At 43.6% G+C, this 129,884-nt stretch overlaps 2 protein-coding genes, 2 long non-coding RNA genes and 2 pseudogenes across 13 annotated transcripts; 2 read left to right on the top strand and 4 right to left on the bottom strand.

Annotated features, from left to right (window-relative positions):
* Window positions 1-9,494: 9,494 nt before the first annotated feature.
* LOC114230914 (uncharacterized) lies at window positions 9,495-33,909 on the bottom strand. 5 transcript variants are annotated; one of them, XR_008554893.1, is made up of 5 exons: window positions 32,458-32,648; window positions 29,619-29,804; window positions 18,834-18,926; window positions 15,067-15,295; window positions 9,495-9,830 (listed from the first exon to the last, which is right to left on the bottom strand). It is a non-coding gene; the product is annotated as an uncharacterized LOC114230914 (long non-coding RNA). The 5 variants fall into 5 exon arrangements; XR_008554890.1 differs by lacking the exons at window positions 15,067-15,295; window positions 32,458-32,648 and adding an exon at window positions 33,850-33,909; XR_008554892.1 differs by lacking the exons at window positions 15,067-15,295; window positions 32,458-32,648 and adding an exon at window positions 32,855-32,955.
* On the top strand, window positions 33,597-102,631 carry ZCCHC14 (zinc finger CCHC-type containing 14). Of its 5 annotated transcripts, none has more exons than XR_003616876.2 (14): window positions 33,597-34,368; window positions 66,344-66,467; window positions 76,148-76,221; window positions 85,993-86,064; window positions 89,046-89,155; window positions 90,416-90,510; window positions 90,593-90,647; window positions 92,077-92,356; window positions 93,783-93,874; window positions 94,219-94,346; window positions 95,735-95,875; window positions 95,958-97,427; window positions 98,787-99,260; window positions 101,303-101,543. XR_003616876.2 is itself a non-coding variant. In XM_054710138.1 (14 exons), the coding sequence occupies exons 1-13, from the start codon at window positions 33,808-33,810 to the stop codon at window positions 101,353-101,355; spliced, it is 3,255 nt and encodes a 1,084-aa protein (XP_054566113.1). In that variant the 5' UTR covers window positions 33,597-33,807; the 3' UTR covers window positions 101,356-101,401; window positions 102,567-102,631. The 5 variants fall into 5 exon arrangements, 3 of the variants coding, with proteins under 3 accessions (XP_054566113.1, XP_027998732.2, XP_008137960.2); XR_008554889.1 differs by lacking the exon at window positions 101,303-101,543 and adding an exon at window positions 99,892-99,978; XM_054710138.1 differs by lacking the exon at window positions 98,787-99,260 and adding an exon at window positions 102,567-102,631 and having other exon boundaries at window positions 101,303-101,401.
* On the bottom strand, window positions 64,004-65,189 carry LOC103284439 (transcription initiation factor TFIID subunit 9-like; annotated as a pseudogene).
* LOC114230913 (uncharacterized) lies at window positions 75,114-79,516 on the bottom strand. The gene is made up of 2 exons (XR_008554894.1): window positions 79,479-79,516; window positions 75,114-75,668 (listed from the first exon to the last, which is right to left on the bottom strand). It is a non-coding gene; the product is annotated as an uncharacterized LOC114230913 (long non-coding RNA).
* On the top strand, window positions 90,981-91,129 carry LOC114230981 (U1 spliceosomal RNA; annotated as a pseudogene).
* A 1,292-nt stretch (window positions 102,632-103,923) lies between the features above and the next one.
* On the bottom strand, window positions 103,924-116,590 carry MAP1LC3B (microtubule associated protein 1 light chain 3 beta). Of its 2 annotated transcripts, XM_054710139.1 has the most exons (5): window positions 116,401-116,590; window positions 114,531-114,665; window positions 109,372-109,427; window positions 106,947-107,053; window positions 103,924-105,633 (listed from the first exon to the last, which is right to left on the bottom strand). In XM_054710139.1, the coding sequence occupies exons 1-5, from the start codon at window positions 116,438-116,440 to the stop codon at window positions 105,459-105,461; spliced, it is 513 nt and encodes a 170-aa protein (XP_054566114.1). In that variant the 5' UTR covers window positions 116,441-116,590; the 3' UTR covers window positions 103,924-105,458. The 2 variants fall into 2 exon arrangements, with proteins under 2 accessions (XP_054566114.1, XP_008137958.2); XM_008139736.3 differs by lacking the exon at window positions 114,531-114,665 and having other exon boundaries at window positions 116,401-116,577.
* Between the last annotated feature and the right edge of the window lie 13,294 nt (window positions 116,591-129,884).

Below are 129,884 nucleotides of genomic sequence, written 5' to 3' on the forward strand. Positions count from 1 at the left end.
AGAAAACAATAAAACTCTCTCTTGTGTAAGCCACTGTTGTTTTGGTCTTTGTTATTGCAGCCAAGATATAATCTTAATTAATACACAGCATTCTGTGCCCTGAGGGCTCAGTCTCTCCCTCCAAGAGCTGCAAGCTCATTAAATGAAAATGCATATGAAATACCCAATGCAATGCTAAGCACAGTGCCGGCCCTAGGTAAATGTTAGCTCCTCATACAAATTCGAGTAACTCAGGCATTAGTTGCTTGCATATCTTTTTTTTTATAAAATATGTTTTTATTGATTTGAGAGAGGGGTGGGGGAGAGAGAAAGAGAGAGAGAGAGAGAGAGAGAGAGAAGAGAGAGAAACATCAATGAAAGAGAGAAACATGGATCCCTGTCTCCCACACAATCCCCACGGGGATCAAGCCCACAACCCAAGCATGTGCTCCAACCAGGAATCAAACCAGTGACCTGTCTGTGCACAGGATGACACAAACCACCGAGCCACACTGGCCAGGGCAAACAGCCCATTTTTAAGGGCAAAAGATTTGAACAGATACTTCACAAAAGAAGATAAACAAATGGCCAATAAAGCACATGAAAAGATGCTCAACACTATTCATCATTGGGAAATGCAAATTAAAACCACAATGAGTCACCCCTTAACACCCATGGAAATGGCTGAACTTTAAAAGGATGACAGCACCGACCTAAAGAGAAGATGAAACAAATGGGAACATAAAATGAACGTGAAGCCATTTTGGAAATAGTTCGGCACTTTCTTATAAAGTTAACCACACACGGAAATCCATCATTTCTATCATTTTAGACCAAGAGAAATAAAGCCTATGTCCACACAAAGACTTGTGTGCATGAGTGCTCAGAGCAGCTTTGTTCACAACAGCAGGTGTGTGTACGGAAATGGCTGTACACCTTCACAATGGAATACCACCACTCAGCAAGACATCGAATGAACTACCCATACAGACAACCACCTGGCTTTCCCAACATTATGGCAGGGGAAAGGAGTCAGACACCAGGGCTCGTGGTATGATTTCATTTATGTGAAACTCTACAAAGGAGACACGGAATCTAACAGGAGAAAGCAGGGGAGTGGTTGCCGAGGCCAGGTGGAGGGCTGGCCACAGGGAACCTCAGGGGTGACAGAAGGCTCTACACCTGGATTGTGGTGGTGTTTACCAGGATGGACACACCTGTCAAAACCCACCAAGCACACACTCCTCCTCCATGGGACCCACCCCCGGGATCTGTGGAAACAGACTTTCTGCACCTCTCTGCCCCCTTTCTCAGCCTGCTGTGCTGGTGAGGTCCTGCCCCAGGCCACCCAGCTGGAAGGGGTGGGGGAGGTTTGCTCTCTCCCTTCCACCTCCATGCAGGGGTTCAGTGCGGTGGAAAGGTGATGGGGTGGGGCCAGGGGCAGAGGAGGGAGGATTTCAGGGCGAGTACAAGAATCAGGTCACTCCGCTAAGGTGCAAAGGATGAAGGCAAGGGGCCGAGACACAGCCAAGGTCACCAGGGCCGCTGCTGCAGCCCGGCTACTTGGAGGAAGGAATGGACAGGAAGTGCCACGATCAGGGTTATGTAGGAGGAAGCTTTGAGAGAGCCGGGAGGCGAGGGAAGAGCCTGGAACTCCACTCCGATGTCCTGCTTTGCTAACGGGTAGAAAGGCTCATGGGTGGGGCACTCGAGCAGATATGATATGCTGGGTCACTGAAGGGTCACCTGAGACTCAGGTTCCAAAACTTAGACACCAGAGATTCAGAAATCCCTAGAATACAGACCCCAACGTTGAGCCCGCAGATACAAGAACCCCTTACCTAGGTACCCACCAGCCCAGGCAACCTTCTGGGGACAGAGGAGTCCCAGATACATCCCAACAGGTGAGGCATGAGGCCAGGATGGGCCAATGGAGAGCTAGGGGAGGAGTGTCCAGCCAACATGGAGGAACCCCAGCCCAGGTATCAGGAGGGCTCCCCGTCCTGGCTCTGAGGCCCACACATCCACCACAAGGAGAAGCACAGAGCTGGCCTCAGCCCGGGCTCCTTCAGGCAGCTTGCATCCCTACAGAAGCTCAGCCCCAAGCTGGGGCTCCCCTCGGTGTCCCTGAAGTGGGCAAGGTGGCAGAGCCGGGGGGGCCTCCGCACACTGCTCTCAGGGAAACCCTGAGCCTGCCAGGGGAGCACCTGGGCACAGAGAGAGAGAGAGACTAAGAGAGTGTGGTCCCCACTGCCACTGCCACCCCCAAGCTAAAGGTCCAGCGGGAGGAGGCCGGCCGAGTTTCCCTAAACCTGGACCGACTCCATGCACACCTCCCTCTGCAGCATGGACATTAATCCTCGGTCACCTCCACCTCTGCTCCAGCACAGCAAGGGATGTACCACCCATGGGTACCCCGCCCAGGCCTGGGGCACCTCCTGCACAGCATGGGGCCAGCCACTTTCAACACACTCGTTAGTACTTCCCACCGTGACCCCAATCTATGCGGTGGAGCCCAGGATCCCCACACCAGAAGTGAGGTCACTCGGACCCCAGAGAGTTTAAGGAACTGCCCCAGAGGGGCTCCACTTTCTCCTCTGGCCTAACTCCAAAGCCCACACAAAGCCTGGGCCAGTCACTTCCCTGTGGGCCTGATTTCCTGGGCGGGAAATGGAGATGATTCTAGTTGCTGACCAGCAGGCTGCAAGAATGAAAACAACTCCACGTGTAGGTAAAACAGGAAAAGCCCTTCCGGTGGTCTTCGGGGGCTGTCACTTCTAGAAGCCATCCCTTACCCTTAGCAGCCTTACGCGGGCCTCATCGACCAGCACCCAAGTGGGACCTGGAGAGATCTCTGCCCTGGCCTCTGTGTGCTGCCCAGATATGGGATTCCCTGAGGACATCCCCACCTGGGCCATGACTCTCCCTCTCAACTTGGTCTTTTCTTCCTCTTTTCCTCTTTCTCAGCTCAGCTCAGCCTCCTCCCCTCAGGCGTCCTCTCTCCCGGGGTCTGGCCACCTCTCTCCCTAAGGCTGACCTCCTCTCTCCCAAGGGCCCAGCCTCTTCGCTCCCTGGGACCTGGCCTCCTCTCTCTGCTTGCATATCTTGACATTCTTCTTTCTCCAAATCCTACCCAGGTATGATAGGAAAAACATCACGAATCTCATTTTTTCTGGGTTCCTTTTCCCAACTCCCCATAACCTATACCTTAACAAAGAAAACATTTTCTTGATAAGCAGAGCAATTCACAAATAAACTGTGGACTTGCCTTTTTATCCTAGAATGGTTCCTCCTTCGTGTAATAGACACATCCCCCTTTTCCTTACTGAGCCAACTCTGGACCTGCTCTGGCAAACGCCCTAGGTCCTGGCCAGGTTGACTGTCTTTGCTCCCACCCTTCACCAGGCCAGAGCATGACTCGGGATCCAGCCTAACCAGCCAGAATTCTCCATCCCTCTAGCCAAAAAGATTGGTTTAGAAATGAGACCTTGCCTAAGCTGAATCGATCTGCATCTTTCCTAAGAATCAATATACTATTTCCAAGGACTTGTGTCCCAAAAGAGAACAAGCCCGGCAGAAGCTCTATGCCTTTAAGACACTTGAAGGTTAAACAATGTCATCACTTCCACCATTTCTATTGGTTGAGACAGTTACAAAGAACATTCAAGGTCAAAAGAAACCTAGAGCCACCATCATTCTTATTCAGATGATTGAGGATATACAAAATAAGCCCAGATGGGTGGCTCAGTGGTTGAGCATTGGCCTGTGAACCAGGAGGTCACGGTTCGATTCCCAGCAGGGCACATACCAAGTTGCAGGCTCGACCCCCATTGTGGGGTGTGCAGGAGGCTGCTGATCAACGATGCTCTCTCATCATTGATATTTCTAACTCTCTCTCCCTCTCCCTTCCCCTCTGAAATCAATAAAAATATATTTTTTTAAAATAAGCCAACACAATGAGGAGAACAGAGCAAAGAGGACATTATTTGAGCCCCTAGGTCCAGTTGTACCTGAAGCTAGACTCACCTACAGATTTTCCTTTTTAGTTAGTGAACCAATAAATATTATTTTAAATTGAGAGATTTGAGTTAAATTTCTGTCATTTGCAGCAAAAAGAGTCCTGAACAACAGACCACAAGCTCTCCAAGATGCTTGGCTGAGCCAGGACTCCAGCGGTTAGCAGCACAAAGCACTAGGTGTTGCTTTGAAATGACATGTTTTCCTCTGCTCCCGGCTAACCAGAATCCCTTGGCCAAAATCCTCAATTCGAATGTCACCCTCTCTAGAAGGCAAGAATTGATGACAGTCAGTGCTTTGTTTAGCTTGCTTTTAAGCAGCCAAAATGTTCACTTGTGCCATGAGTGCAATACAGGGTAGCATCTGGAAGCGCTATAAAAACTATGCCGATCAAGGTGATAGGCAGCTCAAGAGAGAGCAACCCTGAGGCCTGGAACATTCCTCCGGCTGGGTACTGGAGGGAGATGCCAGGCCTGGAGGGAGAATACCAGCCATCATAGCTGGTGCCTGTTGTGTGCCAAACCTCCCCTTCAAGGGAGGTCTTCTCTCCATGTCACAAAGGAGGAAACAGAGACAGAGAAAAGCTATGCAACGTGCTCAAGTCCACAACCAGGAAGTTGTGAAGCCAGACACGTGGCTTTCCGACTGCAGAGCCCAAATTCCTTCATGCCAAGCTGGTGGGGCTGGGAGGGACACAGGGAAGGGCGTTCCCAGCGCAGTGCGTGAGGAGGGAGGGACAGGAGAGTTGTCTGGTGTGGTCAGAGCAAGGAGGGGAGGGACTTGTCACGGGAGCAGGCTCTGGAGAGGTGGGCTTGCTGGTGGTCAGGGAGGCAGAGCCTGGCATCCCACCAGGGCCATTCTTCAGTGGCGTTGGTGTAAGTGGAGGCCCGGCTGCTCTGAGCACGGTTTCGGTTGCCGGTTAGTGGCTGCGGAACGGCTCTGCTTGCCAGCCTCTCTGGCTCTTGGCTGGGTAGACAGAAATGAGTCACACCCCGGTCCTGCCTGAGCCCCATTCTTCTGCCTGGGGCATAGGCTGAGCCAATCCTATGTAAGCAATGTGTGGCCAGAGGGTTCAGGATCTGGGAGGGGAAAGGGCAGCACTTGAGATGATCCTCCTGGAAGGGCCTCCTCTCCTTGCGGAGGACCCTGGAGGCTTTGGGTTTCTTTGAGGACCTGGGCCCGGCCCACTGCACCACGTCAGAGGTCTGAGATCCGGGGCTGGCTGTGGCTCCAGTGAGCACATGACCCTGGGCAAGTGCCCTCCCCCTCTGGCTTTCAGTTGCTCAATGTGTAAAATGGAGCAGATGAATCCCAGCCACATCCACCCTTCCCTGCACCCACTCCACAACCCCTCACCCCTGCCCCCACCCTCCACTGCTTGTTAATCCTCCCTCCCAGATCCTAGAAGGCTGTGATGCTCCCGTCTGTCCTGTAATCTGTTACCCATCTTTTTTTTTTTTTTCTATTCTGCAAACTAACACATCTCTTTCCAGTAGCCCCTCTCCTCCGGCTCCAAGACGGTCAGCAAAAGTCAATTTCCATTGTTTTCAACCCCAAAACCCTAGCGACTTGGGCCGGGCACCACACCCTGCCCATTCTAGCCCCCCCTACATAGCGGCCAACCTTCCAAAGGGCACCTGTGTCCTGCCTCAAAGAGCCGCCCAGTCTCCAGAGCCAGGCAGGAGAGGTCCAAGGATGGGGAGGAACTCAACATGGAACGTACGGCAGAGAAGCAACTTTATAGTCTGGGTGGGAGCTTTCCAGAAGCGGGGTGCGGCCTCAAATGTCAGAGCTGCTGGAGAAGGCGAGGCAGGATGTGATTAATGTCAGCTGTGGGTGTGACAGCCCACCAGCCTGAGGTCTCATTGTTACAGCAGCACAAACGCAGCTCCGCCACCCCCTGCCCACCCAGCCCGGCTCTGTGTTGAGTCTCCTCTCTTCCCTTCAAGTATACAAATCCACAGTGCCAGGCACTTAAAAATAGCATCCTACCCAAAATGTAGGCATGAGACGCAACTCCGGAAAAGGAGAAAGCTCTCTTGCCTCGAAGCACGTGTGCTCAGGAGTGGTCTGGGCCTGGCGCCGACAAGGGCCGTTCTCCATCACCTTCTGTCTTGCCTGGGGAGGGGGAAGCCCTCATAGTAAGCACCCAGCCTAAACCTGGATTCCCCATTCCAAATGGCAGGTGCGCTGGGCATTTTCCTCTGCCCATCCAAGGCTGCTCTGCACGACATCCGCTTCCTCGCCAATGGGAGCCCTGGCATGGGATTGCAGGGAGGAAGGAGAGAGTGGCCAAAGTACTTATCTCCTACCTTCCTCCCTACAAGGTCAGCACAGGCTAGCTGTGACCTTGACCTCTCCACCCAGCTTCCATCCTGCTTTGCCAGTGACTCACCTGATTATTCTTCCTGCCACATGTTTTCTTTTAAAACATTGTTGTTAATAATAGTGAAAAACCGGTAGGAGCTAAAATGTGCAATAATTGTGGTCAGTGAAGGGACTTCTAGAGAAGGCACCTAAGAATACTACACGTTCTTTTTAAGAAGCATCTTTCAGAATGAGATGCCACGTTTCTTTCAATCTGAGACATCATCATTCACTACGTGTATCACACATTTCATAACTCCCCTTTCCAGGGGAAAGAGAGAGAAGAAACGGCTGGCACGTTTCTTTTGACACTGATCCCGAAACACATGCTAATTTCAGAAACATCCAAGTGTGGGAAAATATGCAATATGGTAAAATGTAAGGATTTGGAGAAAATGTTCTCGATATGTTTTTTAAGTTTTAAAAAACTGGGTTAAGAAACATCCTGCCTGGTATTCAGAAGAACTATCGTATATACATATGTGAGCTGTACTCATTCAGCCACGAGCCGAGTATGAAATCCACACACGTAGAAACACAGCGGGAAGGAAACCTAACCAGGGTCTGGCAGGATGGACCTCCAGGGCATGGGGTTATAAGTGCTTTTGGTTTCCTGTGTATTTTTCTGTAGTTTCTAATTTTCTGATTTCATAATCAGATGACTGAAATGACAATAGCTTCCACTCGGGCTCTTTCCACGGGTCAGCACGGACCGGTGCCGGATGCTGTATAATGATGACCCCATTTGGGTCGCAACTACCCTTGCTGTTTGTGGTACAAATGCTTATTATTGCCATTTTGCAGATTAAAAAACTGAGGCTCAGAAAGACTGAGTCATTTTCCCAAGGTCACACAACTATGAAGTGGCGGGGCCGAGATTCAAACCCTGGTCAATCTGATTCCAGAACAGAGGCCCTTCACGTCATGTTATAGAGCCACCTTCACCCAGGGCTGCTTTATGCGCAAGGGCCTCTGAGGACAATGCCACCTCTTCGCTGGCCAGGAGGGAGGCCGAGATGCTGATCACAGAGGGCCCCTCGCGTTGCTACCTAAAGGCTGGGATCTGGCGTTGAGGATCCCAATCCCTTGGGTCCTGTGCCACCACTGTGTTTTGTGACATAAAATAACCACGATAGGGCTGAGAAAGCTGATACCGCCAGGCCGGTTGACTCAGCCTTTCTCCAAGGCGTTGTGGGCTGAGGCAGGACAAAAAAAAAAAAAAAAAATATATTCCCGCAGCGCCATGCTTTGGCAAGACCTTGCACCCACTTTTGTGGTTTCTTCTTGTTCTGCTGAAAGGAGCTGTGCCACTTGCTCAAGAGAGAAACATTCCTAACATCATTTCTTCTCAGCAGGGCAACCGAGGGAGCAGTTGGGAGCCCTCCAAACAGGAGGGGGAGCGTGTGGTCATTTTCTGGAACTCAGCTGGGAATCTTTCCTCTAGGAGACCCCAAGAAACCGTTCCAACAAACAAAAAGGCTGCTGGGGAAACTGGTAACCAGGAACCCAGAGAGGCCTGTGCAGTCCCCGGGAGGAGGATGGAGTCAGCAAATGCTGACATGGACTCTGTGTGCTCATGACAACAACCCGAGGTGGGGCAGGACTGTCCCACGGACTAGGAACCCTGAGGCTCAGAGAGATGAAGTGACAATCTCACAGCCTAACAAAGACTGAGCTCAGAATGATGCTTTCCCAATACTTTTCAATATAGAAAGACTCCTTTAAGAATATGGGGAAAGGGCGCTGGGTGGTGTTGCTCAGTAGTTAGAGTTCGGGCCATGCACGGAAGGCTCCCAGGGAGGTTTGATTCCAGTCAAGGGCATGTACCTGGGTTGCTGGTTTCATCCCCAGCCAGGTTGGGGTGAGTGCAGGAGGCAACCAATCAATATCTCTTTTTCACATCAATGTTTCTCTCTCTCTCTCTCTCTCTCTCTCTCTCTCTCTCTCTCTCTCGCTCTCGCTCTCGCTCTCGCTCTCTTGTTCTCTCTCTGGCTCCCTACCCCTTTCTTCCTGCCTTTCACTCTCTCTAAAAAGCAATGGAGGGGGGGGGATATCCCCCGGTGAGCATTGAAGGAAGAAAAAAAAATATGGTGAAATGTACAAACCCTGTTGTGGGTTTTTTTTTAATTATTTTTTTTAAATGGGCATAGGCATTTACATGCAAATGTTGTGCATAAACTCAGTCAAGCTCTCCTTGAAGCCTTTGATAAGAATCCCCATCAACTGTCCAAACACATTCACCTCCACCCTCCATCTCTGCAGCCAGGTACAGTTTCCAGGTGAAGGGGAAGGAGGGAAGTTGGTCTCCACTTCCTACCCTAGCCTTGAGGAGAGAATGACTCAGAACTGTTTCTTCTCAGTAGATGAATTGTACACTTGTGACCAGAAATCTATTCATGGCTGGGGAGCCAGAGCTGTCCCCACAACATTCTGGCTGTTAGAACCTCTTTCCCTTCCACCCAATCCTCACTCTGTTGAGAAGTAGGGATGATATGGGGAGGGGAAGGGACTCCTCTGTCCAATCGTAAAAAATTAAAACTCTCCCAAACACCTTTGCTATAGAATAGCTTCTCTGCACCAACAAAAAATGTCTAGAACTTTATGATTTGCTTATAGTCATCTCCCTAGGTAGTTCTTGATTACATAAAATGTTTTATAAATCGTTTAATTTGGTGTTTTTGTTTTGACAGCTAGTAGACATTAATTATTTAGGGCAGCAGTCTCCCAAGGTTGTTTTGTGTGTGTGTGTGTGTGTGTGTGTGTGTTTTATCATGAATCCTACCAGACAAAAACTTTCCAGCATCTACCCACAATGTATATTTTATTTTACTTTTTAATTTTTTATCCTTACCCAAGGATATATTTATTGATTTTAGAGAGAGAGAGAGAGAGAGAAACATCGATATGAGAGAGAAACATGGATCAGTTGCTTCCTGTATGCACCCCGACCAGGGATTGAACCCGCAACATTTTTGGTGTATGGGAAGACACTCCCACCAACTGAGCCCCCCAGCCAGGGCTATATGTGCATTTTAAAATTTATGAATTGTACACATGCATTACTCTTCTCATATATTATGCACAATAAAAGCCCATATCAAAATAAAAATTTTAGAGTGCTGAGTAAAAGATTAAACAATGTTTTTTTTTAATCTCTTACTAATTGTGACAGCTTCCATCATTACTGATACCTCAAGGCAGAAAGAAGCCTATGGGGTGAGGATTTTTGTGAATGTTCATAGGTTGTTGAATACATTTTCCAATAGACTTCTTGATCATTTGGAATTTGGGGCTGTGTTCCTTTGATGTCTGATTGGATGACTGCTTTTGTTTTCACCTTGGAATAAATCTGATATAGAGTCTGTTCCACAAATAAGGCAGTTGTCTCTGCAATTTTCTTGCTCTTTGCTTGTGCTTGATTTATTAGGATAGTATCTCCTTCGGTCCACAGTTTCTTTGCAGGAATCCTGTTAAGGCACATGTCTAATTTAGTTAGGACTCCATGAGATAGGTATATAACCTGCAAATCCATTTTCCTAAGCCAGTACTTCACAACCCTATGTACAATATCCTAAGAGCTAACAAACTGGCCAATGGGACTTTGTTATGAAAGTCTCCCTCTTCCCACAGGAGGTATGTTGGGAGATAGGTGAGGAGTGACCACATGCAGCATGACCAAGCCCCAAGGGGCCATAGTTACTCCCCCTCAGTGTTACCTCAGTTTCCTTTTTGCCTTTCAGTCCTACAACATATGGTCAACCAACGCCCTGTAGGGAAGTCCTCCCTTATCCATAGGGGATATGTTCCAAGACACCCAATGGATGCCTGAAATTGCAGATACTCTGAACCCTATATGTACTATGTTTTTTTTCCTGCACATTGTATACCTTTTCACTAAAAGGAAGCACTTTATGGCTTCTCTCTGGCATATCTGAATTACTACCATCACATCTCCTGCACTTTGGCGCCATTATTAAGGAAAATGAGGGTTACCTGAACACAAGCACTGCAATACCACAGCAGTCATTCTGATCATCGAGATGGCTACAAAGTGACTATAAGGCAGGGAGTGTCTACAGCATGGCAGCGCTGGACAAAGTAATGAGTTATGACCTGGGTTGGACGGCACAAGATTTCATCACGCTACTCAAAATGGCGCACAATTTAATTATTTATTTCTGGGATTTCCCATTTAGTATTTTTGGCCTGCAGCTGACTGTGGGCCACTGAAACGGCAAAAAGCAAAACCTCAGAAAAGGGTGATTACTGCATTAACTACTGTCTGCCTAACTGGCCAGTGGTCTATCCACCTGTCTGGGCTCTCAAGGACACAGAGAGCCAGTGTCAATCCAGAGCCAGTATTAGTAAAGCCAAATCTCTCTCTTAGTCTTCAGAAATAATTTAGAATCCATCCTCGTCCTCCGCAGATTGTCCCACTCCCCAGGAGTATGATCGCTGACGGGAGCATCAAGCACATGGGACATTTGATGCACACTTCATCCCCTCCACCACAGGTTTGCTTTATACGTACTGTAGCAGGCCGAATACTAGCCCCGAAGCTACACATGTCCTAATCTCAGGACCCATGAATATGTCACCTTATATGGCAAAGGGGCTTCGCAGCTATGATTAAGTTAAGGGTTTTGAGATGAGAGATTGTTTGGAGAGCCCAATGTCATCACAGGGTTCTTCTTTTTTTTTTAAAAAAATATATATTTTATTGATTTTTTACAGAGAAGAAGGGAGAGGGATAGAGAGTGAGAAACATTGATGAGAGAGAAACATCGATCAGCTGCCTTCTGCACACCCCCTACTGGGGATGTGCCTGCAACCAAAGTACATGCCCTTGACTGGAATCGAACCTGGGACCCTTGAGTCTGCAGGCCAATGCTCTATCCACTGAGCCAAACCATCAGGGCCATCACAGGGTTCTTAATAAGAGGGAGGTAAAAAGGTCAGCAGAGAAGGAGGGGACAGCATGATGGAGCAGAGGTTGGAGAGATGCGCTCTGAAGACGAAGGAAGGGGCCACCAGCCAAGGAATGCCAGTGGCTTCTAAAAGCATTCAGAGGCAAGGAAATGGGTTCTCCTCTGGGGCCTCTCAAATGAATGCAGCCCTGTTGACACCTTAATTTCTTAACTTGAAAGATTCCTTTTGGACTTCCAACTTCCAGAACTATAAGATATTAAGTTTGTATTGTCTTAAGCTACTAAATTTGGGGTAATTGTTAGAGCAGCCATAGGAAGCTAATATACCCACCCATACAGAAATATAAATCCATTCAATGTTTCTTTTCTAGTTTCCCTGGACAAAGCAAGGAAGCTCACAAGCCTTTGAAGCCTGCACTCACAGGAAAATTGAAGCTCTTGTTTCAGAGTATGCCAAGATATCCTGTGGCTATTAGGAGATCAATTCACTCCATTTGAATCTGCCTTGGCCCTATTCCAAGTGCTGTAAGAAGTTGGCACCAGAGTTTATAAACTCAGCAGTTTCACTCGGGAGCCTTGACTGCTCATCCCAATGTTATTGGCCCAAGCCTAACCATATGACGTTCATGGCCACTGCTCTTGGGGGCCCAGCCACACATCAGACATTGGTGTTCATGGTCAGCAGCCTGTAAGGCACCACCTGTTACACAGATAAGAAAATCAAAGCTCAGAAAGAATAAGTGGCATACCCAAGGCCACACAGCCAGGAACTATACACTGAGTGGCCAGATTATTATGATCTCTGAATGCATAATAATCTGGCCACTCAGTGTGTGTGTGTGTGTGTGTGTGTGTGTGTGTGTGTGTGTGTGTATTAGAGGCCCAGTGCATTAATTCATGCATGGGTGGGGTCTGGCCAGCCTGGCCAGGGGGAGAGGACATGGGTGGTTGGCCAGCCTGCCTGCTGGTCGAACTCCTGGTTGAGGGGACAATTTGCATATTAGCCTTTTATTATATAAGATATACACTGAGTAGCCAGATTATTATGCATTCAGAGATCATAATAATCTGGCCACTCAGTGTAGAATCCAGGTTTCCAAAGCTCTGGGTTTTCCCAGCTCTCGCTTGCTTCCAATGTCACTGACCATGAATGACCCAGACAGAACGAAGAGGGTGCCACACAATCAACTGGAGATGGGGTTATGACACGGCCTGTGTTGGTGCTAGTGATGTGCAGTGCTGTGTGAGTTCCAAATGAATGATGAGGATGAGGTTGCTGCTGGTTGGCCTAATCCACAGTTATCCATGACAATGGGTTAGTACTGGGTCCAGGGACGTTCCTTCCCTCATCCTAGTGTGGCGGCTCACTCTCAGAGAACTAGCCACGGGGCAAACGAGAAGGAAAAAAGTGTACCAGGAGGCTGCGAGTCTGCTCCCACATGTGGAGGTGATTAACCTGGCCAACTTGGCCTTCATACAATGTTGGAATGAGCCTGTGTGGTTATCTGAGGCTACATTTTACCTGCCTTGCTGTAAAATTAATGATTACAGAGCACCTACATGATGATCAAAAGTTGATTCTAATGGAGTATGCTGGCCACAATGATCATGATACTTAAAGCGTAACAACAACCTATAATGATGTAATTTAAGCCGCTCCTCATCCCATCTTACCACCTCATGTAAAGCAGCAGGGTGGTCTAGTGGAGAGACATTTGGGGTCAGACAAATCTGGGCTGGAAGCATACCAGATGTGACTTCCTGCAAGTTACATAACCTCTCAGAGCCTCAGTGTCCTCATTTGGAAACAGAACCCTAAATTTATTATGGTTTCCACACTCTGCACAGCCATGGGCTTCAGAAGAGCTGGCTCCAGCCCCAGAAGGCATATCCAAGGGCCATCACGATGACTCTATTCCTCGTCTGTGGTTAGTTTAAGTATGAGCATGTGACCCAAGCTGGTCAATGACCTGAGGGGTTTCGGGGAAAGATTTTGTTTTGTTTTGGTTTGGTTTTTCCCTTAAAATCGATACAGAAAGAGAGATAATATTTCTTCTTTTGTTGGGTGCTATATGTGATGCCTGGAACAGTGCAGCCACTTGTGAACATGAGAAGAGCCTGACTAAGGCCAAGGTTGACACACAAAGGAGGAAAGAAGGTACAGACAGAAAGCTTGGGTCCTCAACAGTGTCCTTAAGCCAGTGCATTAAGTATCTCTGGGGCCTTAATACCTGGGGACTTCTTGACAATGAACTTCCTTTTTGTTTAATCCCCTTTGGGTTAGATTTTCTGGTACACAGAGCCCAAAGCCTCCTGCCTGATGCAAGGCTGTGTAAAGGATTAACTATACAAAGCACCTGTTGTCATGCTTGGCACACAATGGCTTTCTTTGCTGTTCAAGGTGATAACATGAGAAACAGAAATAGCAAATCATCATGAGTCTAAGGGCTTTCTTCTCCTCAGCTAGAGATATAAACTCCCTGAGGGAGACAACGTCTTGGACCTCTTTGCCATACCCCAGGGCCTGCTTAATAAATGCTCTGCTACTCACCCAGGGGTAAACAATGAGTTTTGCCAATTATATCAGGTAGTCATGGCCATAGTAACAGGTGAGAAAACATCGCAAAGCAGCAATCATTAATGTTGGTCAAAGGGTACAAACCTTCAACTATAAGATGAACAAATTCTGGGGATCTAATTCCAGTATGGTGACTAGAGTTAGCAATACTGTATTGTAGACCTGACATGTGCTAAAGGAATATGAAAAAGGGTAACTGTGTGAGGTAATGAGAGTGTTAATTAGCTTGACTGTGATAATCACTTCACAATGTACCCACATATCAAATCCTCAGGTTATATGCCTTAAGTATATATACTTTTGTCAATTATACGTCAATAAACTGGCGGGGGGGGGGGGGACAAAAATAAATAAATGAAATACTGACATATGCTACAACATGGATGAACCTTGAAAACATTATACTAAGTTAAAAAAGTCAGTGACAAAAGACCACGCACTGTATGATTCAATTTATATGAAATGTCCAGAATGGCAAATCCATAGAGATGAAAATAGGTAAGTGGTTGCCTAGGGCTGGGGTTGTTGGGGAGAAATGGGGAGTGATGGTGATGGGTATAGGGCTTCTTTTTTGGATGATGAAAATGTTCTAAAATTTACTAAACACTATTGAATTGTATACTTTAAATGGGTAAACTATATGATATGTGAGTTATATCTCAATAAAGCTGTTGTAAAAATGTGTATTTTAAAAAATGACAATAGTTTTCTTTTTTGTATTAGTGCAGTTTTGTTTTTGTTTTATTGTTAATTTTTCTGAGTCAAGTTGTGATCTTTCAATATGCAGATTCAAGAGGTTTTTTTCTCTTTTTTATTTTTCAATTAGTCAACATACAATATTATATTAGTTTCAGGAATACAATATAGTGATTAGACATTTATGTAACTTAAACTGTGACCACCCTGATAAGTCCAGTACCCACCTGGCACCATCCATAATTATTACAATACTAGAGGCCCAATGCACGAAATTCGTACAAGAGTAGGCCTTCCTTCCCCTGGCTGCCGGCACCGGCTTCCCTCTGGCACCCGGGACCCATGCTTCCCTCTGGCCGCCAGCAGGCACCCAGGACCCGGGCTTCCCTCACAGCCCCAGCTTCGGCTGGAAGGACATCCAGTCTAATTAGCATATTATGATTTTATTATTATACACTAGAAGCCCATTTGCACAAAGATTCGTGCAAGACATTCATTCACCTGGCTGCCTGAACCAGTTTTCCGCCAGCACCAGGGGGACCCAGGCCTTGGCTCTGGCCACCATCTTCCGCCTTCTTTCAGGGTTGGGGCCTGGCCCCGGGCGGCCAGCAGCGATCTGGGCGCCTCCTGTCGGCCCGGGTCCATCAGGTCCATCAGCCGCTCAGCAATGGGGGACTGGGCAGCGTGTGGGGGCCGCCATCTTGGTTAATTTGCATAGCGCCTTGATTGGCTGTGGGCATAGTGAAGGTACGGTCAATTAGCATGTTACCCTTTCATTAGGTAGGGTTGTTGACTGTGTTTCCCATGCTGTATTTACATCCTTGTGACTATTTTGACCACCAATTTATCCTTCTTAATCCCCTCACCTCTTTCACCTACACCCAACCCTCCTCCCATCTAGCAACCCTCAGTTAATTTCCTGTATCAATGAGTCTGTCTGTTTCGTTTGTTCATTTATTTTGTTCATTTATTTCACTTAGCATAATAGCCTCTGGGTCCATCCATGTTGTCCCAAATGGTTAGATTTCACTCTTTTTTTTTTTTTTTTATGGCTGAGTACTATTCTATTTTATACCTATGTCTTTTTCCAAGCATCTACTGATGGGCACTTAGGTTGCTTCCATATCTTGGCTATTGTAAATAATACTGCACTGAACAGAGGGATGCATCCATCTTTTTGAATTAGAGTTTTGGGTTCCTTTGGATAAATACCCAGAAGTGGATTTGCTAGGTCATAAGTTAGTTCCATTTCTAATTTTCTGAGAAAACTCCATACTCTTTTGCACAGTGGCTGCACCAATCTGCATTCCCAGCAACAGTGCACCAGGGTTCCCTTTTCTCCACATCCTCGCCAGCACTTGTTGTTTGTTAATTTATTGATGATAGCCATTCTCACAGGTGTGAGGTGATATCTTGTTGTGGTTGTTTTGTTTTGTTTTTAATCCTCACCAGAGGATATGTTTTTATTGATTTTTTCAGAGAGAGAGGAAGGGAGAGATAGATAGAAACATCTGTGTGAGAGAGAAACATCGATCAGTTGCCTCCTGTATACACTCTGACTGGGGATCAAACCCACAACTTAGATATGTGTCCTGACTGGGAATTGAACCTGCAACCTTTTGGTGTACAGGACAACACTCCAACCAACTTAACCCCCCGTCCAGGGCTCGTTGTGGTTTTAGTGTGCATTTATCTGATGCTCAGTAACAATGAGCATCTTTTCATCTGTCTATTGGCCATGTATACATCCTCTTGGAAGAAATGTCTGTTCAGGTCCTCTGACCATTTTTAATTGGTTTGTCTTGGTGTTAAATTATATGAGTTTTTGTACAAACATTAGTTCTCAAACATTTGCAGGTAGGTTGAGGGTCAGCTGGACTCACCCATCTGGGGGTCTGATGGAGGCTGGCTGATCCAGGCTGGGCTCAACTGGGATGGCTCTTCTTCACTTGTCTCTCATTCTCATCCCAGGACCAGCGGGCTAGTCTGGGCACGCTTCTCAAAGGGCGATGGCAGAGGTGCAAGTGAGGAAGCCCAATCACCAAGCTTTTGGTCAGGTCCTGGCCACTTTCTTTCCTCATCTCCTTTGACGCATGGGTGGCCACAGACACAATGTTGGCCAATGAGATTTAAGTAGAAATCTATGGAAGGGTGTTTGCTTTTTGTCTTATAAGAAATATCTACAGGTCATATAAGAAACATCTACAGGTTTCATCCCTTCCTCCCTTTTTCTTGTATTGAATACAGTATGTGATGCCTAGAGCTGTAGCAATATGGCAGCCATATTGCTACCATAAGGAAAGTCCAAAAGAACCAAGGATGCTGTCCCTGATACCACTGAGCTTCACTAAGGGAGCAGCATGGGCACTGCTCATCTTTGGATTTCTTGTCATGTGAGAAAAATAAAACCCTATATGTTTAATGCCATTGTTTAGTGCAGCCAAAGATATTTCTCTCTAAAATCCCATCGCAACTAAACAGAATAACCTAGTGTCAAATGACAAAGCTAAAACAATTAAGTAATAAGTGTGATGTCCTTTTTTAAAAAAATATATATTTTATTGATTTTTTTACAGAGAGGGAGAGAGAGAAACACCGATGAGAGAGAAACATCGATGAGAGAGAAACATCGACCAGCTGCCTCCAGCACACCCCCTACTGGGGACGCGCCCACAACCAAGGTACATGCCCTTGACCGGAATCGAACCCGGGACCCTTGAGTCCGCAGGCCGACGCTCTACCACTGAGCCAAACCGGCTAGGGCAAGTTTGATGTCCTTGATTCAAGGAAAAATAATCCATGAGTTGGGGGCAAACAGTGCCTCACCAGCCGTGGAACCCTCTTCCCACAGGCTTTTGAGAAAGGGCATGTTTTATAGAATGTTAGACGAGGCAACGTGGAAACTGGGCACGATTGGCCAGGAAGTCGAGGATTTGTTAAGAAGGCCAGCAGGTCCTACTTCCTAAGCTAAGCTAGCTAAAGCTGAGTTGGGGGACTGTGATTGGTATATACAGTATTAGGTTTCCTTGACATCTGTGTCCATAAGTGCAGGCTGACTTAGGTTTAGATTTGTGACATGCCCATGCCACGGAGGTGGACAGCCTCCAGTTTGTAGGTCCCAATACATGAATTCATTTTATTATTAGTATATATGCAAGTGGAACACAGGAGTGATGAGAAAGTCATACACTGTGTTTCAGTCCAACTTTCATTCATTCAACAAATCTATATTGATCACCTTACACATCCTAGTCGCCATGAGCAAACCTGGTCCGTGCCCTCTGAGAGCTGCTAGTTAACAGGCCACATGGATAAAGTCATGTCTAATGATACAAGCATGCATGGATTGACAGTGAATAGAATGTGCTATTGCAAAAATGTTATCATATTTATAATACAGAAAAAATAAGGTCAAACATAGAGATGATAAAAGAACCTGAAGAATTGTGAATCATCAATTTTCTGGCCCAGAAATCAGCTCCCAATGGCAGACTGACAAGTGGATTGACTGGGTGGTCCCTGACAGCCCTTTACCTCTGTGAACTTCAGTTCCTTCATCTGCTGAGTAAGAAATTAACTCATCTGACTGCTAAATTCTCTTCCAGCTCAAGTCTTTCTGATTCTGGGGTTAATGCTGTTACAAGGAAATATTAACAAGATTTTGAAAAAAATTCTACTTTCCAAGCATTTGGGTAGAACCATAATTATACATAACACATAATAACTGATAGGAAAGATTTCCCACTAACTGGAGAAATTGACACAGTACCATAATCTTTACAGAAGGAAATATTTGTTTGGGAGATGCATTGCAAAAAACTTTGCTGAAGGAACAACCATCAGCAAACATTTGATAAGTGCCTACTGTGTATAAGGCACCCATATAGAGCTAAAAACTCAAAGTGACAAAAAAAAAAGTATCAAACCTGGTCCCTTCTTTCAAGGAGCTTAGAATTTAGTTAAGTCAGCCCTGGCTGGTATGGCTCAGTTGATTGGAGCGCTGTCCTGTGCACCAAAGAGTGGTGGGTCCAATTCTGGGTCAGGACACATACCCGGGTTGCGGGTTCAATCCCTGCTGGGGTGCGTACAGGAGGCAACAAATAGATGCTTCTCTCTCTCTCTCTCTCTCTCTCTCTCTCTCTCTCTCTCTCTCTCTCTCCCCATCTCCCTTCCGCTCTCTCTAAAATCAATAAACATGTCCTTGGGTGAGGATTAAAATAAAAATAATTTAGTTAAGTCATTGGTATATGTGTATCAACAGGACTGACCTTCCACTGAGACATGCATCAAGGCCTTAAAGTGTTGTACAGCCAGGGATGGTTCTGATCGTTCTGTACAGATGTCCTCGTGGAATGCTATTCCTGCGTAAAAGAAAGTAAGTCTCAGTGCCAAGCATCAGATATATGAAAGAATCACGTGTGACACATGAATCAGTGATTAAAAAATTGTCAGCCACAGAAACCACACTTCAAACAAAATCATAAGCCAAATACATATAAAAGCATACAAGCACACATACTGGTATGTATATGTTAAAGCTTCTGTGGTTAACATGTGAGGGCAAAGGCCTCTACGTGGTCAGGAAACCCCCCAATGTGACAGGGTCGCATAGTGGAGAGGACACGGGTCTGTCCTTGCTGGCTTTCTACACAGGACAAGTGGCCTCTCTGAGCCTCATTCTCATCATCTGTAAAAGGAGAACTGAGTGAGACGCCACTGCTAAGTACCCAGACTTCAGTAGGTCTCGACAGATGTTGTTAGCGCTTAACATCAGGGTCACCTGCACTGTGTTGAAGAAACTCGCTCTACAGTGACCCTTCTCACCCCTGAGTTGCAATCCCGACCCAGCCTCAATCTTCAGCCATTCTAGAAGGTGCAGGATTTTGAATCAGGAAATCGTTGTTCTAGTCCAAGCTCTGCAGTGTCTGCTCTCCTCCCCCAAAGCCTGACCACCTTTTTTGCCAGGTGAAGATAATGATCCATTGATTTCAAGGCATGCCACAAGGGTTAAATGAGACATGAAAGTGCTTTGTCCCTTGGCATTTCTGCCCTTCCTGCTGTCAGTGCCAAAACCCTTAGCTCAGACTTGGCAGGAGGCATGGTGAGCTGCCAGCCTCAAGGCCTAGCTCTGTCACTTACTAGCTGTCTGTTCTTTGGCAAGGGATTTACTGCTCTGTGCCCCATGCACAGAACCCACTTGATAAATGGCAGCAACCGTGATGACCTATTGCCATGATTGTTCTCTGATTCAGGAATGGCTCGAGCCGAGCTGGGGGTCAGGTGCGGAGGAGGATGGTGTCTGTGATATAGACACAAGCGCACACACTAAGGAAAGGGGTACCCATTTGGTGTCAAGAGCTTGTCCAAAGTCCAGGCAAGATGAGACAGTTCAGACCCTGACCCTGACTGTTTTTAGTGCTGAGCTTTTTGTAGGACCCCTACCTACTCTCCTGCCATCTTGTAAAGTAGATAGCTTGGGGGCACTGAGGGAAGGGGTGAGAGTCGGAATTAGAATCTGTTTATTCCTCCGTCCGGAGCTCCCACCTTCACCCTCTCTGGTCCACCAGAGGGAAGAGGGGTCTGAAAAGGCTCCTATGAGCAGAGCATGATATCAGCTAGGAAAGCGTTCAGCAGCAGGTAGAGAAAACCCACTAATTTGAACAAACACGAGTTTATTTTTCTCACGCCATAATTTGGCTGAGCAGCTGAATGCTGCCAGGCACAGAGTCTGTGCGAGTCTCCATGCTCGCCACTGCCAGGTCATAGGACAGCAGCCCCGGACCCCTAATGCTGGGGCCATGCCGTGTTCAAAGAGGCTCTGATGTGGAGGGAGCAGGTGTGCCTGACACATTTCCCTTTGTTGGAGAAGCAGACATTTTCAGACACCCCTGGGCAGACTTACTTGGGTCTTATTGACCAGAACTGGATTGCACGGTCACTCCTACATGCAAGGGAAGTGGGCTTGTAAAAATTTTGTTTTCCAACCTTTGTAGTCTGAGACAGTGAGAGAAAGTTGGGAATGGCTTTCGGGTAGTTCATCAACAGTGTTGCACGTTACAGGCCCTAGCCTCGAAGACTGGATCGGTGTCCTAGGTCTGCCCTATCAAAGCACTACTAACGGGGGATTAGAACAATAAAGATTTCTCACAGCTCTAGTGGCCAGAAGGCTGAAGTCAGGTGCTGGCAGGCTGCCTCTCTGAAGGCTCTAGGGGAGGATCCTTCCTGCCTTTCCAGCTTCTGGTGGCCCCAGGTGTCACTTGGCTTGTGGCTGCATCCCTCCCGTCTCTTTCTCCATCCTCATAAGGCCTCCTTCCTGTGTCTCTTTTTAGGACACCAAGTCCTATTGGATTAGGCCCACCATAATGACATTACCTCAACCTGATTTTATCTGCAGAGACCCTGTTTCCAAATAAGGCCACATTCACAGGGAGCAGGAGTTAGGACTTCAACACATTTTTGGGGGGACACAACTCAACCCACAACAGAGACGTGGAAGGTAAAGGGCCATGTCTGTCCATGATCTTCCTCCATGATCAAACACCACCACCCCCCAGACTCCCACCCATTCTTGTCACCCTGGGTCACCCTTGCCTGAGTGGGGGCTTTCCCATTCCCCTCCTTCCTCACACCCCCTCCTCAACACAAGAGTCCCAAATCATGCAAGTGACAAAATGGTTTTCAAACCCTACACTGACCTGCTCAGCACCAAACCCTCCTCCCACCTGAAACCTGGCCTGCGCCGTCCACGTGCTCCCTCGATGCTCAGGGTTCCATGGGTTATCTTGCTAGGCAGTGGCTCAGCTCCTCACTGGGCCAGGCAGTGCTTAGCCATCCCCTGATGATGCTTATACACAGCCAAAGCTGCAAGTCCCTTCCCTAGTCCTCAGCTTTTTGATGATATGAGGACACTGCTCAGGATCCCTGCTCTGGGTCACGCTGCTTAACATGATATCAGGGAGGGGTGTGCAATAAGTGTTACACCTGAGGATCATAAGCCCAACTTCTAACATTTATTGAGTACCTGCCACAAGCCGGTTTTCCACACCCATCATCTTCGACATTATGAGGTAGAGCTACTGGGAGGTGGACAGTAACTTACTAGGTGTACCCAGGTCTGTGATGTATAAAAGCCGCTGTTTGCTTCTTTTTTGGGGGTAAGGGAATGCAATTTTCTGGGACATTACCCCAAAGGGGGAATTGTGTTAAAAGACTTTACCAAATTACTTCTAGCCCTAGGAACTTATAAGACGCCAGGATCAAATGTGGTTAGATACACCTGGCTCCCTGGTCTCTATTACTAGTTAACCAGAAGAAGAAGGCACGTGTGTCTGATTCCCATCAACCTCTGAAGCCACTGAGAACACCCCACACTGGTTAATTTTAATATCTTATGTCTTGCACAGGGAAGAGAAGTTCTTATAAACTGAATGGATGAATATATGGAAGGAGGTGCAACAGAAGAAAGACATTGCATAATGCCAAATCTCCGTTTCTCCCCCATCTAGTGTCTCCACCCCTAGAAATTCACCAAGAGCAGAGGTGTGTTAATTTCTCTGCCGCATAACAAGTTAGCACAAACCTAGTGGCTTAAAACAACCCCCATGTATCATCTGACAATCTACAGGCCAGAAATCTGAACAGGCTTAACTGGGTTCTCTGCTCAGGTCTCACAGGTGAAAACAACGGTGTCGCCCAGCTGGACTCTAGTCTCTCAGAGAATCTGCCTCCAGGCTCATTCAGGTTGTGGCAGAATTTACTTTTTTGAGGCTGTAGGTTTAAGGTTCATGCTGGCTGTAGGCCAGGGCCACTCTCTGCTCCCACATTCCTTCTCACATGGCCCCGTCTGTCTTCAAAGCAGCAACGGCATGTCACGTCCTTCTGATCCTTCCAGCATCTCTGAGTTCCCTTCTGCCACTAGCCAGGGAAGGCACCATCTTCCGCCTTCCCGGTAGGAAATGAGCCCTCTTTTGGCACAGAGGAATTTGAAGGAACTCACGCCTTACAGTCACAGAAAATACATAACAGAGTCTGGCTTCCAACGGGAAACCCAAATATTCATACTGAACAAGCCTGTTTCCTGCAAGGCTGTGGGACAGGCCATCTATTAGTTCAGACTTAGAAGAGTCGACCATTGGATTTCCTCTTCCTTTTTTGTGGACATCTTAAGGTGACAAGCTGTCAATGCTTTTCAGAACCAATTCGCAGAATGAAGTTTCAGTTTCCCAACACAGCAGATTCTTCATCATTAAGCAGCATTATGATTCTCACAGCAACGTAAGATATCTACAAAGGGTCCCCAAACTCTCAGAGTGCAGGCCACAGGGGCTCCAGACAATTCTGCTTTCCCCTCACTCTACTGGATCCATAGTGTCCCCCTGGAACCTATGAACGTGACCTGACTTGGAAACAGGATCTTTGCAGATGTAATCTGCAAAGTTAAATGAAAGCAAACCGAATTAGTGTGGGCTCTAAATCTAATGACTGATGTCCTTATGTGAAGAGGAAGTTTTGGGTACAGACATGCACAAAGAAGGCCACGTGATGATGAAGGCACAGGTGGGAGTGACGGGGCTACGAAGCCATCACCACGAACTGGGAGAGAGGCTTGGGGCAGATTCTCCATCAGGGCTCTGAGACACCTTGATTTCAAATGTCTAGCCTCCAGAACTGAAAAAAATAAATTTCTGTTGTTTTAAGCCACCAAATTTGCAGTACTTTGTTACAGCAGCCCTAGGAAACTAATATACCTACTAAATTTAACCTATGGTTGGCCACAGACCTCAATACTCCCTATTTTATTCTACCATCTAGTTTCACTCATTTACTCTTTGCCTGGCTCTTTAAAGCATTTTATTTTACAACCCCTGGTTTAATTAATACATTTGATAAAACGGTTTCAAAAGCAAATACCTCATACTCTACCTAAGAGTAAACTTCAAATGGATCAGGGGTCTAAATATGAAGAAATGAACCCATATACATAATAGACAAAAACATGGGTTAATGTACTTATAATCTGGGTATAAGGAAAGGTTTCTAACCACAACCCAAAATCCAGATGCAATAAAAAAAAAAAGACATCAATACATTTAACTTTACATAAAAATAAAAACAACTTTTTCAAGGTTAAAAAAAACAAAGCACCAAAAATGAAGTCAAAGGCAATGACAAACTGGGAGAGAACATTTTAAAATAAATCACAGATAATGGGCTAATATCCCTAATATCTAAAGAACTCTAAAAAATTGACAGAAACTAAAAAAAAAAAAAAAAAAAAGAGCTCTTACCCTTGCGACAGCATGGATGGACCTGGAGACTATTATGCTAAGTGAAATAAGCCAGTCAGAGAAAGACAAATATCACATGATCTCATATATGTGTGGAATCTAATGAACAAAATAAAATGACAAACAAAATAGGTCCAGGGGCATGGATGCATGGAACAGAATAAGAGATTTCAGTGGGGAGAGGGGGACAAAAAGGGGGAGTATGGGGGCATCTGTTGCTGTCAACAATTAAAAAATTGACAGAAACAAAGATCTAAAACCTGATAGAAAAACGGGCAAGGAACATGGACATTTTTTAAAAGATATAAGAATGATATCCACACCTGGCTCTCAGACCCTGCTAGAGACTCTGGATTCCCTGTTATAATTTAATACATGTTTCTGCTCAAACTAGGCAAAGTGGATTATCCTGTTTGTAATTTATCAGCACAGGCTATCTCCAGATATCCCACCTTGAAGCATGGAGGCTCTCCAGCATACAGTACATTAGAAAATGATTTACACCAGTCTCTGGAGACAGTTTTAAAGGAGTTCACTAATGTATTTTCCAGCAATCACAGTTTAATTGCAATGAGAGTGTTGCCTTGTGGGGTGACTACTTTGAAGGAGAGTTACTATGTTAGGTGAGCTCCGGTATGTTTGTTTAAAAAGAAACATTCCATATTTTTATATAGTCCCATTTGTTTATTTTTCTTTTGATTTCTCTTGCCCTAGAAGATGTATAAGTGAAAATTCTCCTACATGAGATGTGTGAAATTTTACTGCCTATGTTTTCTAGAATATTTATGGTTTCATGACTTACATTTAAGTCTTTTATCCCTTTTGAGTTTATTCTTGTGTAAGGTGTAAGTTCATGGTCTAGTTTCATTTTTTGCATGTATCTGTCCAATTTTCCCAACACCATTTATTGGAGAGACTGTCTTTACTCCATTGTATGCTCTTGTCTCCTTTGTCAAATATTGAGTGTAATGGCTTGAGTTGATTCCCGGGTTCTCTATTCTGTTCCATTGATCTATATGTCTGTTCTTATGCCAGTACTAGGCTGTTTTGATTATAATGGCTTTGTAGTATAGTTTGATATCTGGTATTGTGATCCCTCTAATTTTGTTCTTCTTTCTCAAGATTGCTGAGGCTATATTGGCTCTTTTATGGTTCCATATAAACTTTTGGAATATTTATTTGTTCTAGATCTATGAAATATGCCATTAGTATTTTAATAAGCTAAAATACTTCTGCACAGCAAAAGAAACCATCATCAAAATGGAAAGGGAACACACTGTATGGGAGAATATATTTGCCAATGATACATCTAATAAGGGGTTAATTTCTAAAAAATACATATATATACACAGTTTGATTCCTGGTCAGGGCACATGCCTGGGTTACGGGCTTGATCCCCAGTGTGGGGCATGCAGGAGGTAGCCAATCAATGATTGTCTCTCATCAATGATGTTTTTATCTCTCTCTCCCTCTCTGAAATCAATAAAAATATATTTAAAAAAAAGAAAGAACTTATACAACTCAACAAAAGGAAGACAATCCAATTTAAAAATGGGCAAAGGACCTGAATAGACACTTCTCGAAGGAGAACATACAGATGGCAAATAGACATATGAAAAAATGCTCCATGTCACTAATCAACAAAGAGATGCAAATTAAAACAACAATGAGGTGTCACTTCACACCTGCCAGCATGACTACCATCAATAAATCTACAAACAAGTGCTTGTGAGGGAACCCTGCTGGTGGGATGCAGACTGGTGCAGCCACTATGGAAAACAGTATGAAGCTTCCTCAAAAAATTAAAAATGGAACTGCCATTTGACCCAGTAATCCCACTTCTGGGAATATAGCCTAAGAATCCTGAAACACCAATCAGAAAGAATATGTGCACCCCTATGTTCATAGCAGCATTCTTTACAATAGCTAAGGTCTGGAAACATCCCAAGTACCCATCAGCAGATGAGTAGATAAAAAAGCTGTGTTACATTTACACAATGGAACGATATATATAGATAGATATAGATATAGATATAGATATAGATATAGATATAGATACACACACACACACACACACACACACACACACACACATATATATATAGCTAATATGCTAAGTGTCTGTCCGACCAGTCGCTATGACACACACTGACCACCAGAGGACAAACGCCCAATGCAGGAGCTGCTGTAACGTGCACTGGCCATATACAGAGAAACAGCACCATGGACCTGGAGCCCACAAAGCAATACTCGGCTTCCCCCAAGTGGGACACAGGCCCCACCACCGCTCCAGAGAAACACTCCAGCAAATCACAGCCAACGCTGCCGAGACTCCATGGAGCAAAATGCAGCCTACTGCCCAGCCCAGCCTGGAAACGGTCACTGTGGGTGCCAGGTAATGACGTCACGTAGCAATGCCTGGCTTTCTCTCCCTAGCAACTAGCCTCCTTGCAGTTTCTTCAGCCCAGGAACACAACTTGCTTTATAGGCAGGTTGACACATTTTACACTGTAACCAAATGTCTGTGAAGCGTTTTCCTGTGCCTCATCTCATTAGATCCTCACAGAAGTCCTGGAGTAAGTAGATAGGAGACTCGGTGGAATCCTATTTTCTCTTCATTAGCCGGAAAACAGAGATTTAGAAAGTTTAGAAATTTGACCCAACTGAAAAGAAGTAAGAAATGGTGGACCTTGAAAATGACTTCAGGTTTTCTCACTGCACAGAATATAGTCAAACACTGCTGCAGTTAAAAATTTTACCCTTTGGCCCTGGCCGGTTTGGCTCAGTGGATAGAGCCTCGGCCTGCGGACTGAAAGGTCCCAGGTTCGATTCCGGTCAAGGGCATGTACCTTGGTTGCAGGCACATCCCCAGTAGGGGTTGTGCAAGAGGCAGCTGATCGATGTTTCTCTATCATCGATGTTTCTAACTCTCTATCCCTCTCTCTTCCTCTCTGTGAAAAATAATAAAATATATTAAAAAAAAAAAAAAAAATATTTTACCCTTTGTTCTCCCTGTGTGATCTACAATAGTAATCTGCTTCGTGTTGATATTTACTGCTGAGTTGCTGACAATTACCTGAAAGAGAAGTTGGGGTGCTTCACTGGGCTAGAAAAAGTTTAGCTAAATCAGAAAGCAGGTCTAATTAAGCAAGTTTATTCTATATATATAAAAGGCTAAGTTGACTCACACATGCACGATACATAAAAAGCTCTTGCACATGTGTGTTTCCATCTGTTATTGTCAATCGTGAATTTGGTTGACACTTCTATTATAGAGAAAAATAGTTATATTAAAATATTTCTTCTAATTAAATTCCTTTCATTGTGCACGAATTTGTGCACCAGGCGACTAGTGCAACTATAAAAAAGAAGGATCTCTTACCCTTTGTAACAATATGATGGACCTGAAGATTAGTATGCTAAGCAAAATAAGCCAGTCAGAGAAAGAAAATTTCACACAATCTCACTTATATGTAGAATCTAATGAATAAAATAAACTGACAAACAAAATAGGTCCAGAGGTATGGATGCATGGAACATAATTACAGATCTCAGAGAGGAGATGGGTAGGAGGGATGACAAGAGAACATATAAGCATATAAGCCTAGCCCATGGACACAGACAATAGTGTGGTGAAGACCTGGGGTGGAGTAGGGGCTGGCTGGAGGGGGCCAAGGGTGAAGAGAAATGGGGGACATCTGTAATATTGTCAACAACTTTTTAAAATTTTTAAAAAGAAACCTTCCATATTTTGAGTTAAACCTTGTCACCCAAACAATATGTTGCCTGCCTTTGGAGTATGTTTTTCACACACACTTGAATCTGGGTGTGTCTTTTGTCTTGAGACTTCAAACCAAGCAGTGACAACTTGATTAGGCACTGGGAAGAGTCTAGTCCCTCCATCTCTGCTTGATGGTTCTCAGAAAGTCAGGCAGGATTCTACAGACGTTGCATCTGGTTCAGCCTGGTACCAAGACTAGGTAAGCGGGACTGCCTTGTTGTTGAAACTCAATCAACAGAGCAGAGAAACAACCTGAGTGCCCAACAACAGGGGATTAGTTGAATAAATCATCATACATCCAAACAACAAGATTCTGGGCTGTCCTTGAAAACCGTGATCTATAAGAGTCCACAACATGAACAGACATCTGGGATAGGTAAAGTGGAAAAAAGCAGATCACAAAAATGTAGAGTACAATACTATTTTTATGAAGTATACTATTTTTGTAAAACTAGGCGTGCATAAATATATATTACTAAAAGAGTGTCTAGAGAGATGTATTTCAAAATGTTAACATTGGTTATAACTGAGAAGTGAGATTATTTGTAACTGTTACATCGTTTTTTAGTGAGATATAATCTCTTTACAAGGAGCATGTGTTATCTCATAATCAGAAAAACAACACATTAATACATATATGCTCCAATTCACTTGCTTTAAAATACTTCAGAAAGGAAATGTTATGCTAGCGTGGAGTGGGGAAGTAGATAAAATAGGAATGGCAAAAATGTCATTTCTACTGAAGCTGGGCAATAGGGATATGGGGAATCACTACATTATTCCTTGATGTTGGGTCTTTTTTAAAACTTCCAGAGTAAAAAAAGTAAACAAATAAACCCCACAAAACTGAGAGCAGCACTGAGTTAATTGTTGGCTTTCAGAGTGTTTCATTACTGTGATATAGGAAACACAGAAATGTGGAAAACAAATATCCCACAGAAATAGGCTGCAGAGCCATGATGAGAATCCACAGTGTGACTTCTTTTTTCCCCTTTTTTATTTTTCCCCATCACCATTTATCCCCCCCCCCATACCCTCTTCCACCTCCCCTCACCCCACCTCCCCTCACTATCACACACTGTTGTCTGTGTCTATGATTTTGTTGTTGTTGTTTTTTCTTGGAGCTCTTTAAGCTTCAGCTTCCCAACGTATCAATAAAATAGGGAGTATCCTGGCTGGCTGGTAGGCATGTAACACAAACTTGACTCTGATTATTACTGTGGTTGCTACTGGTTGACTAGAAGCCTGAAAGCATGACCTCTACTCCAATGGCAGTTTTCAAACCAGGGTCTGGGAATCACCAGGGTGCTGACCAATGCAAAGCCCAAGGTCCCTCTCCCCAGTGTCTGACTCAGTCAGTATCTAGCGTCAGGCTTAGAAATCAACATGTTAAATAAGAGCCCAGCTAATTCCCACGGGGAAAGCACCTTATCTAGCCCAAGGCCAAAGGCACCCTGGGAAGCAGGTCTGCTTGGAGGAAAGTGTGTGGCTGTGCAGAAACAGGGCTGGGTGCAGTTTGAGACAACTGCCCATTTATGATTCCGGGTGGACTTTGTTAGCAGTCACAGCCAGGAAAACTGGCATATGACAGACACCTTTGGAGTCTTTGGTTTGCAGAACTAGTGAATAAATGACAGGTCAACTTGGTGCTTTCCTCTTGGAGGGCCAGAGTCTGGGCAATTGACTTGATACTATGAACTGTATGGCCCTGGGTCCATGACTGACTATTGAGCATCTGTGAAACGGGAACAATGATAGCGGTTTCAGGACCAGTCACATGGGGTTATGACAGTCACAGGAGGCTCTCATAGTTGAGGCACTGGGCAAGGATCATGTCAGTATGCCGCTTTTAAAAAAATCCTCACTCGAAGACATGTTTATTGATTTTTAGAAAAAGAGGAAGAGAGGGAGGGAGAAAGGGAGATAGATAGATAGATAGATAGATGATAGATAGATAGATAGATAGATAGATAGATATCAATTACCTTCTGTTCGCACCCCTATCAGGGATCAAACCTGCCATGACTGGGAATTGAACCCACAACCTTTTGGTGTACAGGATGATGTTCCAATCAACCGAGCCACCCGGCCAGGGCAGGACCCACTTCTTAAGGCTTTCACATTAGAGGTTTGGAGTCCCTTTGCTCTCTTAAGTCACAGGAAAGCAGGGTCTAGGACAAAGGAAAAAGGAAACTCAGTAAATCCATCCCACTTGAGACCACACACATCCTGATGACCTACTCCCATGACAAAATAAGCAGCAGATCCAGGCAGGGAGTCTGGGTGGGCACCTCCAGCCCCAACTCTTTAATCTGTGTCTCAGTCATGCTTTCATGTTCCTGACCCAGCCTGGCCCCCAGGCTCCCCTCCCCACGATAAATGAGAAAGGAAAAGTAAAAAGTAAAACTATATGGTGTGTGTGTGTGTCTGTGTGTGTCGGGGTGAGGGGGGAGGAGGGGTTATACTTGGAATCCAGATGGCCAATCTGGTCTCAGCCCTATCATCGCCTACTGTGGTAATTTAGTCAGTATCACTAACTCGGACTTAGGCACGTCATATCTCCACTGCAAAATCATTTGTTTGGGGAATTTGTGGTGAGCTCCAAGTCTCTCTCTTTCTCATAAATAATATTAATTTATACTCCATTCCAGTCCTATGGAAAATGCAAAACGACGTACCGTCCCAGCCTCAACTATGAGCTCCCCAACAGCAGGGCCCACTGCTCTATCAACCCCTGGCCCCGAGTTAAGACAAGTATGGCCTGAAGGGGGTGAACCTGCTGTCCACTCTGTATTGTGTGAGGACTCTTTCCTCTTTTGAACACACAGCCCAACTTTTAACTGTAGCTTCAGTTTCGCTCACAGGGAGGAATGCCCCACCCTCTGACCTGTCCTTTGCCCTCCCCGCAACCTCCTCCCACAGCCCCACTGCCCCTCCACTGTGTCAATGCAGAGGTGGAGAAATATGGAAGCCAGGGGTCACCTTTTGCAGAAAATGGGAAAATGAGCAGCTCTAAATAGGCCAGAGATGGAATGTGTTTTAGAGTAGAATGCTTGCTCGGAGGGAGAGTGGGTACAGCATCAGGGCCGGGCCTGAGAGATTATGTTCCGACGGACTGCCAGGTGGGTGTCCACCCCTTTCCCCTGGGAGACCCCTGGCTGCTTCCCGGGGGGAGGGAATAGTGTGCAGAAGGGACAGCTCCTGCAGTCAGGGAGCACAGTATGTCTACTTTGGGGTAGAGAGTTCAGGCTGCCAGTTCCTTCAAGTTGCAGGGGCTGGATCCCATTCCCCTAAGAGGCTCCCAAACCCGTATTGGGGTCTGATCCTGTAGGGTAACAATTTATTATCCGTTGAGTTGCACTGAATTGAGCTGAACTGAAGTTGAGGGGGACATGATACCATGTGTCCCAAAACTGCCCTAACAAATAAGCACAAACTTGGTGGCTTAATGCAACAGAAATTTATCCCCTCTCCGTTCTGGAGTCCAGAAGTCCAAAGTCCAGGTGTGGACAGGGCCAGGTTCCTTCTGAAGGCTCTATAGAAGGATCCTTCCTGCCTCTTTTAGCTTCTGGTGGCTCCAGGCATCCCTGGTTCTAATCTCTGCTCCCATCGTCACGTGGCCTTTTCTCGGAGTCTCTGCTTGTTCTTTCCTGTCTCTTAGAAGGACACTCTCATTGGGTTTAGGGCCTACTCTAACCATGATCTCATCTTGATTCTTACCTGAATTAAAGACCATATTTCCAAATAAGGTCACGTTCTGAGGTTCTGGGTGGATATGATCTTTTGGAAGGCACTATCCAACCCAGTACAGACATTAAGTAGCAAATAGCACAGCAAGAAGTGGTAAAAAAGCTGTCAGGGGCTGGGGGACCTTGATCTAGTGACTTCTGTGGCTTAGTTGTCCTAGCTAGAGATGGCTTCCATTAGCATCTCTGAGCTCCACTGTCAGCTGGGAGGGTGGGGCTGGGCGGTACCTGACTCCCTTTTACATATGAGGAAACTGAGGCTCAGAGGGGTGGAGGGAACAGCCAAGGTCCCAGAGTGGGCTAGGGCTGGGACTGAAATCCAGGTTGGCTTGGCACCAGAGCTTGAGGACTTCACAGCCAAATTGGACTGCATTTGAGGAACCCCCAATGCTGATAAGATCCCATTCTGAGGAACTTCATTTACCAACAGAAGGCAAAGGTGTTAATGGTCTTGATTTTCATGTTCCCTCACTCCCTCATATCGTGGATTTTGGAATGTGACTACTTCCATGGAATCACTCGAAAAGGTGAGGTAAAAGAGAACAAGGATTAATTCAATTATTTGTAGAAATTAGTTTGGACTGGGGAAATAAGGCCGGGAGACCCAGCTTGCCCCTGCTACCTACATGGATCTAATACCCTTGGGAAGCTATCCTGAATTCCTGCTCCTTCCTACACTGGCCAAGAACACCAGGGTGCCTCTGGGGAAATTTGTCCGAGGTGTGGAAAACAAATTTTCTTTTCCCCTCAACTATGGTTCTGTAATGTCTGTTTTAAGCTCTCTAGGGCAGGGAGGGCACCACTTTGCTCATGGCTGCCCTGCTCAGGGCTTAGAACCTGGCATACACCAGGCCTCCATGAAGTTGCTTAGGGAAAAGACGCATCCTTGATCACAAGACGTCAAAATAAGGGCTCTAGAGGTAGAGCACGGGAGGAATGAATTTCTTGTTCCTGGGTCTCAGTTATCTTGTTTGCAGCTGCTTGCAGTGGCAGAATTTAAAGGTGGTTGGGTGCCCCCCCCCTTCCCCCAGCCTGTAATCCGGTGCCAATGCAAATGCCAGGTGAGGGGGCGGTTCACCTGTTCCTCGACCCCCTGGTGGGTGTATCTGCATCCTCCACGTTCCTGAGCTGAGGTAGTAACCCCCTGAAAGGAGGCTTCCTTAATGGAGAAAGCGTGTTCCCATCACATCCCCAAGGTAGGCCAACAGCCTCAGAAATGAGGGCGCCTGCCCTCTATGAGCTCACAACCTGCTCACCAGCCGCCGGGGCGGTTATTATTACCCTCGTTTTCTGTGAAGGCGCCCAAGGCTCAGAGACCAAGCCGCTGGCCCAAGGTCACACAGCTTAGCGGGCAGAGCAGGGACGGGGGACTCGGGTCTCCGCAGCCCCGCTCCAGCAGCTTTTCGAAGACTCCCGCTATCTCCCTATTGTGACGCTCAGGAATAAAACAGGCCGGACGCCTGCCTAGCTTTTACCTAAAACAATGCTCCACGCAAATCTGTGGGAACAAAAGCAACCACAAATCCGCCCCGGATTTTCCACCGCTCCGGCCCGACGGGCCAATCGATTCCGCCGGCCAAGGAGGGGAGGAACGGGGCGGCTCTAACGAGATCGACAGCACCGGGGGGCGTGGTCGCGGGGGTGTGTGAATCTGGATTGGGGATCCGAAACAATCACGGGCTTAGAAGGGGCAGTTCGAGCCAATCAGCGGGGGGGGAGGCGGGCCCTGCCGGCTTGGCTGTCGCGAGAGGCAACTACCCCGCCCACTTGAGCTCCGTCCCGGCGCCCGTCAGCTGCGAACACGGCCGCGCTCGCCTGGATCCGTCCGCGGCGCTCGGAGCCCGGGCGCGAGGCCGCTCGAGTGCCGGCGCAGATCCCTCCGCCGTCCGCCCGCGCGCCGCGCCCCGCGTGTCCGTCCATCACCGCTCCCGAGGCGCCCGCCCGCCCTCCCGCGGCCTCCGTCCTAGTAACGGCCAGCCAGCACCAGCCCGGCGGCGGCGGCGGCGGCGGAATGGCCTGGGCGGCTCCGTCGGGGGGCGGCCCGCAGTGACAGACCCTGCGGCGCGGGGGGAGATGGGGGCGGCCGCCTCCCGGGCGACGACGACGACGACGAGGAGCAGCCGCCGCCGCCGCCGCGCACCGGCCGCCGCTGGGGACGGGCGCGGGCCAAGAGCCCGCCCGTGAGCGGGGGGCCCGAGGCCGCTCGCCGCCCCCGGCCGCCCCGGGCCCCCCAAGCGCCCCGCGCGTGCCCGCCCGCCGGCCCCTGGCGGGGGTCTCACCCGCGCCGCGCGCCCCCGGTCCGGCCTGCGGCGTCCACCCTCCTTCTCCCGGCCCCGCCGCGCCTCCCGCTCGCTCCCGCCGCGCCCCGCGCCCCCGGCCCCGGGCTTCGGCCTCCGGCCCCGGGCGGCGGCGCGGCACGGGCGGCAGCATGGTGGAGAAGCGCTGCCCGCTGCAGAGGGACGGCGTGTACCGTTGGTTCTCGGAGCTGCCGTCGCCGCAGCGCGTGGAGTTCCTGTGCGGCCTGCTGGACCTGTGCATCCCGCTCGAGTTGCGCTTCCTCGGCTCCTGCCTCGAGGACCTGGCGCGCAAGGACTACCACTCGCTGCGCGACTCCGAGATCAAGGCCAACAACCCTGCCGACCTGGGCAGCCTCACCAACCTGACAGACGAGGTGGTGCGCAGCAAGCTGCTGGTGTCGCTGGCGCTACTGGGCTCGGAGCAGCGCGAGGCGGCTGGCGTGCTCTACCGCACGCTCACGCACATCGACTCCATCATCCACAACTACGGGCTGCAGCTCAACGAGGGCCGTACGGGCGATGAGTTCCTGCTGCTCTTCACCATGGCCTCCAACCACCCGGCCTTCAGCTTTCACCAGAAGCAGGTGCTGCGCCAGGAGCTCACGCAGATTCAGAGCAGCCTGAGCGGCGGCGGCGGCGGCGGGGGCCACGGGGGCAAGAGCGCGCTGCCCACCTGCCCGTCCTGCCACAAGGTGCGTGCCCACGCGGGAGGCGGGCTCGGCGCCCTCACCCGCACCGCAAGCCTCCAACCCGCTCCCCAAAACGCCCACCACCAAGCCTCCACCCTGAACGGAAAACACTCGCTCCCGAAGCTTTCACTTGAGATCCCAAACCCCCACCTGAACCCTAAACCTGCACCCCCAAGCTTCCATCCTGGTTCCGCAGCCGCAAACCAAGCTTTCACTCCGCATTTGTATCCCAAGCCTCCACCCTGTACCCTATGCCCTCACTCCAAGCCACTTCCGCCCGCAAATCCTGCACCCCAAGACCGGTCCAGCACCTCGCGCCCTTGAGGCTGTTGCATCCGTCTATCTCGCCCGGATTAGTCGGGGAAGTATGGGAGGATGCACTCAGGGCTCCCCTAGAGGAACAGATAGTCCCCGTCAGAGGTTGCGGCCCCAGTTACTCGAGTCGCCTTGGTTCTCCAAATCTGATGTTTATTCCTAGAAAAGGAAGCCGTATAAGATGGAGAAGGCTCTAGACCAGTGGTCGGCAAACTGCTGCTCGCCAGCCACATGCGGCTCTTTGGCCCCTTGAGTTTTTAGCAAAGGCCAGCTTAGGAGTACCCTAATTAAGTTAATAACAATGTACCTACCTATATAGTTTAAGTTTAAAAAATGTGGCTCTCAAAAGAAATTTCAATCGTTGTACTGTTGATATTTGGCTCTGTTGACTAATGAATTTGCCGACCACTGCTCTAGACCCTTGCAGACATTCGGGGGTGTCATGTGGCGCCCCAGGCCTGGTTGTGGGTTTCCCCTAAGTGGGCAGGTGTCGCCGCTGGAGCGGTCAGATGGGCGGGTGGGACCGCGGAGTGGGCACGCGTTTGTGAGCACATGTAAACATGTATTAGTGTGCTTGTGGGTGTATGTATAGCACTGATGAATGTGTATGCTTATGAATATGTGTCGATATGTGTGTATGTATTTATGAATGCACGTGCATATCTGTGTTTATGCTTGTGTTTAACAGACAGTGCATGTGAAAGTTATTTCTCAATGTGAAACAAATCCCAGGCTGACTTGGAGCCCAAGCATGTTGAGGGTATCAGGCTCCTAAGGAATGTTAGGTTAAGTTAAAGATCTCTAGTCTCCAAATTAAACAGGAAGGGTATCATGGTCAACCACTTGGAAATGTGAACTTTTGTCTAAATGTTTCAAAGTGTTTGGGGCTCAAACTTGTTTTTAACGGCCCCTTGGGACTCAATGCCAAAATTGTGCTCCGAGGAGGCAAAAAAGGATTTTCTTTTGACTAAGTGTGTTGTATTTAGATTACACACTGACTTTGGGAAGCAGGAGATTGCAGTCAAAGACCAACAGTGCTGAGTATCTTTCTTCGACAGTGCCTAAGCGCTTTTAAGTTAAATGTTTGATACTCTCTGGTTTGCTGCTGGTGGTTTTAAGTTTTTCAAACCTGGATTGTGGCTTTTCTTCTTTAATGTCTTCCTGTAAGAAGTGGTTGTGGTCCCTGCATTGGTTTTAATCTATGTCCTATCTTTTCTTGGTGACATTGATCTCCGAGACTGTGGTTTTCTTTTTAAATGTGTGTTCAGATCCCACCCATATTGTGCACTGAACAGAAAAATGTGATTCCCCTACGACAAAGGGAAAGCTATGTCCCAGGGAATGTGGTGGTCTGTAGGGAGTTCAGTAAGCTTTGGGGTGCCAGTGGACTATCACCTATTCATGGGGTTTCAGTCCCCTAAGGCCAGCTTCATGTGCTGTTAGTCTTCAGGTTAAATGCCACACACTGGTAATGTCTATGGCTGTGATTTCCAGTCTTGTTCAACTCTTGAAGGGTTTCTTTTGTGTGTGCAGATGCATCATCACTTTATTAAAAGCAGAAGATGGTGATCATTATTTTGGTGGGGAGTAAGCTAAAAGCTAGAACAAAAATATCATTTATAATACAGCCTTTCTGCCAAGCCAGAAATCTGTCAAGCCAGATGTGATGAAGGGGCTAATCTATCCTCCCACCCTTCCTACCCAAATGAGCATTGAATTGACCAACTGTGTGACCTTGGCCAGAGTCCTCCCTCTTCCCATGTTTCCCTATTGCAAGGCAACTTACCTGCCTCATGGACTTGTTTGGAGGGTCATATGATGTCACATGTGAAGTGCCCAGCAGATGTGCAGTGAGGGCTTCCTTCTGCCTTCTCTGGCTTTTTATAGAGGAATGCTAACTTGAGCAAAGCACATTGTTATAGAGTAAAATGTTTGTCTCCCAGTGTTTTCAAATTTGATTTTTGAATAGTTACTTGGAGCTGAGTTTTTTGTTCACCCTTGGGAAATTGGAGAATTCTGCCTGACCCTTATGAATGAGGTTATAAGCCCTGGCCTGGTAGCTCAGTTGGCTAGAGTGTTGTCTCAATAAGCCAAGGTTTCGGGTTCAATCTCAGTCAGGGCATATAAGAATTAACCAATGAGTGCATAAATGAGTGGAACAACAAATGGATGTTTCTCTCTCTCAAAAAAAATCGATAAATAGAAATTTAAAAATAATAATAATGAGGTTATAATGAGTAACCTTGGTGCCATTGCTTCCATATTTCCAAACAAATGGTATTTAGTTTTCTCTATATCCCCTAGCCACTCCTAAATTAATTTCAGTCACGTTCATTGAACTTTCTGTTCCTTTGCTGCTTTAAATTTAATGCCTGACATTGATAAACCCTTCTGTTGCTTGGAGTAGGCAACTGGTGAAATCTAGCCTTTAAGCATTTTGCTGCATTTGTTTTTCTAAATCTAACATTTAGTGTAATCCTGGAAAAACAGCCCCATTAAAGCTGTTTGTATTTCCTTTGTAAGCTGTTGTATTTTGTTTTAAACTCTGAGCCTAGAGACTTTGTGTTTCTCTTTTAGAGATAAAGATTTTGACTGCTTCATTCTTTATTCTAAAGTAATACTTCTTTTAACTATATTTTCTGATATGTATAGGCATTATTTACATTTGCTTCTTCAAACCCTTACTATGTTATTTCAAAATTCTTACTGCTCAGAGGACTTATAGAAGTGTAAGGAATGTAAAATAGACATTTTTACTTTCAGAAAGAGAAGAATTCATAGCGGTATTGCTAGTGGTTGATTGTAGTAACTTTACTGTACTCAGTAGCTGACAGGTGCTGTAGGGGTGCTGTTCCTTAAGGCATGATGGAAAATGGTGATGATGATTGGTTTGGACTTAACACTACCTCTGTCTTTCCATTTTATGTAAATATAAAGCCATAGTTTTAGAAAAAGTTTAGCTATCCTTTGCAGTCTTTTCTCTATGTAAATGATAATGTGCTGTGGTATATACTTATTTTTTTAAAAATAACAGCTTTATTGAGATTTAATCCATATAACATAAAATTTACCCCTTTTAGAGTGTACAGTTCATTGGTTTTCAGTACATTTAGAAAATTGTGCCCTCCCACCTTTGTGTTTCAGAATTCTTGTGGTAGAGATCATACTGAAACTTAACTGAGATTGATTTTTTTTTTTTAAGGAAAAATTGAAACAAAGATTTAAAAGTGCTTAGTGCAGGAGTGTGGTGGGTAGTAGTTTTCCTTTGGATTTCTTACCCTTTTCCCAGCCATCTAGTTTCATTCCCCTCTTTGTTGCTTGTAGAACCTTCTAGAGAGACTCTGTGTATTAACAAATAGATAACTGGTGTCTTACTCGCCACATGGTCTGTGTCCCTTTTTCTTGGTAGTCTTTCCTGATGAGCATTCCCTATCAGTTCATAGCGCTTCTTCGTTATAGTTTATGGCTGCCCTGTACAAACGTGCTATTTAATCAGTCCCTATTGGTGCACATTTTGTTCCTTCTTTACCATTACAGACAACTCCGTGTCTTTGACATATTATATAATGTGTCATCTACATACAACAAACAGCATGCATGGCTTTTACATTTCAGTAAGTGTATCTATAGAACAGAAACCTGGAAGTAGGATTGTTGCTGGGTGAAGTGGTCTGTACTGTAATTACTTTAGATATTGCTGAGATCATCCACCTTTTGGAATTCCTACAGCAATGTGAGTGCCTGTTCCTATACCTTCAACTAGTATGGAGAGTCAGCACCCCCTGATCCCTTCCCCAGATTTTTGCCATTTGGTTGGGTGAGAAGCATATCTCAGTGTAGTGTAATTTTATTTTATTTTTGGCAAGCTCTTCATATTCTCTGGCCATCTCTGTTGGATTGTTGATCTTTTCTTTATTGTTTTTTAGGAGTTCTTTAAGTTTCAAGGAAATTGTGCTTTTGTCTTTAGAAGTTGCAAATATTTGTTTTCCAGGTTTTTTTCCTTTTCATTTGGACTTTACCATGCAGTTTTAAAAATAAATACATATATATTTATCAGCCTGTAATGGCTTCTGGGTTTTGTGTCATGAGAAATGCATTATACATTATGTATTGCACATACTATTATACATATGCACTATACATTATACAGACATTCCCTGTGATTTCTTCTGGTACAGAACTTGTGTGGTTTCTCATTTTACATTTAACAGATCCGTCTTAGAATTTATTATGGTGTAAGGTACAAAGCTAGATTTGTATTTCCAGATGACAACCCATTTGCCCTAGTGTCATTTGTTGAATAATCCATCTTTTCCCTCCAGATTTGAAATACCTTATATCATTTGCTGCATTTCTCATACATGTTTGGGATTGCTTCATATTTAGTTTCATTGATGTTTTTATCTGGATGACTAATTTGTCAGTTTCATTGAATACTTTTCAGTTATCTTTTTTATCTCTTGTTTGTTCTGTGGATTCCCCACACCTAGGTGAAATTCCTAGGAGACAGTGTATTTTTAAAAACATATATGACTACAGAGGTGCCTCCCCCAGATTCTGGCTTAACGGAGTCTGGGCATGGCCTGGGCAGCCCACTGAGAGCCTTCATTAGTCCTCTGGCACCACTGATCTTTCTCCTACTTCTGAGTATTTGCTTTCAGTTTTTCTTCTGCTTTCATACCCTTTTGATGATGGTATTCCTCAGACTCCTCTCCTTCTTTTCCCTTCTCTTTTTACTTTATAATTCATGACATTTTTAGCTGTGATTTTGCCACTGTCACTGATAATCCAAAACCTGTATTCCAGTTTAGCATTTACAGGTAACTTAGTCTGTCCAAAGGTAAGTTTCTCTATCCCCAATCTGGATCACTCTACCCTTGTCCCTAACCCCCCCAGCAAGAAACCTATGCCTTTCATAGATAGTTTGCCTGCCTTCTTATCCCTCCAATCAGCTTGTTTCCAAGTCCTAAACATCCTTCTAGATTTGTTTTCCATCAACACAGCCGCAGCCCAGGTCACTGTTCTCCTGGTCCCTCTATCTGCCTGTCCTTCTCTCTCCTTCTCCTTCAACCTGTCCCCACCACACTTAGCATGATGGTCGCACATATGGCACACTTCTTTGTAGGTGGACTTAGATTTTGGGCTATTTGCCAGGAAGCCAGGGAATAGATAAAATTAGTCTTCAGGGAACAAGCACAACCCTAGCCTCATGTAACTCCACTCTCCCCTGAGTCAAGAACGCATGCTGGAATGCAAGTGAGTGATGATCTCCTTTTAGAATTAAGCTGATGTCATTTTTTAAAGTCGACAAGAGAAAACTTTGTAGCTGCTCTCTTTCATTTTTTAATTAAACTATTCAGAAATGTTGGTACCTTAGCAATTTTTAAAAAATAACTGCACAGTCCTGGCTGGTTTTATTCAGTGGTTAGAGCGCTGGCCCACGGACTGAAGGTTGGTGAGTTCCGTTCCCAGTCAAGGGCATGTACCTTGTCTCTGGCACTTCGCTGTTTCTCTTTTCGCTCTTGCTCCCCTCCTCCCTCCCTCCTGCTGTCTCTAGAAATCAGTGGAAAAAATATCCTCAGGTGAGGATTAAAAAGAAAGAAAGAACTGTGACATATCTAACTTCTGACCTTGACCTGGGTCTAGTCTACTATAGCACCTCATAATCTCCCTGATCTAGATAGATCTAGTCTACTATAACAACTAGTTTCCCGTGCCCCACTCTTAGCCTCTAACAACAGTTCCCACATTCTTACTGGAATGGCCTTGGTAAGGTGCCTGTAGGATTCTTATTCTCTGGTGTGCAATGCTTAGCAAGGTATTTAGTAGCCTTTGTGATCTATTCATTGCCTGTCTATACTCACCTTTCTATACTTGTAGTTCCTCATATTCTACATGTTTTACTTTTCTTCTGAGCCTTTACAGATGCTGTTCTCTTAGATGGAACACCAGATAGATAGCTACCTGAGGCACCCCAGCCCCGACTTCTTGGCTCATATATACCAAGCCTTCTGTTGCCGCCTTCTGTCCTAGAACTTAGCATACTGTATTGTAATAGCTTTCTTTAAATTTTCATCACCAAACTTTGACTTACCGGAGGGCAGAGCTTGTCTTCTCTTTCAATTCCAGGGCTAGTGGTCCCTGCCACCCAAGAGGTCTGTGTTCCGAGCATCTGTGAACACCTAATGGGAAGGAAGTGTTAGTTGTTTATGAGAGGCCATCCTAGTGAAAACAAATTTTCCCCTAGTGCTTTTTCTTTTTTTGTTTTGTTAATCCTCACCAGAGGGTATTTTTTCCATTGATTTTTAGACAGAGTGGAAGGGAGGGGGAGAGGCAGAGAGAGAAACTTCGGTGTGAAAGAGACACAGAGATTGGTTGCCTCCTGCATGGGGATCGAGCCTGCAACAGAAGTACATGCCCCTGACCGTAATCGAACCTGGGACCCTTCAGTCCATGAACCTATGCTCCAACCACTGACCATAACTGGCTGGGCCTTAGTGCCTTTTTCTATGGCCCTAGTAGTAATACTTATTATCAACTCAGGATGCTCCTTAATTGCCTTTTTCCAGTGGCCATTTCTCTGATGCATTTCATAGCTGTAGATACTAGTGAATTTTTTGTTGTTAAACCTGAGGATATTTTTCCATTGACTTTTAGAGAGAGGAAGGGAGGGGGAGAGACACAGAGAGAGAATCATCGATATGAGAGAGACACTTTGACTGGTTGCCTCCCGCGCACACCTCAAGCATGGCTGGCCTGCAACTGAGGAACGTGCCCTTGACCGGAATCAAACCAGGAACCCTTCAGTCCAAGGGCTGAGGCTCTATCCACTGAGCCAAATCAGCTGCTAGGGCATTGTGAATTTTAACATGGTATTCTACTTTCTTATTTTTTGAAAGCTGGCATGCAAAAGCTTTCATTGGGAGAAATTCTCTGAACATGATCGTTTGGCTTTACGTTATCCCATGACAAAACCAAGTTTTATGGACAAGTACACAGAGAGCTGGAGAAGGGCGTATGGTCTTCTGATGCTATAGTAGACTGTCTCCCTTACTATCAATGTGGGTTAGGAGTAGTGGTTGTAGTTCTAAAAGTAAGACTGTTTTTAATCTATTCCTTTAACGTGTAAAATATAAATTTTGGTAAACCTAGATATTTTGGTTTGCTATAGAATGGCAATACACTGAACAACTGTTAATCATCCCAATTAAAGTTTAGTTTGTATTTTACACTTTTATAAACTGTGACATCAGATTAACTCTAAGAAGGGAGCATTATAGAGTTATCTCCTAATTATTTGGGACTTATACATAAAAGCTTCAATAGATTTATTAGGAAGAAATTATTATATTCTTGGGTTTCTTACTGATTCACAGTCAATCTAGTTAAAACAGTATACGTAGGAGCTGCTGGAAATACTAAATTCTTGACTAGAAAAAATAACTTTGAAAAAGGAAGAAAATTAATCTATGGGGAAGAGAAACAATCCCCTTCTCTCTATTGGGCATTTTAATAATATGTAAAAGTTTGGGAATAATGCTAACTACCTAGCTATAATAAAGTTAATAAAATTGACGAGTTACTTTGAATGTACCCAGTATTGAAGTTGTATGAAAAGCACTGTGTGATGTATGTACTCTACCTGGACACAATCAAATATCAGAATACTACTCCAAACTTACGCATTACCTGTGGAAGAATGGAGTCTTGTGACTTCAGCTTTCTGATTATTTTCTTTTATGGGGACTGTTTGTTGCAAGATGTGTTTCTGAGAACATTTACTTGTGGGGGATTTTTTTTTTTTTTAAAGACTGGGTTTGAAGCTCATGAACCAGTGTACTATTAATATTTGTATTGGGGATGCTAGTTGAGCAATCAAAATGATTTTTTCTTTTAGAATAAATAATAGAGATAAAGTACAAAACAGGTAGTCAAAAAGAGGGAATGATGCCAATGATAGATAACATTTCAAATATTTACTATGTGCAAGGCACTGCTCTAAGTGCTTCGAATTTATTTATTCAATCCTCATAACAACTCAGTGAGTGAGGTTCTATTTTTGTCCCTGTCTTAGCAGTGACAGAACAGACACAGAGAGGTTAAGTAAGTAATTTGCCAAAGGTGACATTTGTAAGTGGCTATTTTTATTATGTGAAGCCAAAATTACATTTAAAAATATTTTTTCTACGTCATCAAAAGTGAGAGGAGAAACCTTAAGAATATGTAACGAGAAGAAAAAGGGAGGCCGAAATTGTGTGTAACTTGTAGAAGTAGGAAGTGTGACGTCATTCACAGCTTTTGTTTGCACTGCCAGTGCCCAACTACCAATGGGCCTGCTGCTTATATCTTGTTTGAAATCTACTCTTTACAACATAAATTAATCTCCCTACCCCCCACCACCAATTGTTCATTTTTATTCGTTCAGTAACCTTTACTTGATAATCGTCAGTACGAAGCTCTATTTTTTAAAAATATATTTTATTGATTTTTTACAGAGAGGAAGGGAGAGGGATAGAGAGTTAGAAACATCAATGAGAGAGAAACATCGAACAGCTGCCTCCTGCATACCACCACTGGGGATGTGCCCGCAACTAAGGTACATGACCCGAATCGAACCTGGGACCCTTCAGTCTGCAGGCCGACGCTCTAACCACTGAGCCAAACCGGTTAGGGCTCTCTCTATTTTTTTTTAAATTGAAGTTAAAACAAATTTTGTGAAATACATATATTTTAAATATATCATCTGAGTTTCGGTAAATGCATAAACCTGCGTAACCAAACCACTGTCAAGATATAGAACATTGTTACCCCAGAAAATTGCCTCATGCCATTTTCTGGTCAGTTCCCACTTTCACCACCACTAACTCCCCTCTTCCCAACCCTCTACCTTTTTTCTATTTTTTTCTTCTGTTCTAGTTTCCCCCCACCATTGATTAGTTTTGCATATTCTAGCACTTCATTTAAGTGGAATCATAAAATTTCATTCTAGCTACTGGCTTGCCTTCTCTCTTGATGTACCACTTCACCTAAAATGTAAGAATCTTAACAAATTGTATTGTAACCATTTACCTTCTCTGTCCTTCATGCTATGTTTATCATATGTATTCTACATATGCTATAAACCCCACAGTATATTATTTCTTGCTTTAATATGAATGCAATTTTTTAAAATTAAGGAAAAAGATAGTTTTTTATTTTTACCCTCATATTTACCATTTCCAGTGCTTTTCATTCCTCCCTGAAGACCCAGTTTGTTAACATATTCCTTCAGTCTGGAAAACTTTTTTTCAGCACTTTTTAGAGTGCAGGTCTGTTGGCAAGAAGTTATGTTAATTTTTTTTTTTATCAAAAAACTATAGTGACCTGGTGCACGGATTTGTGCATGTTGAAAGGAAATTAATTAGAAGGTGGCTGGTGGGGTGGGACTGGGTGAGATGGGCCAGACACGCCCTGGAGCCAACCTCCTGCGGTCCCTCCTGGTGTCTGCAGAGTGAACGGGGTCCCTCCAGCTCTCCAACATCCCCTGAGGGATCCCGGAGTGCGAGAGGGCACTCTGCAAAGTTGCTGTCCATACAGGGTGTGGAACGCAAACGCAAGTGTGCAGTAACCAGATTCAGACTGACAGTGACCCAGCAACAACATAACCCATGGCCGAAGGTGGAATCCCACGGCCCTCTGAGGAATCGGGCTCCCTCCTCTCTGCTTTTGGGGTGCATCACTCGAGAACCACCGCTGCCAAGTCATTGCAGCTCGGCAGCTCCTGTGTTGAGTGTCTGCCCCCTGGTGGTCAGTGCACGTCAGTAACCAGTCAGATCGTCAGACACTTAGCATATTAGCCTTTTCTTTTAATATATATATATATATCTCCTAGAGGCCCGGTGCACAAAATTCATGCACGGGGGGGCGGGTGTCCCTCAACCCAGCCTGCACCCTCTCCAATCTGGGACCCCTCAGGGGATGTCCAACTCACAGTCCGGGACTGCTGGCTCCCAACCGCTCACCTGCCTGCCTGCCTGATTGCCCCTAACCACTTTGGCCTGCCAACCTGATCACCCCCCAACCACTCCCGTGCCAGCCCGATCAATGCCTAACTGCTCCCTTGCCGGCCCGATCGCCCCCAACTGCCCTCCCCTGCAGGCCTGGTCCCCACCCAGCTGCCCTCCCCTGCCGGCCTGGTCACCCCTAACTGCCCTCCCCTGCAAGCCTGGTCCCCCCCCAATTTCCCTCCCTCCCCTGCATGCCCAGTCGCCCCCAACTGCCCTCCCCTGCTGGCCTAATCGCCCACAACTTCCCTCCCCTGCTGGCCATCTTGTGCGAGGGTGTGATGGTCAATTTGCATATTACCTCTTTATTATATAGGACTAGAGGCCTGGTGCACAAAATTTGTGCATGGGGGGATCCCCTCAGCCCAGTCCTATACCCTCTCCAATCTGGGACCCCTCAGGGGATGTCTGACTGCCAGTTCGGACATCACTCTTGCAATCCAGGACCACTGGCTCCTAACCGCTCGCCTGCCTGCTGGCCTGATTACCCCTGACCACCTCTGCCTGCCGGCCTGATCGCCCCCTAACTGCTCCCCCATGCCGATTTGATTGCCCCCTAACTTTTCCCCCCACTGGCCTGATCGCCCCCTAACTGCCCTCCCTGCCAACCTGATTGTCCCTAACTGCCCTCCCCTGCTGGCCTGATTGCCCCTAATTGCCCTCTGCTGCTGGACTGATCACCCCTAACTGCTCTCCCCTTCCAGCCTGATCGGCCCTAACCACCTCTGCCTCGGCCCCCGCCACCGTGGCTTTGTCTAGAAGGACGTCTGGCCTAATTAGCATATTACCCTTTTATTAGTATAGACTAGAGGCCCAGTGCATGACATTCGTGCACTGGGCGGGGGGTCCCTCAGCCTGGCCTGTACTTTCTCGCAGTCTGGGACGCCTCGGGGGATGTCTGCCTGCCGGCTTAGGGACCTCCCAGTGCACGAATGTCGGGGAGCAGGCCTAAGCTGGCAGGCAGACATCCCCCGAGGGGTCTTTAGCGCTGCCGTGGAGGTGGGAGAGGCTCCCCCATAGCCACTGCGCTCGCCAGGTGTGAGCTGGCTTCTGGTTGCTACTTAGCACTGCCTCGGAGGTGGGAGAGGCTCCTGCCACCACTGCTGCACTCACCAGCCGTGAGCCCAGCTTCTGGCTGAGCGGCGCTCCCCCTGTGGGAGCGCACTGACCATCAGAGGGCAGCTCCTGCGTTGAGCGTCTGCCCTGTGGTGGTCAGTGCGCATCATAGAGACCAGTCATTCCATTGTTCGGTCGATTTGCATATTAGGGTTTTATTATATAGGATAGAGTAGAGGCCTGATGCATGAAATTCATGCAAGAGTAGGCCTTCATTCCCCCTGCTGCCGGCACCAGCTTCCCTCTGGTACCCGGGACCTGGACTTCCCTCCAGTCGCTGGCACCGGCTTCCCTCTGGCACCTGGGAACTGGGCTTCCCTTTGGCTGCCGGCAGGCACCTGGGACCCAGGCTTCCCTCACAGCCCTGGCTTCATCTAGAAGGTCATCTGGAGGGACGTCAGTCTAATTAGCATATTATGCTTTTATTATTATAGACTAGAGGCCTGGTGCACAAAATTCATGCATGGAGGGGTCCCCTCAGCCCAGCCTGCACCCCTCCAATCTGGGACCCCTCGGGGGATGTCTGACTGCTGTTTAGGCCCAGGACCACTGGCTCCTAACTGCTCACCTGCCTGCCTGCCAGATTGCACCTAACTGTCCCCCCCTGCTGGCCTGGTCACCCCCAACTGCCCCCCTTTGCAGGCGTAGTCACCCCAAACTGCCCCCTCCCCCCCGCTGGCCTGGTTGCCCCTCACTGCCCCCCTCTGCCGGCCTTGTCACCCCTCATAGCTTCCCCCCCACACCGGTCTGGTCGTCCCCAACTGCCCCCCCCCTGCGGGCCTGGTTGTCCCACGCAGCCTGCTGTTTAGTCATTTGGTCACCCCTCATTAACCCCCCTGCTGGCCTGGTCGCCCCACACAGCTTGTTCGGTTGTCCGTTTGGTTGTTTTGGATGCGATGGTTGCTTAGCCTTTTATATATATATATAGATAGATGTTTTGCTTTTACCTTGTTAAAGGGTCTTTAGGATTCTGTGTTTTCAGTATTTTTCTTTCAGCTGGAGTCCCAGAAGGAAAGAGATATTGTGACAGGAAAAACCATGGAGAAATTACTTCTTAAATTAAAGAAATTGTGACACTGTCTTCTGGCCATCATATGTTTTGCTGTTACACTGTATCCAAAATGCTGTTTTTCTCTGGCTGGTTTCAAGATTGTCTCTGTGTCTTGGTATTGGAGCAGCTTCACTATGATGTGTTCAAGTGGTGTGTGTGTGTTTCCTTTGAATTTATTGTTCAACAAAATCATATAGGTCTCAGGTACACAGTTCCACAACAGACTACCCTTGTATTGCACTGTATGCTCCCCACACCAAGTTGAGTCTCTTTTCATCATCATTTATTCCCCCTTTACCAAGTGGTTTTTTTTTATGTGTTTTTTTTTTTTTTAATTTATCTTGTTCAATGTTCTCTAAACTTATTGGATTTGTTAAATTTGTCACTTTCCAAATTTGGGGAAATTTCATTCATAATTTCTCTAGACTCCAGCTGCAGGTATATTAAACCTTTTGATATTCCACAGGTCCTGGAAGCTTTGTTCATTTTTCCCCCTCAAATCTTTCTTTGTTTTTCAGATTGGATACTTTCTGTTGATCTGTATTGAAATTCATTGTCTTTTGTTAATTGCAAACTGTTCATCGAGTGGATTTTTTTAGTTCAGAAATATAATTTTTCATTTTAGAATTTCCATTTTAAAAAATTGTATTATTTTAAGACTTTTTTAAAAGCAATTTTAGGTTTACACAAAGGTTAAACATTAAAATCACCCGAAGTCCACAATTTACATTAGAGTTTACTTTTAGTGTTGTACATTCTATGGGTTTAGACAAATGTGTAAGGACATGTAGCCACCATTACACGTGGTGTATCCTTCAGTGTATTTTCACTGTCCTTAAAACCCTCTGCGCTCTGCTTATTTACGCCCCCCTCCCCTCACCCCCTGATTTTTTAGTGTCTCCATAGTCACTGTTCTTTTTAGTGTCTCCATAGTGTTGTCTTTTCCAGAATGTCACATAGCTAGAGTCATAGTGTGTGTAGACTTTCACATCAGTTTCTTTAACCTGGTAGTATGCATTTAAGGTTCCTCCATATCTTTTCAAGGCTTGACACCTCATTTCTTTTTATCACTGATAATATTACATATCACTGGATGATGTGTGCACTCTGGGTGTGCACAGTTCATTATCCATTCACCTACCGAAGGACATCTTGGTCCTTTGCTGAATTTCCTTTTTAAAATCATTTCTGTTTCCCTTCTGCTGAGTGTCTTTCTGGTTTGTACATCGTGAGCATATTTTCCCTTTTTGAGCTTCCTTATGACAGCCACTTAATATTTGCGCTTCCTCGTACTAGCCACTTAATACTTCCTGTGATTCCTGCATGTGACTCATTTTGTGCTTGGTCTCCCTTTTTTTTTTTTTTTTTGTATGGGTCATGTTTTAATTTGTTTACATGTCTAGTAATTAGAATTACTTCTTGGATTTTGTGAATGAGACATTGTAGAAACTCTGGATTTTGTTATGTCCTCCCGAAGAGTATTGACGATGTTTTGTTTGTTTAGCTGGCAGTAAATATGGCTGGACTGCAACTCGGGGACACTCTTCCCTGTGTTGATCAGCAGCTGCAATCTCTGTTCAGTTGTTTGGTCTTAACTTGGCTTCTTGGAGCCTGCCCCAGGCAAGTCTGTTTCAGGGCTCTCAAAGATGTGGGCAGAATTTGGTGTTCCCCTTCCCAGGTGCTCTCCTTTCTTGGATTTCTCCCTCATTTTCCAGCCACAGTAATCTACCAGAATTCTGTCTGATCTCTGGTTTTTCAAGTCAGTAAGATTGAGGTTCTGTCTGAGCTTCAGCTGTTCCTTTTTCTCAAGGGACTGGGCCTGCAGAATATGAAACTCACCCAGTGCAAATCTCTTTTTCCAAGTGTAGACCTCCCTCTCATTTCTGCCTGCTTTTGGTTGTGTTCACTTTATTATGTTTTATACTTTGTCCAGAGATAACTACATGAAGGTTGGTCTGACTATTCAACCATTATTAAAAGTAGAATCACCTGCATTTTATATCATCCACGTGTTATATAAATATTGAACATGTATTCTAGGAAGGATTAATTCTCTCAGGAGGTGTAGCTGTGAAGGAGGGTTTTACATAGACTGTTACATTTGTCATTTTAAAGATTAAGGTTCTGTGTAGAGGAGAAGAAATGAGCTGGCCTGGTGTCTTGAAATTAGAAGGTCGTTTGGAGAATGTGAGACATGATTTTAATGATCTGGAACTTGGTATGTGCTAAATAACTGAACAGAGAATCGGGTGTGTGGATGAACTTGCAGAAGTGTGAAAGGACAGGTTTGGGCTCTCTTACTTGTAATTGTGGAATTCATTTGAGCAAATACCACTTACCTGTTGAATGAAGTCTGGTTATATATGCTAAAGGAGGTAAATCTTACATTTCTTGACCTCAAAGTCTTTTCTTTCTTTTCATCCCAGTTGAGCCTTTTCTGGCCTGATCTTTCCCTGCATAGCTGGCCATAAAAGAGATTTGGTTTCTGACTCTGAGCAGCTTTGCCTTGCTTATAATAGGCATCCAGTCAAGACTCATTGAATGGAATTTGTGGCTCCTATAGAAATAAAACCCAAGGGCCTATTTTACTGATACTTTCTGAACCTTTGATGCTTCCCACACATTTCTAGTTTATTTCAGTGCCTGATCTTCCCCTGGTGGATCCCTGAATGTTCTGCAACTGAATTTATATCATGGCTAGTACCCCACAGGGATTAGGAAGCAACCATTTTAAAGTGCTAACTGCTTTGAATGGTTCATCTCAGGCAATTGAATATTATATTGGGAACTGAAATAGTCATTATAGCGTAGTTTACTTATTATGATTAGACATTGAGCCAGTTTCTCAAAGAAAATTCCAATATTTAAACATATTTCTGGCAGGAAAAGTAACCTACACAAATGCCTCATCTGCCTTCCTTTTGGATGTGACCTTCACAGGATAAAATTCTACCTGAGATTGTGTGGTGGAGGAGCAGCTGTAGCCTCTGCATCTGAACTTGTTTTCACTGTTAACAATTTAAAATTTTTTTAAAATACATTTTTATTGATTTCAGAGAGAAAGCGGGCGGGGGGGGGGGGGGTGAGAATGAGAATCATTAATCGGCTGTCTCCTGCATGCTTCACTCTGGGAATCGAGCCTGCAACCTGGGTATGTGCCCTGACTAGGAATTGAACCGTGACCTCCTGGTTTATAGATCGATATTCAGCCAGAGAGCACGTGACCAGGCACTGTTAGTCATTTTTGATATTACATGGTCACGTAATTTAAGGTTTTCTTGAATGGGGATGGATTATCTTCCTGAATGTATTTTATATTCAAACACAATGTTGCCTTCAGAGTTTATTTAGGTTGGGCTGTTTGTCCCCACATGGCTGTGCCTTTTAAACTTCTTTTAAAAATCCTTTTGTATGTTCGCTTGTTGTCACTTGTGGCTTCTTATTGCTAACACTAGAGGCCTGATGCACGAAATTCGTGCAAGGGTAGGCCTTCCTTGCCCTGGCTGCTGGCACTGGCTTCCCTCTGGTACCTGGGACCTGGGCTTCCCTCGCAGCCCTGGCTTTGTCCAGAAGGTCGTCCAGAAGGACATCCAGTCTAATTAGCATATTATGCTTTTATTATTATAGATTACTAGGGGCCCGGTGCACGAAGATTTGTGCATAGGGGGTGGGTCCCTCAGCCTGACCTGCACCCTCTCCAATCTGGGAGCCCTCAGGGGAGCCCTCTCCAATCCAGGAGTTTCTGTCTGTCTTTGCAATCATAAGAGCAAATTGTCTGAGACCCCCAACCCAGTTTGGTTTGTTGCTCACAGAATAATAGAGTCTTTTTTTTTCCTTTGCTTCATTGGTGGAGATTTCCTGGAAATTTTAGGATATCTTCCATTTAATTTTTCCTAGACACTCTGATTTTACTTATGTCTCTCACCTTTGCTTTCCCTCCATCCCCTACTGCAATAGTAACTTGCTCTAGGATTACTTTGCTCTAGTGTCTAGGAGATCCATCTGCCACCAGAACTATGATTTCCAGAATTCCTGGTGCTCCCTGCGCTGTTGGTTTTCCCTTCCTGCTCTGTCTCCGTCCCATGGCCTCCTGCTCTGCCAAGTCCTCCAAGCCGCCAGCTCTCCCTCTCTGTTCTTTGTCGGGCAGCTTGGGGAGCCAAGTTCCCCAAGCCGCTCCACTCTCCGGTGGCTCTTCCGCTCTGCTCTCTGCCTGGCGCCTGTGTATGCAAATTAATCCGCCATCTTTGTTGGGTTAATTTGCATACTCCTGATTGGCTGGTGAGTGTAGAAGAGGTACAGTCAATTTACATGTTTCTCTTTTATTATATAGGATTGTACCTTTTTTCAGCAACCTTTAATTTTTTTTAATTTAATAAATCTTTATTGTTCAGGTTATTACAGTTGTTCCTCTTTTTTCCCCCCATAGCTCCCCTCCACCCGGTTCCCACCCCACCCTCTGCCCTTACCCCCCCACCACTGTCCTCATCCATAGGTGTATGATTTTTGTCCAGTCTCTTCCTGCACCCCCCATATTCCTTTCCCCCCCCGAGAGTTGTCAGTCCACTCCCTTTCTATGCCCCTGATTCTATTATATTCACCAGTTTATTCTGTACATTAGATTTTTAATTCACTTGATTTTTAGATTCACTTGTTGATAGATATTTGTTGTTCATAATTTTTATCTTTACCTTTTTCTTCTTCTTCCTCTTCTTAAAGAGTACCTTTCAGCATTTCATATAATACTGGTTTGGTGGTGATGAACTCCTTTAGCTTTTTCTTATCTGTGAAGCTCTTTATTTGCCCTTCAATTCTGAATGATAGATTTGCTGGGTAGAGTAATCTTGGTTGTAGGTTCTTGGTATTCATCACTTTGAATGTTTCTTGCCACTCCCGTCTGGCCTGCATAGTTTCTGTTGAGAAATCAGCTGACAGTCGTATGGGTGCTCCCTTGTAGGTAATTAACTGTTTTTCTCTTGCTGCTTTTAATATTCTCTCTTTGTCTTTTGCTCTTGGCATTTTAATTATTATGTGTCTTGGTGTGGTCCTCTTTGGATTCCTTTTGTTTGGGGTTCTGTGCGCTTCTTGGACTTGTAAGTCTATTTCTTTCACCAGGTGGGGGAAGTTTTCAGTCATTATTTCTTCAAATAGGTTTTCAATATCTTGCTCTCTCTCTTCTTCTGGCACCCCCATAATTCTTATATTGGTACGCTTGAAGTTGTCCCAGAGGCTCCTTACACTATCTTCATATTTTTGGATTCTTTTTGCTTTTTGCTTTTCCGGTTGAGTGTTTTTTGCTTCTTTGTATTCCAAATCTTTGACTTGATTCTTGCGATCCTCTAGTCTGCTGTTAGATCTCTGTATAATATTTTTAATTTCAGTCAGTGTATACTTAATTTCTAGTTGGTCCTTTTTCATATCCTCGAGGGTCTCGCTAAATTTATCGGCTTTTTCTAGAAAATTCTTGAAAAACCTCATAACCGTGGTTTTGAATTCTAGATCCAGTCGTTTGCTTTCCTCCATTTCTTTCATTTGTGATCTGTTTCTTTGTCTCCACATTTTAGCTGCTTCCCTGAGTTGATAGAGTGGCTTTGTGTGCTAGGTATCCTATATGGCCCAGTGGCTCAGCCTCCCCAGTTACCTGAGGTGGACACTCTTGGTGCACCCCTTTGTGGGCTGTGTGCACAGTCTTGTTGTAGTTAAGCCTTGGTTGTTGTTGGCATCACTGGGAGGAATTGACCTCCAGGCCAATTGGCTGTGAGGATCAGCTGTGTATATGCTGAGAGAACTTATGTGCTGGAGACACCCTATGAGAGAAGACTTGCAAAAGCCTCTGTGCTCAGCTTGGATGGGGCGGAGTCTCAGGGCAGAGCAGACAGCGTTGGCTTCCCGTCAGCCCTGCCCTAAGAGGCCCCTGGGTCTCAGTGTCCTGCGGTAATCACTGCAAGCACCTCTGAGAGAAAGCTGCACTCGAGTTTTGCCCGCTGCCAGACAGTCCAGTTTCTCCCCGAATGAGTCTGAGTCCCCAGAGTCTCGCCCGGAACTGGAGTTCAGAGCAGTCGGGAGCTTTTGTCTCCCTCCCACTTGAGAAAGCCAGCTGCGTACTCAAGTTGCTTGCCCTTTCTGCACGCGCCTTGGTACCTCTGCCTTCCGCAGTTCCTCTGAGTCTCTGTGCTTTTCTCTTTCCTGACAGTCCAGTTTCACCCCGTATGAGTCTGGGTACCCAGAGTCTCGCCTGGAACTGGAGGTCAGTGCAGTTGGGAGCTTTGGTCTCCTTCCCGCTTGAGAAAGCCAGCCGCGCCCTCAGTTGCCAGTCCTCTCCGCGCACGCATCTCAGTGCCTCTGCCTCCTGCAGCTCCTCTGAGTCTCAGTGTGCTTTTCTCTTTCCTTCTAGTTGTAGAATTTCCACTCAGCCAGCCTTCTTGTGGTTCTGGATGATGTCCGTTTTGTCTTTTAGTTGTAGTTTTGAAATTGTTGTGCGAGGCAGCAGTTTAGGTGTTTACCTATGCTGCCATCTTGGTTTCTCCCTTTAATTTCTTTAGGTCCCTCTCCCCACACCTTAAATTTACTGCCTCTATTTGCTCTGCTCTAGGAGACTACACCTAAGCCTATTGGGATTATTTAAATAAAGCTCTGAATGAAGGGCTGGCTAGTGTGGCTATTCAGACAAAAGCCTTTCTTGCTACATCCTGCTCCTCAGTTGTGTCATCAACCCAGATAACTGTGACTGATTATTGAGCACCGGCTATGTGGCAGGCTCTGTAAACTTTCCAGGGACTAGACACTTTAATCCTGCAACAAATCTAGGAATTTGACTAAGATTCTGTTTTAACTCCATTTTATAGGTTTGCATGGCCTAGGAAGAATTGTCTTTAGTCAGCCCAGAGCTTTTGCCTCAAATCTATGTTGTTCTGTACTGCAGTTTCCGGAGCAGTAATTCTGGACCCTTTCAGAGCTGTTTGTACCAGGACACAATGCCCCTCCCCAGGATTTGGTTTAATTGGCCTGCTTTGGGTTGTCCTGGAATATGAATTTCTAAAAGCTTCTCAGATGTGTATAATTAGGGTTGGGAATTTCTGGTAGAAGCTACGCTATTCTGCAGGCTGCTTGTGGAAGAACTTTGCTTTATAGTCACATTGCTGGAGCTCAGCTAATTAAGTCTTTCTTACCTTTTGCTGAGATTTCTGAGCAGTAATCTTTTCTCTATTTTCTTTTTTTGATGTGTAGAGTTCTAGGGTAAGAAATTTTAAAAGGAATGTTTTCACATGGAAAACGGATTTTGGTTAGCATTGGCTTTCACTTGGCCTAAGTCAGCAAATAGCTTTCACTATTAAACTATCTATTTTCTTGTTCTGGTTTTGAGAGACACATAATTACTATTTTAATAAAATGCTTACAAGTCACTATTCTTTTTCATTTTATGTATTTTTTTCCCACTGAGTTAAAAGTATTTAACGGATGTTATTCTTTCTTGTGTAGAGACGGGTTACTTGGAAAACAAATTGAAAATAAATGACTGTAGACACTTTGGAGCTCATATTCTTACATAAGGGTACCTGGCCCTGTTGCCCCCTTGGTACTCATAAGCTTAGCCAAGAAGGTCTTTCTGCTCAGCTCTTCTTGCCCTTTCTGTTCCTGTGCCTGAAAGGCCGTTCCTGCAGGTTACTTGGCTTGGCTGGCTCCTTTTCCAGTTAGACTTCAGCTCTTATTGTTTCTGGGCCACCAGAAATCATTGTTCCCCCCACCCCTTATTTTCTTTGAAATTATTTGTTCTCCCATGAGGCCAGCATCTTTCACGTCTTGTGGATGCTGCTTAGCACTCCCCAACAGCTTCTTAACAGCACCCAGCTTGGTAGGGAGATGGTGGACAATTGTTGACATGGTGAGCAGTTTTTCTAAATTCTAATAGTGATGTTCCTGCAGAAAAATTGGAAAACAAAGATTTTTAAATCCCCAATCATAATAAATACTATTAATATTATGGTGCATTTTCTTTCTTTTTCCCAGTGCCTGTTTGTGTATATACACAATTGACATATTATAAATTCTACCTTGTTTCAAAACAGAGTCATAGAAACAGAGACCAAAGGGATGATTACCAGAGGGAACATGGTGGGCAGATGGGTGAAAAAAGTGAAAAGGAATATAGTCAATAATATTGTGTAAGTGATATGATTTGCATCTTTGACAGATGATTACTAGAATTAGTGAAGTGATCATATTGTAAAGTATAAAAATGTCAAACCATTATATTGTATACCTGAAATTAATATAATATTGTATACCAGCTGTGCTTAATTTTTTTAAGTAAATAAAAATAAATGACCCAGAAAAAAATTCTACCTTGTTTCACTTATCTAAGTGTGAGCATTCCCCGTGTCTTATGTTTTCTGAAATTATTTTTAAAAGGCTGCATAATATTTATTCACGTGGATGTAAATTTATTTAAGTATTAATCTTGCTGGGTATTTATGTTCATATTTATTTTTGCTCTTCTAAAGCTAACAAGATTCTCCTTGCACACAAACCTTTGTATCACTGATTATATTCTTAGCATAATTGCCTCCCAGCAGAATTAGTGGATCCAAAGGTACAGATGTAATGTAAGTTTGTTACATGTGCCTAATTGCTGTCAAGACAGTTGCACTTGCTAGTTGAGAATGACATTGCTCCCCTCTTTAACATTTTATGAGCACTGACTTTTAAGACATTTGTCTAACTGTAGTTCAAATAATCAAATCTTTAAGCTGTTGCATGCTAGTTTTAGAATAGGTGATTACTTGTCATGGTAATGTTTTGTTTTGTTTTGTTTTGTTTTTAGGTGTATGTTTTTTATTAGAGCAGAAGGGAGAGGGGAGGAGAGAGAGAAATATCGAGGTGGGAGCAAAACATCCATCTGTTGCCTTCTGCACACTCCATACCAGTGATGGAGCCCACAACTCAGGCATGTGCCCTGACTGGAAATCAAACTGGCAACCTTTCCATGCACAAGACAACACCTAACCAACTGAGCCACACCAGCCAGGGCATGATAGAGTCCATTTTTAAGTGGAGTGTCTATTTAGAAGAAAAGATACCCTCTTCCTCCAACCCAGATTACAGGGAAGGGGACATCCAAACAGATGTTTTTAGTACTCCTTGGATTGAATCTGCACCAACTCATAAACCTCTGTAGCTATATGGCTGCTCTTTACTGACCAGATAACCTTGGAGAAATTCTGGATGAGCGTCAGTCCTTATTGTTAAAGTGGAGGTAATGATTACTGTAACCATCACATATATACACGTATGTGTAAGCATATTGGATAAATGGTATAAGAATGATACAAGTGTGTTTATAATCCTAGTATTTGTCATTATTTTATTCTCTATGGCCTCTTATAAAGTAAAGTGTTCACATCTTAGGCATTCAGTGTGTACCCTGCTTTTTAAATTTAACTCATATCTTAGCCTTTTCACGTCACTGTCCCTTTTGTGTACAGCTGCCTAGTATTCCAAGCTGAGATGTGTAATTTTCTTTTAACCAGTCCCATATTAATGGCACTTAATTGTTTCCAGTATTTTGCTAGTACATACATCTCTATAGTGGAAACCTTACATAGATGTCTTTTGACTATGTGTGGGTGTATCTGAGGGTAGATTTTGGAACTTTTAACTTCCTGTGTGAGGGGAAGGCACACCATTGCCTTTTTGTAGGCATTCCCAAGAACCATTATCTTGTCAACAGATGAGCTGTCCTGCTGCCTGCCTGTTGCATTCCCTTCGGTTTCTTTTATTATTACTGATCAATCATTTAATTTCAGTGCAGCTAAGACATTGAAACTTTGGGTTCTCAAGTGATTAAGCATTGCTTTACCAGGTTTTCCTTAAAACCTCTTCTACATCATTTATATGTTGAACATTTGAGTGCACACTGCATGCCTTGCCCTCTGCTGGGCATTGTGAGGGCACATACGTAAAGGGTAAATTTTGCAGTCCATCTTCAAGAACCTAATGGGTAAGGAAAACAAATGTGCATATACTTCCATTTAGAGTTACACATTGCATTTGTTTTAGAGGGATTGTATTGGGATGAGAAGGCAGCCTCCTTTAGACCTCCGATTTGGGCTGGCTTTAAGGTAGTTCTGGTTAGAAAGGAGGCTGCTTTTGCCTTAAAAATCCTAAAGTTTATAATAGAAGGAATTGGGTGAGGTTAGAGTTTTTCAACTTCAGCACTGTCGAGGTTTTGGTCAAGTAATTGTTTGGGGCCCACCCAGTGTACTGTAGGGTGTTTAGCAGCACCCATGACCTCCACCCACTAGATGCCAGTAGAGTCCTGCCCCTAGTTACAGCAACCAAAAACGTCTCCAGGCATGGCCATATCCACCATTAAGACTGTGAAGTCACAAGCACTGTTAATTTCTGCCTATTTCATAACAGCAGCAAATGCTGCATTTCCAGTTAGAAGCTAGCAGAATTACAACTGATCTTTACTGTGGCTTCTAGGAGTATTAGGATTAGTGGAAAACAAGACTATAAGTAAAATAAGGATAGAAATCTAGCGGAGTTCTAAAAATTAGATAAAGGGGTTCAAACTTGCAGTAGATGGTAGAAAACTACTTTTAGGCATAAAAAGGACACCGTTTCTCCCCCTCCCCCTTCCTCCCTCCCTGCCCCCGAACTCGAAAGTGACTGAGGATTTTCCTATCAGCTCTCATTTTTTTTTTTTAATCCTCACCCAAGGATATTTTTTTTTAATTGATTTTTTTAGAGAGCGTGGAAGAGGGGAGAGGGAGAGAGAGAGAGAGAGAAACATTGATGTAAGAGACACATCAATTGGTTGCCTCCCGCATGTGCCCCAACCAGGCTCAGTGATCGGACCTGCAACCCAGGTATGTGCCCTTGACTGAGAATCAAACCCAAGACCCTTTGGTGTGCAGGGTGACATTCTGTCCACTTAGCCATGCTGGCCAGGGCCAGGGCTTATATTTATAAGACAGTGCTTATGTTAATACTATTCAGGTAATAAAATAAAGTGAGAGGGCACTGATGGTTGGATTGCTTTTTTTAAAAAATATATTTTATTGATTTTCCACAGAGAGGAAGGGAGAGGGATAGAGAGCTAGAAACATCGATGAGAGAGAACAATCGATCAGCTGCCTCCTGCACATCTCCCACTGGGGATGTGCTCGCAACCAAGGTACATGCCCTTGACCAGAATCGAACCTGGGACCTTTCAGTCTGCAGGCTGACGCCCTATCCACTGAGCCAAACCGGTTAGGGCTGGATTGCTTTTTAATATGCTGGTCTTTTGGCACTTTGGTCCAGAAGGGAACACCTGTCATCCATCGGTGCCCTGGTCTGAGGGCACCCTGGTAGATTAGCTTGTCTGCTAGCACAGTGTCCAGCCTCATCGACAGCTTTGCCATTGCCCTCACTCCCTCAGAGGCCATGGGAAGATCACAGCTTTACTTCCACTAGACTCTAACTGGAAATGTAGCATATGCTGCCATTAGGAAAACGGGAAGAAACCCACAGTGGTGTTAACAGTGCTTGTGACTTGCTACCAGGAGAAAGCAGATGTTTTCATATTGCAGTGGATGAGGCATCTTAAGATATCCTCTATGTTCATCATACTTCAGATTACATGATACCTGCTTGCTAAGTGTGTTAAAGAAGTTTGTCTTTTTGCCCGGCCAGTGTGGCTCATTGGTTGAGTATCAACCTAGGAATCAGGAAGTCATAGTTCAATTCCAGGTCAGGGCACACGCTCGGTTGCGGGCTCGATCTCCAATAGGGGGCGTGCAGGAGGCAGCTGATCAATGATTCTCTCTCATTGATGTTTCTATCTCTCCCTCTCCCTTCTTCTCTGAAATTAAAAAAATAAATTTTTAAAATTGTCTTTTAAGATCTTAACTGTTTTTAGTATAATTGGCTTTATTTGCAATCCTGTGTATTTTATGCACTTAATACAAATTTCTGGGAAGGGTTAGTAGGCTTCATCAGACAGCTACAGGTTTTTTGTTTTGTTTTTCACAAGGAAAGTTAAAAACTCTTGCTCTGGTGCTTACTGACATTTTCGGAGCCATTTCAAATGCCTGTTAGTAGTTAGAAGTAAGACTTTTGGAGACACATGGTTCCAATCAGCTTATCTGTATTTTGGGTTCTTCAGTTCCACTACATGTTAGCATGTCCCATTTGGATGACTTTGAATGATCGTTAATAAAATAGATTTTTAATAATTAAAATTCTCTTCTAAAAATTGTGGTTCTGTTCCATAAATATATTTTTTAATATTTTTATTGATTTCAGGAAGGGAGAGGGAGAGAGTGATAGAAACATCAATGGTGAGAGAGAATCATTGATCAGCTGCCTCCTGCACGCCCCTCACTGGGGAGCAAGCCCGCAACCTGGGCATGTGCCCTGACCGGGAATTGAACCATGACCTCCTGGATCCTAGTTTGATGCCCAACCACTGAGCCCCGGCTGGTCCATGAATATTAAAGTGAATTTTAAACACAAAGCTTTAAAGTAGTGGTGTAGTGTTTGGTCTCTTTCATCAGATTCATGGACTGAGGAAAAACCCTTTAAAGAAAAGTATAAATATCTGAGGGAGAGAAGTAGCAAGAGTCATGCTGTTCAATATGTGTCCCTTCTCTAGGCTAATGGTTTATACAGTTTGTCATCTTCGTACCTTTCCCTTGGAAGGAGTCTTTGAGTTCCTCTGATCTAATTCTCTATACATCATTGGATTCCATTTTACATTCTGACTAAAAAGAGGTTGTGAAGCCCTGGCCAGGGGTAGCCCAGTTGGTTAGTTAGAGCATCGTCCCAATATGCCAAGGTTTCAGGTTCAGTCTGTGGTCAGGGTACATATAAGAATCAACCAATGAATGCATATGTAAGTAGAACAAATCAGTGTATGTATGTGTGTATGTATGCATCTATCTGCCTCCCTCTCAAGTCAAATTAAAAAAAAAAAGTGGATGTTCTGATTATGGCAAGCTCCTTTATCTTGAAATACTCTTGCAACACTGACACCCCTTGGGAGCTGGTTAGAAGTACAGAATCTCATGCCCCACCCCAGACCTTCTGAATCAGAACCTGCATTTTAATAAGATCTGGAGGCATTTTGCACATTAAAGTTTGGAACCAGAGGCCTAGTCTCTATTTAAAGAGTTGTAACAATTAGAGCGGTGGTTCTCAACCTTTCTAATGCCGCGACCCTTTAATACAGTTCCTCATGTTGTGGTGACCCCCGACCATAAAATTATTTTCGTTGAGGGTTAGCTGTCTCAGAACCGGGTGTGAGCTGTAAGTCCAGGTGGAGGGACTCTATAGCTCATTACTGTCTACCTAGGTATGTGGGGAACGTCAGACCAAAATCACCTCCCTGGCAGAACTACAGAATAGAGTGTGTACCTCGTGACTACTAGCACACTTCAGCGTCAGACTTCATTCATGGCCTAAGCTTTGTCAGTCCTTCATTACAGCGGCCGCCTACCTTTCGGACCTCGTGGACCACCAGTGGTCTGAGGACCACCGGTTGGCAACTGCTGCTTTATTAGACCTGATGAGATACTCTGATGATTGTGTATTACTTTGAAATAGAGGTGTGTTTTTTTATTTTATTAGGTTAACCCTGAATTGCATTAAAATTTAGTAGATACAGTCATATATTTTACAGATGTGTATTAAGTGCCTATTTTGTGCCAGGGACTGTTTGAAGTACAGAGGATGCAGCAGTGAACAAGACAAGACAAAAAGTGTCTGCCTTACTGAGCTTCAAGAAGTCCTGGCTAAGGTGACATTCAAGTATAGATGTGATGGCAACGAGGAGCCATTCCAGGCAGAGGGCACAGCCAGGGCGAAGGCCTCTAGGCAGAACCTGGCTGCTGAGTTTCCCTTTGGTGGCTACAGTGGATTGAGCAGAGGAGAGAAGTGGGAGATGTCAGAGAGACGACAGGAGCCCTCATAGCTCATAGGAGAGGCTGGCTGTAAAGATGCAAAGAATGATTAGCTAGTGCAGGCATGCATACTGAGTGTTCATTTAGATATAAAGCAAGGGGCTTACATAAAAAAGGACTTTGAACTTACTGGAAAACATTCATCAAGGTTGAGTTGGGGCTCTGTCTTTGGAGAGCATTTTCTCATTACCTTCCTTGCAGTAGCAGAAAGCAACATTTGGAACTGATCTTCATTCTTATGCACATCAAGCTGATGACTGGAGCTCTGCTGTGAGGGTGAGTCAGAGAGCATCTGAGTTGAGCGTAGGTCACATGGGCAAATTAACTTAACCAAAAATAAACCCTAAAACAGCATTTCTGGGAAATGCAAGGGAAGACAGCTTTCAATGTAAACAAAGGAGCAAAGTAAAGATAAAGGCTGTGCGAAAAAGTGAACATTTGGAAAACTAAGAAGAAATGCTTTGGGGGGGCGGGGAATACCAAGGAAAACAAATTTCCCTTTCCAGTAGTTATAATTTTAAAGAGTTTTCTTTCATGTATTTATATCATGAAATGCATACATTTTAAAATCTTAACTTTCCCTTTCTCTTTGTAGCATGGCAGTTGGACCTACACCCTTTAGCTTTTCCTATTAGTCCACAGAAGGAGCTTCCTGTTCTCTCTGGGTTTTCCCTTGATGGTGCTGAGAATTGTCCAGATGATGGGTACAGTAAACACTTGGACATGGGGCTATCAGTGATTCACACCTTGGCTGCAATTAGAATCACATGGGGAGTTTAATGCATAAAACAAAAGAAAACCACAACCAGTGTCCCGGCCCCACTTCAGAAATTCTGATTTAATTGGGGTGTGTGGGACTTGGTGTTGGTGTATGTTTTTCTAATGCCTCGGGGTTCCTCAGGCGGCCAAAGTTGAAAACCAGCCTTTCAGTCCAGCTCTCTGTATTTCACAAGCTGTGTTCTGGCCACAACATTGAATGTAGAGCATCTCCCGCACTCACCTTTGCCTCCCTCCTCCTCCCTGCAGGCTGAGAGTTGGGAGGCTGGTTTTCTCTTTGTGGCTGTTGGGGATGTTTCAGGTTAGGCAAGGGGTGTGTGTATAGAATGTGGTGTGCAAGCTCAAGGCAGTAGAGGTTTGTCACTAATCCAGACAACTCAGCCTCTTCTTAGGAGTTAGAATTACTTACCAGGTTAGCTAAGAGAACAATGGGGTTCATATGAGTCAGGCCAAATAGGAAGGAATCTGCTGTGGTTATTAGAGGCCCAGTGCATGAAAATTCATGCACGGGGGCAGGGGGGGGGTCCCTCAGCCCGGCCTGCCCCCTCTCACAGTCCGGGAGCCCTCAGGTGGGAGGCGACCCGGCAATCAGGGGAAGGCGACGCCCCATCACCTCTCTGCTGCTGCCACTGCCAGCAGCGCAAGCCTTGGCCAGCCCTGGTTACCTGAGCCTCAGGAGGCCCTGGGTGGCTGAGCAGCTGCCATCCGAGGTTTCCCTGCACCTCTGGCTGGCCCTGGGGGGCTGAGGGGACTGGGGGACTCCAGAGGCAGGCGCGCAGAGTGGCCTTGCCGCGCAACTGCCGCCCTGGCAGGTCTGAGGGGACTGGGCACCGCCATCTTTGAGGGCGTGGAAGTCAATTAGCATATTCCCTCCTTATTGGCTGTGGGCGCCGCCCATCTTTGAGGGCAGGGCAGTCAGTTAGCATATTCCCTCCTTATTGGCTGTGGGTGCCTCCATCTTTGTGATGGTGTGAGGGTCAATTAGCATATTCCCTCTTTATTAGATAGGACTAGTAGATATGAATGTCAGCCTCCTGAGTTGTTTCCCATAGTAATATTTACTATTGGAACTAAAAATCTTGCTTTTTGAGTAATTACTTGTACCTAATAGTACTATTAACCTTTTGCACTCGGATGTCGAGTGTGACTCGACACGGTTAGCATCGGTAGCAGCTCTTTTTATACTCTTTGAATGTATCAATAATTTGAAATATAAAAAAATCCAAATAAATAAGTTTGTATGAAAAGAAACTCCAGTTTTTTATTCTACTGCCGTGCTTTGTAAAATCTGGGGTATTTAAAAAATTAAATCCCGAGTAGAATAAAGGAATTGAGAAAAAAGCAAGCGAGTGCAAAGGGTTAATAGGAAAGAAATTCATTTCTGAAGTATTCTGACCATTGGATGATAAAAGAAACTTTTCCAAACCTAAGGGAAACAGTTCAATTTAGTTAAGTTATCTAAGTGATTTAAAATTTTAACTGTCTTGATAACTAATATTATGGTAATATTATTTAAAAAATTGACTTTTGGTGGGACATATTGGATTGGTAGTGTCATTTCCTTGAGTTATATTAATTTCCAGGTTACCAGACTTACGGTGAGTTCCTTTTCTTGTGCCATATCTCCTGTGAGGTCAGGACCTGTCAGTCCTGTGCTGTGCGTGCACAGTGAGACTTGTCAGCACAAAGCAGGGAGACCTTCCTGCTCCAGTGGCTTTGACAAAGGTGGGAATAGAGAGAGCTTGCTGTGGATATGGCATATGGTCTTATTGCAGTTCTATGAGTGATTGGCTGTTGCTCTGTATTTCATGTGGTGAATACTGGCTCAGCCCTGCAGGAGTTGTGGCCAAATCCGACCTCTCCTCCTAACTCTCTGCCTCAGTGCCCCCACTGCCAGAGCTTTATTGAGGTGATGAAGTTTATGCTTGCAATGCACTTACAGGTGCTTTTGATCAGTTCCCACCTATTAATCAAGTAATTAAGTAAACTAATGAGAACCAAGGCCAGGGAGCTCAAGGGATGGGGTAAGATGGGGTACATGTCTCATGTCAAACCTGTAGCAGAAGCAGGATCGAAAGTTATGCTCCTTTTCCCTTTATTATGTATGTAGTATAGTGTGTCTTAGCTATACTACTGTGAGAAAAGTCATGCCTCTTTTGATAAACTTTAAAATCTTAACTTTCCTCTATAGTTTGACATATTTTTTCAAATGAAAAACCATTATAATTTCTATTAAAGAAAATACATCTCAATTAAGAACCATCATAACTATATTTATTCATTAAATACTAAGTTTTCTGAAACACAACTTGAAAACATCTGGCATGCATGTTTAATCTCAGTACAGTGGATTCAAGATCAAGTATACATGTTACATGCATCAAGGCTATTAATTACAAATTATAGTCATTGTCATCATCATCTTCACATGTGTTTTTTTCAATGCATTTGTTGATTCATTAGCAGTATTTTGTGATGACACCATGTTAGTGGTGGTAATAATGTTTTTGACCCAATTAATGATGGATTAATCAGAACATTCTGAACTGCTGATGGAATTGATGCTTTTACAGCTGGGGACTGTGAAGTGGACATCTGTACTGTAAACTGCCCTGTGAGGGACATTGGAGTCCCTACTTTAGTTGAAACTGACATGGTTTGTGTGGTTGGTGTGCCAAGTGTGGGAGTACTTGGTCTGCTAGTAACTGAACCAACACTTAATCGTGGAACTTATTCTTCCCACAGAAGTAGATGCCTTTTTGTGTAAAGATTTAAGTCTATAGTTTGGAGCAGTCAAGTAATATCTACCAGGTGGCAATCTAGGACCTGAATATGGCTTGATTAATGGCGGTGGTGTTTTATTTCTTTGCCTTGCAATCTATAATAATATATATAATAAAAGCGTAATATGCTAATTAGACCCGACAGCCGGATGATCTTCTGGGCGAAGCTGGGGCGGCGAGGGCCAAGGCCCTTGCACCAATTGTGTGCATCGGGCCTCTAGTATATAATAAAAAATCTGGGGAAGAGCCGAAACAGGTTTGGCTCAGTGGATAGAGCGTCGGCCTGCGGACTGAGGGGTCCCAGGTTCGATTCCGGTCAAGGGCATGTGCCTTGGTTGCGGGCACATCCCCAGTAGGGGGTGTGCAGGAGGCAGCTGATCGATGTTTCTCTCATCGATGTTTCTGACTCTCTATTCCTCTCCCTTCCTCTCTGTAAAAAATCAATAAAATATATTTTAAAAAAAAATCCGGGGAAGGAGAGGTAAAAGACTGGTCAGCACAACACTGGATTGCCAATCGCACATCATCTGCATCAATAGTAGCTTTCTTAGCATGGCTTGAATAAATGTTTGCATCATCTAGAATTGTGGTCACATATCAGAAGGCAAACTACAACATCTGACTTATAACTCTTGGCTCGTATTCTGTAATCCCCATATCCTTTAGAATTTGTGCCATCATCTGTGCATCTTTTGGCATGCTCTTGGGAGAAGCCATCTTGCCAGACTCCATGATATCTGGTGATCAGACTTCTCGAGCCGAATCACCCACATTAACATATTTCAGTCCCGATCTTGGTGCAAGCTCTTTGCCTAGTGTGGTTTTTCCAACCCCTGGTGTACCTTTGAGCAGGATGTTTGGAAGCAACGAGATGACTCTGGAAACCTCGGCTCGAGGGCCCTAAGCACAACCTATTGTTTGAAATTTTGATATACATTCAGTTGTGACTCTGAAGAAGTTAAAGCATTGGTCATTATTTTATCTCTAAATCCTACACATCATAAATATATTTTGGCTATACAATTTTCAAATACAAAGTTGTTACTAAGGGGGGAAAAATAAAAGTTACTGCATCCTCCCCACCCCACCCAAGAAAGTCTCCTCTCCCTCCTCCCTCCTGCCTATCCTCAGGTCTCTACAGTTAAGGGTTTGCCATCTCCTTCCAGGACCCTTTCCATTCATTTACATACAAACACATTCCCTTTAAACCAAAGAAAAGGAGGAGGGTATGGAATGATACTCTATGGCTTGTTTTTTAATCTTTCTGTTTGTTGACAAGCTTTCATGGTGGTTTTATGACTATACCTAGTTCATCTGTAGATGCACTATCCTTGATTTAGTCAAGTCTCTTGGTAGCTATTTAAGATGTTTTCAGTTTTTCACTATTACAAACGCTGCTGCATCAAGCATCCTCTCCTCTTACCCCCACACACATCTTTTTCACATATAAGTACTTAGTTTGATGAATTCCTAAAAATGGAATTGTAATATAATTTCAGAATATGCTTTTGTAAAATGTACCCTCAACTAGATCCAGTTCTATTCCGTCCTTTATTGCTGTTTTTAGAGCATTTTGTGATTTATTCAAGATGTGTAGGACAGTGTAAGTCTTGCTGTGTAATTATTTTTGAAGGCTCTGTCTCACATATAGGCTTATAATTCATGACAGCTTGGCTGACGTAGTTTTATCCAGTCCAGTGAACCATGGACACAAGACACAAATTCCCAGGTTTGCTTAAAGTTCTCTGGGCTGTTTTTAAATTTCAGTGGTGAGTAGTAGATGGGTGAAATTTTTGACTTTCATAGGAAGCACTTATTGTTATACTTGTAATACCTGTTTTATAGAAAAATTTGAAACTACAATAAACATAAATGACTTTTAAATAACAATGAAAATCATTCCTATGAAAAATGGAAGAAAATAAGATAATTATATTTTTGTCCCTTTAGGTCACTCCAAGAACCGAAACCCCTGTCACCAGTGTCAGTAATAGTTTGGAGAATGCACTACGTACGTCAGCACATTCCACTGAGGAGTCGCTGCCCAAGAGGACTGTGGGAAAACACTCCAAAGGTGAGTCTGTCCATCTGCAGGGCTGAAGGGAAGGAGTTGTACTAGAGTGGAGAGGGGAATCTTGCGCTGATATTTGTAAATGCTTTTAGATCTTTTGTATACGCTAGTTGTAGTAAGTTGTATTCTTTTTCTACATTTTATAAGTAATATATGAATGTATCTTGGCTATAAAAACCTCAAATGTTGATGTTTATTAAGGAGGTAAAAGTGAAAGTTGTTAATCCTCCTCCCACCAAAATAAGTAAATTCTAGAGCAGCAGTATCCTGAAGAACTTTCTACAATCATGGCACCTTGCACTATTTCGTTTGCCACCAGCCACGTGTGCCTTTTGAGCACTTTTGAAATGTGACTTATGCAACTAAGGACCTGAAATTTCATTTATTTTTCATTGCAATTGCAATTGCAGTAGCTCATTGTGGACCATGGCTACCATATTGGGCAGTGCAGCTCTGGACTGGATGGAGGGCACATTTTAGACGAAGCTGTGAGTTCCTTGGTTCTGGTGTGCTTGACTTTTGCAGCCAGCTTGGACAGTCAGAGTCAGTTGCTGTATAGTTAGTTGGTAAGCTGTGTGGAGGTGTGGGGGACTCCAGGAGTGTGAAGGTGATGTGTAGCACTAGATGGCTCTACAGTGAACCCCAAGTCTGCAGAGTAGTCAGATGGGCCAGGATGACCCTGACTTGGATGGTCGTCATGAGGCCCCAAGCCATTTGCTCCCTCACTCAGCTGGCCTTTGTTCCTTCCCCCTTTTGTTTGTGTCTCTTCTAGAACTGAGCTGCACTAAGGTGGGAGCCATACCCTGCTTGTTTTGTGTTTTCCATTCTCTGTCTCCCTCCTGTCTCAGGCACAGTGCTTTGCGCCTCACAGATGCTTAGTAAGCACTTTGTTTTTTAAATAAAGCTCCATTTTGATAAAATCATAGCAAACCACCCGTCTGTGACTTGGGTCATATGCTGGATATATCTGTGTTGTAATGTCTGCACCCATGTTTGTTTATATGTGACCATGACATGGTATTAAAACAGTTAATCCTTATAGCAGCCATGGGGCACAGTCAGCTGGTTTTATGTACTCCATTCCAGGCACCATCATTCTCAGGACGCAGCAGGGCCTCATCTGCAAGGATGGTGTCACTCAGTCATAGGCACTTTCTCCCCTAAAACTGCTCCTGTCCTTTTTCCTTCTGAGTGCCATCCAGGGAACAGTGTCTGGTGGGGTGTTGCTCCCTTTGTCTCCAGACAGTCCAGCACAGTAGAACTTGTGCCCTCCACCCTCCTAATCTGAAGGGCTGGCCTTTTCCTCACCACAGTGGTTTTTCCTCAAGACATAATTATCAAGAACCCCCTCACTCCTTTTTAAAAATATAATTGCAGAATATGTGGCTGTTAACTCTGTCACTCCTTTTGTCTGTGTTGGTGCCCAGAGAGCCAGCTTTAGCATCACTTGTGCCAGACATCAATTATCTACAGTATTCTCCATTCAGTGGTCATAGTTGGTAATAGTTTCTTCCATCCAGAAATTGTTAAGCAAGCTAACTTGGTTTTTTGTCACACTTTTTGTAATATTCTGTTCAGCCTAGGTTATTGCTCTTTTGGAAGTCTAAAGTCACTCTGAGTATTATTATAATAAACTTTTCTCATTGTCTTTTCTGTAACCCACATGTGTTTTGGTTTTTCTCTGCTTATTTGGAAGTTTATCCTGATACAATTTCACTTATAAAGAATTCAGACTTTTCCATTTCTTTTGTATAAGAGTCAGGGAATAGCAGTAAGGACAGTCTGAAACCCTGACTGCTCTGGTCAGGTCGTGTTCCAAGCTTGTTACATAGACTAACCCACGTAATTTTCTGAAGAACTCTGTGGGGCTCAGTTATACCTATTTAATTCTAATATCAATCCCATGAAGAGATTATTGCCCCATTTTACAGATGGAAGAACTGAGTCACAGATAAGTAACATTCCCTGGGATTCCAACCCAGAGCTAATGCTCTTACCACTAATGTTAGACTGAAGAAAACAGAAAATGAAAATCAAGATGGCAGTGCTTAAAAAGGATACATTAAAAAATGAGTGTTAACCTTTTTTCTATACTGTTTAATGTGAACATTTGCAAGTGCTGGCAGAAAAAATAGTATAGTGGTTGCCCGCATCTGGCTTCAGCAACAGGTAATCAACTGTGTATTCCTTTGGGGCCTTGAGTTACTCAGGAATGTGCAGGACTGTTGTATACACCCTGGGAAAGCAAGTCTTCCCAAGTCCAGTCACTTGTATTTATTATTATTAAAATTTAGGGAGACAGTTAGAATGTACAAGGTGAGGTGGAAATTACTTTTAATAATATTCTAAGTGAAAGAAGTTCTATAACGTTTTACTTTACTTGCCTGTCCCTTATCTGCCCATCTCTCTATCCATAAAAACATTACATTTTTTGATGCATTTCCAAGTAATGATTGGGGTAGTTCTCCTGATCTGCCATAGTTGTCATGTTTGATCATGTGTGCTGTACACTCACAGCCCACAGCTTAGTTCCTGGAAGTACAGTGGGTTCTTCATAACTCCTGAGCCCTGCATTCTAACTTGAGCATCCTTCTCTCTGAAGTTGCTCTCATGGAAGGTCACAAATGACTCCTTGGGTGATAAGTCAGCTTCTATTTCACCTGGCATTTGTGACTACCCCACTCCAGACTTTGTCCTCCCTTGTTTTCTTTTCATTTTTTAAATGGTGGAACATCAGACATACACAAGCCTTGGTGTGGAACATTCCACTGGTCTCCGGACAATACGCTGGCTTGGTTTTTCCTTCCTTTCTTTTCACTTCTGTTTGCTTTACAATTCCTTCTTCTTCTGCCCCTTAAACATCAGTGCTCTCCTGGCTCTTTCTTGGTCCCCACTTAACACGGAGCAGTCTTCTCTGAGCCACTGTCAATCTGTTGATGACTTCAGATCTGGGAGTCCAGCTGTGACTATTCTCCTGGACCCCAAACCCCTGTGAACCCTCCAGTCATTGACTATTTCCACCTAGATGGTTCACTAGTACCTCAGTCAGTATGCCTAGAATGTAATCATGACTTCCATTGCCACCCCCTAAAATGGGTTTCCAATATTTGTGATTGATAACCAATGTTCAGGCACTTGGGACAAAACCTAGAAGTCCATGACAGTTCTCTGTCTCTCTTAAGGGGTCTAGACCTTGCAGTCCTGGCATGTCTATCCCTGTAAGGCTGTTGTGGTTTCTTCTTACCATCACTGGGCACCATCCTGGTTCAGGCCTCCGTCTGCTCTGCTGCATGTGGGTTCATCTCTCCAGCCCATTTTCTGAGCAGGGACCTACCTGTCCAGCATGTTGGATCATGGTCCCTGCTTAGGAAGCCTGGCAGCAGCACTGATGGCAGCAGCTAATGTCATACAACACTAACCGCCCTGCAGCTTGCGTGTGTTCACCTACTTGATACCACAGACCCTTGTAGTGGGAACCATTATTCCTTTTGTTCATGATTAAATAACTGCCCACGGTCACTGAGCTGGAAAGTGTCCTATTTCAGACGGAGCCTGTCTCACTGCAGAGCCCGTGGGTTTACCTTAATCTGCAAAGAGGCGTGAGTTTCTTTATGTGCCCCTTGTGGGGTTGGTGGGCTGGCCCTGTCTGTGCCCTTGCCTCCTTGTGACTGTCCTCCCCTCTCTGCTCTGGCCTCCTGTCATTCCTCTCTTTGTGTCCTGGCTCCCGCTGTGACTAAACTTATTAAAACACAGTGCGCTGTCATACCTGGGCCTGGGCCACCGTGTTGCTCTGCCCAGATGGGCCCTTCTCTTTGAGGTCTCGCCTAGGTATTCCCACTTTGAACTCTGGAGTTTTTCCATCACTGTGGCTGGTACTGTGCTGAATATATAGTAATGCTGAAGAAAGTGTTTGCCCTGAAACATAAATAAGTGAAATTCCTTGGACTCCAAAATGCAAGTGTCTTATCACTAACCACTCAAATGGAAAATGTGTGTTCATTTCCTGTTTTTGCTACTTTAGAAATATCTTTTATCAGCTTTGTGTTTTCTCAATTATGTGCTACTTTTGTTTCTATCTCAATTTCTGAAGAACTAACAAATCAAAGAAAAATATATGGTAGAGTCCTTAAATATAGCATGATATGTGTCCTAAAAGGATGTAGAAAAAAAAGATCAGCTTAATCAGTGTAGTAGTGAATGTTTAACAACAGCTGAAAGAAGCAATGCTTTTAAACTGTATTCCCATTAACACAGGCAAGTAAATGAAAGTGAGAAAGCAAGTTGATATTTTAGGAACATTATTCAGCTGGACCTTTAAGAATACAGTTTTTCAATTTTTAAATAAAAACTAGATTTCAGTAATAAATTTTAAAGCAGGAAGCATCCTAAATGTTACTTGGATTTAGTGTCTTTATTTCAAGTATGAAGACTTGAGTTTGCTTACATAGATCTTAGGAGAAGGAGTTGTTTGTGCTACAAAATTATTATTTTTTCATCTTTTCTCTCAGTCATAAATATTATCCTTTTTACTATGATTTATTTTAGTGTATTTTTGGTAATTTTTGAAGTGTTTTCTTGTTACTTGGCATATAAAATTAAACTGATAAAGACACCTTGAAATAAAATAAAAGACATATTTGGCAGAAAACTACCAACCACCCAATTTTTTCCAGAAGACTTTAGAAAGGGAAAACGTTTCAAAAGAGTGGCTTAAAAAAGAAAAAAAAAAAAGAGTGGCTTATTCTTGGAACATATTAAAGTCATTATCTATAGGTGTCTTATAAATACTGATGTAACAGTTGGCTCTTATAAATCATTTGAAGATGCTTGTTAGCGAGTGTGGTCCTTAGGCTGTGGCAGTTTTATCCAGGGGCTCCCTGGGCTGAAATGAAGAGAACGTGTTACTGGTCCTGGGATTTGCTGGCTGTGTGGCCTCTCCATCAGTCATTGTCCTAAATTCGTGGTCGGCAAACTGTGGCTCGCGAGCCACATGTGGCTCTTTGGCCCCTTGAGTGTGGCTCTTCCACAAAATACCACGGCCTGGGCGAATCTATTTTGAAGAAGTGGCGTCAGAAGTTTAAGTTTAAAAAATATGGCTCTCCAAAGAAATTTCAATCATTGTACTGTTGATACTTGGCTCTGTTGACTAATGAGTTTGCCGACCACTGTCCTAAATCATCTGTGACTCTTTGCCAGCCCCAGTGACTGCTCCTGCTTCAGGCCTTTCAGCTGCTTGCCTGGGCTTTTATTACAACACATTTGTATTTTCTACACAAAATTTCCTCCCTCTGGTTTCAGTTACATTAGTGTATTATTTTTTATTTTATTTATTTTTTAAAATACATTTTTATTGACTTCAGAGAGGAAGGGAGATGGAGAGAGAGAGAGAGAGAAAACATCAGTGATGAGAGAGAATCATTGATTGGCTGCCTCTTGCACTGGGATGCCCCACACTGGGAATCAAGTCCACAACCCGGGCATGTGCACTGACCCGGAATTAACTATGACCTACTGGTTCATAGGTCAACACTCAACCACCTAGCCACATCAGCTGGGTTTAATTGATTTTAGAGAGGGAGGAAAGGAGAGAGAGAGAGAAACATTTCTGTCAGAGAGAAACATTAATCAGTTGCCTCCCATTACCTACCTGGACTGGGGACCAAATCTGAAACCTGCCCTGACCAGGAATCCAGCCAGTGACCTTTCAGTGCTCAGGACGGTGCTCAACCAGCTGAGCCACACCGTCCAGGGCTAGTGTATTGATTTTTAAAATTAGGTATTGAGCCCTGGCCAGGTAGCTTAGTTGTTGGTTCGAGTGTTGTCGTCCCTATGTGAGAAAGTTTCGGGTTCAGCCCTCCATCAGGGCACATAGAAGAAACAACCAATGAATGCACAAATAGGTGGATCAACAAATTGATGTTTCTCTCTCTCAAATCAACTTAAAATTTTTTTAAGGAATTAAAATTAGGTATTGATTCAATTCTAAAAGTAGTTTAATGCATTTTACTAATACATTTTATTAGTAGTTATGTGATCTAATTTGTAAGTTTTGAGAATTTCTAGTGTGCATCTTGAATGAATAAAAGAAGAAAAGTTTGAACAAACAATTTTAAAAGGAAAAAGCACATTGTCGTTTTCTGTCTCATCTCAACATGGTCTAGCCCCGTGGTCGGCAAACTGCAGCTCGCGAGCCACATGCAGCTCTCTGGCCCCTTGAGTGTGGCTCTTCCACAAAATACCACGGCCTGGGCAAGTCTATTTTGAAGAAGTGGCGTTAGAAGAAGTTTAAGTTTAAAAAATTTGGCTCTCCAAAGAAATTTCCATCGTTGTACTGTTGATATTTGGCTCCTTTGACATAGGCATACCTATACACAGTCTGGATCCTGGCCCCTTTTCTCCTGGCCCCGAGTGTTTCCCCAGATGGACGCTCCTGTCCTTCCTAGTCTGCCTTTTAGAGCACTGTTCTGGCCATGACTGGCTCATCTCCGACCAAATAGAAGTGCGCCCTTTATGTCTTCGAGTCTTTCCAGTTTATGCAAATCCCGTCTTCACAGTTACCTTTCACTGTCTGTCCCTTCAGGTGATGGATTGATATCTAGCCCCTAAAATTTACACATTTGCTTGTACTCTTCAGAAGGTAGTGGGACTTCTGTGACTGTTAGATGATTCAGTCTGCAGGACTGACCAGGAAAGTGAGAAAGGGGGAGGGGGGCCACTTCATCTCCCAGTAGACTTTAAGTGGATTGTAAATAGATATTTGTGTGCATGTAGATATACTTTAAAATTAGGAAACCACATTACAGAAATTTTGAGGAAAGGCTGCTCATAATTTTACCAGCAAGTATAATTATTCCTGTTATCATTGATATTACTTTTGATAATTTATTTTTAGTCAGTTTTACTTTTATATTATAAATAACTATAATCATGTTTTGCATATACTTTATATTTTTAGTTGTATTGTAAGCGTTTTGTCATGGTTTTGTTTTTGTAATCGTGGTCTTTAATATAGCTCCAAAATTGAAAGTGTACTTAAACATCTTTGAATCCTAATTAGGCATCCCATAACGCTGCCCTCCACATGAACCATTGTCGGTGATGTCTGCTACCGAAAGTCATCCCACAGGTGCCCTCCTGCCTTTCCGTTCACCAGGCTCCCCTTCTCCCGTTTGTAGAGCCTGTGTCATGGCAGGTGTTGTGTTCTGGGAGGGCAGTGTGGAGAGAATTTCACTGTGAGTAAAGTGGCAGAACTTTTAAGCCATTTATTTGATCCAGAGCTTTCCTGGTGGCAAAAGCTGCTGCTTATATGTAGGGTTGGTGGCACTGACTTATAGAACTAAAACAAAGCACCATGTCGATTGGTCTGATGGTTTTGAAGAGTCTTCACAAACATTTCAGTCCTGGAGTTCAAATGCTTTTTTATTTGAAAACAGCTGAATAATGTTCATCTGCTTTTCACATTTTCCTGTCCAGATATGAGTCACTTCCTGCTTTCAGACCAGATGAGGTTTTGTGTTTTTGTTTTTTGCTTCTTTCCATAAATTCTAATATTATTCAGTTCTGGGACACTTAGGTACACATTGATGTTCTGTGGCCAAGGAAAATGCTGACTAAATTTTTCTGTATTCATTGATTTTATATATCCTATTGTTTAAAAAAGTTGAAGATCTGGATTAGAATGATGTCATTGTGGGTGTTTTTTTTTTAAATAGTGGTTCTGAAAACATAAAAGCTGTTTATTTGCTGACTCTCTGACTGAGGAAGTTGTACAGGAACAGTGAGTAGTTTGAGTGCAAATAAGGAGCTGTGCAACCTCTGAATGTAGTATTTTCTTTGTTTTGCCAGAATGGGAACACATACTCTTATTTTTTGGAGTAATTCCTTCCTATAAGGTGCTTATTTTAAATTTAAAACACTCTAAACCAAATGGGTTCTATTATCTTCCAAGATGCATATCAATCCTGATGCAGCTTTACAAAATTAGGGAGGCTTACAAGAGGAAAACTTAGCAAGTGAAGGGTCGTAATATGCCAGTGAACAAGATAGGTGGGTTCTTGTAATCTGTGAGTACAAGAACTATCTATCTTGTTCACTGGTGTATTACGAGCCCCTAGAATAGGACCTGGTCCACAGCAGGAACTTCGTAAGACATGTGGGTAGAGCAGGGCTTGGCAAATTTTTTTCTGCAAAGATACAGATAATAGTTTTGGCTTTCAGAGGCAACAGTAGTTCTGCTGTTGTGGGGTGGAAAGCAGCCATTGATGATATGTAAGCAAACAGTGTGGCTGTGTGCCAATAAAACCATTTACACAAACCAGCAGAGGGCAGCCTGCGGTTTTCCAGCCCTTGGCTCTGGACGGTGCTGTCCAGTAGAATCTGTGATGACTGAATGTTCTCTGTCTGTGCTGTACGCTATGGTAGCCACCTAGCCACAGGTGGCTGTTGACACAATGTGGTCAGTGCAACTGAGGAATTAGACTTTAATTTTATTCTTGTGATTAATACAAATTTAAAAGGTCATATGTGGTTAGTGGCTTAAGTACTGGGTGGTTCGGGGTTAGAACCTCCCCCAAAGCATATTGAACAAAGCATTTCGTTTTCTCTAGGATGTTAGGGGAAGAAAGAGTTCTGTGACCAAAAAAACTGGGGAATTGTTAATAAAAAGATTTATTTGTTGTGGGACTTCTCAGAGCCTTTAATTTGCTGATGTACATGGACAATCTACAAGGAGTTTTGCAGATTTTTTCTCCAAATTTTTTTACCATGAAGGTTTTCAGGGGTGGCTCTGAACATCTCTCAGGACTGGTGTTCCTTGGAGAAGACTTTGGGAAACATTGGTGTGGCAGACCAGGAGCGTGGGCATCTGTAGGAATTGTAACAATTATGTTGAGTGTTGGACCGTTGGGTTGACAGGTCTGTAGAAATCCTCATAGAACCCTGCCATATGTCCTCCAGAAAGAGTAAAAGTAATGGAAGAAGGTGTTCTAATGTATCATTTTACTCTTGAGGATAAAAAAATGCACCCATGTGTGTGTGAAAAGGGTGGTATGAAGATGCTGGTGTCTTTAGAACTCTTTCTCTTTTTTTTGTCATTGTCTGTCTGTGCAGCCAGTCTATGACAATCCTCAATATTCTTTAGAGGCAGCATTAGGAATCTTCGCTGTTTCTCCTATAACTGCTGCCCTTTTCACCTCCAGCCTTGCCCTGTCAGAAAAGGATGAGACAAGAAAATCCAATGAGAGGCTCTGGGGAGCTGTGTCTGAAACAGTAATAGTGGAAAACATTGAGCATTAGTTTTTCAGAAATTGGAACAGATCATAACTAATCTTCAGTTATAATTAGTTCATACTTGTGTGCATTCAAATAAACTTACGTTCTCTTTTCAAGCACTGTTCTCTTCCTTTTCTATGATTTGTATTTATTTCTTTGCCTGTTTTTCTTGCTTTACTTTTAAATTCACCTTCCATTCCTGAGTGTGACAGCTTTTTTGCTTCCTCTTAAGTTTCTCATTCCAGGTGAACACACCGCAGAAGAGACTGAGCAGCGTTGGGCATTGAAAGCCTTATTTTGAAAATTGCTAAAATATTAAATGCTAAAGTAATATGTACTTCAGGATTTTATTTCATTTTTATAATTTTGTTTGTTGTTTGTTGTTTTTGTGTGTGTTTTTTTTACTTTTACAGTGAGTGTTGAAAAGATAGACCTGAAGGGATTATCACACAAAAAAAATGAAAGAAATGTTGAATGTTCCTTTGAGGTAAGATGCTAAGTTTTTTTCCCCTTTTCTCCTCTAAGGGATAGGAGGGAACATTTACCATGAATTGATACTTTTATTTATCTAAATAAAAAATAGGCCATTTTGCAAAACACTGCTAGTGCTATGGGAGATAGGAAGCTGGGACTCGGCCTATGGGTGGGCCATCTCCAGGACTGGGCTTGTTGGGCTTCAGCCTAGGGAGCACTCACTCCCTGACCTCAGTGGCCTCCATGAGGGGGAGGGGCCGGGGCTCTGGAACAGCCTGGAGTTAACCGTTCAGTTCTATCCCTGTCAGCCACGTGACTGAGGACAATGCTGGACTTCTGTGCCCTAACACCTCCAGTTGGCAAAGGAGGAGGAGTTTGGGGGAGAATGAAATGAGACAACCCCTTCAAAGCACTCAGCACAGGATCTGGCTATAGTGAAAGCCTGCAAACAAAAGCTCTTCTTCTCTACCCACTAGATGACAAGAGCTTCTTCGTCTTTATGGTGAATGCTCTCTAGACTGACACGCTCAGCTGCTAGTAGTTGGTTACCTAAGTTGGCTTACGTGGAGAATTGTGAAAATTGAGACATACTATGTATTACGATTAGAGACCCTCCAAGGCAGTGCTAGACAATTCTTATGTTTTGTTGACCTGAACTGTTTTTTGGTCCCACTTAGCTATTGAAGAGGCTGGGTAATGAATTTGGGTGGCCATGTCCCTGAGGTTCTGTTACTTGCCCAGTATGTTGTATGAGGTTCTCCTTTGACCATGTGCCTGAATACTGAATGATAAGGAAAATCTGCTTCCTGTGTTGTTGGAGAATGTTCTGAGGAATAAAAGCTTCTGTGTAGTATTTAGTATGTATATATTGTGTAGTTTACTAGTTTTTCAAAGAGTGTAGCTGCATGAAAATACTTTTTCCACTAAAAGGATAAAATTTCATTTGATTTGGGAGGTACCGCATTTGAGAGTCAGTTGTTAAGCTACTGATGTCTTTTCAAAATGTATGGAAAAGACGTGAGGTTTTGGAGATTGCTAAAGCTTGCGACTAGCACCCAAACTCAGGAGCCAGTAAACCTCGGAATCCCAGCGTCATTCAGGCCAGTAGGCATCAGGAGCCCAGCAAGTCCCCAGACCCTGGACACGCTGTCTCCTCCCTCTACTCGCTGCCTTTTGCCGTCTAGTGTTTCCTGAGGGGCTGTTGGCAATCATTATTTGCCTCCACAGGGCCTACCCTTTTGGGAAGCTGCTGAGCATAGGGCAGATCTGGGATGGTTGGCCGCACTCACAGGCCATCTGATCATCTGGGCTTTGATTTGCCCCTGTCTTCAGTCCTGTTACTGGTGACAGGGAATTGGGCTTGTGCAGTGTGAGATGCAGAAATCCTACACAACACAACTACCTGCTGCTACTCACGGAAGAAATGAGCTTTGGCAGAATAGACACTTGGCCTCTCACGACTTCTCGGAGGAGGAGGGGATTATAAGCAGGAGAAGGAGGCAGTAGCAGACTGGCGGGGATGGGACCCTTGTCTGAATCCTCTGAAAGCAAACTGCACAACTCCTAAAGGAGCCTGGAGCCATTGGCCTTCAGGCCAGTCACAGCTCTGAGCTTGCGGCACTAGACTAGGAACTATTGCTTGGAGTTGACACTGATGACTGTCACACAGGGTTAGATGTTTTCATCCCAATGGGTAAGCTGAAGTGTCTGAAAAGCTGACTTTTCCTCATGTGATAACTGGTAAAAGTATTCTTGTGTTTAGGAAAGTGAAAATCCTTCCAATAGTCCAACTAGCTATTCTTTTGAGGTGGGGACTTGTGCCCAAAGGAATTTATAGTCCAGAGTGCATTTGTTGGATGGTATTCAAGGTACAAAGGGAAGATATAATCAACATTTTTAAAAAATTACTATCTTATTTACAAAACACACCATTAATTTGTGCAGCTTAAATTGTGTGCTGGTGAGTTGTCCTCTACTCTGAAATAAGCGACTGCTTGTAGGATACAGATATGTATTATTCATGTGTAAGAAAAGTGCAGCCACTTTACGGTTTTGTTTCACTGTGGTCACTCTAGCTAGCTGTCATCAGATCCTATAGCTCTAGAGAGAGAACTGGTGGGCTGCAGGACGAGAAGACAACATATCTTTAAACTTTTTCCCATTTTAATGGCCCCCTCCAAAAAAAAAATTAAGTCCCAATAGAATTTTTTCTGTTTTACAAATCAACAAGTTGATTCTAAAATTTATATGGGAAGAACTATAGAGTACTCAAAATGATTTGGAAAAGAAGAAAAAAGTTGGGAAACTCACAGTACCTTGTTTTAAGAGTTACTGTTACACCACAGGAATCCTGACACTGTGGCATTGCTGCAAGGGTAGAGGCATTGATCAGAACAGAACAGAGTTCAGAATTAGACTCAGATGGAAGTGGTCCATTGATTTTTGACAAAGATTCAAAGGGAGTTCAATGAAGAAAGGATTTTTTTCAACAAATGGTTCTGAAACAGATATTGCATACACACAAAATGAACCTTGATCAAATCTCACCTCTTATACAGAAATTAACTTAAATTTTATTACAGGCCTAAATGTAGAACCTAAAATTACAAAAATCTGAGAAGAAAGCATAGGAGAAAGCTTTGTGACTTATATGAGGCAAAGGTTTTTTTGGATACAATGTCAAAATATCCATAAAAGACAAATATGTTAGACTTCATCAAAATTTAAAACTTGCTCTTCAAAAGGCACTGTTAAAAAAATGAAAAGAGAAGGAAGGCACAGACTAGGAGAAAATAGATGCAAATTACATATCTGATAAATAATTTGTATTCAAAATACATAAAGAACTCTCAAGCTCAATAATAAGAAACCAGTCCAATAAAACATGAGCCAAAGATGTATGGATGGCAAAGAGCATACATGAACAGATGTTCAGCATCATTAGTAGTTAGGAAAATACCAACTAAAACCACAGCAAGGTAGCCCGGGCAATGTGGCTCAGCAGTTGAATGATTGGGCGTGGACCCAGGAACCAAGAGGTTATCCGTTTGATTTCCAGTGAGGGTACTTGCCCTGGTTGTGGGCCGATCCCCAGTAGGGGGCGTGCAGGAAGCAGCTGATCAATGATGTTTCTCTCTCATGGATGTTTCTCTCTCTCTATCCCTCTCCTTTCTTCTTTCTCTAAAAATCAATAAAAACATATTTTTAAAAAAACACAGCAAGATACTAGTTAAGCATTAGAATGACGAAAAGTAAAAAGACTGACCATACCAAGTGCTGACAGGTATGTGGAAGAACTGGAAGTCTGCTGCACTGCAGATGGAAAAGTAAAATGGTGTGAGTACTTTGGAAAATAATTTGGCCATTGTTTTAAAAGTTAAACATATTCCTAAAGTATGACCCATCGGTTCCACTCCTAAGTACCTATCCAAAGGAAATGAAAGCATATGTTCATGCAAAGATTTATATATGAATATTCATAGCAGCCTTATTTATAACACCCCACATATCCCTTCACAAGAGAATGGATAAACAAACTATTGTATCATATTCATACAGTGGAGCACTACTCAAAGTAAAAGGAGTAAACTTGATACACTCAGCAATATGGATGGAACTCAGTTATGCTGTGTGAAAGAAACCAGACCTCCCCCCAACCAAAATAAGAGTCCATTTACATAGCATTCTAGAAAATGCAAGCTACAGTGACAGAAAGCAGATCTGTGGCTTCCTAGGAAGGGACAGTAGGAAACTTTTGGGGGCAAAGGATATGTACATTATATTGATTGGAGCTTCAGATTGTGCCCTTTAAGTATGTGAAGTTCTGCTGTAGTCGGTTTGCTCATTATTTAGAGCATCAGCCCGAGAACTGAAGGGTTGTGAGTTTGATTCCAGTCAAGGGCACGTACCTCATTTGCAGGTTCTATCCCCAGCCCCTGTTGGGGCACGTGCAAGAGGCAACCAATCGATGTCTCTCTTTCACATCCATGTTTCTCTCTGTCTCTTCCCCTACTGTCAACTCTCTTTGAAAAATCAATGGAACAAATATCCTCAGGTGAGGATTAACAAAAATAAAATATGATTATTAAAAAAATAAGAAAAATATGTGCAGTTCATTGTCAGTTTTATGTTAATAAAACTTAAAAAAACATTCTAAGATTAAACCTTTTGTCCACAGAACCCTAACTAATGAAGATTAAATAGTCCTTTACATAGGTTATCCTTTGTATATGGAAATAAATAGCTATTATACTGTGACCAGAACAATTTTAAAAAATCTTATTCAGAGTGTCTGCCATACCTCGATGAGATTCGACAGTCTGTTGCTAACAGTATAGAAAGGCTCAATGAAATACTTTTTCCTGGAAGCCTTTAGTTATTCAGAAAGAAGTCCATGATTCTCTGCCCCACCAATTTTCTCAGCCTTGTTTATCTCTAGTTTTGATTTTTATGTATCATTGTTTTCCAGGATACAAATTAAAGATTACTCTTTTATAGGAAGACATAACCCAAGATCAAGATGGTTTCAAGATACACAAATGTACTACAAACAGGAGTTTGAATTTCTTCTTCTTTTCCATGTAGATGGATGGTTTTGTTTTTGCTGAAGTTGTAATTGCTGGTTACTGAGGAAACCAAATCAGTATACAGGAAGCAAGTGAGAATAAAATTAGTATTTATCTTTGTACATCTGAAATGTCCAAATTTTACCAGCTTTTTCAAATTCATTTTGAGAAATTAGAATAACTAAAACTAAAAAAATTTTTTCTTTAGTTATTACACATGAAGGAAAGGGAGGAAAAAACATCAAAAGACTACACAAACCCTTGAAACACCTATTAGATTGTAGAGCTTTATTAACTTAAAAAGAACTATAGAGCCCTGGCCCGTGTGGCTCAGTTGGTTGGGTGTCATCCTGTGCACCAGGAGGTTACCAGTTTGATTCTGGTCAAGGGCACGTGCCCAGGTTTCTGGTTCAATTCCCCGATAGAGGGCATGCAGGAGTCAGCAGATTGATGTTGCGCCCTCACATAGATTATTCTCTCTCTCCCTCTCCCTTCCTCTCTAAAATCAATACACTATTCTTTTTTTTTTTTAAGAACTAAAGAACACTATGAATAAAAAATAAAACATGCCATTTTTCCTTAAGAGCCTAGACATTATATTTATTTTAGTACTGTATCTTTTCTTTAAAATTTAATTGTTTAAAAATAATCCTCACCCAAGAATTTTTTTTCCATTGATTTTTAGAGGGAGTGGAAGGGAAGAGGGAGAAACATCCATGTGAGAGTGACATATCGATTGGTTGCCTCCTGAACCCCAACTGGGGCCAGGGATCCAACCTGCAATAAGGAATCGAACCCACAACCCTCCAGTGTATAAGCCCATGCTCTAACCACTGAAACACGGGTCAGGGTAAAAATTTAATTTGTCATCTCCAAACAGTCTTAACTGCTCTGAATATTTTATCACTGTTAGCAAAGGATGAATCTTGTCAACTATTTTTTTTAATTTAGTTTTTATGATATATACACACACACACACACATATATGCAGAGTTTAGAGACCAGTAATCCTTCATACATTGCCAGAAGTCGCAGGGAACTGTCTCTTCGTATGTCTCGGTGGTTGAATGGTAATTAGTGTGACTATGTGAAGGTTGTTGACTGGAGCCATATGGTAGTACTTTTCCATTCCTACGTTGTGTTTTCCCTGGAGTTAAGTGTCTCCTTTTGCTTGTTATTTTGCTCAGGGACAAGTACTTACAAAAAGACCTCACCCCTAAGGTTTTCCCTGGGTGTCTAAAATTCCCCTTGTTGAGAAGTGTCCAGTATCCCAGTTTCATCTTTGGAGCTGTGGTTATGCTCCGCCTGGACTCCAGGTCTTCAGCCCTGTACACAGCTCTCATCATGATCCCCCTTTCATCATCACCTAGAGGCTCTTCCTCCTCCCTGGCCCCCCGCCCCCAGCTCTGGTTCCCTCTCTGGAGTCTTAGGTCATCTTTTGTCTTAAGTTAGTGTTCCTTTAGTAGTTACTCTGCTTGCTTCTTAGAAAGGGTACTTGGGAGGTGCAGTTTTGAGACTTTTCATGTCTCTTTGGAAGTGCCTCTGAACAGTCACTCTGACATTGAGAATATCATTTTAAGTTGTATCTTTTTCCTCAGGACTTTGAAAGCACTGCTTATTGACTATCTTACAGGGTTGCTGTTGGGAATCAGGACTGTTTTGGCTCCTTGATCCTGCACTATGACCTGTTTTACAGTCTCCAGCAGTTTTCAGGGTTTTCTTAGTCCACGTGTTTGTACATTTCTCAGAGACTTGCTTGGGTGTAGGTCCGTGGTCGTCATATGCTGAAGTTCAGTGTTCCTTTCGGTCTAAAAACATCCATCCATTTGGGGACCTGTTCTGGAATCATTCCTTTTGATTTCCTGTTGCATTTTTCTCTGTGTTCTTGTTTGGAATTCCTGTTATCTGCATGTTGGGCCTCAAGACTGGTCCTTTGGTTCCACCCCCCTCTATTTTCTTTCCCATTTATTTTTTGTTTGTTTGTTTTATCTACTTTATGGAAGATTATCTCATCTTCCATCTTTTCAGTTGAATTTTTCACTTTTGCTACTCTGTTTTTAATTTCAAATAACACTTTTTCTGTGACTTTTTTTCATAGCATCTTGTCCTTGGCTATGCTTTCTTCTCTTAGTTCACTGAGAATATTAGTGATAGTTTTAACTTTTTATAAGTTTTCTTCTCCATGCATGGTTTGTGCTTTCTCCAAGCTGCCTCTTTCCATGTGACTGCTTTGCTCATCTTTGTGGTTGCTTTGGGACTTCTCAGAGAGCTGGGAATAGGTGTGGTGGCACTGAGTCTCCCGCTTACCTTACGGATGTGATGAGCAGTGGGCAGGGGCCTCTGGCTTGGTGAATTCCTGTGTGGGCAAAGAAAATGTCACTCCACATGCTCTGGAGTGTGATGCCATGTGGAAAAACACTACTATTGCAAACTGAGGTGAAAAGTGACTAAGCATTAGACTCTTGAGTGTGAAGAAATCCTAAGTACGTATCTATTTTGTGCATATTTTCCTTTTTGTGTATGCTTAAGATGTGTTAAATCTGTCTCAGTAAGGCTAAGTAGCTCTCTGAGTAAGTGGTAGGAAAATGTGCCATAATTTGATTGGTAACATGTTTTCTTGGTATGTAAAATAATGGGGCAGCTTACAATTGATGCCACCTTGTGTTTAACGGGGCATGCATCTCTCTAGCATGTGGCGTGATGTGAGGCTTTTCTCATATCCATGCCCCTCTGTGGCCTGTCCCTTCACCTTGTTCAGGGGAATGGGTAAGCGAGGGAGGCAGAGATAGAGGGTATGGGGGTGAAATAATTCTGCATCTGTGGAACACAGTGGTGCTGGGCTCAGCATGGAATTGAGTGCTTGTTTCTAGTCCTTACTTCCTGTCTGCCCACAGTCGAAATTATCAGCTCCATTTGGAAGCAAAAGGAAAACATATCAGGAACAGAGAACCTAGGATGGTTGTACCCAGTTAAAGTACATCATTGTTGAGGATACAAATTGTCTATTTGAACAGAAAATGGTCTGTCCATGCTACCCTTACTTTTTGGGTATTGAATTTCATGTTTTAGTTGGTAAGGACGTGTTCATGTGACATGAATGTGGAAGGGGAGAGAGAAAAGATTCAAACTAGAAACAGATTGTTATCATAGTGTAAGAGTTATAAGGGAAAATGTTTCCACATCTTTTACTTTGAGAAACACAACATGTCAACAGTGCTTTGAGTAAAACATCTGACGACTAGACAGTTTTCACCTTTAATCATAGATGTTACTTGTGCTTTATGTGGGTAGCAGCTTCCTCCAACACCACTACCAAATTCCATTTTAATATTGTCATAAGATTTATTTTTTAAAATATATATTTTTATTGATTTTAGAGAGAGAAGAAGGGAGAGAGAAATAGAAACATCAATGAGAGAGAGACATCGACTGGCTGCCTCCCACACACCCGTTACTGGGGATTGAGCCCGAAACCCAGGCATGTGCCCTGACTGGGAATCTAACCAGTGAACTCTTGATTCATGGGTCCACATTCAACCATTGAGCAACACTGGCCAGGCAAATTTGATTATTTTAGACACAAAAGGTTTAGATATTTTCATTTTAGTGTAGGCAGGTTTTAGATGGCAAGGCTGGTTTGTTCAAACCTTGCTGGTGAATTTCTGAAGATGTTGGAAATTCAAAGATAAAGAAGATGGTCCTTTTCCTCAGTTAGCTTGTATTTAATGGGAGCTTGATGAAACAGACGCCTTGGTAATTTTTGTGTGGTGTGACAACTGCTGAAATGAAATGTGAATCTCAGCAGGCAAGAAGGGAGATGACAGTCCTTCCAGGCCAAAGGAGCCCCTCAGCATACATGATGAGAGCCGGTGGGGGGAGAGGGGGAGCAGAAGTGTTTGGTATTTCTGAGCTCTGTTTGCTCTAAATCAGTATAAATATAATACTTTATTTTGGGTAATAAAATATATTTGGGGCCCTGGCTGGTGTGGCTCAATTGATTGGGTGTCATTCCATGCACTGAAAGGTCGCCAGCTCAGTTCTCAGTCAGGCACATGACCGGGTTGTGGGCTTGATATTCCCAGCAGGGGTTGTGTAGGAGGCACCCCATTGATGTTTTGCTCTTACATCTATGTGTCTCTCTCCCTTCCTCTCTCTCTAAAAATCAATAAAAATATTTTTTTTAAGTAAGAAAAAATATATATTTGATCATTTTATTTCCTGACTTGAAATCCTCCAGTGGCTTCTGGATTTTAGGGTAAAGTTTCTATTTCGTGGTTTAACCCTTCTTGTTCTGGCCCCTTCCTCCCTCTCATCTCACTCTGTCCCTTTCTCTGTCCCATTCCTTTAGCAGACTTCTTACTTTCCCATTCCAGTTCAGCTCATGCTTTTCTCATGCAGAGAAGCCCTCTGGTGATGTCTGTGGGTGCCATTCCCCTCCCCTCCAGTTCACTTAGCACTGTGGGAGGAAACATTGTGAGACATGCTGAGAGAAGACAAACAGAAAAGACCCAGCCCTCCCTCCAGGAGCTTCCAGTCCATTTGGGGAGACTGACACTTGTGAAGTAATGAAATAAAACTGCCCATTGTCATACCTGCAGGCAGGGAAAAACACATGTATAGTCAGGTCTTTGGCATAACTGGCATTGTAGAGCTTCCCGAAAGCCTTTCTCTGAGTTCTTCTACACCCCCCGCCACGGGAGATTTTTCTCCGCTGTTTGTACTGATGCCCTGGCCTGCTGTCATGGATTTACTCCCATGGGGCCCCCAGTTCTGTGAGATTCCTGAGGGCAGGGGTGCATACAAGCACTTTCTGTGTGGACACCTGGGTTGATTTCTGGTAACTTCGTTGACTTGCATCCAGAGTCATGTGCACGACCTGAGAGGAGGAGGTCCACTTGAAGCTGATGTTTACTGGCATCAAGTCGTAATTATCTGTGACTTCCTAGAACTTTAAGGAGCAAACCTTAGACTCCATGCTTGAGTAATTTGGTGATATTTGAGCAATTGCACAAAACACAAAGTTAAGCTTTGGGCCTGGGTGAATGCTCTTTCTCCAACAAGTCAAGGGATGTGTAAATGCTCCAGTTCACACGGTGCACAGTGCACTAGGGCCTGTTGTGTTCCCCGCACCTGCGCCAGCAAAGATGTCTGGACAGACCTGCTGTGAATTGCGTATGTGGTGTCTGTTTTTAAGGTTTGTTCGTTTGTTTGTTTTTAAGGTCTTGTGGTCTGACTCTTCAGTAACATCAGTAACCAAATCTTCCTCTGAAGTGACTGAATTTATTTCAAAGGTAAGGTGATTAAGGGCTCTTCTACCAATGAGAAGGCTCCCGGCCCTGTGGTTGGTTGTACTGCAGAGTGATTTCCGTGGGCGGCTTCCTTCAGCTAGCATAGTGAGTGCAGTGCCTGGAAGTCGGGCCTGTCCAGAGGCAGTCCAAGGGCTGTGTCTCACAGGTGACGGCAATAAGCATTGTCCTCGGTGCCACAACCTCTGCTCCTTCTAGTTGTTGAGAGTGAGTTGAGGCAGACGATGAAACTGCACAGATGACCAAGGGTGTTGGTTTGGTTGCTCTTCGTGGAGGCCGAGGGAGAGGCCTGCACAGGTCGCTCAGTGGTCAGAGGCTTCATCTAGTCCCACCTTTACCTGTTTTACACAGTGGATGTTGCTATTTATTTTTAAATTGTTGCAATAAATGTCATTTGAACAAAAGGTTCCACTACTAAATAAACACCTCTTTACATGTGTACATGCGTACCTACCTACCTACATACGCTACTAGTATCTGAAGTGTCTCCAAAGTCTGATATTTTCATTATAAAATCAAGGATATAATCCTATAGGAAAAAACACCGTTGGTGGATCCTACTTTAAAAGCTTGGACAGGAGGCTGTTTGATTCTTGCCTGTCCTTTTGGCCAGTCAAGCACAGAACACCACAGTGCCATGCTCTCTAGCATTACTGCTCCTCCTGGAGTTCACTTTCCCTCTATAACATTCACAACACTGCATTTCCTCTCCTTTGTGCCTAGCTCTCATTTGTTAAAAAAAAAAAAGGGGGGGGGGGGCACAAAACAAAACAGTTTCTCTGGGTTCCCTGATGCTGACTCTGCTTGCATTGGTCTTTTGTCTGGGTGTTTACAGTGGCTCATATTCTTGGATATATGGTTTGCTGTCTTTCATTAATTTTGGAAAAGTCTTGTCCATTTCTCTTCAGATATTTCTTCTGCCCGCTCACTTGTACTTCTCCTGGACTTCGTTACATTTACTTGGACCTTTGATGTTCTATGCAGCTCTGGGTTGCTTTTGTTTTTCTTAGTCTCTGCACTTTTTCACTTTGGGTAATTTCTATTGCCCTCAGTCTTCCAGTTTATTGACGTTACTCCTCAGCTCTGCACAGGCTGCTAACGAACCTGTTGGATTCTTCATCTCTGATACCATAGTTTACTTGTTTTTGTTTTATTTATTTCTATTTTGTTTTTTGCTTTTTGTCCCTAGCCTTTCCATTTGACATGTCTTTTAATCAACTTTCCATATCTCTGCTGAAATTTCCTAGTTATTCATGTTTTTAAAAATATATATTTTATTGATTTCAGAGAGGAAAGAGAGGGAGAGAGGGAGAGACAGAAACATCAATGATGAGAGAGAACCATTGATTGGCTGCCATCTGCATGCCCCACAACGGGGATCGAGCCTGCAACCCGGTCATGTGCCCTTGACTGGGAATTGAACTGTGACCTCCTGATTCATAGTGAGCCAGGCCAGCTGGGCTTTGCATGCACGTTTTTTCTAACTAAATGTTTTATTATGTTAATATAGTTGTTTTAAAGTCTCTGTCTGATAGTTCCAGCATTTGAGTTGGTTTTGAGTCTGGTTCTAATAATTATCTTGATAAGTTTTTATTCTCTCTTTTGGGAGGTGTGCCTTACAATTTTTGATTATTAGAAATCATATTTAGAAAATATAGAGACTGAGGGAAATAGTGTTATGCCTGGAAATGGGAGTGCTGCTGCTCTGTCAGGCCCTCAGTGGGGTCCTCGAGTTGATCCAGTCAGGTGTGGGTTTGGGTTTTGTTATTACTGTGGTTATCTTCAGTGTACCACAGGCTTCAGGTTTCTCCAGCAAATGGCTGCGTGTAGGAGCCCCAAGTGGGGCCTGGAGTGTGGAAGGTTCTTCTCTGTGGTCTTGCTTTCAGGAGTCTCATGTGGCTGTGGCACAGAGAGATCTCCCTACTGTTGACCCCTCAACCCCACCGCCACTCGTGAGACAGCTGTTACTTGCTGCCTGGTGATGGACTTGGGGGAGGTGGAGGAGGCTTCTCCCTCCTCCTGGCCCAGCCGTAGGCCCAGGCACAAGGCCTTTGCAGGGGCTTTCTCAGCATCCCTGCCCCTTCATTCCCCAGCAGCAGCTTGACTTCCACTTTGTGATGTTGCAGGATCCTTGACCCAGGTAGGCCCCTTCCTCCGGGTGTTTTGCTTTTACCTTCCTCCAAGGCAGGGTATCTTTGCCAGTGGCCTGTGCCAGGAGGACTTCCTACCCTGCGCCCAGAGGCAGGAAAGTATTGCTTTTCATGAACCTGTTGAATTTGTTGCATTCTCATCTTTTCATCATCCTCCCCAGAAACTTGGGGTCTTTGCTTGGACTCTGGGATCAGGAGCAGTCTTGTTCCTCCACTAGCAGCTTAAGGGCTTTTGTCTTGGGTTGAAGGCTCCAGGGAAAGGCACAGGGTTTCCTCCCTGTTCTCCAGGGGGAGCCAACCCACATCTGTGTCACCTTATGGAGGCTCTCCAGTCTCCTGCCTATACAAGAGAGCTTGGGAGTGAGGGCACACTCCCCTGTGTCTGGGCTCCTGGCTGATGGATGTCACACTCAGCCTGTGGGAATGTGTCCGTCTTGGCCAGTCTCTTCTACCTGCTTATATGGCAGCCACCTCCTCCTAGTGCTCTGCCACAGCTGACAGTTCACGTGTCCCATCTCTCCTCGGAGGAATGGTTCCTCTTGAAAATCAGTTCAGGTAGTGACCTTGCAATTCAGCTCTCTGCTGGGCTCAAGGGAAGGTACGATGTGCAGAATACCAAGCTTTTTCTTGATGTTATGGTGGGAGTGTGATGTTCTTTTGTGGTTTTCTACATCCCAAGTAGCTAATAGAAGAGTACTTTGTATCATACCAGCAGATGTCACCATCTAATACCTACCCAAGTGTTTTCTTATATGGAAGAATTTTGGTTTTGAAATGAACTTTGACATACTTTCTAAGCTTTTTCATTTCTTTCAGTTATCTCAGCTATACCCTGAAGAAAATTTGGAGAAATTCATTCCTTGCTTAGCTGGCTCAGATTCGTTTTATGTAGAGCGAAACCACATGGATCTGGAAGCGGACCTGAGGTATGCTCTTCACCCCACCCCGGGGCCATAGGGAGCAGCCCTTCTGGTGGTGACTGCTCGCCCTTCTGCAGTGTGGGCAGGCTGGGCAGTTCCAGACATGAGCTGCCTGTTCATCTGAGGAGCTCTTGAGGTTATACTAGTACATTACTCTGGATAGTTTTATTTTTTTTTTTTATATTTTATTGATTTTTACAGAGAGGAAGGGAGAGGGATAGAGAGTTAGAAACATCGATGGGATGAGAGAGAAACATCGATCAGCTGCCTCCTGCACACCCCCTACTGGGGATGTGCCCACAACCAAGGTACATGCCCTTGACTGGAATCGAATCTGGGACCTTCCGTTCCGCAGGCGGACGCTCTATCCACTGAGCCAAACCAGTTAGGGCTACTCTGGATGGTTTTAATCTCTACTTTGTTTCTAGGGATATTCATCAGTTACGGGCAGTTCGAAGACTCTTAATAACTTAGTTGTGATTTTGAGGATATGAGCAAAGGAATTTCAAGTATATGCTACTTGCCCTGGCTGGGTGGCTCAGTTGGCTGAGTGGCATTGTCCTGACATGTCAAGGTTGCAGGTTCGATCCCCTAGTCAGGGCACATACAAGAAGCAACCAATGAATGCATAAATAAATGAAACAAATTGATGTTTCTCTCCTTCCCTCCTTTCCTCTCCCTCCCTCCTCTCCTCTCTCTCTATAAAATCAATCAATCAATAAAAAATCAACGTACTAGTATATGCTCCCATTGAATGTAATTTTGACAGTCTGATAAAACTATATCTGATTACTGTTTCTGCTCTATAGTGGAAAGTTCAGACGGTTCCAGGGGCTAACAAACAGTCTCCTGGGCCCTGGATCCTGGCCTAGCATTCTGGTTTTGTAACTGTGCAGGGAGGGGCAGGCCTGCTGCCTGGTCTCCAGAATGGGACCTGACATCTTAGCGCCTGAGACCTAGTTGCAGCTCAGTGGCTGCAAGTTCCCGGTGATTGTGATGCCACTGACTGCAGTCACGTTATAGCTCATCAGGCCCTGAAAGACTTGATCATACAGTGTAATAACATACAAGTAAGAAAAGGGGCATGGGGAAACTATGAATCATAATAAGGATTAAATTGAATTAAATCTAGATGAATATAGATTAAGGCACTTCTGCTTCTTTTTTTCTCTAATATGTATTTCTCTTAATTGGGAATTGAAATTTCTCTCCCAGTCTGTGGTAATACCATTTTAATACTGATAAGCTCTTTGGTTTAATTTTTAGGTATTTGGCTTCATTACCTTCTCACGTACTGAAAAATGACCATGTTAAGAAATTTTTCAGCACTTCATCTCCCACCCAACAGCTTCAAAGTCCAAGTGAGTTTGTAAAATGTAATTAAATAAGAATAAGAATATTTTTATTGTCTGTAAATTTTATGATATTTATTTTAACTCACAGGTCCTGGCAACCTTTCCCTTTCTAAAGTTGGTACCATGATGGGCGTGTCTGGAAGGTGAGACTTCTACCATGTAACCAACACCTTTTTTGTTTGTTTGTTTTTATTGATTTTTAGAGAGTGGGAAGAGAGGAGGATAGAGATAGAAGCATCAATTAGAGAGAAACATCATTGATCCGCTGCCTCCTGCATGCCCCCTACTGGGAATCAAGCCCGGAACCTGGTCATGTTCCCTGACTGAGAATCAAACAGGTGACCTCTTGGTTCCTGGGTCAATGCTCAAATGCTGAGCCACTGGCTGGGCTAACCAACACCTTTTAAATCAGTGTTGTTACTTTTGGCTGTGTGTAAATAAGTCATTCTTAATCTTAGTTTTAAATGCTGAGAGAAATACTTACCTGGCAGGGGAGATACCATGATCACGAAGGTGGTTTTCCCAGGGCGAGGCTTATCCATTGCACTCCGGATGTGCTGACCCCTGCGATTTCCCCAAATGTGGGAAACTCGACTGCATAATTTGTGGTAGTGAAAAAAAAATAATAATAAAATAAATAAATAAATAAATGTTGAGAGAAGAATTGTATAGAGATAATCCAATTTAAGATTTCTAAAAACGAGAGAGAGAGAGAGAAGTGTTCTCTAAGCAACTGGAATTGGAATTCCCAAGGACCCCTACTACAAGTGCCAGTTTCTAGGCCCTGCTCATTCTAGGAAGCCAGAATTTCTGAGAACCTTCATTTATACAAGCTCCCAGCAGGTGAGTGGGCCTGATGCCAGAGTGCTGCTGGAGGGGTCCTCTGTTCTTGTGAGCCGGACAGCGATGGTAGGAGTGCTCAGGTGACAGAAAGGCCGTCTGCCTGTCTGACAGCTGATATTTTTAATGGGCTGATATCACAGAGCATGCGCGCACGCACACAGTTGTGTAAAGAACTAGGCAGTTAATGAGGTCTTGGAAAGCGCTGACTTTCTTATTTACTGCGTAGCACTCAGCCTGGTATGCAGTGAGCACATAGTCAATCCATGTGGGGGCAAGGACAGAAAGTTCCTTCCAGCTTCTAGGATTTATTACTTTTTTTAAGGTTAATTTGAGTATTCAAGATTTAGGAGACAGTTTTAATTTATGATTGTCAGTATCATCCTGTGATAAAAGTAACAAACTAGTCAAGTTGTGACACACATATGAACATACACATACATATATGTGCACACATAGATACATACTCTTAAACATGTGCATACAAATGCATATGTACACATGTTCTTAAACATCATACAAATAGATACATATACATGCATGTACACATACATGCCTACAGATGTCAGACTTAAGTGGGATGGAGTGATGGAGTGGAGAAGTGGCAGAAAGGGCTCTGAGGTGAGCAGTGGATGGGACTGCAGATGCATCCAGGATGGAGAAGCTGGCTTGTGCATGCCTCTAACGGTAAGGCTGCGGTCTTCTGAAACCACGTGACCTCTGTCCTCACAGGCCCGTGTGTGGAGTAGCCGGCATCCCATCCTCTCAGAGTGGCGCCCAGCACCACATGCAGCACTCAGCTGGCGCGGCCGCCTTGCCCCACTGCTCCCACACAGGGGGCGGGGGCTCGGCGCTGGCCTACCGGACCCAGATGGACACCTCGCCTGCCATCTTAATGCCTTCCAGTCTGCAGACCCCTCAGACCCAGGAGCAAAATGGGATTTTAGATTGGCTGAGGAAACTGCGTTTGCACAAATACTATCCCGTCTTTAAACAGCTTACGATGGAGAAGGTATGTTGGCTACTAAGCAGGCGAAGTAGAATTTGCTTGTTTTCCCAGGTAACCTTTCTTCTGACCTCATTCCTAGAGGAAGTCAGTTGGGTTTCTAAACTGTATGAGTTGTGGAAATCACAGTGCCTGGAATTTAACACCTACAGATGCATGCCCTAAGTCCTGCATGCTCCCAGGAGGGTAGCAGTGGATTAGAACTTGAAGGTTGCCTGCCGCTGAAGCAAAAGCTGGAACAGGATTGGTTGCAAACAAACAGTTTTTTTAGATAGTTTGGGGTCTTTACAAATTTGGTACTCTATGTGATGAGAAGGACATTGTGTCTCCATCAGTCCTGCAATCGGTAGAAATAGTGAATTTTGGTGCCCACATCCCCCAACTCCCATCTTGGATGTCGTTCCATATAGGCCTGTGCATGTGCTGATGCTCAGCTCAGGAAGGCCAGTTGTACAAGGGGCCCAAACACTTTAGTCCCAGTAAGTGGCTCTCTGATGAGCTGACTTGATTTAGGGTCAAATAGCTAAAGGAAAAGATGAATTTTAGGGCTTTCAAGCAGTGCTACATAGAAATTATTTTTTACAATAGAAAGTTCAGATGAGCATTATTTCACTCTTAAATTCTGAAATTTCTTAAGTCTTGGTATCAGTGATAAAACTAAATTAGACCTATACACGGTGTCTGAACTCTGAGCTCCCCCTGTTGGATAAAATGACTTGGTGGCTTTTATCTAGGTAAAATTTCATTTGTCCAAAAATCTGCAATTGAACTTAGAAATTCAGCTTTTACTGCACAATAAAAAACAGATTTTAAGTATATTTGTAATAGTTTCAGTTTAGGATTCATAGATCTTAGAAACAATAGATTTTACTAACACTGGTCATGATCAGCTTTAGAAGTTTTAATGTATCAGTTAAAATGGCTACACTCACAAATCATGTCATGGACTGTCTTGAGAGCCAGAACATCATTTGTCTGCTTGGTGTAAGGCCGGGTTAGTTCTGATGGCCTCTGCTCTTCTGGATCACTTGCTGCCCAACAAAGTTGCTGTTGTCCCAGATACCAAGAAAAAAGAGCTGTTAGAAGAAACTGTCCTCCTGTCTGCAGGAGGATAAATGCTTGCGTTTGAGGAGTGTGTCCCAGCGAGGAAGGGGGCACTTACACAGATTACATCTCTGCCATCACCTTCCTGCACAGCATGGGTCTTCAGCAAGTCCTTGTGAGGTGCCTGGTGCCCTTATAGACGCAAAATGAGTGTCTTGTATTTTGAACTATGGATACCAAAACATTCAGCAAGTAAATGTTTTAGTTTTCCCAAGTCTTTTATTATCTACTCTTTGGTCTGTTTGCATGTCCTAGAAATGGAATCAAAGTTCTTTGTTTTCAGAATCCTAAGTCTCAATAATTTTGTAATTTATTTCTTCTATGGAAGTTTCTGAGCCTTACCGAAGAAGATCTAAATAAATTTGAATCCCTTACCATGGGAGCAAAGAAAAAACTCAAGACTCAACTGGAGCTGGAGAAGTAAGTGTGACGTTGTGAAATGTCTGTTATTTTAGCTTCTGACCTGCTGAACAGATGCTAGGACTTAGAGCTTTGTTACATATTAGTGATTGGATCACTTTTGACTGCTTAGCACATTTTAATGCTTTTAAAATTCTATGAATGTGGCCCTAGGAAAGGTTTGCTAGGAAAGGTCCTTCTAGTGAATCTGACTAGTTAGAATGTGATATTTTCCACCCTGGAGATTATTTTAATGAAAGTCACCTTTGTGTGGAATATATGCACTTATGCAGTTTGTGAAATATGAGAAGGTTTTTCAGCAGAATTTAAAACTTGCTTGTTTGCATGCTTTCTTATTATAACAGGGAGAAGTCAGAGAAACGGTGCCTGAACCCCTCAGCCCCACCCCCGGTCACCAGCAGTGGAGTGGCCCGTGTGCCCCCCACAAGCCACGTAGGGCCCGTGCAGAATGTCCGAAGCCCCCACGCTGCAGGTGGGTGAGAGCCGGATCAGCCTTGACACATGGAGTGCAGTCTGTTCCTTTTGATAATCGTTAGACCTCATAATACACCCTTCTGCCATATATATCTTTTAGTATTTACAATTACTATTCATTATTTTAGCTTTTGTAGTCTCTACCATAGGAAATTAGATGGGTCATTTTGCTTAGAAGCTGGATACTGGTGAGTTGCCTAAAGTTGTTTGGGCTAAAGAATTAGATCCAGAAACTACTACAGTGAGAAGGAAAGAGTAGGAATTATACAAAATAAATGAAAAGAAAACCTCTCTCTTCCCCTAGGTCAGTGGTTGGCAAACTCATTAGTCAACAGAGCCAAATATCAATAGTACAACGATTGAAATTTCTTTTGAGAGCCAAATTTTTTAAACTTAAACTTCTTCTAACGCCACTTCTTCAAAATAGACTCGCCCAGGCTGTGGTATTTTGTGGAAGATCCACACTCAAGGGGCCAAAGAGCCGCATGTGGCTCGAGAGCCGCAGTTTGCCGACCACAGCCCTAGGTGGAGCACAGAGGTCATGTTTAAGTCATTGCCTCAGAGGTTCCCTTTGAAAGTCTCCTCCATGCGTAACCACCCCCTTTCTGCTCTGGGGACTTGAAGCTTCAGTGATCTGATTTTTTAGCCACTATTCCCCTCCTCCTCCTGCCTCTCCCTCCTCAGAAAAATGTTGAGGACCCCTGTATAAGTTGCTCTGTTGTTTTCTTTCTTTTTTCTTTTAATCCTCACCCGAGGACATGCTTTCATCAATTTTCACAGAGGGGGAGGGAGAGAGAGAGAAATATCAATTGCTTGCCTCCCAAACGTGCCTCGACTAGGAATTAAACCCAAAACCTGGGTATGTGCCCTGACTGGGAATCGAACCCGCAACCTTTCAGTGTACGAACAACGCTCCAACCAACCAAGCCACACCAGCAGAAATATCAAGAGTAATAGTAAATGAGGAAGGAAAAAATGCAGTGTATCTTCTGAGTGGTTATTTGACTAAAACGGTCTGTGTCCCTCAACCTCATGAGACGGGGTGTTTGTGGATGACTCCTTTTGCAGCACCATGCTGGTTTGGGAACCCTTCGTTCTCATTCTCTGGTGTTTGAGTAGAGGGAGGCATTAGAGCATCTGGCTGAGAGCATCGCTGTGTTTGCATCTGCCACGTAACTCGCCGTGACCTTGGGCATTTTGTTCTCTAAGAACGTCAGAGCCCTGTTGAATATGGAAATACCCGTACCTACCTTCTTGGGATTGCTGTAAAGGAATCAGTGTGCCATAGGTTTGCACGGAGGTGGGTGAAGGCGGACCCCTGTTGGAGTTCTGGAACTCATGGATTTGGGTGCCACCTCTGGACTATCACCTGTCCCTTCTCCACAGTGCTGCGGGTGGAAGTGGAGCAGCCCCCTCACCAGACGGCCCGGGAAGGCAGCTCCTCAGAGTGCTCCAGCTCTTCCCCCAGCCCGATGGGGGTGCAGGCCCGGGAAGAGAGCTCAGACAGCGCTGAGGAGAATGACAGGCGTAAGGATGCCCAGCATGGCTGGCGCGGTGCTGCCTCTGCCCTAGGCTGTGGGGCTGTGCTGACCTCTCTGTTTCCATCTAGGTGTGGAGATGCACATGGAGGGTTCTGATAAGGAGAAGCCTGTCATGCTACTGAATCATTTCACTTCGAGTTCTGCCAGACCCACGGCCCAGGTTCTCCCTGTGCAGAATGAGGCAGGCTCCAACCCTTCAGGCCACCACCCCCTGCCTCCACAGATGATGACTGCAGCCTCGCACATTGCACCCATCAGAATGCTGAATTCTGTGCACAAATCAGAGAGGGGAGGCACGGACATGAAGCTCCTCTCGTCTTCTATGCACTCACTGCTGTCTCTAGAAGAAAGGAATAAAGTCTCTGGACCAAGAAGTGGAATCAAAGTGGACAAGAGTTTTGGCAATGCCATGATGGATGTGTTGCCCACGTCTGCCCCCCATCAGCCCATGCAGGTCCTCTCTGGACTTGCTGAGAGCAGCTCCGGGTCACCCACTATCTCCTTTGGTCCCCGCACCAAAGTTGTCCATGCGTCTGCACTGGACAGGGTGATGAAGCCGGCCCAGCAGCCGGCCCTGGTGGTGGAGACTAGCACTGCTGCCGTGGGAACATCCAGCACGGTCTTCCACGTGGCTCGGCCACCAATCAAACTTCTGGTGTCTTCATCTGTCCCTGCGGAGTCTGTCATTTCTGGACAAACTTCCTGTTCTAATAACGTGCAGATCAGTGTGCCCCCTGCAATAATAAACCCCCGGACTGCTCTGTACACAGCCAACACCAAAGCTGCCTTCTCTGCAATGAGCAGTGTGCCTGTGGGCCCCCTGCAGGGCAGCTTCTGTGCGAACAGCAACACTGCCTCCTCCAGTAGCCACCCTTCCCCATCCTTCCCAAACATGGCCACTGTGCCCAGCTGCCCGGCCCCCAGCTCCAGCCCTGCGCTCTCCTCAGTCCCTGAAAGCAGTTTCTACAGCAGCAGCAGCAGCAGCAGCAGTGGCAGCGGCTCCCCCGGGAACATTCCTGCCTCTGCTCAGAACCATCACCACCACCACCACCATCAGCAGCCGGCGCCCCCGCAACCCTCACCTGGCCCGCCACCAGGCTGCGTCGTGTGCACATCCTGTGGATGCAGCGGGAGCTGCGGCTCTGGTGGCCTGACTGTCAGCTACGCCAACTATTTCCAGCACCCGTTCTCGGGGCCATCTGTCTTCCCCTTCCCCTTCCTGCCCTTCAGCCCTGTGTGTGGCAGCGGCTACGTGGGCACCCAGCAGTACGGCAACAGCGCCTTCCCGGTTGTGCACTCACCATATGGCAGCAGTGTGCCTGCCGAGCCCGTGCTGGGCGGCCAGTCCACATTCACCGTCCCTCCCATGCAGAGCTTCATGGCAGGGGCGGCTGGTGTGTACCAGGCCCAGGGCTTGGTGGGCAGTAGCAATGGTTCCAGTCACAAAAAGAGCGGCAATCTCTCATGTTACAACTGTGGGGCCACCGGTCACCGCGCTCAGGACTGCAAGCAGCCGTCCATGGACTTCAATCGGCAAGGTAAAGGCGGGCCTCGGCCGGTGAAGCTCCAGAGGCAGACCGGCTACACTGGCTAGCAGTGCAGCGCTGCCCAGAGAGGTACAGGCGAAGGCTTACTGTTTATGAAAATAATAGTAAACTTGCTCTTTTTAAAGCAAAAAGTAATTTTTAAATGCTCTTTGCAAAAGCATGAAATTCTTGGTAGGTTCTAAAGCCCCCAAAAGGTGGGTTATTTTGGTTCTGAGAGTGTCCTCATGATTTCATCATACTTCTTATTCTAGAGCATGTTGATCTGGCAGTGGAGAGGGGCTCTGGCCTGATGGCTCCTTGGTTTCTTATTTCTTGCCATGTGACTGGGAAGCAAGTATCAGCAATTTAATGCCACCCCCAACCTTTAGCTGAAAGCCTAGGGCATATAGCACAAGTTCAAACGTGCGGGTGGATGTTGGTATCCCCACTTCTGCTCTCCCCGCAGGGCGCCATGGCTATTGGTGTGTGTGTGTGTGTGAGTGTGTGATGTCATCCTCACTGCTCTACCATCTTCTGCCTTCCCCCCTTCCTCCCACTCACTCTCTTTTGTCTCCTTTAGTCAAATTCAAACGTATGGTTGATGTATTTATTACAGTGGATTTGTTCTTGCTGTTGGTTTTGGAAAGATGATTAAACCAGGCATTGGGAAAATTGGTCCCAGCTCTGTGACTATTCACTGTATAGTCTTAAAAAGTCACTTGATCTCTGTAGATGTGAAGGTTGCTCTAAACCTGTGATTTCCAGACCTGCCTGTGTATCTTAGTCACCTAGAGCAGCAGTCACCAACCTTTCGGACCTCACGGACCACCGGTTGGCAACTGCTGCTGCAAAGGTTTCCTTAAACCAGTGGTCACCAGCCTTTCGGTCCGGTGGGCGACTGCTGACCTAGAGAACTGTAAGACAAACAGCTCAGACTCAGTAGGTCTGGTGGCAGGTGGGGCAACTGGGCTATGGCAACCCCTGTTGATAGAGATTGTGCTGCATGTCCTGATGCCACGAGCCCAGAGCACGGGGCCCTGTCCCCAGAGGACGCATGTCCCGAGAGGATGCATCCTGGATAGCCAACCAGCTATGTGCTGTTGGGAGTCCCAGAAAAAGCACTCCTAAAAAGAATCAAGGAATGGATTGGTAACTTCAGTCATTTCACCCCTTGTCTGATTTTTAGAAAACTAGTAAATTTGCATCAATTGTGGGGTGGGAGAGGGGGGTTGGCAGTGGTTAGAACAGGTGGTCTAGATTCCCAGCACCTGAATTTTGACCAGTGACTCTGGAAATAACTTTGGACAGATCAGCTGTTTGTAGTAATTCTACAGTGATTCAAATTTGATCTCTTTTTTTCCCTCTCTCTAGGTACTTTTAGGTTGAAATATGCCCCTCCAGCAGAAAGTCTGGACTCCACAGATTGATATTTTTCTCTGGCAACAGAACACTATTAAGCCATGGAGACATAAGGAAAATTAAATACAAAACTGAGAAGTCTAGTTGCTGTTGAGCTTAATATTTTTAATCCAAAGGTGCTTTACTTTATTAGACTGGATAGAAAACCTAGCATAGGAGTGCATCAAACTCAGTTTTATTGCCAAAATCCTAGATTGGAGCTTGATGTCAGGACTTGCCTAGTGGGTATCTCCACAGCAGGTGAAATTGGCCACCTCCACCCTTGATGGCAATGCAGAGGCCTCCCGTCTCTGGAAGAGCATTGCTGTCATTGGTCCTTCTAGGCTCACACGTAATTCCAGGGCAGCTACGCGAGATCGGAATCGAGAACTGAAGGTTGGAGTTCTCCAAGTGGAGTTCCACCAGTCGGACTCTTGACACCCCTGGGTGAGGGAAAATGTCACCTTTGTTTTGTTTTGTTCCTAAAGTGGTTAGGCACTAATTTCTGGGCTTTTTAGGGATTGCACTACAGAAGAATGTAAACTGATGTCAATCTCTGCAGTTCTGGAGACAAACTCCCTGAGAGCAGTCAGTGCAAGATATTCGGAGAATCTGTCTTTAAAGAGTTGGCACCAGCAGGCTAGTCACTTTGTACACAACAGAGATCTTAGCATTTACTTCCCTCCGTAAAACACTTGGTAGCAGCTTCAGGTTTTTAATTTTTTCTGCAAATAAATTTAAACTACGTTATTAAGTAGAAGTAGTTACTTGCAACAACTTAATTTCTAAGGGTCCAAGTCCCAGAAAATCCCTAGTTGTCAAAGCTTTGAGGCCTGTCATCTTCCACCACAAAGGAGCTCTTGCAGACACACGGTAACAGCACGGCCTTTGTGAGTTGGCTCTAACAGATGCCATCTATCCTTAGCAAAGTTTTCAAGTTTTTTAAAATCTTACATAGCCTTCCCAAGGCTTACTGTTACAGATTCACACTTGAGATACACATTTCAACAATAATACAGTCCTGTAATTTATGAGCGAAAGATTTGAAATTTTCTCCTGTTGACTTATTTTGTATTAGTTCTGTTGAAAACCTGGAAGGCTACAATAGAAAATGATAAGACTCTAAAAGAGACCACACCAACAGGACAGAGCTACAGGATCTGCAGAAGTCTAGTTTTATTGAGGTGGGAAATAAAGTCCTCACCACACAGTTCTCAATTTCACCCTATTGCAATGAGAGCTTTCTGATCTGAAATTTAGAAACTTAAATCTTCAAGTCTAAAGGGAATTTTCTGCTCAGATATTATTTTAAATGCTAACGCCTTCAGTATTAAAATATTAATCGGGAAGGCCTTACCCAGGGATTTTTGCAGTTGAATATTTATTTAAAAAGAGAAAACATAATATTCAGAACATTCTTAAAATGGGACAATCAGCCTCAAACAAAATTGATGTAAATAAAAAGAATACTCTAGAATTTGAGGCATTGTGATGTGAGGTTTCAAATTTTGAGATCAGTTTCCTGGCTTCCTGGAAACTAAAGCAGAAAGTTGTTACTTTTTTTTTTTTTTTTTTAATGGAAGGTTTTTAGTAGAGTTTTTTAGTTTTATTTTAGTAGAGTTTTATTTCTATGCAATGCAGAATTGACAGACCTCTGTATTCTTATATCTCTTCCTGGTACACAGTATTATTACATACAGTTTTTAAGCAAAGCTGATGCTTACAACAGTTTTTTGGGGGAATGTTACATTGATCTCTTAAATTATAAACACTACAAAAATGTCAAAATAATGAGAACTGACACAACTTTGCCTTAAAGAATATTAGACTGGAACTTGTCATGTTATGTTAAAGGAAGACTTAGAGTGTTCATTGATGTTTACGATTTTAATATTTCTGAAGGCCATTACAGTGGCCTGGATATGTGCTGAAAGCCAAACTTTTAAACTTTTTGGTTTTTTAAACAAAGAAATATTTTAAATAAATCCTATTTCAACACAGTGAAATTGTGGAAAACTGACTCATAACAAAAGAAAAAAAGTCATATTTAGGTTTCTGTTTTAATGGTCAGTATTGGAAATGAAAGTGTCTTTTGTCACCCTTATAACTATTTTGATAAATATTAGAGATTAGCATTAAGTACAACAGAAAATTAAAACAAACTTTGAAGTATGACCTTCAAATTGAGGTAAATAAGTTCAGACATTGTGTGGCTGTGTTCCAGTCATCAAAGGTCTTAGAACAATTCCCAGTTTCTTTGAAAGTATGTGTGTGGTGTGACATTTCCAATGAGGTCATTCCAAGCTGAGAATTGTAAAATGTAAATATGAGATACACAGGCCACAAAGCGGCTGATCCATCAGATCTCTTCCCAAGTGAATTGCATATTTGGCTTTGGGAATATTTGCTAGCAGCATTATCTCTGATGAGTTTCTCTCCGAAAGCAACCACAGTCAGTAGGCCTAAAAGAGCATTTTGCATTTCCTCAGAAGATGTCCTCACGTTAGAAACACAGATCAGACTGATCCTTTCAACTACTTAGTCGTTTTCCTGAAATCGTGGCTGTTTCCAAGTGCTGTGGCAACCAGGTAGGTGTGGCACCAGCCACTTTGCTTTATGTAGTCTGTCATATATTAAAGTTTCCAACCCCATTTTTATCTCCAAGAATGGGGAAAGTAGAATGTACAGATCAAAGTAGAATACAATGTTGGGATGAAACAACTATTTCATCTTTTTTTTAAAGCAAGACTGTCAATTTTCTACCTTATTTTCTAATTTTTGTTCCATGGTCATACTGAAAATAGGAAAATGTTTAAACATTAAAACTCCTAATTATTAAAGAGCACTGAGGAAATGGGAGCTAGCACTTCTAATAAAAAACAAAGTTATTTTTTGAAAGCCGGTATATGATTGGGTATTTAAAATAACCAGCATCATCTATATAATCTCCAAAAGATTACAGGAGTCAGCTTGTTAATATAGTAGTTCGTAGGTTGAGTATTTTAATTCACTATATTTAGAATTCTATAAGTCCTTTATCACAAGAAGTCAACATAGTTAGTTTACACTACACATTATGTATGGAGGCGCAGTAGCAGTGATAGTAACTTTGCCTGACGTCACACAGCTGTAATGTGTTCCCTATCTGAGCACAGGCTGGCTGAGGCTTGCACTCATTCACTCACTCCAGTGTCTCTAGTGAGCACTTGACAAGTGGGAATTGGGTTGCACCCTCCCCTCTTCACTCCCTATCATTTTGTCACTCCTACTTTCACGGTGGTTTATTTGAAGCCTTGCTAGTTTTACTGATGGTGTTACCCATTGAAGAGTCTTAAAGGTTATAAGGGAAACCATGTCTCTGCTCAGCTTGACCCCCCCATCTCAGAGGATGGGCCTGTGGAACCTGATCCCATTGGCCATCCTTTCCAAAGTACAGATGACTCCCAAAGAATGAGTCAGGTGACATTTAAAGCCATGGGTTCTGAAGAGGCTCAATTATTGACAAGTCCCAAGGTTATGAAAGAAAGTATCTCTAATCAACATTCACAAAACTAAATACTGTGCTGGTTGAGGCCAAAGGTCAATGTTACTACACTGTTAGTGGAGGGAGGGGCGTGCCGGTCGGGTATTGTAACAAGCCCCTCACATGGGTAAGTTTTTACATGCACAAAGACAAAGGCTTTGGTACTGAAACTGAAGACCTCGTATACTTAAGAATCTTCACAGCTTCTATTGAACATATTTTCTTTTTAGGAATGAAGGAAAAGTCTCCCATTTTTGAGCCATTCTTTTGTCAGTTCTACAAAATTGCATGTAACTTTATAAATATTTTTTAAAAATATAGTTTTGTAAATATTTAATATTCTGCTAATTTGATTTTGAATTGTAAATGTCAAGTATTGTTTTTGGGGTTTTTATGTTTTATTATACTTTGTTAAAAAGGAAAAATTGTACATTTTTAGAATGTTTTTATGAGTAAATTTAATGTACTGAAAATAAAAAAAATGAAAATAAAAACTTTCATTTTATTGGGTCTTTGCCTCAAATATGAAGCACACATCTTTTCATGTAATTCACAATTCTTGATCTCTAAACTAGGGAGTCAATCCTTTCTGCCTTCCCAGCTTTACAAAAGGAATACTGTCTTAAACCTGGTTTCTGTCAAAAGGTTCCCAGGTTTTTAACAAATGTCCTTGGTATGGACAGAAATGTGAATTCTTGATTGGGGTATAAATATGGTTTCATAACAATCAAGGTAAGTGTTAATAAACCTAAGCTTCTTTAAACATTCCCAAATGCATGGTGAATGTGCCCTGACCATCTTAAGCTCTGTCCTCTGGATTTGAGAGGTTGGCAGTGTGAGTATGCCTAGGACTGCATTTTTGTCATGAGCAGTGCCAAGCACTAGAGGGAGAATTCTGGTGCTTTTTCCCCACAAAGGTCCGTAAGGCCTCTTGGCTTTTTCAGGCTACTGTTAGGTCAGTAAATGAGACACAGCTGGCAGCCCAATACGGAGCACTTGCTCCTCTTCTAGAGATGCGGAACACGTGCACATCTGCTGAACAAGAAACTCAGGGAAGCAGGGTATTTCCTCAACCCGCTCCCTGTTCTCTTCCACAAACACTGCAGTGCCTATTTGAACCTGAGTTGGGTCCAGGTCTAGTTTTCCAAATGAGTAACACTGGCCACTACTTGGCTGGCGTTTGCATTATATCTTTACCTGATGCAGCTCCCCAGTAAACTCAGGTACCACGAGTCATGCCATCTTGACTGCACATACATATACTCTATACCTTTGTGTTTATTTTACTTTGTTCATTCAGAGCAATATGTTTTCAAGTGTTTATTCCCACAAAACACCTACGTCCCACATCCATCCTCCTCCTACTTTGTGGCATACAAGTTCTCAGGATAGTTTTGTAAGGACAAGACCAAGTGGCAGAACCTTGACCACAGTGAAGAAGCCCCTGACAGGAGACCTTCAGAGGTGTCACTCCACCCAACTGCTCCCCAGCCCAGCAAAACCTGCCTGATGCTTCTTGTTAGGAGGGATACTGTTTGGCTTTGGCTAGTACAGACAGTATACAGGACTGCAAGTCTCAAACACTGGTCCATTAAATTGAGCTTTAATGACAGTTTTTAGTTGTGCCTTTATTCACCTTAGTTCATTTTAAAATGTACTTGTTTTAAAGATCCTATAAATATAGAGTGACTCCCCATTAACGTGGGATAAGTCGTCCCTCTCAGCATGGTATTGTTTTTTAAAAAGCAGAATTTCTTATAGGAATCTTATTGATCACACAGTAGTTACAAGAATGTCAGATATAGTGACAAGCTAAACAAGACAGGCCGATTAAGAATGTACATAATGTAAAAATATACATATTAAAAGTTAGCCATGTAGACAAGACGCATGCAGCAGTAGGAGTAGGTGATAGGAGTTTGGGGAGTGAGGGCCCATACACAGTAATATTGTCTAATCCCAACATTATAGTAAATTTCCACTAACTGATACAAGTATTCCATACACATCTAAATACACAAAGGCAAATCATGACCTGCTACATATAGTCTAAGTGGTCTGTGATCTTTTTGTGATATTTCCATGAAAATAGTAAATAATCATGCAGGTAGGAAGTATTGTTATTCTGGTTGGACGTGGGAAATGTTTAACTTTTGACATTAATATCTGTGAAGAGTATATATCTCCTTTTACTGCTTTCTTCACAACTGACATGCGCTTAGAGTGGGGGAATTTCAATGGTTGCTTGACCTAACTGATAACTGAAATACTCTTAAAATGTGGTAACTTTTTAACAACATATTTTAGTCACACACTTAACATACAACAGGAATCATCTGCAGGATTCTGTACTTTCTACCACTGTCCTAAAGAATGAAGCTGATACAAGTGCTTGTTTATTTACCAAAGTAGGCACTATTTTGAGCTGTTTGATCAGAGAATATCCAAAACAGAAGAAAAGTCACTTTTTTCCTCTGGGCCTTTTGAGAAACTTGACCAAAATAAATTATTCAAGGTTTCCACTGAGCAGTGGTGTTATCATGTATGTTGCTGTCTAGAGAACACACAAGAACTTCCTAACACTGCAAGAGCGTTCGTTGCCTTGGGTATACTTGATAGGAATCAGGAATCTTTAACACCAGTTCACAGTTTTCTTATACACCTCCATTTAGCCTGCTTTTTGCAGACTATTATGGCAAATGTGTTTTGGGGGCTATGCTTGAGATTTCTCTAGTTGGATAGAAACCCTTCAATAAAAAGTTGGCAGGTTCTGACTTACTGTCTCTGAATGCTCAAAATGCAAGTTCCTATTGGGGAAAGAACATTAAAATAACTTGAAGATCTATTTTATTGGTAACTTAGAATGCAAAGTATTTTATTTTTAAACTTTAAAACAAGACAGCCTAGGTTAAATAATATAGTTTTCCAAAGCTGAATATGCTCGCTTGGAGCTCAGTTTTTCTGTTTAAAGTACAAAAACAACTTTCTAAAACTCCTAGGCAAGACACTACTGTTTTGATGATCTGATTTAGATGAACTGATCCAATCTCAGTTGGTAACATCCCTTTTTCCCTCGTTGGTAAGGGTTTAAAAAATTCTAGAACAGATGCATTTTTCTAGTCTTACACTGACAGTTCCATTCCAAATGTCTCCTGAGAGGCGTATACCATATACAGGAATCCATCTTCATCCTTCTCACTTTCGTACACTTCCGATATCGGTGTGGACACACTCACCATGCTGTGCCCATTCACTAACAGGAAGAAGGCTTGATTAGCGTTGAGCTGTAAGCGCCTTCTATTGAAAGAAAATGTGAAAAAATATTGATACATCAATAAGTAGGGAACATATGTAAAAATATCACCCACTAATTGATTTTTGAAAGTATAAAGATTTTGTAAATGCTGCTTCTGGCAAAATTAAGTGTATACCTTACCAATGATGACTAGTATTTCTTCTCACAAAGCACAAGACATTTTCTATGATTATATTCATGATCAATATTAGTGATAATCCTTAAGTTATTCTTACTACCTTGAGTTTTAAACTATTATGCTGTCTGAAGAGTGTCATTAGTGTCTAAAATGTGAGAAAAATAGTTCAAAATATTTACAAACTAAGACCTAAGCTGGTACAATTTATTACCACTATACCAAATCTGAATTCTTTTACTAATTTTGCTACACAAAACTTGTAACTTTTCTGATTAAAGGACATCTACACTAGATGTTATGAAAGGATCAGAAGGGACATGAGATCTAGCAGATAAGAAATATAAAAAACTAAGAAATGAAACATCTTATTAAGCTTGCATAATTTTAATCAGAACTAAAGATTTATCTGTAAGTGTGATAAAGAATAAGAACTTAAGCCCAGCTGGTGTGGCTCAGTGTTTGAGCATCAACTCATGAACCAGGAGGTCAGAGTTCTATTCCCATCAGAACATGCCTGAGTTGTGCGCTCAGTCCCCAGCAGGGGATATGCAGGAAGAAGCCGGTCAATGATTCTCTCTCATCACTGATGTTTCTCTCTTCCCCTTTCCCTCTTTCAAATCAATAAAAACATATTTTTTTAAAAAAGAAGAAGTTAAGCCCCGGCTGGTGTGGCTTGGTTGGAGTATCAGGACGGGACCTACACCAACAGGTGGTGGGTTCACCCTAGCTGGTTTGGCTCAGTGGATAGAGCGTCAGCCTGCAAACCAAAGGGTCCCGGTTCGATTCCAGTCAAGGGCATGTACCTTGGTTGCAGGCTCCTCCCTGGCCAGGGCCATGGTCAAGGCTTGTGCAGGAGGCAACCAATCGATGTGTTTCTCTCACATCGATGCTTCTCTGTCTTTCTCTCTCTCTTCCACTCTCCCTAAAAATCAATGGAAAAATATGCTCAGGTGAGGATTAACAACAACAAAAGAGGTGGTAGGTTTGATTCCCAATCGGGGCACATACCCAGATTTTGGGTTCGGTCCTAGTGGGGCACACTCAGGAGGCAACCAATCGATGTTTCTCTCACATTAATGTTTCTCTTTCTCTCTCTCCTTCCTTTCCCCCTCCTCTCTAAAATAAAAAATAAATGAGAAGTTACCTAAAGAAATAAAAAACCAAAAAGGTGATTACCTAATTATCTTGATGAGTTCACTCATGTTGACATGATCAGGTACAAGAAACTTGGTTTTATCCAGGACAGGAAGCTGCTTCTCCCCCTTGTATCGTTCTATTATCACCTAGAAATGAAGCCAGAAATGTGATTTTAAAATAGTCACTGAGAGAAAAATAAAATACTTCCTATGTTGTAACTAGCACATTTGTTAGTTTCCTCATAGCTCTATATCTCTTATAAAATGGTACACAAGAGACAAAGTAGCTGCCTCCAGGGGGGTGAGCAGGGTGAAGGAAGAAACTGCTAAGTATTCTGTTATTTGGAACCATGAAAATATACTACCTAGTCAGAAAAAGACCCTAAGTTTCAGAACAGAGAGGCTGGTAGCAGCTTAAGTGTAAAGATATGAATCTGTACCAATTCTAATACCACCATTTCCTGTGGCATGGCAGGAACCTTAATAAAAGTATTAAGGTGGATTTTTTAAAAAATTTACTTTTATTGATTTCAGAGAGGAAGGGAGAGGGGGAGAGAGAGAGAGAGAAACATCAGTGATGAAAGAATCACTGATTGGCTCCCTCCTGCACGCCCCACACTGGGGCTCAAGCCTGCAATCTGGGCATGTGCCCTGACCAGGAATCGAACTGTGACTTCCTGGTTCACAGGTCAATGCTCAACCACAGAGCCACACCAGCTGGGCTAGACTAAGGTTTTTTTTATACTAGAGACATGTTTCTCTATTTGACATGAAAATAATCCTAAGTAAATATTTGATAAGTAGAGGTCAAATCTTCAATTTGTTACTTGAAGATTTCTTTAATTTTGATAAAATATCCTTGCTATTTCTTTAATAAGTATTAAAGTCAAGGATCTTGAAATATGCAGGAAACAAAAATGGTTTCACATTATAAACTGAAATAAATCCATTAGCTCCTTGCCATACTTCCTTTCTGTAGAGAAAAAAAAAAAGTGAAGCTATCATCACCTTCCTCGTTAAAAGGACGAGTTTATCTATGGCTGTGTGTTCAGAGCATGATATCCACAAGGAAGAATCAGTGGATAGACTATACCTGCCTAGGTTTAAGTGGTAGCAGAAATCAGAGCCAATACAGAAATCATAGATTCTTGGCCCAGAAAGAAGCAGAAGTAAGGAATGAGAAGAAAAAATTCAAGATCTTAGAATCCTTTGTTAAAGGAACACACCGCAGTCTGGAAAATGCTAGATAACATGACTTTGGGTACCTTCTGCTTTCAGCTGCTGAGTCTGGTCTGCTTGGGGAGAAGCTGTTCTAGCTGGTTCTATTCACTATTTGGTGGTGATATCCATGAAAATTCAATCACCTAAAATGATTGTTTTACTTTTCAGTTCTTATTTCTTTAAATTTTTCCTTTAACTTTTCTAATTGGGGAGACCAGATGCATAACTCAGAATAAGGCATTTTACTAGATCCGAAAGTACCTTCTCAAAATTTCACTTAATGGTAAGGGCTATGGACAGGAGCACAGAAAGTCACCACTGGGGAATGAAGACTGGAGGACCAGGAAACTGCCTGTACCGTGTCCATCCATCCACCCATCATATTCTCAACATGCGAGTGGCTGTGAGTCTGCTTCTCAAACTTGTGCAGTGTGTCACAAACACATACATGGAAGTACAAATATGTGATTTCTGCAAAAAACCTGAAACTACTAACAAAAAAGATGACTTTTAATGTACACAGATATTCACATTTCAAAAGGATTCTGTAGAACTAATTCCGGCAGACATTTGGGCTGGCTATTTGTTTTCAAGGGGTAGCACCTGTTAGTAAATAAACATAGCAGGTACTTAAAAGTAAAAAAACAAAACAACAAAAAATAACACTTAAAATTAAGGTAATTCTCCAGAAGGCTCACCGCTAAGCCATATGTTAACCCCAAGTACAAGCACACATTATTGTGAAAGTTCCAGCCAGACCAACCAGAACATGTCTTTTACTATAGAATCCTACAGGTGTGAAACTGCTGAGCAGATCCATCTTATTATCTTTTCTTTACACTTTACAGCCCTCCCACCCACCCCTGGATCTTTCATCTTCTTTTCCCTACTTTGGTATCAGATGACCAGCCAGAAAACCAAACATGAAAGCTTCTATAGAATTTAGCAGTGGAGTTTTTTTTTCTTTTTTAATCCTCACCCAAGGACATATTTTTTTTCCCACTGAAGAGAAGAGGGAGGGAGAGGGAGAGGGGAAAAGAGAGATAGACAGACAGACATGGATTGGTTGCCTCCTGCACACGCCCCAAACAGGACCAGGGATTGAACTTGCAACTCAGGTACATGCCCTTAACTGGGAATCGAACCCGTGACCCTTCGGTGTGCGGGCTGACACTCTTAACACTGGCCAGGGCTGCATACATTATTAACCACTGAAACATACACAGGTATCTGAAACTACCTACCGGGATTTTGGTCGGATGCTGCTCTCGGATAAGCCGGACATCTTCTACTCTTTGTTCTGCAATGAAAAGAAATATAGGTATTATGAAGGACCCTAATGCAGCTTGTTTCCTGCATTTTTGCTGGTTGAGTTCTATATCTTAATTCAGCTATCTTTATCTGTGGCAGAGCAAAACAGTAGACGCATCTTTCTAGAATTGAAAGAAACCAAGCACTAACACTTCATACCTGGCAAAGGTTGGTGTGTGAGGCCAAGGGCAATTATATGGAAACCAACATGCAATTAATTACATGATTCTATCAGGAGTTGTAAGACCAGAGAGAGAAAAGAATGCCCTATTTGAGTTTAAATAGTTCTGTACAGTGCCCCAAATAAACACAAAGTCTACTGTTGAATACTTTTTTGAGAATATCTCTGTATTCTCCCCCTTAATATAATCACTTATTTATATTTTCAACTATTGTATTAGGCTGTCTGTGGAATATAGGGGGAAAAAACAAGCCAAGTCCAGTTCTCAATAAGGTGACAATTGGAGGGACATGTCATATATAAAGCAATACATGAACATATATATGATTAAGATGGCATTAATTAAAACCATCTAACAAAAATTAATAAAATCACCTTGATTTACTATGGTAGGATTCATTCTCATGGTATGTATTTGCAAATAAATGATCAATGTAATGAACTTCCTGAGAAAGTGCTGATACTAGTAGCTCCAGAAAAAAAGATGCCATGACCTATATAAATACGAATTTATTTTAACATCACTGCCATTTTGGTTTGGATATTTTAAAAATTAGTATTCTCCATAAAAACTATTGAATTCCCATATTCAAATATGAACGTAAGTTCTATTTCTATTTTCCCATCCAACATGTTTAAACCAGCTCTAAAGATAAACTACTAAATAAAAACATATTTGCCCCCAGTCTGTGTGGCTCAGTGGTTGAGCATCAACCTATGAACCAGAAGGTCATGGTTCGATTCCCAGTCAGAGTTGCAGGCTCGATCCCCAGTGTGGGGCATGCAGGAGAGAGCCGATCAAATGATTCTCTCTCATCGTTGATGTTTCTATTTCTCTCTCCCTCTCCCTTCCTCTCTGAAATCAATAAAAACATATTTAAAAAAATAAAAACATATTTACTATAGACAAAGACGACTGCAAACTCATTGATTCTTCCCAGTGCATATTCTTATTCAATACATGAGGATAAACATAAATTTAGCTATTATTAATAAATTTAACCTATTGGTTTTCACCTGTGACATATGGACTTATAACAAGAAATACATATTTGGTCCTGGCACAGAGCTCCCAAAACCCTTAGATTTTCCTATATGAGTGATAAAGATCTTTCCTTATTCATAATAAGCCCCTTTCAACCACACCTGATTTATGTTAATGAGGTGATTTTGAGAAAGCCTTTAAGGATGGGGGCTGGTTGCCAGGGGACCAACAAAGATTAGAGGGTTCAAACATTCAGCCTCACTCCCTGACCACCTGGAAAAGAGAGGAGGTCAGCTGGTCAGAAGCACAGGTAACAACCTGCACTTGCAATTAGTCGCTGAAGTGTTAGTGAGGGAGGCGCAGTCTTGCGGGACTGAGTCCTTAACTTGCTGGATCTGAGGCTATCACCAGGGAGATAGTGTTAGAATTGAGGTAAATTGTAGGACACCCAGCTGAACTGCTTGATGTGTGGGAAACCCACATGTCTGGTGTCAGAAGTGAAGTATTTAGTAGAATACCGAGAATAGAGAAGACATACAGGAGGAGGAGTTTTTTCTTTACATTATCCTTCTCATTGCTCTAAGACCTGTCCCTATGACTCTCCCATCCAAGAAAAGGTATTCTACCATCCAGACTTAGTATCAGCTCTCTTCACAACAAAAATCTCCATATTGTCAGGGTAAATTATTTCAGAGGCTAGAGGAAATCAGAATTTAATTCACTCTAGCAAGTGGATGATAACTAATATACATGGGAAAGTGTTCCTTACTTAAACACTTGTCCTAATGAATCTAAAAAGTAAATGAAAACACTTAGGCATAGCCCAGCTGGCGTGCTTGAGCACTGACCTATGAACCAGAAGGTCATGGTTCGATTCCCGCTCAGGGCATATGCCCAGGTCGTGGGCTTGATCCCCAGTGGGGAGGAGGAGGGGCATGCAGAAGACAGCCAGTCAATGATTCTCATAATTGATGTTTCTATCTCTCCTTCTCCCTCCCTCTCTGAAATCAATTAAAAAACAAACAAACATATTTGCCCTAGCTGGTTTGGCTCAGTGGATACAGCGTCAGCCTGCGGACTGAAGGGTCCCGGGTTCGATTCCAGTCAAGGGCACATGCCTGGGTTTCAGGCTCGATCCCCAGTAGGGGGCATGCAGGAGGCAGCCGATCAATGATTTTCTTTGATATTTCTATCTCTCTCTCCCTCCCTCTCTGAAATCAATAAAAATATATATTAAAAAACACACACATGCCGAAACCGGTTTGGCTCAGTGGATAGAGCGTCGGCCTGCGGACTCAAGGGTCCCAGGTTCGATTCCGGTCGAGGGCATGTACCTTGGTTGCGGGCACATCCCCAGTAGCGGGTGTGCAAGAGGCAGCTGATCGATGTTTCTCTCTCATCAATGTTTCTAACTCTGTCCCTCTCTCTTCCTCTCTGTAAGAAATCAATAAAATATAGAAAGAAAAAAACACACACACATATTTAAGCAAGCAAACAAAAAACATTTAGGCATAAGGGAAAGATTTTTTTTACACAAGGAAACTGATTTATTTTGTTAAATGAAGAAAGAAAATCAAAATAGGTTCTAAATGAGAGGCTTCTAAATCAGAAACTATAGTGTCAAAAGTTCTCGTTATTTTGATTTATCCCCAAAATATGGCCATAAAAGGAAGAGAAAAAATGATTATTTTTATTAAAGACAAGTGGCTTCTTTAAGGTGAAAAGAGCAGCATAGGAATGTCTTTAGTGTCTTGGCCAGGTGCCTGAAGCAACTGAGTAAATATGGTATATGCTGATACCTCACTCTCACTGATTTCAGAAAGAGGGAGAGAGAGAAACATCGATGTGAAACACCCATCGGTGGCTTCCTGTACTGGGAATGAAGCCCACAACCTGGGCAAATGCCCTGACCAAGATTCAAACCAACGACCTTTTTAAACAGTTATCTTCAGAGGTGAACAGTACATTTGACAGGAGCATACCAACAACACAGATCAAAAATTCTTTTAACTCAATTATTTTCTCAGTGCTATAATCTGTTTATTTGTCAGACTACCCCTGGCAGTCAGGGACCCAGCTCTAGTCATCTCTGTATTCCCCCAGGGCTCAAGCTTGTACACAGAAGATAGCTAACGAACAAATAAAAACTGTAAAATGGAAATACTGCTCCAAATGCACATCAAGATGCACTTCCCCAACCCTACATGGCTTGGCTCAGTGGATAGAGCGTCGGCCTGTGGACTCAAGGGTCCCAGGTTCGATTCTGGTCAAGGGCATGTACCTTGGTTGCGGGCACATACACAGTAGGGAGTGTGCAGGAGGCAGCTGATCGATGTTTCTCTCTCATCGATGTTTCTAACTCTCTATCCCTCTCCTTTACTCTCTATAAAAAATCAATAAAATATATTAAAAATAAATAGATGCACTTCCCCAGATTCCTTTCCCTCCTGTCTCTAAGAATCCTCACAAGCCTTACAAACAGATAAAAATGGAGGACAGGAGTCTAAGGCACCTTATTTTACCAACGTATCACTTGCAAAGTTGCTTTAAAATTCCCCAGAGCATTTAAAGTAAAACTTCAAAGTAAAACTTCACTTATATTTTCCAGGATTAATTTCACTGAGCAAAATGGAAGCATAATAAGTATTTTCCCAATCTGTTTATAAATCATAAACATAATATCCAATCCATCATGGAGGGCTACCCAGGTTTTGGCAAAAATCTCTCTCGTCTACCTATTAAGAGTTGTTGAAGCTATTTTAGACCAACACACACTTCACCTGAGACATGCAAACTGTTTCATTATTTTTTAATATTTATTTCTTTAAAAGAGTTTTTGTTCACTTTTAGAGAGAGAAGGGGGAGGGAGAGAGAAACATGGATGTCAAAGCAAAACATCAATTGGCTGCCTCTTGCACACCCCTTACCAGGGATTGAGCCCACAACCTAGGCATGCGCCCTGACCTGGAATCCAAGTGGCAACCTTTCAGTGCACAAGACGACCCCCACCTGAGACAGACCAGCCAGGGCCAAACCCTTTAATTATTAATGGAGAAGCTTAAGACCTATGGTCATCATTGAATCTCAGCAGAACAGTGTCTGGGAAACAGTTCTGATATTAAATAAACTGGCCAACTCCAGAAGAAAATGGAGTGAAATGATTACAACATTTGAGAAGACTGAATCCAAAATTGTTTGGTCAAATACAACTTTTCAAATTTATTATATTTTTCAAAACATCTGCAAGGATTCACTATGCATTTCGACTCAGAGTGTTGATCCACTTCATGTATTGGAAATGATGGCTACCTACCCAGAGGATGGAAGAAAATCATCTCGCAAGTTTACAAGGACAAGTCCAGACTCTGCCACTAGGTGGACCATGTTCTTCTCCTCTCTGGGCCCCACCCAGTTTCTTTAGCTACAAAAGGGGTTGTTTGGGGTGGGCCCTAAGATCCATTCCAACCCTCTCAATCATAGTATAAGACATCAACAGAGCTACATTCAATTTTAAACTAACTTAAACTCACTCACTTGGAAAGAGATAAAACTGCTCAAGCTAACTGGGGTTGTTCTTAGATTCTACAGTATAGAGGTTCTCGCCAAAGAATTAATTCCCCTCATTTACTGTGCTACAAATCTCTGAAAACTCAATTATCAGTGCTGTTATGAAAGTCAGGAGCAAAGAAAGGTAGTAGTCATTAAGAGATATTTGATACTTTTCTGCAAAATGACTATTAAAGAGATCTTAGAAATGGGGTGGGGAGGAAAGGTAAGGTAAGGAGAAAGCACAGATATAATATACAGAGTGGGCAAAAGTAGGTTTACAGTTGTTCATATGAAAAATGGCATGCAGATTATGATTACAATAACTTTATTAATACAAAATAATGTCATAATGGCACAGTAAACCTACTTTTGCCCACCTTGTATGTAAGATACACTAATGGGGAGGGGGTGAGGGAAGCGGCATTCCTGCTTGTTTACTTCCAGAGTCACAGGTTCCAGGTGAAATCCTTCCAATAAATTAGAACTTAATTCTCCAGAATAACCTAAAAATCCTTTAAGCAGAGGAAAGTATAGTTTCAGTCATGAGAAAATGGGCATCTTTCCCACACAAATGTCCCCAGTTAACTTTCAAATGCCAGAGTCAGTGAGGATTGAAGCCAGATACTGCAAATCTGCTTTAAATGCCATTCTCAGGGTTGCAAAAAAGCTAAATAATAATGAGTTCACCAAGGTCTCTAAAGGGAAAACTTCTAACTAAAAAGGCACGTCTAAGTCTTCTTAACCAACAAACTACCTAAGGAATTGTTTGAAAAGATATGCTCAGCAGGCCAACATGCACTTCATTTACTGAAACTTCTCAGGCACAAGAAATCAAATACTTATCAATCCTGAGATCTAGAAAACCCTATCCAAGCTCAAATGAACGCTCACCTCTTTCTAGACTCCAGAAATCTAGATAAAGGTATCACTGCTTAAGACCGTAAAGATTACCGCGGGACCTTCCCGGTGCAGTGGAAGGAGCCTGGTGCTTCCCTCCTCTACCTGTCCTCCCCGAGCTGCCATAAACAAGTCCTACAAACAGACATCCACGGAGGCCACGTTGTTACTGCAGAATTTTCTTGCTTACGAGCACTCATCACTTCCTTCTCATCATTTTTGTGCAGCAGTGATTATGATGGTGTTACTTTCCATTTCAACCAAACGCCAGAAAGCCTAAGTTGGGTTTCCGGTCTAAAGTGGGAGAGAACTGCTTTGATTTATTTACTACTGGTATAAAAGGAAGAATGCACTGGCAAGCCAAGAGGAAAGGCCACCCACCCTAGCTCTACGGCCACAAGCAGATCAAGATGTCCCGCCCGGCACGTCCGGTCCACACTGGCCAGGGCGGGGGGGTGCAGAAACCGCAGGTTCAGGGGCTCCCCAGTGTTCACCCCTTCTCTCAATTAAAGCACTGACGTTTCCAGTGCCCACCTGGGATCAGGACAACTTACCTGGAGATGATTCACTTGCATCCTAGAGCCACCACTTCAAAGGGCCTGTCGCAGCCCAGCGTCCGGGGGGGGCCTCCCCACGAGTCCAACACGTCTCACAAGGGGATTTCGCTTTTTTGGAGGGACGGTCACCCCGCACCCCCCCTAGACCAGAGGGCTGACCAGGAGCCAAAGGTGATTCAGCACCTCCGCGAAAGCGCGCCCCCGCGGGGCCAGGTGTGAATGCCCCAGGCCCGGCTCGCACCCCGGCTCGCACCCCACCCCCGCACCACCCCCTTCCCGCAGCCCTCTTAGCCCTCCTCGCGGGCCCTTCCCGGAAACCTTCGGCCCGTCGGTCACCCGACTCCATCCTCAACCCCGCGGCCTCTCAGGCCCCGAGCCCTCAGCCCTCCCCTCCCGGCCCGGCCCGGCCCTTCGGCTCCTCAGCTCCCACCCTTCTCCCTACTTCCGCGGCCCGACCCCCCGACTCCTCAGCCCCCGGGCCACCCGTACCTTAGCCCCGCGCGGCCCCTGAGCCTTCCACCCGGCCTGGCGTCTGGTCCCCGCCGCCTCGGCCCTCAGCCCTTCGGCACCAGGCCCTCCGTCAGCGCCCAGCCCCCCAGCCCGGCCCACCGCCTCGGCCTCTCAGCCCTCTCCGGCCCCCGTCAACCTCCGGGCCCCTAGCCGGGCCCGCCGCCTCGGCCCCTCAAGCTCTCTCCAGCCTCCGTCAACCTCCGGGCCCCCAGCCCGGCCCGCCGCCTCGGACCCTCGTTCTTCCCGGGCCGGGCCGCCCTCACCAGCCGGCCGGGACACCCACCGAAGGTGCGGCGCTGCTTGAAGGTCTTCTCCGACGGCATGGCGCGCGAGGCTGGAGCAGGCGGCGAGGCAGAGGGTCCCGCAGCTTCAGGTGGCGGAGGTCCCGACAACGTCGACCGCGACTTCCCTTGTGTTTCTTCAGCCCGCAGCCGCGTCAAGTGACCGGCGCACCGCCCCAGGAGGCGGGGCCAAGGGTGGACTCCGCCGCCGCCATAGCGTGCGTGGCGGAAGCAGGGACGCGCGTAGAGCCGGAGGCGGGGCGTGGGGTGCGCCCTGCGCATGCGCGCGGGGAGGACAAGCGCCCTAGTTGTCGATACCGAGTGAGGGTGCCGCGCTCCCCCTCGCCCCACAGGGACGCGTGGGTGTGCCTCTCGGGATCCCTGTCCTGTCGGGCTGCCCCGCGTGGCTCGCTGCTCTGAGTTCGCGTCCTAGTGTTTCCAGCGCTCCGTGCTGGTGGCTCTTAACGACTCTGCCTGCTAATATAGTATTTTTTTTTATTGATATATTTTTTTTATATTTTATTGATTTTTTACAGAGAGGAAGAAAGAGGGATAGAGAGTTAGAAACATCGATGATAGAGGAACATCGATCAGCTGCCTCTTGCACAACCCCTACTGGGGATGTGCCCGCAACCCCGGGCATGTGCCCTTGACCGGAATCGAACCTGGGACCCTTCAGTCTGCAGGCCGACGCTCTATCCACTGAGCCAAACCGGTTTCGGCTAATATAGTATTTTTGTGCTTCTGTCTCTTTTGTGCTTCTGTCTTAGGGTATCACTGATCTAGGAACTGCTGGTTTTTGTGTGTATTCTTTGGCTTACCAGATAAAGCATATTCAGGTGTGTGTGTGTGTGTGTGTGTGTGTGTGTGTGTGTGTGTGTGTGTGTGTTTTAATTTTAAGAATCTCCACTAGTGACTTCTGTCACATGTTGTCCGGGTTATTTCAGTATTTGTTTACTAGAAGCTAACTTTGGAAGCTCTTATCTAGGCCAGCTTTTAAAATGCAAGGTATTGGAGGGTAACCCTTAATTGAAAGGAAAAACCCTTAGCTATGTTAGCAGATTAAATTAACTAATTTCAGCTGTTAAACCACTGATTGCTGGACAAGTCTTAAGTTTACCAACTTTGGGCCTTTTAATACAAAAAAAAAAAAAGCTAGAAAATAGATTTAGAGCTGTTGGTGTAATGTCTTGTGCTTTGCTGAAGGTGTGTTTATTGGACGTAAGAGTGCTGTGGTAGTGAAAGGTCTGTAGAAAAGTAAGGGAAAATCAAACCCCTTTCTACACAATAAAAAACAAGTGAGAGTGTTTAAAACGTGTTCATAAAAGTACAGCTAAGGCAGTGGTTCTCAACCTTTCTAATGCCGAGGGGTGATGGGGGTGGCGCCTTCCCCTGATCAGCCAGTTGCCTCTGGAAGAGGAGCGGGCCTAAGCCATCAGTAGGACATCCCCTGAGGGCTCCTGGACTGTGAGAGGGGGGCAGGCTGGGCTGAGGGACCCCCCCACCCTAGTGCATGAATTTTCATGCACTGGGCCTCTAGTAGGTTTATAAAGAGAAATGTTAAAAGAGAGTTATATAGATGACAGAGGCCAGTAAGCCTGGACAAGTGGAATAGGAAAACAGCAGTTATCAACCACTTAGAAAATCTAGATGCCAAGCAGTCTACAGCCATCTAGTAAGTCCTATGAAAAGTAAATGGTTTGCACTGGAGGGTAAATAGCTTATATCACCCTACTTACAGAGAAAGCAGAAATCCAATTAGTGCCATTTTCCGACCACACCCAAGGACAAATGAAGTTAAGAGAATAAATCTCATTTTGGTATATCAGCATAAAGCTGATAGATTCTACTAAGATACTCCTTTAATGCTCAGTCTATAAAACTCCTCAAAATGAAGGCCCAGCGTGTGTTCTCCTGAATAATAAATTTAATTAAGTAAATAAATTTAAACATCAAAAGTAAGCTAATACTGAGTTAGAACTTGGTTCTTTTCTACTTTCTTATAAATACATGGATGTACTCATCTTCCAAATATAAGGAGACATTTTAAAAACAATTTGGGCCCTAGCTGGTTTGGCTCAGTGGATAGAGTGTTGGCTTGCAGACTGAAAGGTCCAGGGTTCAATCCCTGTCAAGGGCACATGCCCTGGCTTTGGACTCAATCCCTAGTAGGGGGCATGTAGAAGGCAACCGATTAATGATTCTCATCATTGATGTTTCTATCTTTCCCTCTCCCTTTCTCTCTGAAATCAATAAAAATATATAATAAAGTAAAAATAATTTGGTAAATTATATATTTTCTCTCTATCTTATCCCTCCAGAATTTGGCAATTCTTAATGAGTGAATCATGGCAATACATTTCTTTGTATGAATTCAATAAGACCAGTTTCCAATTATAATTTTATCAACCAAGACTTTGACTCGAGTGCCATGTCTGAGAGAGAGACATGCCTGGACTCAATATTAGCAGAACGCCTTAAGGAAGGAAAATGACTTTGAAGCCAATAAGAGCCCCTTGGAGAAAAGCCTGGTACCTTGATCACATAGTTCATGGCAGTCTTTCCAGGTAAGGAATAAAGATAGAGATGGTAAGAAAAGAACCTCAAGACATCATTGGGGACCTCAAGAACTTGAGGAATTTACCCAAGTCTACAGGTACTGCAGGAAAACCTGGTGGCAACTAGGTGGCTCAACTTCTTTGGCCTGAGGGGCTCATTAAAGTTCAATCATGAGATTCCAGCAAAGCAGATTTTAAAAGAGCCTATACAGTCAGTTGCTATTCTTATTGTGTTTATGTAAACAATCATGCTAAATTGAAACTAAACTTTTTAAAAAATATTTTTTATTGATTTCAGAGAGGAAGGGAGAGTTAGAGACACAAAAATCAACAATAAGAGAGAATCATTGATCAGCTGACTCTTGCATGCCCCACACAGGATCAAGCCCGAAACCCAGGCATGTGCCCTGACCTGGAATCGAACTGTGACCTCCTGGTTCATAGATCAAGGCTCAACCACTGAGCCACACTGGCTGGGCCAAATTGAAACTAAACTTAATGCAGTAAGTGAATTGGTCTTCATATGGCTCTTTAATGACAATGAGGGTGGTTTTAGGGGGAAATTTTTTGTTTCAATAGACTCTAATATACAGTTGTCAATATTAAAGTAATTCAGTTAATTGTTTTCAAATTTTTATTTTTCACCTATGAATTGAACTGGATCCTAAATTTATTTCATTTTCTAAAATATTTACCTACAACTCTCCAAACTAATGCTTCATTTTATCCCATCCTTTGACTTGGAATCAGTGAGTACTAAAATGCTTTTCCTTCCACTGGACCATTTGTCATAATTCTTGTTGTTCTAGCTTTGCCCCAGTAAGACTAAGATTTATAACCCAGTTTGTCTCCACCCAGTTACAAACCCTACGCATATTCAGGGAATCCCACCTCTAGACACCGTTGCCACCTCCTTCCATGTCCAGGCCTCATTGTCTCTCTGACAGAGAGCAAGGTTCTCTTGGCTCTGAAGAAAAATGTCACCCCCTTTCAGCAGCTACAGAAGAGACCCTGCACCCCTTTTCTCTGAGAGATTTCTGAAACAAGATCCTTGAATGGGGGAGGGGGGTGTTGTTGTTGGCAGTTAGACAGACCTGAGTAGAGCAAGGACGATGGGCCAGGTACAGAAGGTCACTAGAATGGAAAGCCCCTGGTGCCTAGTAATGGACAATCAATTATAGGGTGACTTTTCATCCCCTAGCATATCATTGGTCATGCCATTTGGAGGCCCTGACCTTTCCTCCCTGGAGATAACATCTAGGCCTCAATTGTATTTCACCTCTAAGTTCAGATAAGCAATAAAACCAGCCACAGCTGATGTCAGGACCAGCTGCATTGAATAATGATGCCCTGCCCTGGTGCCAGCCAATCAATCATTGGAGGCTACAACCCTAAAAGGACACACTTGGAAAATTGCTGAATATTCTATCAAGATCCTTCCCTGGGACCTCCCCTAAATTCTCAACAGTAGAGGATTCTGAGAATCAAATCAATAATTTGGAATAGGAGGGAGCAAAAAACACCTAATCAGAAAAACGAAAAGAAAAAAGAATCCAAAAAATATGAAGATAGTGTAAGGAGCCTCTGGGACAACTTCAAGCATCCCAATATTTGCATTATGGGGGAGCCAGAAAGAAAAGAGAGAAAGATACTGAAAACCAATTTGAAAACAATAATGACAGAAACTTCCCCCACCTGGTGAAAGAAATAGACTTAGCAGCCACTGTGGAGAACAGTATGGAGTTTCCTCAAAAAACTGAAAATGGAACTCCCATTTGACCCAGTAATCCCACTCCTGGGAATATATCCAAAGAAACTAGAAACACCAATCAGAAAGGATATATGCACCACTATGTTCATAGCAGCACAATTTACAATAGCTAAGATTTGGAAACAGCCTAGGTGCCCATCAGCAGATGACTGGATCGGAAAACTGTGGTACATCTACACAATGGAATACTATGCTGCCATAAAAAAGAAGGAATTCTCATCATTTGCAGCAACCTGGATGGAATCAGAGAACATTATGCTAAGTGAAATAAGCCAGTCAATGAAAGAAAAATACCACATGATCTCACTCATTTATGGATAGTAAAGAACATTATATGCCGAAACCGGTTTGGCTCAGTGGATAGAGCGTCGGCCTGCGGACTGAAAGGTCCCAGGTTCGATTCCGGTCGAGGGCATGTACCTTGGTTGCGGGCACATCCCCAGTAGGGGTTGTGCAAGAGGCAGCTGATCGATGTTTCTCTATCATCGATGTTTCTAACTCTCTATCCCTCTTTCTTCCTCTCTGTGAAAAATCAATAAAATATATTTAAAAAAAAAAAAAAAAGAACATTATAAACTGATGAACAAAAAGATAGATACGGAGACAGTAAAGCATCAAACAGACTTTCAAATTACAGGGGGAAAGTTAGGGAGAGGTGGGGGAGATAAGAAATCAAACGAAGGACTTGTATGCATGCATATAAGCATAAACAATGGACGCAAAACTCTGGGGGGTGAGGGCATGTATGGGTGTGGGGTGGGGGGGTAATGGTAAGATATGTACACATACAATACCTCAATAAAAAAAAAAAAAGAAATAGACTTACAAGTCCAGGAAGTGCAGAGAGTTCTAAACAAGAGGAACCAAAAGAGGCCCACACCAAAACACATCATAATTAAAAATGCCAAGGGCTAAAGACAAAGAGAGAATCTTAAAAGCAGCAAGAGAAAAGCAGTTAGTTATCTATAAGGGAGTGACCATACAACTGTAAACTGATTTCTCAACAAACATTGCAGGCCAGAGGGAGTGGCAAGAAATATTCAAGGTGATGAATAGCAAGGTCCTACAACCAAGATTACTCTACCCAGCAAAGGTATCATTTAGAATTGAAGGTCAGATAAAGAGCTTCACAGACAATAAAAAGCTAAAGGAGTTGACCACCACCAAAACAGTATTACATGAAATGTTGAAGGGCATTCTTTAAGATGAGAAAGAAGGAACAGGAGGAGGAGTAAGAGGAGGAGGAGGAGAAAAAATATGAATATAAAATGGCAATAAATACATAAATCTATCAACAATCGAATCTAAAAATAAAAATAAATGAATAAGGAATCTAATGAACAAAATAAACTGATGAATAAAATAGAACCAGAGGCATGGAAACATGGAACAATGACGAATCTCAGAGGGAAGGGAGTTGGAGGGGGTGCAGAAAGAGATTAACCAAATGTCTTATATGCATTGCCTATGGACACAGACAATAGGATGGTGAAGGCTGGAACTGGGTGAAGGAGGGCAGTGGAGGATAAAAGGGAGACATCTGCAATACTCTCAATAATAAAGATATTTTAAAATAAAATAAAATCCTTAGGATGGAGGAACCAGTGCACTCTCCCTCCCATGCCTTTCCCCTCTCTCTCCACCCAGGCACATTACCATTAGCTTCCTCACTCCCAAGCTCCAAGAACTCTTCATTTGCCTAACTTGTTTCCTAAGCTCATTCCTTCTAGGAATTACTTTTTCTAACTCTGTAATTTCCTCAATAAATGTTCTCTTACAGTTTTGCATCTTGCTCTGAATTCTTTCCTAGCCAGAACCCAATCACTGAGGATGCTGAACCTAGTTTTGGTCTAACCCCATGGTCAGACACCTGGTGGCATTCCTGCTGCCTACAACACATCTAGATGAGCAGCAAATGATTCTTTGGCTGTTTTTGCTCTTTAATATCTAATACTTTGAAAGATTACCATATTTCCTGGATTTTGGCCCTTTTAAGTTTGTAAAAGCCTTCTTTTTTTTAAAAAATATATATTTTTTTATTGATTTTTTTACAGAGTGGAAGGGAGCGGGATAGAGAGCTAGAAACATCAATGAGAGAGAAACATCGATCAGCTGCCTCTTGCACACCCCGCACTGGGGATGTGCCCGCAACCAAGGTACATGCCCTTGACCAGAATCGAACCTGGGACCCTTGAGTCCACAGGCCGACACTCTATCCATTGAGCCAACCCGGTTAGGGCTTTCTTTTTTTTTTTTTAATTTTATTGTTTAAGGTATTACAAATAGTAGTACATCTCTGTCTCTCTCTCTGTCTCTTTCTCTCTCTCTCTCTCTCTCTCTCTCCACTGACCTCCCCCGCCCTCCCCTACCTGTCGGCACTTGCCCTTGTCCCCTCACCCCCAGTGTCTTGAGTCTGTTGGTTGTGCTTATATGTATGCATACAAGTCCTTCGGTTGATCTCTTCCCCCCGCCCACAACCCGCCCCTACCTTCCCACTATAGTTTGACAGTCCGTTAGATGCTTCTTTGCCTCTATTTTTGTTCAACACTTTGTAATATTCTTTATTATCCATAAATGAGTGAGATCATGTGGTATTTATCTTTCACTGACTGGCTTATTTCACTTAGCATAATGCTCTCCAGATCCTTCCATGCTGTTGCAAATGGTAAGAATTCCATCTTTTTTACAGCAGCATAGTATTCCATTGTGTAGATGTATCACAGTTTTCTAATCCATTCATCTGCTGATGGGCATTTAGGCTGTTTCCAAATCTTAGCTATTGTAAATTGCGCTGCTATGAACATAGGGGTGCATATACCCTTTCTGATTGGTGTTTCTGTTTTCTTGGGATATATTCCTAGAAGTGGTATTGCTGGGTCAAATGGCAGTTCCATTTTTAATTTTTTGAGGAAACGCCATACTATTTTCCACAGTGGCTGCACCAGTCTGCATTCCCACCAGCAGTGAAGAAGGGTTCCTTTTTCTCCACATCCTCTCCAGCACTTGTCATTGGTTGATTTATTGATGATAGCTGTTCTGACAGGTGTGAGATGGTACCTCATTGTTGTTTTGATTTGTATCTCTCGGATGATTAGTGACTTTGAGCATGTCTTCATGTGTCTCTTGGCTTTCTGAATGTCCTCTTTCAAAAAGTGTCTATTTAGGTCTTTTGCCCATTTTTTGATTGGATTGTTTATCTTCCTTTTGTTAAGTTGTATGAGTTCCTTGTAAATGTTGGAGATTAAACCCTTATCGGAGATAACATTGGCAAATATGTTCTCCCATGCAGTGGGCTTTCTTGTTGTTTTGTTGATGATTTCTTTTGCTGTGCAGAAGCTTTTTATTTTGATGTAGTCCCATTTGTTTATTTTCTCTTTACTTTCCATTGCCCTAGGAGCTGTATCGGTAAAGATATTGCTATGACAAATGTCTGCTATTTTGTTGCCTATGGCTTCTTCTAAGATTTTTATGGTTTCCCATCTTAAGTTTAAGTCCTTTATCCATTTTGAGTTTATTTTTGTGTATGGTGTAAGTTGGTGGTCTAGTTTCATTTTTTTGCAAGTATCTGTCCAGTTTTCCCAACACCATTTATTGAAGAGACTATCATGTCTCCATTGTATGCTCTTGCCTCATTTGTCAAATATTAATTGAGCATACTGGCTTGTGTCAATCTCTGGGTTCTCTGTTCTTTTCCACTGGTCTATATGTCTGTTCTTGTGCCAGTACCAGGCAGTTTTGAGAATCGTGGTGTAAAAGCCTTTCTTATATGCCTGTTTGATAAAGTAATTGGAGTGTGCTAATATGCATTACTATACAAATGTATAAAACATTCTAAGATATATTTCTCAAAGTGGTTTTAATACAGTTGGGATTTTTTTCTTTTTTTTTTTAAAATATATTTTATTGATTTTTTTTTTACAGAGAGGAAGGAAGAGGGATAGAGAGCTAGAAACATCGATGAGAGAGAAACATCGACCAGCTGCCTCCTGCACACCCCCCACCGGGGATGTGCCCGCAACCAATGCACATGCCCCTGACCGGAATCGAACCTGGGACCCCTCAGTCCGCAGGCCGATGCTCTATCCACTGAGCCAAACCGGTTTCGGCTGGGATTTTTTTCTTAATAGAGTAGCAAGTATGTTAGAGTTCCCATGTAATTATTCCACACGACCAAAACAATGATGTTAGTTGTAGCTCTTTATTTTGCGAGTGTCTACAAAAGAACAGTGCATTTGTGCATGTGTCACTTGCTGTCTCACGTTTTCTTTTTTCCTCTTTCTGTCACAGTTCTTTACCTTTAAAATCTGATAATATACAGTTAATAAAGAACACTTGGACATTTTATCTGGTTTCCAAAATTCCAAAGATTTAAGCTCCCAGTGTATTATCTTGATTGTTTTTATTCTATGAAGATCGGAAAAAAAAAAATCCAGTAAGTGCTCATTATGTACCTACCTTCTGCCAAACACAAAATGATCAGTTTTGAAGTACAAAGGGATTTTTATGATACTTAGTATTGACTGATGAGTGCTTTCTTGGCTTAGTGCGACTCTGTAAGAAATGGACTTCTCATTCTCTTGCTGGATAACTGTTCCAAATGCAAGAGGGGGAAATAAATTATCCGGCATATGGGAGTGGGGGGGAGGGAAGGAGAGTTTCATATTTTCCTAGTCCCTTAAGCACCCATAAAGCATTACCAAATTACCGGGAGGCCTTGGTTCATTGTAATAGCCTCAAGGGCTGTGCTAGTGTTGGGACCGGATTACTCTTTGAGATTTCCAAGTACTGAAGTCCACATTTACAGTGGCTGTTATAGTCCTGTCCCTAACCTTGAGCTCCCACTTGAATCTAAAATCACATATCCTGCCGGGCAGGTGTGGCTCAGTAGTTGACTCTTGACTTATGAACTAGGAGGTCATGGTTGGATTCCGGTCAGGTCACATATCTGGGTTATGGGTTCAATCCCCAGGAGGGAGCATGCAGGATGCAGCCAATAGATGTTTCTCTCATCAATGATGTTTCTTTCCCTCTCCCTTCCTTTCAGAAATTAACAAACATATATTAAAAAATAAAATAGAAAAAAACCCAAAAATTTTAAAAATAAATAATTAAAATAAAATAAAACCACATATCCCTATATATTTCTCAGGAAATCATCCAATACAGTTGGTGTGTAAAGGTTTCTCATAAGCATAATTTCCATTTTATTTTTTAAATATATTTTATTGATTTTTTTTTTTTTAACAGAGAGGAAGGGAGAGGGATAGAGAGTTAGAAACATCAATGAGAGAGAAACATCGATTCAGCTGCCTCCTGCACACTCCCTACTGGGTATGTGCCCACAACCAAGGTACATGCCCTTGACCAGAATCGAACCTGGGACCCTTCAGTCTGCAGGCTGACACTCTATCCACTGAGCCAAAAACGGTTAGGGTATAATTTCCATTTTAGAGTTAGCATATTTGAATAAATAATTAATTAAACTTAAACTTATTTTAGGCCCTAGCTGGTTTGGCTCAGTGGATAGAGCGTCAGCCTGAAGACTGAAGTTTCTTGGATTCGATTCTGGTCAAGAGCACATGCCAGGTTGCTGGCTCGATCCCCAGTAGGGGGCATGCAGGATGCAGCTGATCAATGATTCTCTATCATCATTGATGTTTCTATCTCTCCCTCTCTCTTCCCCTCTGAAATCAATTTAAAAAATATTTTTAAAAAGTATTACTTTAGGCCCTGGCCAGGTTAACTCAGCTGGTTAGAGCATCATCCCGATATGCCAAGGTTGCAGGTTCAATCTCCCATCAGGGCACATACAAGAAGCAACCAATTAGGGGTTGGGGGTATGGTGGAGGGCAAAGAGGGGATAAATGGTGATAGAAAAATTAAACTTAAAAAGGTGCAACAAATGAATGCATAAATAAGTGGAACAACAAATAAATGTTTCTTTCCCTCTATCTAAATTTTTTAAAAAGGTAACTTTGGAAAACAAGTGTGCTTGAGTGTATGTGAAAAATTTCATGTGCCTCAGATTACAGTTTAGTAGAAGTTTGATGTAGTGAAAAATATTCAGATAATAGATATTGTTCATGAATTATTTTAAGGTAGCTAATATACACATAGTATGATTTATTTTTAGTTGAATAACATAAATATTACAGTTCCTCGAAACAATCCATATAAAAGAGAAAAGCAAAAAACAAATCTTAAATTTATTTAGTGTTTTCTCCAAGAATCTCCTGGTGCTTTTAAACTATCACATAATTATTGTAGAAAGCCAAGCAGTGTTAGTTTTAAATAACTCTCACCCTATTCCTTTTCCCAGAACATTAAATGACCATCATCATGGGGGAAATAATTTAACTGATAAACATTGAATGCCATCACAGCATTATTGATGTAACGCAGCTGTAAATCATGCTAGCTATTTCTAAGAATCTGTCCAATGGGGCGCGAAACATTAACCTGCTCCAGAACACATTAGAGTTATTGTCGCCACACTCAACATGGAGGGCAAGTCACACTGCGAAGCAGTTCACCTCCTCAGGCCTGTCCCGCCTCTCCTCCTTCTGATTGGAAGACATCGTCCACCCTGGAAGTCCTCTGGGACCCTATTGGCCCGCTGTCCAGTCTGTCCGGTGTCATCGCTTTGCTCTTTAGAACAAGTAAACAAACAAGTATTGCTCAAGAGGAGCACTTGAGCTATTCTCAGAAAGAATTCAGTCAGGAAGATTTTGCAGTTGACACCCAATAGGTGCAGCCTGTGGGAGTGTCTCCACTGGTTCCTGGGAGGTTTTGCGAAAGGGGCGCTGTGTTAGAATGCTTCCTCTCCCTGCGAAGCTCTGCCCCCCGGGGTTCAACTTTAGAAATCAACAAACGAGTGCAGACAGGAAAGCCATGGTAGATCATCCAGATAACCTAACATTGTTTCTTAAATGAGTGGATAACAACTGATGGAACTGGGGAACATCCCAGAGGTTTGGCTGCGGTGGTTGTTTGCTTGTTTAATTCTAAATACATTTCAATGGATTGTTTTTCCGGCTTTTGCCCAGACAGTATAGGCGACTGCTAAGGGATGCAACTGTTCGGACTCTTGTTTTAAACCGTGGACCTCTTGTTTAGCCTATGAATGTTTTCCCGTCACGGTGCTGGGCAATGGATAAGGTGACATTTTTTTCCACATCTAACAGCATGCATCAAGTTAACATGGTTTACTACGTTCAGTGACTTTCCAGGCAACCAACTGAAAAACGCCCTGCCCTGTATTCTACTTATTTCCTTAGATGTTATCAGTTCTCACTAACAAAGAGTTCATTGTTGTAATATTAAAACAAATGATCTCTTCTATCTAGGTTTTCCTTATTTTAGCATGCATGACCCCCCCCTTAAGTGTTCTTTGTAAAGGATACAAGTTCTGTATGAGGGATTGTAAAATTGTTCAAAGACATATAATGCTTTCAGCAGTCAACATGTAAAAATTCTCTGCTGTATTCAAAGTCTTTCCCTTCTGACTCCTTTACGCCGACATGGATTACCCAAGCTCTCACAGCTGTCTTTTTCTTTCTCTTCTGATGGTCTGCATCAGGTCAATCCTTCAACATCTTTGTGAATTATTATACACAGCCTTCCTGCTGTAAAGGATATATAGGTGTATCTTTTACTTGCATAATTCAAATTATGAACACAGAATAGTTTAACCATTCTATTAAAGATGAAAATTTGAGCAAATGAATTTGTACATTTTAATATACTCTTAGCTCCCCTAGAATGAAAATATATTTTATGAATAGGGCCTAGTAGGGGATAGATACATTCCTTTAAAACTGACTGAGATGTAACAGTGGCAAGGATCATGCTTTAGAATCTATGGATCCACACAGAACATAGCACATGGGCTAGTCAGGCATTCTGTAAATTTTTATTATATCATTTGGTACATTGCTGAGATATTTCCTAGCTTGGATGGTGATGGTGATGATGATAGCCCAACAGTCTTTTCTATGTCTGTTTGGTTCACATTCTACCCTGTTTAACTGTTTAGCCAGTTTGTTTGTTCTTTTTTTTTTCATTCAACAAACATTTAGTCAGTAAACATTCATTGATTGCATGAAGGGTTAGTACATCTGTCATGTTGCGAGGGTTACATCTAGTAAAGCCAAAGTAAGCAAGTGTTTACAATAAAAATAATATGATGGTGCTGTAATAAAGGGATCATCCTTCCTAGAAGGTGGTACCATTCGAAGACAAGAAGGAAGGGGGTTGGATTTAATGGCAAAGACTGGAGAGATTGGACTTCCTGGCAGAGGAGACAGCTTGAGCAAAGTGACAGAGATGTGACAAGACATGGTGAGTTTTGGCCAAGGAATCTGGTGGCACTGATTGAAAGATGTGTGTGGGGAATGAGGAGGCTAGGCTGGTAGGATAGGACCAGATAGTGAGCTATTTTGTGTGATGTAATAGGAGTCAATGGGCCCACTAAGTACTTTTAAATAGGTGAGTGATGGGATGAGTCTGCTTTTACTTATGTTACTGTTTGAAGGAAGCCAGTTCTGGCAACTACAGAGGATGGATGGAAAAACCTAGATACAGGTAGGTAAATTTGGTGTTATTTTTCATATATATATTGGATAATGTATATATTTTTTATTGATTTAGAAGGGAGAGAGAGAGAAACATCAATGATTAGAGAGAATCATCAATCGGCTGTCTCCTACTGGGGATTGAGCCCGAAACCCGGGCATATGCTCTGACTGGGAACTGAACCATGACCTCCTGGTTCATAGGTTGACACTCAACCACTGAGCCACACTGGCCGGCCAGGCATCAGTGGCGTTCTTAAGACAGGGCTCAGGAGTGGAGCCTCAGGCCCACACCCAAGACCACGTGTCTGGCCTTCGGAGTGAGGGGAGAGGACACAGGTCTCTGTGCAAAACTCTCTCCTCTATCACAACTCGTGGGATCAAAACTAAGGTCACCGTCGTGGGGAATGGGACATCCTGTGCTGCTGAGGAAAGGACATAGCAGCTTATCCGTGTTATTTCTGACCAAGGTGTTGTTTTTCAATTGTGTAGACCTGAGATGGTAAAAATTTGAACTAAGGCACTGCTATTTTTTGTCAAAAGATGCACTTCCCCATTTATGGGATTCTGTGGACTAGGGTAGA

This window comes from Eptesicus fuscus, chromosome 21 (genome assembly GCF_027574615.1).
Source record: "Eptesicus fuscus isolate TK198812 chromosome 21, DD_ASM_mEF_20220401, whole genome shotgun sequence".
In the NCBI taxonomy this organism is placed as follows: Eukaryota; Metazoa; Chordata; class Mammalia; order Chiroptera; family Vespertilionidae; genus Eptesicus; species Eptesicus fuscus.

Excerpts from the sequence above, each read along its gene's own strand:
- ZCCHC14 (XM_008139738.3), top strand. The coding sequence starts at position 33,808 with ATGGTGGAGAAGCGCTGCCCGCTGCAGAGGGACGGCGTGTACCGTTGG. Across the intron at positions 76,222-85,992 it reads ATGTTGAATGTTCCTTTGAG|GTCTTGTGGTCTGACTCTTC; the intron begins GTAAGATGCTAA and ends TTTGTTTTTAAG. Across the intron at positions 93,875-94,218 it reads ACTCAACTGGAGCTGGAGAA|GGAGAAGTCAGAGAAACGGT; the intron begins GTAAGTGTGACG and ends TTATTATAACAG.
- MAP1LC3B (XM_054710139.1), bottom strand. The coding sequence starts at position 116,440 with ATGCCGTCGGAGAAGACCTTCAAGCAGCGCCGCACCTTCG. Across the intron at positions 109,428-114,530 it reads TAGTGTATCTTACATACAAG|AACAAAGAGTAGAAGATGTC; the intron begins GTGGGCAAAAGT and ends TTTTCATTGCAG. Across the intron at positions 105,634-106,946 it reads GAACTCATCAAGATAATTAG|AAGGCGCTTACAGCTCAACG; the intron begins GTAATCACCTTT and ends TTCTTTCAATAG.